The sequence below is a fragment of the Phacochoerus africanus genome, chromosome 12 (assembly GCF_016906955.1).
Source record: "Phacochoerus africanus isolate WHEZ1 chromosome 12, ROS_Pafr_v1, whole genome shotgun sequence".
NCBI lineage: Eukaryota > Metazoa > Chordata > Mammalia > Artiodactyla > Suidae > Phacochoerus > Phacochoerus africanus.
This window is the reverse complement of record NC_062555.1, coordinates 50,665,741-50,809,919: the sequence shown is the minus strand read 5'-3', so window position 1 is coordinate 50,809,919 and position 144,179 is coordinate 50,665,741. Positions and strand designations below refer to the sequence as shown.

Here is a 144,179-nt window from a genome sequence, read left to right as displayed (position 1 = left end):
GGATGGAGAAAGAGATCAGAATTTCAATAGTTGGCCATGGTTAAGTTGAATTCTTACTTAAAGCCCTCTGCACCTGGTGTGAACCTGCTGGATCTTTTTTTCCCACCAGGCCCTAGAAAAGAGGATGCTAGTCTTATGACAGGGATGTTATCAAGTGGAAGAAAGCAACCCATTTCAACAAGAGAATTGGAAAAGATAAGAAAATATGGCAGTAAGTAATAAAGCCAGGATGCCATAATTGTTTCCATTCTTTTCTACATTCCAAGTCTACCTTCATTCTCTTTTCTTAATTTAAAGAAAAATTTTACTGACGTGTAGTTGATTTACAATGTTATGATTCCTGCTGTACAGCAAAGTGACTCAGTCATGCATATATACGTATGCATTCCCTTTCTTACATTATCTTCCATCACAGTCTATCCCAAGAGACTGGATATAGTTCCCTGTGCTGTAATACAGCAAGACCTCAGTACTTATCTACTCTAAATGTAATAGTTTGCATCTACTAACCCCAAACTCCCAGTATATCCCATTCCCTTCCTGCTCCCCTCTTGGCAACATCAAGTCTATTCCCTCTGTGAGTCTTTTCTGTTTTGTAGATAGATAGGTTCATTTATGGCACATTTTTAGATTCCACATAGAAGTCATATCTTATGGCATTTGTATTTCTCTTTCTAACTTACTTAGTATGAGAATCTCTAGTTGTATCCATATTGCTGTAAGTCTACCTTTATTCTTAATTCATTTCTTCCTCTTCACATTCCTAAACACTGGAGTGTGTAAGATACTGTCTTAGAAATTGTGGAAGAGACAATAAAGAATAGATATGATTCTCACCTCCCAGTAATTTACACTCAAATACTGCACCCTGGAATAAACCTCAGGAAGCAAAATGCCTTTATAAAAGGAGAAGTGAGTGTATGTTCAAGCTAAACACTAAAACATGATCTTTTTCTTCATCCTTCTATTTTGACGCTATCTGCCTACATCAGAGATACTCCCCTTTGAAAAGTTTTCTGCTGCAACAAGGTCCCTGGTTTGAAATGCAAAAGATCAAATCAACTTTCATTCCCTAAATAGGATAATTAGAGCAAAGATATCTCTCGAATGATCCATTAGACTTTTAACAGGCTTTTTATGACAGAAACAACCAAAGATTAGAGACTCTGAAAACAAACTCATCTCTACACACACAACCAAAACTCAAGATTACCGTTATTTATTTATTTATTTATTTGGTGGGATAGGATATATCCCATATATGAGCATAGTGTAAGGTACACAGTTATTTTTAGTAAATACTTGATCATGTGTTCCATTAAAAACACCAACTCCTTTGGCCTTTTCTGCTTAAGGGGGAGCTATCTGCTTTGAGTAATAGCATCATATCAGCTGTTCAAGTCTTTGCTGTGCATCTGCCTATCTTTTCTTTTAGGGTGGGCTCTCATACTTTATTTTCTGGTCCCAAAGAGTTTATTAAATACACTAACATTGGAATGCCTTTTTTTTTTTTTTTGCAACCTTTCGCCCCATCCCTGCAGCTGCAAGGGACACTTGTAAGACAGAAAGATGGAAAAACAGGGACACAGTGGCAGCCTTTAACTACAAAATTTCACTGACAGTGAGCAGACATTCTGAGTTAGTCCACACTTCCAGCCATGACCTTGAGGACTCTGAGGCATACAAGACTTTACCACCACAATGACTTCCAAACGTATCCCCTTCTGCTGCACACACGTTTCACCTCTTTCTCTCTCTCCCCGGCCCTGCGTGAACAGAACCTCCATGTGGAATGAGCAAGTCAATTAGCCAAGTTCTCAAAACTGTCCAAGGGCATCAAGCTTTCTTGTGTCTCCAAGTCGGTTCCTGCATGGCTCTTTCAGCCTGGAATGGCCTTTCCTTTCTCAACCCTCTCTCCAGCCTCCAGAATACTAACTCATCTTTCGAAACCCAGTTGCGGAAACACCTCCTCCCCAGGATACTTTTTACAGGCTCAGGGCCTCTAAGGAATTAATTCTTCCCTCAGATTGGTTTCCTATAACAAATTACCACATGGTGGAGTGACTTAAGACAACCCAAACTTATTACTTACAGTTCTGGAGGTCACAAGTCCTAAAATCCAAGGTGTCAGCAGGACGCTGTTCCTTCTGGAGGCTGTAGAAGAGAATTCCAGTCCCTTGCTTTCTCCATCTTGCAGAGGCTGCCTGCATTTCATGACTCATGGCCCCACCCCCAAACACCTGATCTCTGCTTCTGCCATAACCCCCTCCCAATTATCTCCCACTCTCCACACTCCTGCTTCTTATTAGGACCTTTCTGATTCCACAGGGCCCACCTAGGCAATTCAGGATCATCTCCTCAGCTCAAGATCCTTAATTTAACACATCTGCAAAGATCCTTTCACATGTAAGGTTACATATTCACAGGTTCTGGGGATGGGACCTAGACATCTTTGGGGGAAGTTATTCTGTCTACAGAAACTCCTTCTGAAGCCCCACTCTCCTGTTGCAAATGTCCATGTTCGCTGCATAACATTCCAGTGTATTCTGTTTATAAAAGTCACCCTTCATATGCTATTGTCTCTCAGAAGTTACCCTGGGTCTCTAAGTTGTTTCTCCAGTGCCTAATATTTTGCTTGTTACTTAGCCATTGCTCAACAAATCAAATATTTGTGGGAAAGAAACACTGGGGAGAAAAAAAAAGAGTAAAGATCATTTAACTATAAGGGTATGATTTGACAAGGAAATATAATAAATGAATTTTGGTACCTATACAGATGCCAAAACAAATGGCTGCAAAAACACAATCTATTTAGCATTTTGGCATAATAACTCCTAGAAAATCACAGAACAACAAAACCCAACAGGTCCAGATCAGGGGTTGGCAAACCCTAGCTCCTGGCCATCTGTTTTTATAAATAAAGTTTTATTGGAACATGGCTGTGCCCACTTGTTTACGTATTGGCTGAGGCTGCTTTGGTGGGTCAGTATCAGAGTTGAGTAGTTGCAACAGAGACTTTATGCTCTGCAAGCTTAAACTATTCAGTATTTGACCACTTATGTAAAATGTTGGCTGACTTCTAATCTATATGAAAGCAATGAAATTTTGTTCCAGGCAGGTTAGAGTAAGCATTTTGAAATCTGGATTCACCTATTCAACTACAACAGCAGTTGAATGCCCAGCTATTTAGGTGGGCTCCTTCTTACTGATGACATTAGTAGGTTGACATTCTAATCCGACTATGAAATAATTATAAAGTTGGTCAGCTAATATATTTTGAATACCTTAATGATAGCTGAGATAAGATTTCGTATCCAATGATCAAACATCAAATTTCCTAATGCCATTTTTATGGATCAAATTGTCTTACCAATGCTTAACAGTGGCACCCTAAGAAAATTATTTCAGCATTTAAGCTGCATCATTTCTACTCCCTCCTTGCCTCTTTTGAATGCATTCACAGGAATTAGGAAGAAATAGCCACTCAATTCTCCTTGACAAAAATTAACCAAAGAGGAAGGCAGGATGGTGGAAGAGTAGGGGGATAGGCTCACCCTCTCCCACAAACACACACAAAAAAACACATCTACATGTTAAAAGAGTCACATGGAACAGCAACTAAATGCTGGCAGAACTTAAACCTCCAATAATGGCAAAAATCTCCTGACATAAGTGAATAAAACAAGAGAAAAGAGGAGAGTGAGAGAAGGGGAATTGGGACCAGACGGGTGCTCTGAAAGGGATCTGTGAAGGAGAAAGGTAACCCACACCCTGGAAAGTCACCTAATAGACGGAAAGATCAACTGAGTTGGAGGGATCTCCAGACGCCAAGGAGAGCACAGCAGTAGGTCTGAGATCTGAAAAACAGAGTGAGAGCCAAACAGATCATCTGAGATACTGGCACAGTCACCAAAAACCAAGACACTCAGGTGGGGGCTGGGCATCAAGACCACAGCTTCGGAGGTTAGTCCCTGGGAGCAGGCTGGGGTTGGCAGTGCAGAAACAGCCTGGAGGACTAGGAAGTGGTTGGTCAGATTGGCAGTGTGGAGACAGCCTGGGGGACTAGGAAGTAGTGCATCGTGGTTAGAGGGAGCAATACACTAAGGGCTGGGGAGTGGAAAGCCACAACAGAGGGAACCTGGGAGAAGAGCTGGACCAAAAGGAGAGACAAGGCACCACTGTTGGGGAGGGAAGAGGAGCAGGGTCGGGCAGCCATAGAATACTCCTTGCACACCAGCGAGCATGCTTGCCCACCAGCTAGCAGAGAGCAGTGCTGCCCAGTGCATTCTCCCTCCCCTACCCTGCACGCACCTGACCTGAGGCCACCTGCCATCCTGGAGGGCAGGCCTCACCACTCGTGGGAAGCTGACCACCTCAGGCTTTCCCCACCTGGCCTGCCCACCCCCTGGAGAGGCTACACTCCCATGGAGCAGCACCCAGCACCAGCAGCCCCCAGAAGAGCTCTGCAGCCCAGAAATGCCATAGCAAGTTCTGCCTGGCCATGGGAATTCTGCCTCCATTGCGGGGCGGTCCTACCAATTCTGGCTGCCCTGAGGAAGTGCCCCTTTGTCTCCCAGTGGCCTGGCTAGCCATTCCCACCCTCAGGAGGTGCTGCACTCCTGAAGAGCAGCTGCCCAGCACTGCCTGTCCCCTGGAAGAGCTCTGTGGCCCAGAAACGCCAGAGCAAGCTCTGCCCAGCCATGGGAAGTCTGCCTCCATCGCAGGGTGGTCCTGCCAGTTACAGCTGCCCTAGGGAAGTGCCCTTTGTCTCCCAGTGTTCCAGCTAGCCGTTCCCACTCTCGGGAGGTCCTGCATCCCACGGAGCAGCACCCAGCACCACCTGCCCCTGGAAGAGCTCCACAGCCCAGAAATGCCAGAGCAAGCTCTGCCAGGCCACGGGAAGTCTGCCTCCATCACAGTGCAGACCTGCCAGTTTTGCCTGCCCATGGGAAGTCCTCCTTTGCTTCAGAGTGACCCTGCTAGCCCTTCCCACCCCCAGGAAATGCCCTGCTCCATCAAAGAAGACTGGCCAACACTGCCAGCTCTTGGGAAACACTCCATCAGCAGTGCCAGGGCAAACCCTGCCTGGCCACAGAGAGTACACTTCCACCAAGAAAAAGAAAACAACAAGCAAGATGAAGAAGCTCAGAAACCATTCCCAGTTAAACCAACAGGAGAACTCACCTAAAGCAGTCAACAATGAAACAGACCTCTGCAGTCTGACAGACTTGGAGTTCAAAAGGGAAATAGTGAATATACTGAAGGAATTAAGAGAAGATATGAACAGTAATGCAGACTCCCTCAGAAAGGAACTAGAAAATATAAGGAGGAGCCAAGAAAAACTAGAAAATTCACTTGCAGAGACACAAACTGAGCTAAGGGCAGTAAAAACCAGAATGAATAATGCAGAAGAATGAATTAGTGATGTGGAAGGTAGAATAATGGAAATCACCCAAATAGGACAGCAGACAGAAAACCAAATGAAAAACCATGAAAGCAATATAAGAGACCTATGGGATAATATAAAGCAGCCCAATCTAAACATAATAGAAATTCCAGAAGGAGTAAAAAAAGATAAGGGGATGGAAAATATATTTGAAGAAATTATCATTAGAAACTTCCCAAATCTAAAGGATACTGATTTCAAGATTCGGGAAGCACAGAGGACCCCAAATAAGTTGAACCCAAATAGACTCACACCAAGACACATTATAATAAAAATGGCAAAAGTTAATGATAAAGAGAGGATCCTAAAGGCAGCAAGAGAAAAGCAAAGTGTCACTTATAAGGGATAAGGCTTATAAGCTGATAAGGCTATCAGCTCATTTCTCTATAGCAACCCTATAGGCCAGGAGGGAAAGGCAAGAGATATTTAAAGCACTGAAAGGAAAAAATATGCAACCTAGAATACTCTATCCAGCAAGAATATCATTTAAAATAGAAGGGGAAATAAAATTTTTTTCCAGCAAACAAAAGCTAAAAGAATACAGCAATGCAAAACCCATTCTAAAAGAAATATTGAAAGGGCTTATCTAAATCAAAAAAAAAAAGAGAGAGAGAGGAAGAACTAGGATGGAGGAAACCACAATCATAGAGCAGTCACTCAAATAAGCCAGCATACAGATCTAATCATGAACATGTTTAAAACAAAATAAAATTAAAAAGAAAAAAAAGAGACATCAAAATCATAAAATGTGGGCAAGGGAAGTAAGGAAATAAATAGATTCTTTTTTTAATTTTCTTTTTTTTAAATTTTAGTATGGTAATGAAGTGTTTGAACCTATAGGACTATCAGGCTAAAACATACAATTATAGGATGGGGTTAACATACTTAAAAAACATGGCAACCACAAATCAAAACCAAACATTACATTCACAAAAAATGAAGAAAAAAAAAACACTCGAACTGAAAATAATTGGAAACCATCCAACCAAAAAAAGAAAGAAAGAATGGAGAATCATAGAATCAACTGGAACATGAGGTTTAAAATGGCAATAAATAATCATCTATCAATTATCACCTTAAATGTCAATGGACTGAATGCTCTAACCAAAAGACACAGAATGGCTGATTGGATAAAAAAGCAAAAGCCTTCAATCTGCTGCCTACAAGAAACTCACCTTAGGACAAAGGACACATATAGATTGAAAGTGAGGGGGTAGGAAAAAATATTTCAAGCCAATGGGCATGACAGGAAAGCAGGAGTTGCAATACTCATATCAGACAAAATAGACTTTAAAACCAAAGCCATAAAGAAGGGCAAAGAGGGACACTATTTAATGATTAAAGGATCCATTCAAGAAGAGGATATTGCTATCATCATCAACATATATGCCCCAAATATAGGAGCACCCAGATACGTACAACAAATATTAACAGACATAAAGGGAGAAATTGATGGGAACACAGCCATAGTAGGAGACTTTAACACCCCACTCACATCAATGGACAGATCCTCTAGACAGAAAACCAATAAAGCAATGGAGATCCTAAAGGAAACAATAGAAAAGTTAGACTTAATTGACATCTTCAGGACACTACATCCCAAAAAAATCAGAATACACAGTCTTCTCAAGTGCACATGGAACATTCTCAAGAATTGATCACATATTAAGGCACAAAGCTAACCTCAACAAATTTAGGAGCATAAAAATTATTTCAAGTATCTTCTCTGACCACAATGGCATGAAACTAGAAATCAACCACAGGAAAAGAAATGAGAAAAAACCTACTACATGGAGACTAACAACATGCTACTAAAAAAACCAATGGGTCCATGAGGAAATCAAGAAGGAAATTAAAAAATACCTTAAGACAAACGATAATGAAGGCACAACCGCTCAAAATCTATGGGAAGCCACAAAAGCAGTGCTCAGAGGGAAATTCATAGCAATACAGGCCCTGCTCAAAAAAGAAGAAAGATCTCAAATTGACAACTTAACCTGCCATCTAAATGAATTAGAAAAAGAAGAACAAAAAAGACCTAAAGTCAGCAGAAGGAAGGAAATTATAAAGATCAAAGAGGAAATCAATAAAATAGAGATTCAAAAAACAATAGAGAAAATCAATAAAACCAAGAGCTGGTTCTTTGAAAAGGTAAACAAAATTGACAAACCCCTGGCTATATTCACTAAGAAGAGGAGAGAAAGAAACCAAATAAACAAAATTAGAAATGAAAAAGGAGAAATCACAATGGATACTGCAGAAATACAAAAAACCATAAGAGAATACTATGAACGACTATATGCCAACAAATTTGACAATCTGGAAGAAATGAACAACTTCCTAGAAACTTACAGCCTGCCAAAACTGAATCAAGAAGAAATAGACCAACTGAACAGACTGATCACTATAAAAGAAATTGAATACATCACAAAAAACACTCCCTACAAACAAAAGCCCAGGACCAGATGGCTTCGCAGGTGAAGTCTACCAAACATACAAAGAGGATCTGATGCCCATCTTCCTTAAACTTTTTCAAAAGGTTGAGGAAGAAGGAATACTCCCAAAGACATTCTATGACACCACCATCACCCTAATTCCAAAACCAGACAAAGATACCACCAAAAAAGAAAACTATCGGCCAATAACTTTGAAGAATATAGACACAAAAATTCTCAACAAAATTTTAGCCAACAGAATCCAACAACATATCAAAAAGATCTTACACCATGACAAGGTGGGGTTCATCCCAGGTTCACAAGGATGGTTCAACATATGCAAATCAATCAATGTCATACACCACATTAACAAAAGAAAAGTCAAAAACCATATGATAGTCTCAATAGATGCAGAAAAAGCTTTTGGCAAAGTCCAACATCCATTGATGATAAAAACTCTCGCCAAAGTAGAGGGAACATTCCTGAACATAATCAAAGCCATTTATTACAAACCCACAGCAAATATAATACTCAGTGGAGAAAAATTGAAAGCCTTCTCACTCAAATCTGGAACAAGACAGGGATGCCCACTCTCAACACTGCTATTCAACATAGTTTTGGAAGTCCTAGCCACAGCAATTAGACAAACAAAAGAAATAAAAGGCATCCAAATAGGAAGAGAAAAGATAAAACTGTCACTGTATGCAGATGACATGATACTATACATAGACAACCCTAAGGACTCAACACAAAAACTACCTGAACTGATTAACAAATTCAGCAAAGTATCAGGATATAAGATTAACATTCAGAAATCAGTTGCATTTCTGTATACTAACAATGAAACTTTAGAAAAGGAATACAAAAATACAATACCTTTTAAAATTGCACCGCAAAAAATCAAATACCTGGGAATACACCCGACCAAGGAGGTTAAGGACTCATATGTCAAGAACTATAAAACATTAATCAAGGAAATTAAAGAAGATGTAATGAAATGGAAAGATATTCCATGTTCATGGGTTGGAGAAATCAATGTTGTAAAAATGGCCATACTACCCAAAGCGATCTACAAATTCAATGCAATCCCTATCAAATTACCCACGACATTTTTCACAGAACTAGAACAAACAATCCAAAAATTTATATGGAACCACAAAAGACCCAGAATTGCCAAAGAGATTCTGAGGAACAAAAACCAAGCAGGAGGCATAACTCTCCCAGACTTCAAGAAATATTACAAAGCCACAGTCATCAAGACAGTGTGGTACTGGTATCAAAACAGACAGACAGACCCATGGAACAGAATAGAGAACCCAGAAATAAACCCTGACACCTATGGTCAATTAATCTTTGACAAAGGAGGCAAGAGCATAAAATGGGAAAAAGAAAGTCTATTCAGCAAGAATTGCTGGGAAAACTGGACAGCTGCATGCAAAGCAATGAAACTAGAACACACCCTCACACCATGCACAAAAATAAATGCAAAATGGCTGAAAGACTTAAATATAAGACAAGACACCAACAAACTCCTGGAAGACAAATATAGGCAAAACATTCTCTGACATCAACCTCATGAATATTTTCTCAGGTCATTCTCCCAAAGCAACAGAAATAAGAGCAAAAATAAACCAATGGGACCTAATCAAACTGACAAGCTTTTGTACAGCAAAGGAAACCAAAAAGAAAACAAAAAGACGGAGTTCCCGTCATGGCACAGTGGTTAACGAATCCGACTAGGAACCAGGTTGCGGGTTCGGTCCCTGCCCTTGCTCAGTGGGTTAACGATCCGGCGTTGCCCTGAGCTGTGGTGTAGGTTGCAGACGCGGCTCGGATCCCGCATTGCTGTGGCTCTGGAGTAGGCTGGCAGCTGCAGCTCAGATTCAACCCCTAGCCTGGGAACCTCCATATGCCACAGGAGCAGCCCAAGAAATAGCAAAAAGACAAAAAAGAAAAGAAAACAAAAAGACAACTTACAGAATGGGAGAAAATAGTTTCAAATGATGCAACGGACAAGGGCTTAATCTCCAGAATATATAAGCAACTTATACAACTCAACAGCAAAAAAGCCAACCACCCAATGGAAAAAATGGGCAAAAGACCTGAATAGACCATTATCCAAGGAAGGTATACAGATGGCCAACAAGCACTTGAAACAATGCTCAACATCCCTGATTATTAGAGAAATAAAAATCAAAACTACCATGAGAAACACCTCACACCAGTCAGAATGGCCATCATTAATATGTCCACAAATAACAAATGCTGGAGGGGGTGGGGAGAAAAGGGAACCCTTTGGTGGGAATGTAAATTGGTACAACCATTATGGAAAACAGTATGGAGGTACCTCAGAAATCTATACGTAGAACTACCATATGACCCAGCAATTCCATTCTTGGGCATATATATGGACAAAAGTCTCCTTAAAACAGATAAATGCACCCACATGTTCATTGCAGCACTATTCACAATAGCCAAGACATGGAAACAGCCCAAATGTCCATCAACAGATGATTGGATTAGGAAGATGTGATATATATACACAATGGAATACTACTCAGCCATAAAAAAGAACTACATAATGCCATTTGCAGCAACATGGATGGAACTAGAGACACTCATACTGAGTGAAATAAGTCAGAAAGAGAAAGACAAATACCATATGATATCACTTATACCTGGAATCTAATATACAGCACAAATGAAACTTTCCACAGAAAAGAAAATCATAGACTTGGAGAATAGACTTGTGGCTGCCCGGGGGAAGAGGGAGAGAGTGGGAGGGATCTGGAGCTTGGGGTTAATGGATGCAGACTGTTGCTCTTGGAATGGATTTACAATGAGATCCTGCTGTGTAGCATTGAAAACTATGTCTAGATACTTACATTGCAACACAACAATGGGAGGAAAAAGAATGTATACATGTATGTGTAACTTGGTCCCCATGCTGTACAGCAGAAAAAATAAATAAATAAATAAACAAACAAACAAACAAATAAATAAATAAAATTAACCTAAAAGGAAACAGAAGGAGCATGAGTAGAAAAGTCAGGAAATTTAAAAAATTTTTTGTTCTAAAATATTGCCTTTTAACAAGATGGCTTCATAGTTTGTAGCTTTAAAAAAAATGACAAAAATGCCACATTTTGTGGTATTATGTGAAGTTATTAGATCTCTTCATATATCTGTCTGAGAGAAAATATTTATTGGCCAAGTCTTTTTTTTTCTCTCTCTCTTTTTTTTTTTTTGTCTTTTTAGGGCCGCACCCGCAGCATATGGAGGTTCCCAGTCTAGGGGTCCAATCAGAGCTGTAGCCACTGGCCTACGTCACAGCCACAGCAATGCCAGATCCAGGCCATGTCTGTGACCTACACCACAGCTCATGGCAACACTGGATCCTTAACCCACTGAGCGAGACCAAGGATCGAACCCGAAACCTCATGGTTCCTAGTCAGATTGGTTTCTGCTGCACCATGATGGGAACCCTCCAACTCATTTTTGCCATATCATTTTAATTTTTTAAAATTAAGACTGAGCCACTATTATACTCTTAACTACTAACATTTAACCTAGTTTCTCATTCTTGGGAATTAAGCGTCTTGGTCATAATTCCAATTTTGCCATTAACTTGCCATGTGAACTACAAGTCACATCAATTTCCATGGTCTCAATTTCCCCGCATGTAAAATCACTATAACAACACCTTTCTTGCCTAATTCATGGTGCTGCTGTTGTAAAATGAAGCCATGGAGTTCCCATCGTGGCGCAGCAGTTAAAGAATCCAATTAGGAACCATGAGGTTGTGGGTTCGATCCCTGGCCTTGCTCAGTGGGTTAAGGATCCAGCGTTGCCGTGAGCTGTGGTGTAGGTTGCAGATGCGGCTCAGATCCCACATTGCTGTGTCTCTGGTGTAGGCTGGTGGCTACAGCTCCGATTCAACCCCTAGCCTGGGAACCTCCATATGCTGCGGGAGTAGCCCTAGAAAAGGCAAAAAGACAAAAAATAAATAAATAAACAAATTAAATAAATAAATAAAATGAAGCCATGTTGGTGAATCTGTGCAAACTCTATACAAATGAAAGATATTATTATCTGATTATTGCTTTAACATCTTCCCCAATCATCTCTGGTATTAAAAAATGTTATGGTCATAAACATCTATAACAGTGCTCCATAGTTGACAATGAAATAATTCTCCTCATGAATTTCATAGTTTAGATTTTATTTGGATGTAATAAGCGAGCATAATTAACTTTTATTGTGCACATTATTTGTGGGGATGTTTTAACACGTTAAGTATAGCCATCCATCTCAGTATTACACAAGGATTACCAAGCTGAGAAGTGCTATCTTTAAAAAATGGGATGATTTCATTTGGAGATTTGAGTTTAGTTTTACTGCTGAGATTAATAAAAGGTTGTTGTTTAAAATGAAACTGTTTTCTTTCCAGCACTTCATATTTTCGCTCAGTTAAAGAAACAGCAGTAACATGATTAGATGTCAGTAATTAAATATCTTTGCGGAACAGTATCTTAATAGCATATATTTAGAACACAGCCATACCTACAACATTCAATTAGATAGATGCAGCTTTAATATTTAACAGCTTGTTTCTTAACTACCATCCTTCTGGTGAGCTGATGTTGACTATGGATAAAGGAAAGCAAGCAGCTTAGTGTCAAATTAAGGGAAGTGGAATATATTATAATGGTACTTTTTATGTTTTGCTATTCTTACATTCAGCCAAGTATAATTTCTTTATTTAATGCATCTAACTATCCATTCATCTCTCTTATTTTTTAGCAACAAGGGCCTTCAATTTTCTCTAAACACAATAAAGGTTTATCTAGGGACCAAGGAATAAAAAAAAAATGTCATTTAACTTAAGCATCATGGGGAAACCAACTCGTGTAAGAAGCACTAGTCATTTCCAATAAACTGCTGAAACCAATGGAAAGGCATCTCAGGAAGCAGAGAAGAAAACTCCTTCATACTCTTTCTTTAGAGATGGGAAAAGCAAAGGGGCCCAGCTCCTGTTAGGAGCCTCTGTGTTTCTCTTTCACCTCATCTTAAATGTGAATTTGTAAATAAATGGAATTATCCTTAATTGATTATGATGTACTTTGTTTTAGAAAACAACCTAGCATTTTTCTTGACTTTTTGATCTTGACTTGTTTCATGACCCCTTACTGTAAGTCAGGGCTCGGGTCTTTTTACTAAAAACTGAAGAATTAGCCTTTGACTCTAGTAGAGTGATCTTCAACAATCCATGGGGACAAGGATCAGGATCATACTATTCCAAGGTCCCCACAGCAATCATGACCAGGGCGGTTCAGGGGCAAAATGTCCATCAAACCCGGATGGCTGTCTCTGGTTGGGTAGAATAAGCCAGTCTATCAGAGAGAGTAGACACAACTGAGGATAAAGTTAAACCACAGGGGCTCAAAGTTTTGCCCCACCGCTTATTCCCCCGTGTGAGCCTTGATAACTGTACAGACCACAATCGCTTACCTGGGCAACGAGAACTAATAAGGGTCCGACTTTCTGAAAATGTCAGAATCTTCACACCAAGTATTCAATTAGTGCTCAATAAATATCCAAAGAATAAAGGTAAAGCTTTGCTATAGAGAAAAGTCAAGCAAAGGGCACATGTTATATGGCAAAGCATGCCTGTTTGGATTAGAGCATGTTTTGGTGGGAGAGGCAAGAGAGAGGGATGTAGAGAGGATTTTATGTAAGTTAGAAAGAAGTGCAGGGAGTGGTTAACGAATCCGACTAGGAACCATGAGGTTGCGGGTTCGGTCCCTGCCCTTGCTCAGTGGGTTAACGTTCCGGCGTTGCCGTGAGCTGTGGTGTAGGTTGCAGATGCGGCTCGGATCCCGCATTGCTGTGGCTCTGGCATAGGCCGGTGGCTACAGCTCCGATTCGACTCCTAGCCTGGGAACCTCCATATGCCGCGGGAGCGGCCCAAGAAATGGCAAAAAGACAAAAAAAAAAAAAAAGAAAAAAGAAAGAAGTGCAACTGATGTGACACCTCACCAAGGGGTTCTGGCTCCTTCACATCAGTGACAGTTCCTGGGGTTTCCCAGAAAACAGAAGGTTTGGACTTAAATGTCTTTTACTTCCTCTTGACCTTTGATCTTCAACTGCAGCTGGCCTTTTGAGCTTAATTACGCTGACAACAACAGTGGGTGTAAAATCTGGAGCAGACCCCATGCTTTGCCTGTGAACCACTAGAGGCCATTCTTCCTCATGACTCTGGTTGTTAGCGAGCATTTGATACCTCTTTGCTGAGTCACTGAACTTCCTGATACTCTTGGAGCTGTTCTGCACTGTTACCTGTGGGAGCACCTGGTAGGGAGAAGGAGGAGACCAGAGGGGTGGCTCACTTCCCTTCTAGCAAATGAGGGCACTGAACTGCCCCCACCTTGAGATACCTGCTTTGTGAAGGTAGCAGCCTGTCAGAGGGAAAACGGGCAGTGCCTGCTGGAACAGCTCCCCTCCACCTCTCTGCTCTATTCTCCATCCAAGATCATGATCAAGTATCCTTTAGCAGTGAATGGCTTACCGATGGCTGAAATGGGGAGGGGAAAAAAAAAAAAAAAACTTTATTTCTGATTCAGAACTCCAGAGAAGGGGATTTTGATAAAGACAAGCCCGGTAAGCATTCTCGGCAAACACTGCTCTCCTTCAGTCTGTTAGGAAGGGAACGAAAATGCTGCCAAAGAAGCAATATTTCTATGAAATCCTCCCTGATTATTTCCACCAGGGTCTGTGTGGCTTCAGAGCCACCCTCTTTAGAAAGAAAGAAGAGCCGGTATTGCTATGAATAAAGCGAACAAGTAAAGGGAAAAGCACAGGAGAATAAGTCAGAGAGATAGCATTAAAATGCCTTTTCATATTCGACACAGAAGAAACCTTATCTTCTTAAAAAAAAAAAAGTCTGATGAATATGTGAGCTGCTAATACTTGGCTCTATCTGAGATTCCATCTTGGAGGAAAAAGGAATGAGTTCATTGTGGTGTTTTGAAAAGAAACCTCCAGAGAATGAAGAGGAAGTGTCCCCACTTAAAGAGGGGAGAGTGTGATAGCTCATTCTGAGAAGTTGTCTGCTGTCGCCAGCCATATAGCATTCCAGGTTTCTAGAGAGTTTCACACAAACAGAAAAGGGTGGGGAGGGAGTGGGGTAAAGGAAGCACTTTTTTAAACCTCTGGTTTAAAAGCAATGGAAAGAGGAGTTCCCATTGTGGCACAGGGGAAACAAATCTGACTAATATCCTTGAGGATGCAGGTTCAGTCCCTGGCCTCGCTCAGTGGGTTAAGGATCCCACATTGCTGTGGCTGTGGCATAGGCCAGCAGCTGTAGCTTCGATTCCCTAGCGTGGGAACCTCCATATGCCACAGGTACGGCCCTAAAAAAAAAAAAAAAAAGCATAAATAAATAAATAAAATGGAAAACGTGAGGCTGGTCCCTCCATCACAAAGCCAAAGGCTACTTTTAAGTGAGTAGTTACTTCAAAGTCATTAGCATCAAAGAAGGATCAATATTGGAGGAAGAGAGATCACTAAAGATTTTGCATCTATAGCCTAAAAGTGCACCAAGCCATCAACCCAACAGAAAGGTACAGCCTGAAAATCCCTTCATTCATTGTGAAATAATGAAATCGAACTCACTGGAAATAATTAAGTGAAAGCAGTTGGCACCACAAAGGAAAACCAGTGCAATAAGACGGACCATGGAAGCAAATGCTTTCATTCTGATGCCTTAGCCCAAGTTTCTCACTATTGACTCTTGGCGCCAGATAATTCTTTATTGTGGGGGGCTGTTCTGTGCGCTGTGGGATGTTTAGCTGCATCCCTGGCCTCGGACCACTAGGTGCCAGTAGGAATCCCACCACCAATGTCTCTAAACACGTGCCAGATGTCTCCAGGGAAGGAGATGGGGGAGTACAAATCACCCCAGTTGAGAAGCACTGCCCCAAATCCCATCTTTTTTTTTTTTCATTGATCCATGGTCTGCTCTGTTCATTAAGATATCCCATAAGACTCATCCAACATCAACGCCAACTTCTCAAATATCCCAGGTCTCCCTTCAAAATATGCTAACTCATGCTATCCTTAGCTCATCACCCTTTATTTCCCTTTAGATGGTCCTTGCTCAGACCACTTGGCTTTCTTAGGCACTGGGCTGACAACTCCACCACTAAAGGCACGTTGCAAAGTTATTGAGCCCCAGGTTTGAATTCAACCTCTGCTGAATAGAAGCTGGGAGACTTTTAGGCAAGTCATTTACTTTATTGAGTCTTGGCTCTTTCTCATTCTCTTTCTCTCTCCATGCATAGACACACATATATATATGCATATATACTCAGAATAAAATTATATCTACCCTACAGCAAGGTTGCTGATTAAATGATATTGTATGAAAAGCTCCCACCAGCATCTGGATGTACTTATTTCATCATGGCTTATAAAACTGGAAATACATGGCTTAGCCATAAAGAAACAATTTTTGGCCAACAGCAGGAGGCCAACTGGAGCTGAAATAGTATTTGATCAACTAGCACAAGCATCAGCAGCAGCAGTGTTGGGCATAAAGAAGTGTTCAGAATGATAGGCAGGAATGCGGGTAAGTACAGATTACTTGGGCATTTGCAAGCAGATCTATGGTTATGATGGTCAGAGCCAGGAAATATCAAATTACGGTGTGCAAAGATGAAAATGAAAATAGTTGGTAGTGTTTAGGCACTACTTGTGCCTAAAAAAGATGTACAGATGAATCAAGGGATAGATTGGTAATCAATCCTTTTTTTTTTTCTTACTTCCTTGCGTTTCACTAGCCAACTATTTTCATCTCATTGATTCTCTAGCTAATTCGGAAGTTGTCACCTATTTGTAAAAGAACTCCTATTTCCTTTAGATTAATGTTTATCCTCTTAGTGTTTCTCTAATGGATTTGTCACTTCAAAATCAAAACATATTATTAATGAAAGATGACATTTCTAAGCACCTACTGTTGTAATACATGCAAAAAAATAGCATCTGAAAATGTCTTAGTTGGGTATAATGTCATTCTAGTCTATATTTTTAAAGGGAAGGTAAGTTTTAAAAACCCAACTAGTTTAAAGAATTAGATTTCAGAAAATAATACAAAGTGCATTGCACTGTTAAACTCATTTATAGAGTGGATTTCTTTATGAGCTGACTAGTACACAAACGATAATTAGGTAAGTTTGAAGATAAATGCATCCACAATCTTCCCTTTAAAGCCAACATTAGTATAAAATTTCATTGTTGCTTAATTATGGGCTGAGTGGGCAGGCCAATATATCCTTCTATGTAACAGTAGTCCTGAGAGAAATTATTGTATAGGATCAAAATAATAAAGCAGTAGCTGTCACTTGCATTTTTCTATTAGATGGATCCCTAATAGGTCTATACATTTGCTATTACACCAAGCCCTGGTGAGGAGTATCAGGAAAATTAAAACAGACAGGCATCTCTTTAAGGCACTTGGTACAATTTGGTTTGACTTAATAGGGTCTGTTTCAGGGAGTCTGAATAGAAGCATATTCACCAAAATTTTCAGATCTTATGTGTTACAAATGTCAGCTGCTTTTTGACTGTGTTGATCACAGGGTCCTTTCATTTGACTGCTACATAAAGTTGGGTTCCTACAAGATATGATCTTGTTTTCCCACACCTTAAACGTTTCTCTACTTTCATTTCAGCTTGAACAAATGCTCATCTGGCAACAACCCAATGAATTACAAGGTTCCTCAAGTCTGTATTCTCTGCACATCTTTGAAGCCATATCTTTTCTGTTACTATGTACATCTTTCTGCAACCATTTGTATGTGTCATGTATGTTATCTCTATAATGTCCAGTTTTATTGCTTTATTTTCAAAAAACTACAGAAGAAATCTTGGCTCTAAAATTTACAAATGGAGAAAGCTTATTTTCCATCTTAATAGAAGAGAATTGCGATAAATTTTATTATCAAGGGCTACCTCTGTTTTAAATGTTAAGAACAAAGATGAATTTCACTTTTATTGTATCGTCTATTCCATATTTGAAAACAGTTCAGGGTACACATCCTGACTGTGAAACGTTCCATAGCAACAAGATATAAGAAAGGATACCACTTTCTTTTACATTTTCTAGGCTAAATAACTGTGAGCTGCTTTGATTTGGGCCTTTTAAATGCATTCCCACAACATGCACAGATAGGCTACACCCCCAAATTTATTGTGTGGGAGTTCCCACTGTGGTGCAGTGGGTTAAGAATCTGAGTGAAGGCGCCTAGGTTGCTGCGGAGGTGCGGGTTCAATCCGTGGCCCAGCACAGTCGGTTAAAGGATCCAGCGTTTTGGCAGCTGCAGCTCAGATTCAATTCCTGGCCCACGAACTTCCATATGCCATGGGTGTGGCCGTAAACAAAATTTATTGTGTGTGCCTCTAAACCAACTAAGTAGATTATTTTTATTTTCAAATTGTATTTTAATTATGGCAATGTTAGAGACTGAATTTCAGGGAATTAAAATTATTTTACTACATACTCGCATGAGATATAAGCTTATTTTCTTTGTATATAATCTAGAGGATAGAAAAATGAGACATGATTAAGGAAGCTAATCTCTCTCTCATCCGCGCGCGCGCGCGCACACACACACACACACACACACACACACACACACAACATCCTTCTATGACCCCCAGGATGTAAATCATGGCTGGGGTTTGGTGAAAGAGAGAGTGAGGGAGAATGTGTACATATTGGGGAACAGAGTGGCCATTGTTGATGGTGTTCAGACTTGGGGAATGTTCACAAGTTCTAAAATCTCAGATGTCATTGTTGTTTTGTTGTTTTCCCTACACCTCTAGATACTTTATCTCCTATGACCTGAAGAGCCTGGCCAACTGGAGTAAGGGGCTAATGAATAATGAAACATTTTCCAAAGCCTGAAAAGTCACCAATCTACCAGCAGTAGACCTCTGGGTTCAACAGGGTGGCTTCACACAAACAGGTGTTCTTTTGAAGAATAGCTCTCATGAAGCAGTGCCTGAATAATGATATTTTATTTATTTATTCATTTACTTATTTATTTACTTACTCTTTTTTTTTTTTTAGGGCCACAACTGTGGCACATGGAAGTTCTCAGGCTAGGGGTTAAATCGGAGTTACAGCTGCCAGACTACACCACAGCCACAGCAACACCGGATCCTTAACCCACTGAGCGGGGCCAAGGAACGAATCCGCATCCTCATGGATACCAGTCGAGTTCGTTTTCACTGAGCCACAATGGGAACTCCTCAATAATGATACTTTAAAATGAATAGTTGCATTTGTAATCAAGGAGATGGGGAAGAGTAAGCCCTAATTCTCAATAGGGTGAATAAAAGGAATTTGTGTTACTCAAGTGTAATGAGCTAATAATATCTCTAGAGAGTGAGGCTTTAGAAAGCTGGCACAGAATTTCTCCACTTGCAGAAATGCATACCTCACCCAATCCATGTTTCTACAGTTCTCGTTTACTTTAGCAAAGGTACCTGCTACATATTTGTTGATGTTTTCTTACCTTGTGTTGTTGATGCTGTTTTGTGTTTAATAGGAAGAAGTCCCAAAGTACAAGGTTCTGTTTCGTGTTTCTTGTTTCTATTTACTTAAACATGGAAGTCTGTTAAGAAATAGAGAAAGAACATGGAAATATACACAATAGAGGAGAAAAATATATTCTACATCAAGATGTGCACGTTCTCAACTTAGTTTCAAATGGTTTTATTAAAAACTGAATATAGGAATTCCCACTGTGGTGCAGAGGAAATGAATCCGACTAGTATCCATGAGGACGTGGGTTCAATCCCTGGCCTTGCTCAATGAGTTAAGGATCCAGCATTGCCGTGAGCCATGGTGTAGGTTGCAGATGCAGCTCAGATCCCACGTTGCTGTGGCTGTGGCAGCTGCAGCTCTGATTTGACCCCTAGTCTGGGAACTTCCATATACCTCAGGTGTGGCCCTAAAAAGCAAAAACAAAAAACAAAAAACACAAATAAACCAAAAAACCTGAATGTCTAAAAAAATTTAATTTTAACATGTGCATAGCTATGATGAATTATAGTAAAACTGACCACCACATGCCTACCCCTCAAGATAAGGAATAGAGTTTGGGGGCACCTTTGAGGACCCCTATTCACCACTCTATGATGTCATACTTCTCCTTCCTAGAGAAACCACTACCCCAAATTTTGGTTTACCCTTCCTTTGCTTATCTTTGTAGTTTGGCACATACATTGATATCTTCAAACAACTGGGTGGTTTAGTTTTGAATGTTCTGAGTTGCTATAAATGGAAGCACCACCTGAATTCTTTTACAAATGGATTTTTTTCACTCACTATTATTTTCTGAGATGCATCCAACTTGATGTGTGCAGCTATATTTTACTCTTTTTCACTGATGTATAGTGCTGTTATAGAATTTTTAAAAACACAGAGGATGGAAATTTGGCCATTAAAAAAATACATTTTCAGCATTTGAACTTCTAGCTCTATTTCCATTTTAGCCTTTGACTCAACTTTATGCTTCCCCTGGAGGAAAAGGATGATATGTTATTTATAAGTGCTCACAGAGAATTTAGAGATTCTTTGCTCCAGTATCTCACTTTATGTATAAGGTATATGAAGGGATCCATGCAAGATAACAGAACACTTAGGTCTTTGAGCATTTCAGCCTACATTTCATACCTCCTCAAAAGAAAAAAGGGCCAACCTTCTGCCATTCTTTTGTAGCTTCTCTTTTCTTCAGGAGTCATTCATCAAGATACTAAAAGAGGAGCTGTGTCTAGACTCACTTCAAAGTGACCTTAGGTCCAGATTTTCAGGAAGAAAAATATGATTTGATTGTATAATGTGTGTTTATACTCTTATATACTATTCTAATCTCCATCATCTAGAAAATAGACTCCATGGATTATAAAATTTTCTTCTTCCCATTTACAACAAAAGAAATTAGTGACAACAGTAAGTTAAAAAAAAATAAGATGCTCTCAAACATCAGCATACACCAGAATCTTCTGGAAATTCAGGTTTTGAGGACGCACTTTCAGAAATACTGGAAGACGATTATGAAAGAACCCAGGAATCTTCATTTTTAACATGCTGCCATGATTGACACAGTCATACAGTAACTTCTGAGAAAATACAAAAGGGAAATGAGTTTTTACATTGTGTTAGCAAGTGGGTTACCAAGAATATTCTTGGTTCCCAAAAACAGAATTTTTTAAAAAAAGCAAAGGGAAGCAAAAATTGAAATAATAGGAGCAATGAGAAGCTGAATTTCAGCAAATGTATGAAGGGGTGTAGAGAATAGCAAGAGTGTAAAAGCTATTACTTTCTCTTTTCATTGAGAGATCATAGACATATAACATTATATTAGTTTCAAGTGTACAATGATTCAATATGTATACGTATTTCAAAATGCTAACCACAATAAGTTTAGCTAATCTGTCACCACACATAGTTACAAAATATTTTGTGTGGGATGAGAACTTTTAAGATGATCTCTGCAACTTTCATCCATGCAATAGGTATTATTACTGCAGTCACCATGCTGTACATTACATCCTGGTGACTTTATTTTACAAATGGAAATTTGTGCCTTAACCCCCTTCACCCATTTCCCCCACCCCTACTCCTGGCAACCATCAATGTCTCTAGTCTTTGTATCTATAAGTGTGTTTTATTTTGTTTAGATTCCACATATACAGGAGATCATATGGTAGCTGTCTTTCTCTGACTTATTTCACTTGGCATAATGCCCTCAAGGTCCATCCATATTGTTGCTGCAAATGGAAAGACCATGTTCATTTTTTAGGCCTGCATAATACTCCATTGTACACGCATATCACATTTTCTTTCCTTTTTTTTTAAAGGCACCACCCTTGGCATATGGAAGTTTCCAGGCTAGGAGTCGAATTGGAGCTATAGCTGCCAGCCTACAGCACAGCAATGTCAGATCCAAGCTGGGTCTGTGACTTACACAACAGCTCACAGCAATGCCAGATCCTTAACCCACTGAGTGAGGCCAGGAATCGATCCTGGGCCCTCATGGATACCAGTTGGGTTTGTCACTGCTAAGCCACAATGGGAATTCCTTCTTTTTATTTTACTTTATTTTTTCTGATTGTGTTACAAAATAATTGACATACATCCCTGTATAAGTTTAAGATATACAGCATGATGTTTTGATTTACATATATTGTAAAATAACTAGCATAATAGGTTTCATGAATATCAAAATTTTCATATAGATACAATCAAAAGAAAAGAAAAAATGCTTCTCCTCATGATGAGAACTCTTAGGAATCATTCTCTTAAAAACTTTCTAATGTATCACATAATAGTGCTAATTTCTATCAGCCTGTTGTAAATTAAATTACATCCCTAGTACTTACATTTTTTATAACTGAAAGTTTGTATATTTTGACCAATTTTGCCCATTTTGCTCACTGTAGAATCCCTGCCAATTTGTTTCCTCTACCTGTGAGTTTGATTTTCTTGTTCTTTTTGTTGACTCTACATACAAGTGAACTCATAGGGTATTTGTCTTTCTCCATCTAATTTATTTCACCTATTATAATGCCCCCAAGTTCTGCTCATGTTTTTTATGGCTGAAGGCTGACTATTCCATTGGTGTGTGTGTGTGTAACATAACTTCCTTATCCAATCATTGATTTATGAATGCTTAGGTCGTTTCCATGCCTTGGTTATTGTAAATACGCTGCTATGAACAAGGAGGTGCAGATACCTTTTCAAGTTAGAGTTTTTGTTTCCCTTGGATATATTCCCAGAAGTGGAATTGTTGGAGCATATGTTAGTTCTATTTTTAATTTTTTGAGGAATATCCATAGAGTTTTCCATAGTGACTACATCAATTCATAGTCCCACCAACAATTCACAGGTGTTCCCTTTTCTCCACTTCCTCATTGACACCTGTTATTTCTTGTCTTTTTGATAACAGACATTGTCACAGGTATGAGGTGATATCTCATTGTAGTTTTGATTTGCACTTCTGTAATGATTAGTGATGTTGAGCACCTTTTCATGGACCTCTTTCTCATCTATATATCTTCTTTGGAAAAACATCTATTCAGATCCTTCACCCATTTTTAATTGGATTATTTGTTATTTTGCTATTGAATTGTGTGAGTTTGCTATGGATTTTTCATTATAGCCTCTTATCAGATATATGATTTGCAAATATTCTCTTCCATTCATTTGGTTATCTGTTCATTTTGTTTGTGGTTTCCTTCCTTTGCTGTACAGAAGCTTTTTAGTTTGATAGAGCCGCACTTGTTTATTTAATTTAATTTAATTTAATTTAATTTAATTTAATTTATTTAACTTTTGTTTCTTTTGCTTTCATTGTCAGATCCAAAAACTTATCACCAAGATCAATGTCACCGAGCTTACTACCTATGAGTTCTAGGAGTTTTATGGTTTCAGGTCATACATTCAAAACATTTTGAGTTAATTTTGTGTATAGAATAAAATAATTACCCAGACATATTCTTTTGCATGTATGCTTTCCAGCGTTCCCAACATCATGTATTGGAGAGATTGTCTTTCCCATTATATATTCTTGGCTCCTTTGCCATTAATTAATTGACCATATATATGTGGGTTTATTTCTGGACTCTCTATTCTGTTCTATTGATTTATGTGTCTGCTTTATGCCAATACCAAAATGTAATATACTTTGAAATCAGAGGAGTGTAACGCCATCATCTTTGTCTTTTTTTTTTTCAAAATTGCTTTGGCTATTCAGAGAGTCTTTATAGTTCCATTCAAATTTTAGGATTGTTTGTTCTATTTTTGTGAAAAGTGTCATTGAAATTTTAATGGGGATTACATTGACTCTGTGGATTGCTTTGGATTAATATTTTTACAATATTAATTCTTCCAATCCTTGGGCATGGAGTATCTTTCCCTTTATTTGTGTCTTCAGTTTCTTTAACTAATGTCTTATAGTTTTAAGTGTCTAGGTCTTTCACTTCCTTAGTTAAATTTATTCCTATGGATTTTATTATTTTTGATGTAATTACAAATGGGATTATTTTCTTAATTTCTCTTTTCTGATAGTTCATTTTACTGTATAGAAACAATGGATTTTTGAACATTGATTTTGTATCCTAAAACATATAATTTTTTGATTACTTCTAACAGTTTTTGGATGGAATTTTTAGTTTTCTATATGTATATTACATCATCTGCAAATAGTGACAGCTTTGCTTCTTCTTTCCAATTTTGACGAATTTCATTTCTTTTTCTTGCATAATTCCTCTGGCTAGGACTTCCAACATTAGGTTGAATAAAAGTGGAAAGAGTGTCATCCTTATCTTATTCTTTTCAGCTTTTCACCATTGAGAATGATGTTGGCTATGGGCTTATCATATATGGCCTTTATTATATTAAGCTACATTCCCTCTATACCCACTTGTTGAGAGTTATTATCACAAGTGGATGTTGAATTTTGTGAAATGCTTTTTTAGTAAATATTGACATGATCATATAATTTTTATCATTCATTTTGTTAATATAGTGTATCACAGTGATTGATTTAAGGATGTTGAACCATCCTTGCATCCCTGGAATGAGTCCCTCTTGATCATGGAGCATGATCCTTTTAATGTTTTGTTGAATTCAGTTTGCTAATCTTTTGTTGAGGATTTTTGCCTCTTTGTTTATCAAGGATATTGACCTGCATTTTCTTTGCTTGTGGTGTTCTTGTCTGGTTTTGGTATCAGAATAATGCTGACCTTCTATTCTATTTCTTGGAAGAGTTAAGAAATATTTTTATTAATATTCATTTGAATGGTCAGTAGAATTCACCAGTGAAGTCATCTGGTCCTACACTTTTGTTTATTGAGAGGTTTTTGATTCTTGATTAAATTTTTATTAGCAGTAGATCTTTTCAGGTTTTTTAAATTCTTTATGGTTCAGTCTTGGTAGGATGTTTACTTCCAGAAGGTATCCATTTCTTCTAGGTTGCCCAATTTGTTGGTGTATAATTGTTTACAGTAGTCTCTTATGATCCTTTTATTTCTGGAGCAGCAGTTGTAACTTCTTTCATTTCTGATTCTATTTATTCGAGTATTCTTTTTTTCTCGGTTAATCTAAGTAAAGGTTGGTCATTTTTAAAAATCTTTTCAAAGTACCAGCTCCTAGTGTCATTGATCTTTTCTATCTTTGTAGTGTTTATTTAAATTATTTCCACTCTAAATTTTTTGCCTTCACCGAAGGCATGTGGAAGTTCCAAGTCAGGGATCAAAACCAAGCCACAGCTGTAATCTGTGCCACAGTGGTGGCAACACCAGATCCTTAACCCACTATACCATAGCAGGAACTTCTCCACTCTATGTTATTTCCTTCCTTTTCTAATTTTGGGCTTAATGTGTTCTTTTTCTAGATCTTTGAGGTGTAAAGTTAGGCTGTTGATTTGAGATTTTTCTTATTTCTTGAGATAGGCATTTATCAGTAAGAACATCTCTTATGTGTATCCCTTAAGTTTTGGTATGTGCATTTCCAATTTTATTTCTCTCAAGATATCTTCATATTTTTAAAATTTATTCCTTGATCCATTGGTTGTTTGGTAGCATATCATTTAATATCTATATATTTGTAATTTTTTTCAATTTTCTTCTTGTAATTGATTTTTACTTTCATATCATTGTGGTTGTAAAAAAAACTCTTGATATGATTTAAATCTTCTTAAATTTATTAAGACTTGTTTTGTGGGAGTTCTCACCATGGCTCAGCGGAAACAAATCAGACTAGTAACCATGAGAACACAGGCTTAATCCCTGGCCTAGCTCAGTGGGTTAAGGATGGGGCATTGCCATGCTTTGCTGTGTAGGTCTCAGATATGGCAGGGATCCTGCATTGCTGTGGCTGTGGTGGAGGCCAGCAGCGATAGCTCTGATTCGACCCCTAGACTGGGAATCACCATATGCTGCGGGTGTAGTCCTTAAAAAAAAAAAAAGACTTGTTTTGTGGCCTAACATATTCTCTCTTGTCCTAGAGAATGTTCCATGTGTAATTGGTGTCTTTTGGATGAAATGTTCTGTACATATCTGTTCAATCCATCTATTCTAATGTGTTATTTAAGGTCAATGCTTCTGTTGATTTTCTGTCTAACAGTCTATCTGTTGAGATAAATAAAGCATTAATCCCCTGTTATTATCGAATTGCTGTTTATTTATCCCTATAGGTCTGTTAATATTTGCTTTATATAATAGGTACTCCTATGTTGGATGTAAATATAAATATTTACAAATGTTATATTCTCTTGTTAGATTGGCCCTTTTGTCATTATGTAATATGATATCTTTTATTAAAGTCATTGTTTTAAAGTCTATTTTGTCTGACGTAAGTATAGCTAAATCAGATTTCTTTCAGTTTCCATTTGCATATAGGCAGCATATAGGTGGATCTTGTTTATCTGCTCAGCACTCTAGATCTTTTAATTGGATAATTTAGCCCATTTACTTTTAAAGTGATTATTTAAAATAGTTATTGATAGTTATGTCCATATTGACATTCATAACTGTTTTTCATCTGTTTTTGTAGTTTCTTTCTGTTCCTTTCCTCTTCTCTTGCTCTCTTCCTTTGTAGTTTGTGGACTTTCTATAGTGGTGTGCTTAGATTCCTTTCTCTTTCTCTTTTGTGTTTCTACTATAGGTTTTGGTTTGTGGTTACCATGAGGCCTATGTATAACAACTTATTTTTGTGAAACCCTATTTTAAGTTGATAACACCTTAAGTTTAAACACATTCTAAAGCTCTACATGTTTTAATCTTCTCACCCCACATTTTATGTTTTTAATATCACATTTTACATCTTTTCATCTTGTGTAGTCCTTAACAAATCATGATAGTTATAGTTCTTTTTATTACTTTTGTCTTTTAACCTTCATGCTAGCTTTATAAATAATTAATTCACTATCTTTACTATATATTTACCTTTACCAATGAGATTTATACTTTCTGTTTTCTTATTACTAATTAGTACCCTTTCTTTTAAGCTTAAAGAAGTCCCTCTGATATTTCTTGTAAGTTAGGGTTAGTGGTGATAAACTTCTTTAGCTTTTGCCTAAAAGACTATTCTTCAATTCTGAGTGATAATGTTCAATGGTAGAGTATTCTTGATTGGAAGTTGTTTCTTTCAGAACTTTAAATATATCATGTCATTCCCTTCTGGCCTGAAAAATTTCTGCCAAAAAAAATCTGCCTATAGTCTTGCAGGGTTTCCCTTGTATGTAACAAGTTGTTTTTCTCTTGCTGCTTTTAAGATTCTCTCCTCATCTTTAACTTTTAACATTTTAATTATAATGCGTTTGGGTGTGGTTATTTTAGGGTTTATCTTCTTTGGAACCCTGGCTTCCTGGATCTGGATGTCTGCTTCTTTCCTCAGGTTAAGGACATTTTCAACCATTATTTCTTTAAATAAGTCTCTGCCCCTTTCTCTCTCTTCTCCTTCTGGGACCTCTACAATGTGAATATCAGTCTGTTTGATGTTGTCAGATAAGTCCCTCAATCTGCCTTTACTTTGTTTCATTCTCTTTTCTTTTGGCTGCTCTGTTTGGGTGAGTTTCACTGCCCTGTCTTCAAAGTCAATGGTCCTTTCTACTGCTTCATCTAGGCCGATGTTGAGACCCTTTCGTGCATTTTTTTCGGTTTAACTATAGTATTCTTCAGCCCTGTGACTTCTGTTTGATACTTTCTTACATGTTCTATCTTGGTTGAAGTTCTCACTGTGCTCATCCATTCTTCTCCTGAGTTCAGTGAGCATATTTATGACCATTACTTTGAGCCCCTTATCAGGTAAATTGCTTATCTACATTTCATTAAGTGTTTTTTTTTCCCTGAAGTTTTACCCTATTCTCTTTTGGGGGTATCAAAGTCCTCTGTGTCTTCATTTTGCTTGACTCTCTATGTTAATTTCTATGTATTCATTTTAAAAAAGCCATCTCTCCCAATCTAGAGACATGGTCATATGTAGGAGATAAGCCTTACAATTCAACCCTAGCTCTTGGCTGTCTCTCAAACCTTTGTAATTGTTTAAGCTGTTTATTTCATTTTTAATGACTCGCAATTGTTAACTCCTGTCAGTATCCCAAAAGGAGGATTTCAGTTGGCACTTAGATTCAGGTTGATTGGAAGCCAGACTCTTAGGCAGCAGTTTTTTAAGTATACAAGTATATACACCCCTGTGGGACTGCAAGTTTAAGTCCTGTTGGCTTCTCCCATAGCCAGGCAATCTGTAGGTGCCACAAAGACTTGGCACCAGAAGTAAAATCCAGAGCACAAAGTATAAAAGCTCACCTGTGGAAGATACTGGTGCTCTGGAGAATGGCAGACAGAAGGTGAGCATGAAGACAGCACTACCTTCCAAAGTCACTGTAAAGGATTATAGACCACCCTTAGATGAGTATTTAATTACGATCCTGTCCCTCAGGCTCCAGTTATGATGATAATATTATTTGCCTTTTTCACAGAAGGGCCTCTTACCTCCTGATGTGTCTTGGTGGTGTAGCTGCTTAAAAATTCTTTCTTCACTGGTTATAGTTCAATGGGCCCCACAGCATAAGCCTCACTGGCCACCAAAGCCAGGTGATGTAGAGATGCCACAAAAGAGCAGAGTACCAGACAGAAAACCAGAGCACTATTGATGTGTAAAGGCTCCCCTGCAGGAGACAGTGGTGCTCTGGGATGTGGCAGAGGGAGAAGGTAAGGGTGACAGCCACTGGTTAGAGTGAGGCAGAGGGAAATTGTAGAAATGGCACTCACCAGGAAAGGAAAAAGAAAAGAAAAAGCCTGGAGAAAGAAAGACGGTGCCTACTAGCTGGAGCAAGGCAGAAAGAGTGCACCCAAATGGAAACCACAGAGAGTGTTCCATCAGGCTCCCTAATATGTGTTAACTCAGATCCCTGCCTCTCAGGCTTATACTCCAAGACAAGCAAAAGAGCCTTTCCCACAGAAAGTCTGGGCCCCCTCCAACCAGCCAGATTCATGCTGGGCAGGTGAGTCTGACACAGGAGCCCTGTAAGAGCTATTTCTCAGATCACTAGAGTCTGGTGGATCTTGTGGTTGTCAGCCCCATTAGTTTCCAAAGCTAAATGGTTTGGAGGCTCTTCGCTCAGGTTCAGGACTTAAAATTCAGGGGTGGCCAGTGTGGAGTTCAAACCCTTCACTCCTCAGGGAGAAGTTCCAGGTTTTGAGTCCCCCCCACTCCCAACTGTGGGTTGCTGCACTTGGGGCCAGCAGCTTATGGTGAGATTGTGTCCTAGCCTCTTTTGCCAGCAGTGACTGCTGGTTCTACAGAGTTTGATTTGGTGGGACTTCTATGCTCAAAGCAATGATCCATGATATCACAAATTCCTTTATCCAAATGAACAGAAATGGTCAGTGGTTGGCAGGGGGAAACAAGATGAAGTCTTTCTCTGTGGCTCACATTCTAGCCACTCTTCAGTCTTGGATGAGTGGCTGCAGAGGGCTCTGAAGATCAGCAGTGATGTAAAGGTCACATGAATGATTTGTTTGAACAGACTGAAGATCAGAATTGTTCATCTATTAAAGTAAACTGGATGTAAGAACCAACTACTCACAGATGGAGAGGACAGCAATGCAGTGCGACTTTAGAAGTACCGGAAGACTCTAATTTCAAAACGTTCATGCAAGGGCCACTGTTGTATCTGAAATTCACATTATCAGACAAATTGCTACTTTGGGTTAAAGAAGTGTATCTCTAAATGTGTTCTCCATGGATCACTAATAGGTGTTACAGTAAGAAAAAAATACACAAAGACTTATATGTTCATTAACAACCATAAATGTGGTAAAATGTTACCTTTAAATAAATAGCTTTACTGGAGAACTTACCCACACATGGAGAAACTACAAAGTGTTCTAAATCTTTAATAACAGGACATAAATAAGCAGTACTTGCCAAACTTGATTGACCATGGGACACTTTTTTTTTACCATGTATTTTATCGGGCTGTTAGAAAATGCGTCTTCCCAGACGACTCCTAACACCAGGCAAATGTCCTAACTAGATGAACAATTCATGAATCCAGTATCCTTCATGAATATGTGAGCCTAGATTTTTTTTCTGTCAAAATAATTAACTGTGGAGAATAGAAGCTTGAAGTGACAGGGATTTATATGTCGGTGTGATTGAAAAAGAATGGGTGAGACCGAGAGGGTGCTGGCAGCAGGTGAGGCATATTGCCAAGCAGGTAAATTCAGGTGCAGATCTACCCAGCAAGAATTCCTCCAAATCTCAGAGTGAGAAAAGAATGCATAACGAGGAGTTCAAAGTGCATGAGTGAGAATCACCAAACAGACTAAAATAGAAGTGAACAGGGAAAATGATGGGAGACATTAAAGGCAATTTTTGTTCATGGAAATCTTTTGCCTAAGGTTACCCTTACTAGGAAACAAAAATTTCACTATTCTTATTTCCAGAGGCAACCAGCTATTATAGCTCGCCCTGCCTGTAAGCCCTTCGAGCGTAATTCTTTCTGCTGTCATATATAAATGATATAATTAGAGTGTGCAAAATAGTGGAGACTTTCAGGAACACAAAGTTAGTGCCTAACATTCAATACGTGTCGACTCTCTAATGCGCTGATGATTAATATTAAGCACATTTGAACTCCTCCCTTCTATGGAAAATGGGTTAAGTTACTATTTTTAAACCATTACTCAAAACCACACAATTTTAAATTCGGCATTTTGAATTTTTTTCCATAACAAGATTTGAAGATCCACCCCTGAGAGAAAGCATCTATAAGCATTCCCCATAGGAATATATATTTATATATATACACATACATTAGGCCACACCTGCAGAATATGGAAGTTCTCGGACTAGTGGTCGAATCCAAGCTGCCGCTGCCAGCCTACACCACAGCCACAACAACACAGGATCTGGGCCGCATCTGCAACCTACACCACAGCTCACAGCAACACCACATCCTCAACCCACTGAGCGAGGCCAGGGATCGAATCTGAGTCCTCATGGATACTAGTCTGGCTCATTACCACTGAGCCACAATGAGAACTTCCCCCATAGGACATTGATTTCTACTGTAAAATGATGTTCTCATTAAGACTCTAAATTTATATCTTTACACATATTAATTTTAACATTAAATTTCTCAACTATTTTCAGTGATGAGGGATTCACTTGAGTCTAAAAGCAACCTTTTTGACACTGCCTCTCATTATACCGGAATATAGTCCCAAAGACAGGGTGATGGAGGTTTGATTTTGGGAAATGAACCTATCATGTTAGCACCATATTCAGTGAAGACATGATAGATGTTTGGGCTGTTACTTTGAACTGCATCCTTTTCCTACTGAAGGAAAACCGTGTTTTGCCATCGCAAGGGTTTATTTCTATTTCAATCTATCTACAGTTGTGTTTTCCACCTTAAGACTCACATTCAAGGAAATGTTTTCATGTGAGGTTTCTACTGCCTGTCAAAAGGTGCAATCTGCCAGTTATACAATGTGCTAAGATGTTGGTATCTTACCGACTGTGAATTAGCCTGACAGCCTGCAGCTTTTTTTTTTTTTTTTTTTTTTAATTTGGTGCAGTTCTTGGTGACTAGGCTTAGGTTAAAAGTGCAGCCTGACATAACTACTCTCCTTTTACACTTACTCCATGTTCTTTGGCTGTTGAAGGAAATATTTTTTATGCTGATAAGTCAGGCTGTCCTGTTATCTAAAAGTGGAAAGAAGGCAAGTAAAAAAAGTCAGAGAAATGAGCATTTCCATGACTTCACCCAGGCCACGAGGAAAGTAATAAGCCCATTTCTGAAGGGGTTTAAGTGAAAGCTTCTCCCCACATGATTTATTTTAAAATATTGAATCTGCCCAATGTTAAAAAAAAAAAATGTTGTTTTCTATTACTATAATAGATGATGCAAAGGGGAGTAGCTTGTCCTTTTAAATAATTCCCTGATTAATCTCAAATCCTGTCTTTTCCTCCTTTTTTCCTCTTGGCCTGTCTATTCCCCATGGATTAGAATCATCAAATAAGGCTGGTTTGGGATCACAAATCTGAGCATCACCATCCGAACTGCTGAGGGCTGGGGCATCTTCAAGGTCAGATGTGATCAATGAAGAGCCGGACTAGGTTTCATGCCATCTATTGGCAAGAAACAACTCCAGAATGAGGCAAAGGTGCTCTAGCTAATCTGCTGACCAGGTAGAGGGGTTTTACGGGACATATTCAATAGCACTTGGCTGCTTTTACCCAAAGCACCCCAACAACACCTGTCTGAGGGCAGGGATACATAAACTCCTGGCATTTCCTGGAAGCTTTGCCAGTGTCACCACTGGAGCAATACTGTTTCCAAAGCACAGAAGCGAACGCACATAGAAATGTACCATCATGGGCTGCAAAACCAGACACAACCAACACTGACTTTCAGACCAAAACACAGTTCCAATCAAAATAATGAAACAAGTGCTTGCTTCAGCAGCGTAGATACTAACATTGGAGTGATACAGAGAAGGCTAGCATGGTTCCTGCACAAGGAAGACATGAAAATTTGGGAAGCATTCCATATTTTTCAGATAATATAGGAAAGGGAATATATATGTGTGTGTATGACTGGGTCACTTTGCTGTACAGTGGAAATTGACACAGCACTGAAAATCAACTGTACTTTAATAAAAAATTGAAATTAAAAAAAAATAATGAGGAGTACCCATTGTGGCTGAGTGGTTTAAGAACACCACATCATGTCTGTGAGGATGCCAGTTCAAGCCCTGACTTCTCTCAGTGGGATAAGGATCTGGCATTGCTCCGAGCTGCAGCATAGGTGCCAGATGCGACTCAGAAATGGCATTGCTGTGGCTGTGGCATAGGCCTCAGCAGCAGCTCTGATTTAACCCCTAGGCTGGGAACTTTCATATGCTCTAGGAGTAGCCCTAAAAAGAAAAAAAAAATGAAACAAGTTAATTAATGTCATTGCCCTCCTGCTCCCCACTACCCCTCAACCCGGCCTTGAACGAAAAGCAAAGCCAGCATTTGCTTTCGTGGTCTTCTTGTCTTCATTCATGACACAGTCACAGCCTTCTTCTTCTTTTTTTTTTTTTTTTTTCTGACCACATCTGCACCAGGCAGAAGTTCCCAGGCCAATGGCTGTGGCTGAACCTGAACCGCAGCAGTAACAGGAGCCCTAGCAGTGAAAACACCAAGTCCCTACCAGTGGCCACCAGGGAACTCCCAGTGGCGTGGCGTTTACAGGCCTTTTCATCTCATATTATCATTGGGTCCCGATCTCTGGTTGCCAGGTATCTTTCTGTTGAATGACCTGGGTTAAGGTGTTTAGACATAGAGCCCAAGCACCTACCCTCCATGCTATTACTCAGGTGTCCTAAAGTGAACTGAGGCCCAGCATGACCTGCAGTGGATCTGAAGTCTTTTCTGGTGACTGTCAAAGCTCAGGCTCTACAGAAGTGCCCTAATTCTGGCATGAAGGCCAGTGAAGCCAGAGCTGCTCTCTCTAATCAATTTCTTATTCTCTCTGCACAAATTGCTCGCCCCACCCATACCTGTGAAAAGGGAGCCTTTGTGAGAAGGACCATGTACAGATTCACCAGGTAAACTTGGGATCTCTGACTTAAAGAGCTGAGAAATAAGCCAGTACATCTTCACCCTCATCCATTCAAAGTCTGCCAAATACAAAAGGGTCCTTCTTAATGAAAAGATGCTCATCATTATTAATTATCAAAAAAATGCAAATCAAAACTGCAATGAGGTACCATCTCACACTGGTCACAATGGCCATTATTAAAACATCTACAAATAACAAATGCTGGAGAGGGTGTAGAGAAAAGGAAACCCTCTTACACTGTCGGTAGGAATGTAAATTGGGGCAGCCACTATGGAAAATGGTAGGGTGGTTCCTCAAAAAAAACTGAAAATAGAACTACCATATGATCCAGCAATCCCACTCCTGGGCACACACCCAGACAAAACTGTAATTCAAAAAGATACAAAGATTCAAAAAGATCCTATGATCATAGCAGCACTATTCACAATAGCCAAGACATGGAAACAAACTAAATGTCCATTGACAGATGAATGGATAAAGAAGATGTGGTATATACATGCAAAGGAATATTACTCAGACATCAAAAAGAATGAAATAATTTCATTTGCATCAACATGGATGAACAAGGAAATTATCATATTAAGCCAAGTTAGAAAAAGGAAAACAAATACCACATATCATTTATATGTGGAATTTAAAATATCTATGAAACAAAAACAGACTCACAGACATAGAGAACAGACTTGTGGTTGCCAAGGGGGAGGAGGTATGGGGGAAAGGATGGGCTGGGAGTTTGGGACTAGCAGAGACAAACAATTACATATAGAATAGATAACCAACAAGGTCCTGCTGTCTAGCACAGGGAACTATACTCAATATCCTATGATAAACCATAATGGAAAAGATTATGAAAAAGAATATATATTTGTATAAGCAAGTCATTTTGCTGTACAGCAGAAATTATCACAACATTGTAAATCAACTAGACGTCGGTAAAATTTTCCCAAAAAAGGTCCTTCTTACAAATACATATTTTGTGACTTTGTTAAGCCTCTGTACACTCATGCTCAGAAGGTTACAGAATTTTAAGTGTTCATGTTAAAATAGTCTTCTCAATATGTGACTATTGTAGACTTTATCCCTTGGGTAATTATAATCCCTATAAGGCTGAGACCAAGTCAAGCTCATTAACTGGTTACAGAATTTAACTAGCAGATTATGTGTTTAATTCTGCTGTTGAGGGAATTTTAGAAGTCCCACTCCCTGATTTTCTATGTCTGTGAGAAGTCCATGCTATGATCAGCTAATTTTAAAAACAAGGTAAATTTGGGCAGAACTCTGTTAAGAAGTATGACATTTGCTGTCACTCTGCAGCTCTCATTTTGTTAACGCTAATATGTTTCCTACTCTTTGGAATTCTACATCCAGGCGATGGTGATGGTAGAAGTACCTGAAACACGGGGTGTCTCTGAGAACAGCAAGGGCATAATTAACATAAAATTCAGGAAAGTAAATTTGCCCCAGATTGGGGTAGTGAGTAATGAGACCAAAAAAGAGAATGCAAGGGACATCTGTGATATCAGTAATGGTGAGCAGAGTCACTGATGTTTACTTCATTACTAGGGTTTTGTTTTTTGGGTTTGTTGGGGGTTTTTTGTTTGGTTGGTTGGTTGGTTGGTTGGTTTTTTTTTTTTTTTTTTTTTTGCAGATTTATAGCCTCTTTATTTGTAACAGTTGAAACAGGAAACAATACAAAATTCTGTGAAGAGTGAATGGAAAAACAAACCGGTACATCCGTTTTATTACTGGGCTTTTAAACTTCCGTATTTATTGAATAAATTCTTCAGTGTCAAAAATACAGTGAGTATGACAGTCCAGTAAGATTGTCTGTTAAAGCTTCCACACAACTATGTGCTGCCTTATGTGAAAAACAGATAGTTCTTTATTAAAATGACCACACCCTCCTCACATCCTGTTACCATCTAAACATCAGAATATGTTTACTTTAAGGAACCTACAAAAAAGAATGCCAGCGCCGAAGAGAGCCATTACATCTGTTACTATTAACACGTATCTTAACCTTCATCTCACACATATGCCATGATTATGGAGTGCTTTCTGACTCACTCTGCTTCTCTCAAGTTCAAACCTTCCTCTAGGACTTCAGATTCTTGGAGTTAAAAGCCCTTTTGAGTTTGCTTCATTCTCAGCAGTCAGTGATCTTTTTTAAAATCCCAATGAATGTCCTTTGCCTCCTTCCAGGAGGAGAGGGTTGCATAGAAGCTGTTTTTAAGCTCTCTTTCTGGCACTAAACGTCCCTGATTCTGTGACAATCAAGGCAAGTGTTAGCCTTCTTTTCCAGCTTCCTGCTCTCCTAAGCATCCAGTTCCTTCCCCACCAGACTGAAGAAAAAGAAGGCGGCTTGGAATTAGGAGGTACTTTCCTCCCTGGCTTCTCACTTCTTGACTCTCCAGTGTGGATGGCCAGCTGAGGACCCCAAATATCCTCCCACCCCCAGTGCTCTCCCTACTCACACAAAGCACACCCCACACCACACAGCACACCCACCACACCACCACACACACCTCATACAGCCCCAACATACCACACACACACCACATACACCCCACACAATACCCACACACATACAACACATCACACACATACCACACATACACACCACATCACAGACACCACACACCACACATACACCACACACCTCACCACACACTCCACCCCACACCACACACATACCACACACCATACCCACACACCACACCACAAAGCACCCACATCACACACCACACCACACACACCACTCCACACACACTTCACACACACCACACTACCATTCCACACACACTTCACACACACCACCCTCTTCCCACACACTTGGTATACAGGGAGCATGGGCTCACAGACACTCCAGAGCTTACATCTAATCCAGCTTCTACTGATCTGCACCAGACACTCATTCCCTTGTCTAGAGAACAACAAACACTTATTGATCCCCTGGCCGTGCTCTGTGCTAAGAACCCAACTTAAATTACCAGACAGACGGGTCTTAGCCTTTAGGTTTTGGAGTCCGCTAGTCCTACATGTGAATCTCAGCTTAGCCCTTTATCAGCTATGAGACCTTGAGCAAAAAGACATCACATCTCAGAGCCTCAGTTTCCACACCTGTAAAATGGTTAATACAAAATCTTAAAATATATTTACAAAGGGCTTCTAGACTAGAGACTGGCACACAGACTGCTGATAAATGATGGTTATTTTTGTAACCATTATGAGCATTATTGTCAGTGCTGCCACACTGGCCATTATTCCTACATTCTGGCTCCTCAGCATCTCACTCAAGGCTCTGAGATTTCCCTCCTCCAGCCTGGGTTATGAATCCCTTCTCCTGACCCTTTGGTTTCTGGGCTTCTGTCTGACACTCCTCATGTGGGTGGTCTCTCAGAGTACTGTACCCCAAGGCCCACCTACCCTCTTGTCTGAAAATACACTATTTTTTAATTTTTTTATTAAAAAAATTTTTTTCCGTTTTTGGCCGCACCTGAAGCATATGAAAGTTCTTGGGCCACGGACTGAATCCAAGCTGCAGCTGCGACCTAATGCCACAGCTGCAGCAATGCCAGATCCTTAACCCACTGCAACAGCTGAGGATCCAATGGGCAGTGTTACAGAGACAAGCCAGATCACTAACCCACTGCACCACAGTGGGAACTCCTGAAAATACACCATTTACTTCATTTTATTTGTGGTTTCATTTTTTATTCTTCTGGCTTGATTGAGATCTAATTGACATGGACCACCGCATAAGTTTAAGGTATACAGCATCGTGATCTGACTGCCACTCTTTGTGAAATGACTCTGACAATAAGTTCAGAGAACCTCCATCATCTCATATAGGCACAAAATTTTAAAAAATTTTAATGTTGACAGGGTATGGAGAAAAGGGAACCCTCCTTAACTGTTGGGAATGTAAGCTGGTACAACCACTATGGAGAACAGTATGGACGTACCTTAGAAAACTATACATAGAACTATCATAAGACCCAGAAATCCCACTCTTGGCCATATATATGGACAAAACTTTCCTTAAAAAAGACACATGCACTTGCATGTTCATTGCAGCACTATTCACAATAGCCAAGACAAGGAAACAGCCCAAATGTCCATCGACAGATGATTGGATTAGGAAGATGTGGTATATATACACAATGGAATACTACTCAGCCATAAAAAAGAACGACATAATGCCATTTGCAGCAACATGGATGGAACTAGAGACTCTCATACTGAGTGAAATAAGTCAGAAAGAGAAAGATGAATATCATATGATATCACTTGTGACTGGAATCTAATATACAGCACAAATGAACCTTTCCACAGAAAAGAAACTCATGGACTTGGAGAATAGACTTGTGGTTGCCAAGGGAGAGGGAGAGGGAGTGGGATGAATTGGGAGCTTGGGGTTAATAGATGCAGCCTATTGCCTTTGGAATGCATTAGCAATGAGATCCTGCTGTGTAGCACTGGGAACTAGGTCTAGACACTTATGATGGAGCATGACAATGTGAGAAAAAAGAATGTATACATGTATGTGTAACTGGGTCACCTTGCTGTACAGAAGAAAATTGACAGAACACTATAAACCAGCTATAATGGAAAAAAATCATTATATAAAAAAAATTTTAATATTTATAAACTATACAACTATACAGCAGTGTAAATTATGTTTATCATGTAGTATTACATCCCTAGTACTTATTTGTCTTATAACTGGAAGTTTGTACCTTTTGACTGCCTTCTTCCAATTCCTCCTCCTCCTCCCCCCTAAAACTCCCTACTTTGGTAACCACAAGTCTGATGTCTTTTTCTAGGAGTTTCTTTGTTCTTGAAGTATAACTGAGCTACAACTCTACTTCTCCATAGTTAAACTGTAATTATCCCTCTTGTCCAGCAAACCTCCGAGATTTGTTCTGAAGCCTCCAGATAGGACAACTTCCTACAGTGTATCACTTAATCCACCACACACAAACCCTATGAAGACACAGGATCTCTGCCAAACATAAACTCTCTCTCTGGTCCCAAGACAGCTTCTTCAATTCCGATTTTCTCCCAGGCAGATGGGACACAAATCAAATCTGCTAAACCACATGGAAATGGACCAGGGCCCTATCCTCCACCTGCCTTTTTTTCTGTAGAAAAACTGTAGTCAGGAGTTCCCGTCGTGGCGCAGTGGTTAACGAATCCGACTAGGAACCATGAGGTTGCGGGTTCGGTCCCTGCCCTTGCTCAGTGGGTTAACGATCCGGCGTTGCCCTGAGCTGTGGTGTAGGTTGCAGACGCGGCTCGGATCCCGCATTGCTGTGGCTCTGGCGTAGGCTGGTGGCTACAGCTCTGATTAGACCCCTAGCCTGGGAACCTCCATATGCCGCAGGAGCGGCCCAAGAAATAGCAACAACAACAACAAAAAAGACAAAAGACAAAAAAAAAAACTGTAGTCAAAGAATACGTTTAATCTGAAAAGTGAGAAAATGCAGACACGAAGGAAAACAGTCAAACGAGACAAAATAATAATAGATTAGCCATTAAGCAAAGTCAAGGACCTTTAGTTCCTCCTCATGGGTTAGAGATAATATTTTAAGCCATGTCCTGTGAGGGATCTTGTAAACACTAAAACCCCCACCAGGCAGAAGAAGTTAACTACATGATGACCAGACTGTAGCCAAGACATAACCTGCCACAATTCTGAGAACTGGCCTCAAAGAAATGGGAACAAACCAATCCTGGAACTGAAGATGAACTGTACTTAAGACAATCAAAATAATGCTGGTCAGACCACCTCATGACCAATTTCAAGGTGAATGTCAGAGCTGACTGTGCTGTTTCTGCATGTAGCCCCCTCCCTCCACCTACAAAAGCTCTTGCTCACTGGTTGCCGGTGGTGGAAGTTGGCCTTTGGATAGGAGTCCGCCCTCCACCCACCTCCCTCCACCCCCACACCAGTCATCAGCATCTGAAATAAAGCAAATTTTCCTTTCCACCAACCTTGCCTCTTTATTGGCTTTAGAGCAGCCAGCAGCCAGACCCCACTCTCAGGAACAATCTGGCCATGCCTGGCTGTGAGAGGCAGTCAAGTGTAATTTTTAACCGGGTGTCCATGAACTCTGATAAATTCTTACTGTCAAAGAAAAGGAGACTGGATCTTAAGGACAACCAGCAAGCTGCCCAAGGAAGGCAAGAGTGTTTTCATTTTACATGAGGACATCATGGCTCAGAGAAATGAAGGGAGTCCCAAGAACTGAAGTCGGGTTTATCAGACTGTAGAACTACCTCTGAAGGTACTGGTTGGTCCAACCTGGCTCCCCACGTTCACAGAGAACAGAGCTGCCTTCAACGCACTCTGCCTAGAGATTCCTTCCAACAGAAGGCCCTGATTTCCCACCTTATTCTAGAGAAGATGGAAGCAAACTCTTCTCTTCAGTTATTTTAGCTACAACATGATTTTTATATACCCTAGTATATTGTTACTCCTCTTGAAAATATTTACTAAGTAAGACACAACTTTGCCAGCTACTCACAGGAAAGAGTTCTTTCACGTAAGGTTGCACAGGCTGTGTTCCTTACATAGCACAAAATATTTAAAACCAGTATTTAAACAAGGTTTCTGAAAAGCAATTTAAACTAACTCTGTGGTTAAAAACCACACGCACACAATCTTAAAAGATCCTAAAATGAAAACATAGAAATTATCCATATTACTTAAAGGAAAAAAAATTCAAGTTATTTGAATTATACATTCAAGTCATCCTTTTAATGTTTGCTTCAAATCCACATTGTTTTGTTTTTCCAACAGTGAGAAAACTACCATTTGGTGTTCTTCGCAGACACACATGCTTGGACTTACAGTTAATGAATAGCTTCCTTGCTGAGTTTTTTTGGGTTTCATTTCATCCTATTTAACTTACTTCTCAACACTGTATTTAATAGCAGAGATCAATAATCACATTATCGTGTGCTAATAGATGTTTCTAACGCTGAAATAATTCCCTCAAGGCTTTGAACGCATATGGAAGCCATTTAATATTAGTTATTCATGGCTGGTGAAGGAGAGTGGTTTTCCATTTGCATATGGAGCCACCTCATTCTCTTACCAGGATAAATACGACGACAATCAGGGTAGGCTATCTGCTATAACAAATAATCCCCACATCTCAGTGGTTGAAGACAATAAAAGTCCATTTGCCACTCACACGTGCTCATAATGAAGCTTGGTGGGAGGGCTCTGCTTCACACCACCCTCTAGATGCAGCCCCGCTTCTCTCCCGTCGCTCCCTTGTCCAGGTTCCAGGAATTTTTTCCATCCTGCCTGTGAATGGAGGAAGAATGGAGGATGCTGGGAAGGCGGGAGGTTTTCTGATAGGCCAGTTCTAGAGGGTGCACGTCACTTCTACCACATCCTTTTGGCTGGCACTCCGCCGCACGACCATATCTAACTGCAACGGAGCTTGGGAAATGTAGTGAAGTGGTGTGCCCAGGAGGAGGAGGAGGAAATAGGTTGAATGAGCTCCTAACCACACAAATACCACTGAGTCTCTGTCATGAATACCAAAAAAAGTTGCTAGGCTAACCCCCCTCCCCCAACAAAACCAAACAAAACCAAAAAACACAGAAAATTCACTTGAAAGGGTTTTTTTAATTAATGATGATAGGATTTAAGATTATGACCTTTTATTTAGACTAGCAAATCTAGTGAGAGTAACAGGTGTTCTAAATGCAAGTCCATTTTTACAAGTTTTTTACAAACAGCTGTCTACAGTCAACTCTTTTTTTATTGTGGTAAAATATTCACAATATAAAATTGCCATTTTAACCATTTTTAAGGGCACAGTTCAGCAGCATTAAGTATGCTCACGTTGTTGGGTAACTATTAGCACTATCCATCTCCGTAATTTTTTCATCTGCTCAAGTTAAAACTCTGCACCCACTAAACACTAACTCCCCATTCCTCCAGCCCTTGATAACCACTATTCTACTTTTTTTTTTTTTTTGACCACCCTCACAGCAAATGAAAGTTCCCAGGTCAGGGATCAAACCTGAGCAGGAGCTTCAACCTACACCACAGCTGCAGCAATGCCAGATCCTTAACCCACTGCGCTGGGCGGGGATTGAACCGGCGCCTCCACAGAGACAATCCAAATCACTAACCCACTGCCCCACAGCAGGAACTCCAGGAGTCTACTTTCTGTCTCTAGGAATTGCACTACCCCAGGCACCTCACATAAGTGAAATCATGCCATACTTGTCCTTTTATTGTCTAGCTTACTTCACTTAGCATAATGTCTTCAAGGTTCATCCAATTTTGAGCATTATCAGAATTCCATTCCTTCTTCAGGTCAAATAATATTTCATGGAATTTGTAGACCATATTTTGTTTATCCATTCATCCATCAATGAATGTGTGGGGTGTTTCTACCTTTGGACTCTTGTGAATAGCCCAACTAATGAACACAGGGATACAAATACCTGTTTGGGTTCCTTGTTTTCACTGCTTTTGGATCTCCATCCAGCAGAGTTGCTGGATCACTTGCTTCCACTCACTGTATTTTGAGAAACTCATCTACTGTTTTCCACAGTGGCTTTTACCGTCATAAAAGTTTTTGAATACAACCTTGTGATCGACTTCTACAAAAGGTTGTCATGACTCTTTGGAAAGGTATAGTCCCCATGAAAAAACTCCCTTAAATGGGGGGTTGTGTGTTTTCGAATTTAGCTCTTTATGAACTAGAAGAGGGAGTTCTCTTGTGGCACAATAGGTTAGGGATTCAGTCTTGTCACTGCAGCAGGCCCAGGTTGGCTACTGTAGCGGGAATTCTATCTCTGGCCTGGAAACTTCCTCATGCCACAGGCGCAGCCAAAAGAGAAAAATAAATAGAATAGCTTTACTTTCATTTTTCCTTTTCTTCTAAGTAAAATCATAAAATATAATGAATAGTTAGTTGTATTCTCTGGGAAGCATAAAGAATAGGGATTTGACAGAAAAATGTGTGTTGAAAGCTCAGTCCTATCTCTGTTGTGACATGGGTAGCTAATAGATTTTCTAGAAATGATGGGACTAGTTTATCACACCATGACTGAAAATTAAACCGAGAAAATCTCTGTAGTACTGTACATTTTAACATCCAATTAACAATTAAAACCTGACAGAAACACCATTTACAAATTGCTATCAGTTGTGCTTCTTCCCTCCTGCTCATCTGATCATTTTCTGGATGATCTTATATTTTGTCTTCTCCAGATTTTTTTTTCTACAGACTATTTTTGCATAACTATTTAAAACAACTATCTAGGGTGATGAAAACCTGAATGCTTTCCAGAAGTTTAGACCAAAGGGCAAGGGGTTTTGGATGTTTGGGTTTGATTTTATTCTCTCTGCCAATTTCGTGTTTCTAAGTAAGGGGAGTTTCAAAATTCAAAAGATACTATGAAAATGAAAAGCAGGTACTGTGGAAATGAGAGTGCACTTGAACTAAACCCTTAACAGAGTGACTGATTTGGAAAACTTTGGTTCCTTAATAATATGGTTTTTAACACAACTATTTCATCACAGACAGATGACAGTACATTGATATTCTAGCTTTCAAAAAACTATCTCCAAGTTAAATTTTTCCAGGAAGGAAGGCTGGAAGATAAAGTTGGGCACAAGGCTTAACATCAGATTATGACTTTTGATAGCAGAACATCATAAAAGACCACTTTCATCTGTTCTTGTCTGCCTGTCATCCGGGCTAAATTTGGGGGCCAGTTCTGAAGCATGTTTATTTTAATTATTTTTAAATAAAACAGCATTTCGTGCTTAACCAACAGTAGTGTTTAAATCACAGTATGACACGAAGTGGATTTACATTCTATACGCAAATGCTACTGCAACCAAGGTTTTTCACTGTTGTACATAGAATTTGCATGACCGGCTCTCCCCTTGTTTGAACACACATGTTCACAACAGTTGGATAAAGTTCCTGAAATAAAACTCCTACCTATTAATTTGAAGGGTCTTTGAAGCTACTTCTTTCAAAGAAAAATACAATCGAGAGTCGTTTCTCTTTAACACTCTCTTTTTAAGGTGTAAAGCCTTAGAAAGAAGAGCCTGCATGGGAAATTCACCACAAATCTTGCACAAGGGGTGTAATGTGGGCAGTGGAGAATTTAGTAACTTCCATAAAGAAAAACTGGAGTCATTTTTTAACATGAATCTTGTGTATAATTTCACGTCTGGCAGCATGGACTAGTAAAATACATAACATTATAAATAATGGACTTTTAGGCCTCTCCTTAACACCATTGTCAAATACACATTTATATGGCTTCATGGTTGCAGCTCAGGCAATCAAAGTGGTAGGCAGCACTGAAATCACTCTAGAAGCCTCCCTGATCCATCTATTCATTATACAATCTCAGCGTGAGCCCCAGCCATTCCTAGTAATATCCAACTCTCCTAATACTCAGGCCTCTGGAGTTTTTAACCTCTACATTTGTTCTCCTCTCTCCCACCCTTGGGCACTATTTTTATCCCTTTCCCCTTTCCTAGGATTTAAGCAGCCACCATCTTTCAGGATCACTGCTTTCCCAGTATCTTCTCCCTGCCCATCCCTTACCAACCGACCTTTCATATTTTTACCCTCCTTGTCAAAAAAACAAACAGACCCGTCTAAAAACAAAACAAAACAACAACAAAACTCATTTCCTTTTCTCCTCTCTTTCTGGCTTAAATATATTAATATATTTCCTAGCATCCTACGGAAGTGCCCCACTCTCTACTAAGGGGACACGTGTTGTGACATCAAACTGGGTTCTAGCTCTGGCCTTGCACAAGTCACTTCTGTTTTTGTTTTGTTTTTTTAATCTGTAATTGGAGGAGAAATTGATCCTACCACAGTAGAGATTGTTCTAAAAATGAATATATCAGAGTACACGGAGTAGGAGAGGCGGCCTTAGGAAACACTTTCTAGTATTATTACTACTATGATTATTATTAAATGTTTGCTTTCCTTTCAAATGACACTCGGAGGTTCTTCTCATCTGAGTACTCGACTTCTTTTTCTCGGAATTCAGGATACAATTAATTGCGTAGAGCGTGATAATTAAATTCCGTCCTAGACTGTCTCGCAGGTATTCACTAAGCCTCTTTGTCATAAGAAGTGCTTGGGCCAGTTCAAGTGCTTATAGCACAGACTGTAATTTTAAAGATGAGAAAACTCAGTCCCAAGAACATGAAACAATTAAGGAATAAACCGAAAATGAGCTGTATTCAAGACGGTGATCCAAATCCTGTACGTGCCACCAAACTGCTAGAGTAGGCCCTCGGATCTGTCATCCTTGCAGGAAACTAAAATAGCCACTAGAGCCTCCACGTTCCAGGCTTTTCCAAGAACTGGCATCTGGGAGAAAAGCAGGTGCTTCCTTTCTCTCTGGGGCGCGACGCGCGGGGTGGGGCGTGGGAGGGGTCAAGCCCCTAATTCTTTAGACTCAGCCAAACTAGACAGATGAGAAACCTCTCCTTGCAGGATATTTGGGGGGGTTGGGGGTAGGGTACCCGCAACAGACGCTTGCGCAGAGGAAGTGGGTTCCCAGACGAGCCACTGAGAAGATCCTGAGCCTACAAAGCCCCAGTGGGCGTGGCCTAGGGCCCGGGTGGACCGATTGCCAGGGTCACGGGACGCGGCCGGGAGTCCAGAGGGCGGGGAGAACGTTCGACTGAAGGGTGAAGTGGGCGGGGACTGGGGGGACCTTAGAGGCCTGGGACGTTGGCCTCCTGAGGGTAGCCGGGGAGAAGGCGGCGCGCAGCAGAGTGGAGGGAAGGCGCCCGGAGCCGGAGCAGGCGCGGGAGCTGTGGGCCCGGTAGGAAGGGTGGGGTCGCTGCCGAGCTGAGCACGTTGATTCCCGCAGGGAGCCCCGGCGGAGGTCCGCCCTGGGGAAGGAGAAACTCTTCCCCAGGAGAAGCTTTGGTGTGCTGCTGTCTTTCCCCCAGTGATTGAGGGTAGCTGCAAAAGCGCGAATCGTGAGGCTGCGCGAGGCCTAGAGGGCTGGCCTGAGCTTGTAGGTAGCTTGTTGCCGGAAGTCGAAAGTCCTGCAAAGCCTGGCTTGAAACCCGAGGCTCACAGTCCGGCTCGGAGAGAGGCCCGAGAGCCCAGCTGCTAGACAGAAATGCTCCAGGGTCGTCGCCGGGCAGCTGTGCTGCGGGGCGGGGTGGGGGAAGGGGCTTCTATTCCACTCTTGTCCTTCTTTGATAAGCTTTGAAATTATACCTCTAAGCCTATGGCCTCGGCTTTCCCCTTTATTTTACCATCGTGGTCTTTCTATTGTAAAGATATTCCAGGAGTTCCCGTCGTGGCTCAGTGGTTAACGAATCCGACTAGGTACCATGAGGTGGCGGGTTCGATCCCTGGCCTTGCTCAGTGGGTTAAGGATCCGGCGTTGCCGTGAGCTATGGTGTAGGTTGCAGACGCAGCTTGGATCCCCCGATACCGTGGCTCTGGCGTAGTAGACCGGCGGCTACAACTGCCATTAGACCTCTAGCCTGGGAACCTCCATATGCCGCGGTTGCGGCCCTAGAAAAGGCAAAAAGAAAAAAAAAAGTAAAGATATTCCAAGTACACTTGGGTGCGGATTTGATCATGGCATTTACCACCACGATGTTGTGATCTTTGCAAAGATACCTCAGGTGCAGTAACGCCGGGGGTGGGGGTGTTTAGAGATGAGAACTTACTGCTTGTGTAGACATATGAGTCTACTCGACCTTAAATCACCTCTCCAGTGGAAGAAACTGACAAGCATTTACTCCTATCCTAAAGGATCGTCACGTTCATTGTCATATAGAATGAACGTCAGTAAGAAAAGAGCCCGAAGACTTATGACTCCTCCTGGGCCAGTTACGTTTTATTTCATATGGGCAGTAGGGGTGTAGAGCAGTTATCCTGAAGGCCTGATGTAATTCCAGAAATAGCTAACCCCCTTCAAAAAACAATCTCAGTGCACAGTGCAAAGAAATAAGAGATCAGACAACTTGCTGACTTGATAGCAAGATGGCAACTTACTTTTTAAAAGGATGATTTAAACACAGATTTCACAGAGTGCTACTTTATGAAATTAGGCGTCCAGTTCTAGAGGCTAGATGTTGCTTTATTGCTATAAAAGTGACTAAACTATAATGTAGATTTTTGGAATAAAATAGCAAAATACATTTGCTTGCCATTCCTTGATCTTAGAATCATAATTGGAATACCCAAGCCTATATGTTTTGAACAGCTAGTAAAAGCTAATCATCAGGGGTCATCTCTGAACTCCGTACATTCTCATTTAATCCTCTGTACAGCCCTAGGAGGTGCTGCGATGTTACAGAGGAGGAAAGTAAGACACAGAAGGGTGAGACCACGCTGTTGGAAAGTTTAGGGGGGAAAATATATATCTTTCTGACTCCAAAACCTGTGCTTTTACCCCTTACCACCCGACGTTTGTTTTTTACAAGTGTGCCCTGTGTGTTGCTGTGGCTGTGGGGTAGGCCGGCAGCGACAGCTCTGATTCAACCCCTAGCCTGGGAACTTCCATATGCCATGGGTGCCGCAAGAAGAAAAAAAAAAAGTGTGCCCCGTATCCAGCAGGGCACTGTTAAACTCAAGATACACTATTAGAGCAGCAAGACAGGTTGCTGGTCTAAAGAAATCAAAGGATCCATCCACTAGAGCCTAAATCCAGTTCTGGTTTCAGCTTTTTTGACATTATACAAGTCACTTATCTTTTCTAGACATATAAAAGTAACTGATCTCTAGGTTTTTGGTAGATTCAAAAATCTATAGTTCGTGAAAGTATGATTCTGCTTTTGCCGTCAAATGATATTCTTAGTCACAGGTGGTGTTGGAATTATAGGGTGATCAAGAAGGGTCAGTCTCTTCATCTGAGAAATGTGTACCTGGGGACAGGCACTGGGGCTGCAAAAGAGAACAGGATAGATATAAAGTCCAGCTTCTTGGACTATATTCTGGTTGGTGGCAGAGGGGCCTGAGAAGGAACCAACTGACATATTAACAAACAGCTACAAACTGTAAGCAGAGGGCTGCAATAAAAAAAAAAATGGAGTAGGAGGCACTACATTAAAAAATATACCCTAGGAGTTCCCATTGTGGCTCAGTGGGTTAAGGACCAGACATTGTCTCTGTGAGGATGACAGTTCGACCCCTGGCCTTGTTCAGTGGATTAAGGATCCAGCATTGCTGCAAGCTGTGATGTAGGCCACAGCTCCAGATCTCATTCCACCCCTGGCCTGGGAACTTCCATGTGCCACAGGTGTGGGAGTAAAAAGGAAATAAATTACCCTAAAAAAGAAAAATTAAAATGAAGGGGAAAAAAAAAAACAAAAAATTTACCCTAAAATTCAGCAGGTTAAAACAGTGGACATTTATCCTCTCCCTGGGTGGTCATCTTGTACAGTTTATGTAGGTCTGAAATGTGAGTGTGGTAGGGTTGGGTGGTTCTGGCTCAGGGTCTCTCGTGAGGTTCCAGTCAAGCTGTCAACCAAGGCTGTCAACCGTTGTCTCAGGGCTTGACTGTAGGATCTGTTTCTAAGCGCTTTCATGTGCCTGTTGACACACTTAAGCTGGCTGTTGGCCAGCAACTTCAGTTCCTCCTCCGAGGGACGGTCATCTTATCACAGGGTTACTCATGATGTGGCTGCTCCCCAGAGCAGGTGTTCCAAAAGAGAAAGAAAACTCAAGGTGGAAGCCACAGCCACTGTGATCTCAGAAGTGGCATGTCATCACTTCTGCTGTGTGCCATTGATCACACGGACCAACCCTGGCACCCCGTGGGAGGAAACTACACAGGGGTGTGAACGACAGGTGAACTGGAGTTGTCAGAGGCCACTGTAGAGGCTGCTGACCACAAGGTCTATGAGATGTCCAGGCTCTTGGGTATATTACACGGGCGCTCCCAGGAGAGATCAGGGCTACAGAGAAGTATTTGGAAGTTATGAATCATGATATATGAAGATGTTGGAAATGTATAAGAGGACCACCCAAGAGGAGAGTAGAGATGGAGAAGGGACCCTGGACCGAGTCCCAAAGAGCCCAATATTTAGAAATAAGTAGAGGAGGAACCAGAGAGGAGGGTGGCCAATGAGGTGAGAGGAGAATCAGGACAGGGCCTCTTCTGGGGGTGACTTAAATGAAAAAAGAGGTTTCAACGGACAAAGTTTCCCCTTCTCCACAAAGGGCAGAAAATACCGTGAATGTGGCTGAAGGGCAAGGAATGTCTGGGGGGAAAATGCAACTTAATTCTATTAATTTGTAGTGTGCATGGTTAAATTTTGACTCAGGAGCAAAGAGCAAGAGATGACACTTAGAGTCTTGAAAAGTCTACGCCCTCTCAGTTTAGGGCTTGGCTGTAAGATCCCTGGGATTAAGGTAGGTAGAGAAGCCCTAGGTACGGCTTGTAGAGGTTGCTCTCAAAATTCAGCTTGAAGACAAAATAATGAACTATATAGAGTGGAAAGAGCTAGTGATCTCGGAAAATATCCATTCTCACTTTCATATGCTTTAAAATGTTACTATGTGAGGAATCTTTCTTCTCAGATGTCTTAAATACTCCAGTGAACCTTACAGTAACATTGCTGAGAATTCCTTAAATTGTGTTCTGTCCTATGAACTTCATTCTATTTTTAATTAAGATACAGTTGATTTACAATGTTGTGCTAATTTCTGCTGTGCAGCACAGTGACTCAGTTCTACACATATATACAAGATATTTTCCATCATGGTCTATCTCAGGAGACTGGATATGGTTCCCTGTGCTGTACAGTAGGACCTTGTTATGTATCCTTTTTAAATGTAATGGTTTTCATCTACTCCCCCAGACTCCCAGTCCATCCCTTTCCCTCCTCTTCCTCTTGCCAAACTCCAGTCCAGTTCTTTGTGTCTGTGAGTCTGCTTCTGTTTTGTAGATAGTTTCTTTTGTGTCATATTTTAGATTCATATGGAATTCATCTTTCTCTTTCTGACTTACTTCACTTAGTATGAGAATCTCTAGTTCAACTTCACTCTTAATAGGAGAACCTGAGACAGTTGTCGAATATGTTTTTAATATCCCAAACATGGCCCTGTTCTTCTGTTATTCAGCGGCTCATGTTTTCCTTAAAAATGCTTCATTTTAAAAAGTCATCTCGATGAACCTATCTGTAGAACAGAAACAGACATGGAGAGCAGACTTGTGGTTGCCAAGGGGGAGGGGGAGGGAGTGGGATGGATGGGGAGTTTGGGGTTAGTAGATGCAAGGTATTACATTTAGAAAGGATAAGCAATGAGGTCCTGTTATATAGCACAGGGAACCATATCCAATCACTTGTGATAGAACATGATGGAAGATAATATGAGAAAAAGAGTGTGTGTGTATGTGTATATATCTATGTATGACTAGGTCACTTTATAGCAGAAATTGACAGAACATTATAAATCAACTATAATAAAAAAAATTAAGTCATTTCATTCATAGACATTACTCCATCACTTAGGGGAAAAAAAAAGGAAGAAGAAGAAAAATAAAATACCTGCTCTCACCTATGCACCTGGCATAAACAGAGGCTGTGGTTCTGATGACCTGTTTCGTGAAAGCACTATCTTACTGAGTACAATTGCACCTGCCTGCTCCATATGGGAGTCATAAGTGTTATCCATTTCTCTCTCCCTGTCCAATGAAGCATGGCCCTATGACTTGCTTTGGTCACCGAAATATAGTAGAGTGACCTGGGTCACTTCCAGGTGGAAGCTTTAAAAGCCAGAGTGACCACCAATTTGCTAGACAGTGGCTGTTCTGTCACTTTGGATCATGGAAGGATGACAGTCAGAATAGCCCTCATCGCTCTGTGTTAGACATGTGGTGTGAGCCAGAAACCACCTTTTGCTATGTTTAAACCGTGCGATGTAGGGATTTGTTTGTTAAAGTAGCAAAAGCTAGCCTATCCTGACTAACACCCCCACGTAAGGTCCGAGCCGCATGCCTCCAGGGACTACTAGTTTGCCATTTACCAGACACCCGGGGAACCTGAGAGTGAAGGCGCTGTAAAAAGTTTGCTATTGTGACCACTATTCCTCTTGCCATTTTCGAGACAGCAGGTAGGCTTGTTTCCATGGTGCTCAAGTCACACTTCATGATTTTCATCAAAGGTGGCAAAAAAAAAAAAATGAAATTTAGATATTTAATTACATTCTGTAAAGGCAGCCAATGTTAAAGTATAAAATACATAAAGGCTCAATGCCCACAAGAAATAGGAATTAAGGCTCTCACTTCCATTTTGAAAATATCTATCTATCTAAAATGTTCTGTATCCTTCCACGTTTTCCAATGCAGATGAATGTTCATGGGTTCATTGTAAGGAAATAATTCTTTCCAAATGTAGTTATGTCAATGGATGCATTTCAGAAATTATCTTGTCATCAAGGGAAACTTGAAATGAATCATCTATACTTATCATTGACTAATTTCTAATTTTTTTTTCTTTTTTGGCCTCCCTGTGGCATATGGAGTTCCTGAGCCAGGAATCAGATCCGAGCTTCAGTTGCAACCTATGGCACAGCTACGGCAACACCAGACCCTTTAACCCACTGTGCCAGGCAGGGGATTGAACCTGGGTCCTGGCACCACGGCGGGAACTTCAACTTCTAATTTTTTAAAGCAGCTTCAAGGATACTTTCAATGTGATCTCGTGGCTTTCTTGCTTTGGATCTAAGAGGATCAGACCTAGGTTTTGCTCTTCATGCCCTGCAAAGTGTGTTCCCTCTTTTTCTCTGACTTAAATAGAAGTGGAGCAGGAAGCATTTTGCTTAGGGCAGAGCCATGCTGCATTCTTAGGGATGGTGGCTATAAATCCACTCTCCCTAGAGGTTCACAATCAAAGTTCTCCCCCTCTCTTACTTAGACGAGTGATATGATGATGATAAATTGCTTGCACGTGATTGCCCCGGGCACCAGTGTGATGAATTATGTGGTTCAGGGCATGACCAAAGACTTTCCCTTGTCAGTCGGCCACACCGAATATTGGCAGTATTCATAAATAGCTTTCTGCCAATTTGGGTCTCTGCTTTGCATATGAAATTCTCTGTTTTCACAGGTCATGGTTCCTGGTTCTTAAACATCTCTGCCTTGCCCTGAATTCACTTAGCTAATCAACCTTTTGGGGTTTTTTTTTTTTTTTCTCTTCCCTACTCTCTAAAAGGGTGGGCTCGTCTCACAGTATTCAGTACGCATGGAGTCTTTCTCCACAGAAACTATTAAAATAATAATTATTAGTCTTTTCCTCTAAAACCAGAGTAATAACAGCTTATCTTGCACTAGCTTAATTGGGTAATTATTTACTGTTTGAAAAGCACTTTGAAGAGACTACTGGTAAATATTATTGTTAATTTAAAGCTCCTTGGTATAATTAAAAGTCCACTGCAACAACAGCATCCTTAGTATGGCTGTGTATCAACAAAGATGTCTTTCTCATATTGCTTACTGTTTTCAAAATTATATATGTATTGATTTTTGAAATACTTAAGATATGTTCATGCATTCTCAATGTTATCATGTTTATCTGTCACATTTCTACATCTCATCTACTCTGTTACCCATGTATCTGAAAAGTTAGGTGTCGTTTAATCTCAATCTCTAAGAGTTTGCAGGAAATACAAAGTGGGAGCCCCAGTTCAGGGCCATTTCACATCATACAGCCGCTGCCACATCTGATGTGTGTAGGATCTGCTTAACTTCTCTGCCACCTTTCCTATTAAACCCTGACAAATCACTGCAATAATGACTTATTTACTCTGAGTCCATACACCGAGCTGTCACTTCATTGGCATCCACATTTGTCAAAAAGGGTTAGATTATATTGCCTAGGTCCGGCCAGACCCTTCGACAAATTTTCGACTCCCTTCATAGACCCCGTGCCCCCAGGTGTAATTAAAGGCCACTTCGGTAGCCTGGATGACACGACCTCTATTACCGACTGTATTAGTTTGCTAGGGCTGCAAAACAAAATCTCACAGGCTGCGTGACTTAAACAACAGAAATTGATTTTTTTCATCATTCTGGAGGCTAGAAGTCCAAGGTCAAGGAGTTGGTAGGTGTGGTTACTTTTGAAGCTTCTCTTTTTGGCTTGCTGATGCCTTCCTTCTCCCTGCATCCTGACGTGGTCTATTTTCTGTGTCCCTATCTCTTTTAACTACACAAAATAGTCATATTCGATGATGACCTACCCTAACAACCTCATTTCAGTGCAATTACCTTTTAAAGACCCTATTTCCAAACAGTCACAGTCTGAGATCCTGGGGGTTAGGGCTGCAAGACAAGAATGGAGGGGGCACACTCAGCCCATAATACTACCTACGCTAATAATCGCCTCTTAGAAACGACCATTTCTGAAGTTCTTTTCTTAGATTATCAAATTTGAGCAAGGCAGCAATCACGACAAATCTTTGGAGGGTCTACTTAGTTTAGGAACTTCTCCTTCACATCACTTGGAGGAGAGCTTTATGCTTGTGACTTAAAAGGCTGAACTAATTAGATGAACATCGAAGTAACGTTATTAAATGAACGCTATCGAGTTTATTAGACTGTTAACCAGAAAATGCACATAGTCGCAGACACCCTGCTCTCTGAACTGCAACCCTCCAGATATTTGTTACAACCTGCACATGTTTTTACCCCAAACACTCTCTCTGAATAAAAAACATGCTCGGATTAGTCTACATACTTGTGCCATCAAAAAGGGCAGCAGGAGATAAAAGGACACTGCGGTCCAACCTCACCCTTCTCCCCAGAGGGTGACGTCTTCTTGCTCCCGCTCTTGGATGTGTTCTGAATTCCTTTCTCTGTATTATCAGCTGAAAGGTGTGTGAAAGCAGACGAGTCTCTGGAGAAAAAGGAGGAGGCCAAGAGGAAGCTAGATAAGCTCTTTTTTTTTTTTTTTTTGCAAATTAACGTATGGATTTATTATGATTTTAGTCAAAATCCAAACAGGAATTCTCAAGTTTTTTGCAGGGGAATATGAGGAGTAGATATGTTGCTTTTCACGTTTATATCATAGAATAAACACAGGGAAATTATCAAGGAAATTTTGAAAATGCAGCTCAGTGAAGTGAACCGCCTTAACCAATAGTATACAAATTGTACAATGACTGAGATAAACACAGAGTGGTACCCTTATACTGTTATGGACAAATAGATCACTGGGATAAAATAGGAAGTATACAGACCCACACTTATTTAAGGGATGTGATATATAATAAAGGAGGCATTTCACATCAATAGGAAATAGATAAGGTCTTATATTGAAGAAATACTGGGAATGTGAAAACTGCAAACACCTCATTCACCATACATATTAGAGTTGATTCTGGAAAATGTTACAATGTCCTTCTTCAGAACAGAATCAGAGTCTTTTAAAAATTTCCTTTAAAAAATGTCTTTTGCAGTAAATTGATAGTCAGAAATCCTTAGAAGATTGTTATATGAGTTTATAAGTGTATGTCAGTGGTATTAGGGATAATTGGTTGATGGTTTTGAGCGAGCTGCAAACATGATTTTTCCCTTTAAAAACTGTTTTTAGCTGGAATTGTTGATGCTGTGTGATGGATCCATAGGGGTTTGCGATACTGCTCTCCACATTTGTGAACTTTGAAAAATGTCCATATTAAAAAGTTCAAATAAAAGAATTGGTTTTTTTTAAAAAAAAAAAAAAAAGAAGGAATGATGCCACAGGGATAGCCCTAAAAAGCAAAAAAAAAGAAAAAGAAAAGAAAAAAAAGAAATTTATATATATAAATAAAATTGTAGCAATATAATTATGGAATACTATAATATAATTATATAAATACATACAATTCATTTCATTCTTTTTTTGGTTGCACCCACAGCATGCAGAAATTCCCAGGCCACAAAAGCCACCCAAGCTGCTTCAGTGATGACGCCAGATCCTTAATCCACTGTGCCACAAGGAAACTCCCATTTCTTCTTTTTATATATATATATATATATTTGTGTATATATATATATATATATATATATATTTGTATATATATATATATATATTTCTCCTTTATAAATTTATTATATATATCCCTCTGTGTTGCAACATTTGATGGCGTCACATTTTCAGGGACAGATTAAATTTGAATAATAAGGTATGCATGCATATTTAAGAGAATACACATGTAAGTAGGATGTTATTTTCACTACCAGTCACTCCACAAAAAAAGTAGTGTCGCAATCTTTATCCAGGAAAGGCTACCAGGGTGTCTTTGCTAGTTTTAACCCAGATAGTTTGACACATGTTTTTATTTATCACTCCCTGGTCTGTGACCCGTCTATCATTTCATGAGTCAGCGCTTTTCTACGGGTTATAGAGTTTCCAGGCTGCAGCTTCTCCAAGTTCAGTCTTTCACTCCCTGGCCACAACTGCACAAACCCATTTAACCCAGGAATTCCAGTAGCAGCCCCTCCTTTCCAGTGCACCAGGCCTGGCTCAAGTCTTCTGCCCATGCTTAATATAAAAATGTCCATCCCTGTTTCAAAGGGGTCTTTACAAGCTGACACTAGGTGAGAAGCAGTCCCTGCTGAGGAATGGTCCTGCAAAGGCCTGTCTCCTGCCTGCCTCTGCCCTTCCCAGTTCTCCCAGTTCCACAGGGAGGAATGGGAACGACCCTGGGCCTCACCTGTGAGCCTGGCTCGCGTTTCTGTGCAAGTTTAAGCCCTGGCATTGATTGCCTTTTGCCTCCGTGCTGCTTAGAACTTGCCCCATTATCAGCCAGAAAAGAACAAATTCCAAGTGCTCCTCTTTCTCCTGTGCTCCTTCGGCAGCTGGGAGCAGCTGAGTGCATAAGTAGTGGAGATCCTGCTGTTTTAAGTACAGACCAGATGGAGACTTTGACCTTTCCGCCATATTTGGCCTGTTAGGGGTCCAGGGAGAGAGAAGATTCCAGCAGATCCAGCCACAGTGCTTCCTTTTGACTTTCTTCATTCCTCCCAGGCTTCGCCTTTTCCATTTTCATCTATCAGTGTGCTTCAGTAGAAAAATTAAAATATTTCAAGCTAAGAGATATAAGTTTAAAATGGTCTCCGTGAAGATTCTATATAGTTTTATAGAATTTCTATTTTCCTATTTCTATTCCTGTTGACTGTCATTGTTAGATTTAAAATATATAAAACAACATGTAGTTTCTGGCATTAGGGGTCCTTCAGGGGCCTTTGCTATTACTTATTCTTGCAACAGTGAGGTCAAAATGATTCGTTTCTAAATTTCTTTGCTTTCTGATAGACCAAATCAGAATTGTAAGTTTTTTTTTTAATATGGGATTTTCATAATGCACTATGTAGGGATACTGTGTTTCATGTGACCCTCCTTCTACTTCCTTATTTTTATTTGTTAGTCATACCTTGGCTAAAATAAGTCTTCATTAATTATTCCTATATAATGTGATGATTTTACAACATTGGCACTAAAGGAGAGTTTCTTTATTTATAGCTTGTTTCTCTAAAAAGAATGACGTCTTAAACTTTAGAGTTTGATTCTAAAAAATTGGAAGGCTTACTAAGTACTTGTACTATGTCTGACCATTAATGTCTTGATCCATATTCTTTCACACCATATAATATCATGGTTTATTTTATTTTATGGTCTTTTTGTCTTTTAAGGGCCGCACCTGTGGCATATGGAGGTTCCCAGGCTAGGGATCTAATTGGAGCTACAGCTGCCAGCCTACACCACAACCACAGCAACACAGGATCTGAGCCTCACCTTCCACCTACACCACAGCTCATGGCAACACCAGATCCTTAATCCACTGAGTGAGACCAGGGATCGAACCCGCAACCTCATGGTTCCTAGTTGGATTCGTTTCCGCTGCGCCACAATGGGAACTCCATGTTTTATTTTTAAATCAACATCATTTAAAATAATATCAACAATTACAGGATCAATAGAAAAGCTGGAGAGTTAGAATTGAATAATAGCATTCTCTGCCTACTTAGAAGTCAGGATTAGGGAGTTCCCATTGTGGCTCAGTGGTTTACGAACCTGACTAGCATCCATGAGGGTGCAGGTTCAATCCCTGGCCTAGCTCAGTGGGTTAAGGATCTGGTGTTGCTGTGAGCTGTGGTGTAGGTTGCAGATGCGGCGCTGATCCTACGTTGCTATGGCTGTGGCATAGGCTGGCAGCCACAGCTCCAATTCGACCCCTAGCCTGGGAACTTCCATATGCTATGGGTGCAGCCCTAAAAAGCAAAAAAATTAAAATTAAAAAAAAAAGTCAGGATTATATTTTTGATGATTTGGGGGGATTTTATGCCCAGAACAGGAGTTAGTTTCACTATAGAGCCAGAAAGAAGAAATGTGTTAGAAGACTTTGCAGAAATGTTAAATGCCATTTAATTTTCATAAACTCAGTATAACAGTCATCAGAGTAAATCGATAAATTCATCATTCATTAATATTCATCAAACTTGTCAAATTTGATTCGTTCTCATATCATCTTTAAGAGAGTTTGCTATGCTTACCTTTACTACTAATTACTTAATATTTTTTAAATATTAAAAACCTACGGTTTGCCTTCAGTCTCATCCTAAGCAATAATACTCATGAAATCACAGGCTTGTAATGTTCACTACTTTTTTTTCTAAAACACGGTAAAATAAATAAATACTTGTTTAAAACATTTTATAACACTTATATATCACTTAAAATTAGTTTGAACACCAGTGGAATATATATCACACCTTCTGGAAACATTGCCAAAAAACAAGCAGATTACTGACTTTTTAAAATTATTTCAGTGTCCACTAAACAATGAAATAATTCTTGGTTGTAAAGTTGGCACAGAGTCATTTTCTTTTTTTTTTTTTTTCCTTTTTAGGGCTGCACCTGCAGCATAGGAAGTTTCCAGGCTAGGGGTCCAATCGGAGCTGCAGCTGCAGATCTATGCCACAGCTGTGGCCACGCCAGAGCCAAATCAAGTCTGTGATCCACACACAGCTTGTGGCAATGCCAGATCCTTAACCCACTGAACAAGGGCAGGGATCAAACCCTCATCCTCCTAGACACTATATCAGGTTCTTAACCCATTGAGCTGCAACAGGAACTCCCAGAGTTATTTTCAGAATAGGCTCTATATTTTTACTGTAATAACTAGAAAATATGAAAACAATAGAAATGTACATACATATGTCTGTGTATGTATCTGTGTCCACATACACATAGATAACAGATCACTTTAGCTGTTATTTGGGGAAAAGTCAAGCGTTTTCCAGTTGTTTGGAGAGTCAGCCTCATCCACCGTTATTTTATACTATTTTACTCATGGCCATAAGCAATATAAAGAGTGATCATAAAAAAGTAATCATCTGGGTTGTGAAGTATTTTCCATTCATCTATTAGTAATAATCTGAAATGTATAGTAAAGTAAATACTGTACTATGGTTTGTTACAGTATGGTTTACTCTGATGGGAGATCAGAAAAAGAATTAGAAAGGTATCCATAGTTTTTACCCTCCTCGTATAGCAATGCTCTGCCTGATTTTCTGCTACATGAATATCCCTGTTTAACATTGAAACAGGAGTTCCAATCGTGGCTCAGCCGGAGTTCCCATCATGGCTCAGCAGTTAACGAACCCGACTAGCATCCATGAGGACGTGGGTTCCATCCCTGGCCTTACTCAGTAGGTTAAGGATCCGGCATTGCTGTGAGCGGTGGTGACAGCTCACAGATGCTTCTCGGATCCTGTGTTGCTGCGGCTGTGGTGTAGGCTGGCGGCTCCAGCTCTGATTGGACCCCTAGCCTGGGAACCTCTCTATGCTGCAGGTGTGGCCCCAGAAAGACAAAAAAAAAAAAAAAAAAAAAAACATTGAAACAAAGTGAACTCATGGGAAGCGACTGCAAAGCTAATTTAGAGGCTGTGTAATGCCTCTTCTCATAGAATCAGAGAAGCTGTATCTGTTTCAGTAATGAGAAAACAGGCCCACAGACCAAGTGATCTATACCCCCAAACACGCCTTGAGCATAGCAACTTTCCTTTTAATAACATTTATGTAGTTGGTAAACTTCCAGTTTTCTTCTTCTTGTGGAAAGAGTGATATTTTCATGAAGTATTATGCTGTCCGACCTGCGTGCATTCTTCTGTTTTTTGAAGTGCAGGAAGTGGACATTCATTTTTGGTGGCACTTAAGATGTTTTATAGCTTCTCACTTTTGTTTCTCTCAAATAAAAGATGAACCTACTACGTATTATCAAGAATGATGCCTGTTGCCTTTAATACATTTGAATGAGAGGGAAACTGGTATTTTTAAAGCAGCATCCAGATATATTTTCCATAATAAATAAAATTTCTGGTTTTATGGTTAGTGCCCTTGGATTCAAACATTCAAACATCCCAGTTTCTGGGGTTTTTTGTTTGTTTGTTTGTTTGTTTACCATTTTTAAATTCTAGTTGATTTACAATGTTGTGCCAATTTCTGCTATGCAGGAAGGACCCAGTCATTCATATGTATATATTCCCTTTTCTTTTTTTTTTTCTTTTTTGGTTTTTTTAGGGCCATATCCTTGCCATATGGAAGTTCCCGGGCTAAGGGAATCAGAGCTGTAGCCGCTGGCCTTCCCGACAGCCACAGCAACTCTAGGGATCCAAGCCTCATTTAAGACCTACACCACGATCTGAGCCTCGTCTGTGACCTACACCGCCGGCCACAGCAATGCCAGATCAGTTCGAGGCTAGGGATCGAACCTGTGTCATCATGGATACTTGTAGGGTTTGTTACCACTGAGCCATGATGGGAACTCTCTCCATTCCCTTTCTGATAGTATCTTCCATCACGGTCTATCCAAAGAGACTGGATATGGTTCCCTGTGCTATGCAGTAGGATCTCTTTGCTTATGCTGATTTTTTAATCTGAGGGATGTCTCATCATCATAAAATAAAAAAGATAATCAGGAGTTCCCGTCATGGCGCAGTGGTTAACGAATCCGACTAGGAACCATGAGGTTTCGGGTTCGATCCCTGCCCTTGCTCAGTTGGTTAACCATCCGGCATTGCCGTGAGCTGAGGTGTAGGTTGCAGACGCAGCTCGGATCCTGCGTTGCTCTGGCTCTGGCATAGGCTGGCAGCTACAGCTCCGATTAGACCCCTAGCCTGGGAACCTCCATATGCCGTGGGAGCGGCCCAAGAAATGGCAAAAAGACAAAAAAAAAAAAAAGAAGAAGAAAACCAAGTAAAAAAAAAAGATAATCAAATGTAATAAAAGTAAGTTTTGATATAAATTCATAATGAAAAATGTATGAAATGAGCTACTGTGAAGAAGAGGCCAGGAAGTGGGCGTTTAATTTCATGTGATGCCTAAACAAGAACTCAAGGAAGAATAGGGTTGCAGGGACCAGAGACTTAACCTATGAAATTAAAAATCACTTCTAAGGGAAGGACAGCTAATTTGGTTTATGTAATAAGTTCGTATTGCTCCACAGCTTGTTGCGATAAAAACCACTTAGAGCACTTAGAAAGCACATCTGTATCCTCACTGTGTTCCAATTAAAAAAGTGTTATTACTTCTTTTTGGAAACAGTTCTGAGATCTCCCAGGCACACATAATTTGGGAAAGGGAAAATGAGCAACTATTACCCTTCCAAGTGCTGTGATTTGCCATCACCAAGAAGGCAGACACGTCTTCTGTGATACAAGAAGAGATGTTGCCAGTTGGTATTCCTCTGCTGTTCATGCTACTGGAAAGCCCATCTTCCAAATCTGCCCCCATAGCAGCAGCCCTGAACCTGGGCCTTCTCTCCAGTCACAGCAAGTGACTCCTCCATCCATAAACACTTATAGAATGCCAGCCATGGGCCAACTAAATGCTGGCTGTGACGTGCTTCTCACTTGATGTTGAGCAGAGAGGATTCCTTGAGCGTTAGGATCATCCATTGGCAATTCTCATGTGGTGTCTCCTGGGAGTATCGGGATGAGAGGCCCCTCCCGCGAACGGGGTACCCAGCCAGGCTCCGCAGCATGGGCTATTTGTCACTGACTTAATAGAGTCCCGTTACATTGTGGCTTCACACCAAGGGGAGGGTCAGGGGCTGGGCAGTGCTTTTCTGAGTCTTGATCTGATGATTGGAGAGAACATCTCTGGCTCATCCCTTTCTTAGCGATGAAGATCAAGGTCCAGCTTCCATGCTCTGCCCTGAAAGCAGCAGAGATCGGAGCAGAGTAGAAATTTCATGCCCACAACCTCTTCTTGTCTCATCCTTGGGTGGGACTGTGGCTGTGCCCACGTCTAGTGTCTTTGGTGGCCTGCCTTCTTCCCAGAGTTAGTGACTTATGAACACTGGACATCATTTCTGCCATAGAGTCTTTGACCCTTTATTCATTGGCAAACATTTTCTTTGCAAGAGCACCTTGCTTGGTTGCCCTTCTAGGTATGGAATGCCCATTACTTCAAAATTAGTATAAGAGTATTAATTGCATTTACCTACATGCTGCATATGATTTTGCTATAAACCCAACACAATGATAAACTTCTTAAAGGCAGGGAACAGGTCTGCTTTTCCTTTCTCTACCACAGAGACGGACTAACCGCCTTTTTGACTATTAATGTGAGTCCTAACCAAACAAAAAGAAAAACAAACTGAAGCAAAAAAATAAAACAAAACCAAACCTTGCATTTTGTGCAAGACTCTCTCTTCCATCAAGGGCCGCAAGGCAAACCCTACTGCCACATGCACCGACCCCTGGAGGAGTGAAATGTTTTATTGCTGAGCATCACTTTTTTAAAAATATCTTTAAGCTTTCCTATCACAACAACATGACTCCATCACAATTAATCTTATATAGTAATGCAGTGACAATGAGATGATTTCTCTAGAGAATCTATGCTAATACTATTAAAATGCTCTTACAATGTCAAAATGATTGCAGTGGAAGCATGTGGGGACTGTGCTTATGTGATTATGATATTATAGTGATGGGTGATTACCATAGGAAACTACTAATTCAACTCTGCAGGGACTTGCATTATGAAGCCATTATAACATGAGATTATAATGACACAATAACTTGGATGCACATCCGTGATGTGAAAACTAAAAGCTAATTGGAATGCAAGTAGTATTTCCATTAAATTGTAATTAAACACTGAAGGCAACGCTTGTTTAAATTTAAGACGGAGACATACAATCCAGAAATGAAAACGGTGGGAAAGAACGCCTGCCAAGAATAGGCTTAGGAATGGTTAGAACCATTTACAGCTCTGCCCTTTAGTATGTAGGAGGGGTGAAAGCCTGCCTCGAAGTGGCCTCCCCAGACTTTCTTCCTCTCTGCTCGTCCTCGAAAGTAACCAAAAACCGTAGCAGAATACAAGAACCCTGGATCCCGTTCCTGTTTCTATCACTGCCATGATTTAACATTTTAAGCCTTTCTTGTTTCATTTTTGAAGTGGATATGTTAATACCTTGTCTCCTTCCACACCAGAGACTAAAGCAATTTCTTCCACTAAAAGTAATCTTTTCCAAAATACAACAAAATTAATCCATGTTCACAATCAGATAAAGGAGAAAAAGAAAACAGCAACAACAAAAAATCTACCCCTTGAAATGATCTGTCTTAGTATCTCTGGGTATTTTCTTTCAAACTATTTTCTATGCATAGAATATACATTTTTTTGTTCAAAAATCTGTATTATACAGTACTCTAAAAACCTACTTATTAAATTCTCCCCGACCCTCCAAGTTACAAGATCTATTTTTTTTTTTTTTTGTCTTTTTAGAGCCACACCCATGGCATATGGAGGTTCCCACGCTAGGGATCTAATCAGAGCTATAGCTGACAGCCTATGCCAGAGCCACAGCAACACCAGATCTGAGCAGCGTCTGCTACCTACACCACAGCTCACGGCAACACCAGATCCTTAACCTACTGAGCGAGGCCAGGGATCAAACTCACAACCTCATAGTTCCTAGTCGGATTTGCTTCCGCTGCACCATGACAGGAACTCCCAAGATCTATTTCTTATCCAAGAGAATCTGCTATATAAGTTTTTGTTTGTTTGTTATTTATTTATTGGCTGCACCCAGGGCAAGCAAAAGTTCCCAGGCCAGGGAACGAACCTCACCACAGCAGTAGCCAGAGCTACAGCCGTGACAATGCCAATCCTTAACCCACTAGGCCACCAGGAAACTCCAAACTTGTTATTCTTATCCATCCCTCCAAGTTGCAAGATCTATTTCTTATCCAAGAGAATCCAGCTGATAAGTTTTCATTTGTTTTTTAAAGGTCAGCTCAAGCTGGATGATTTTACATAGGACCCAGGAAACTATATTTTGCTATGAGAGAATAGTATATGGCAGGCTTTATGTTCTGCATTTATCAGTTACAGGATGCGTCTAGAGGAAATCTTTGGGAGTATCAGCAACACTCTTAAGTACTTTAATAACACTCATCTCAGAATTTCTGCTGTGGTGCAACAGGATCTATAGCACCAGGACGCAGGTTTGATGCCTGGCCCCGCACAGTGGGTTAAAGGATCTGGTGTTGCCACAGCTGCTGCATGGGTCGCAACTGCAGCTCAGATCTGATCCTGGCCTGGGAATTCCATAGACCAAAGAATGGCCAAAAATAGAAAAAAGAAAATAAAACAATGTTTAAAAAAACTTATCTCTGTTTAGTAATAAATAGTGCATTTGATAAGTCCTAGAGCTCCAGCTTTTTCTTAACTGATAATTACTCTATGGCTTAGGTCAACATAAAGGTAGATCATGAAAAACTAGACAAATTTAGGAACTACTGAACTTATCAGTTACACCCCTGCCTTAGCTTGTTCTGATGGCATAAGGACACACAGTAGCTAATATATACTCCCTCCTAATTATGATTCAAAGTGGTTATTACTCCTGGGTTTAAATAGCCTTAAGATGAATTTTTTGTTATTAAGTATTTAGCTCACATTTAGATATGCTGGATGCATTATCGTTACTTTTATTACCCCTTCATGCAACAACCAATTTAGGTAGATACGCTTAAATTTCTCAAGTCCTAATTTTAATAATTAGGAAAAGGGAAGCAGTGCCCTTAAATGCCTTGCTCATGCCATGCAGTCCACAGTGAGTTGGGATTAGACTGTCTGGTCCTGGATAATTGCAGCGTCTTCCTTAGGCCAGTGAGGGGCCGTCCCTCGAATAGTACTTCCACATTAATGGACACCAGAATAACTTAATGTGGTGTTTATAGTACACGTCTACATGGTTCAATAAAAGGAGAACTAGACTGACAAGTTGGGAGACCTGGGTCCTGGTCCAGATTATCTGACCTTCACAAAATAAGGCTTCCATTTTTTGCATCTAAAAATGAAGCCTTTGGAGTTCCTGTCATGGCTCAGCGGTTAACGAACCCGACTAGGATCCATGAGGATGTGGGTTCAATCCCTGGCCTCACTCAGTGGGTTAAGGATCCGGTGTTGCCATGAGCTGTGGTGTGGGTTGCAGACACAGCTCAGACCCCGCGTTGCTGCGGCTGTGGTGTAGGCCGGCAGTTGTAGCTCTGATTGGATCCCTAGCCTAAGAAACCTCATGTGCCGCAGGTGCAGCCCTAAAAACGCAAAAAATAAAAAGCAACATGTCTAGTCACTTATGATGGAGCATGATAATGTGCGAAAATAGAATGTGTACATGTATGTGTACCTGGGTCACCATGCTGTACTGTAGGAAAAAAATTGTATTGGGGAAATAACTATTAAAAAATAATAATAATAAAATAAAATAAAAATAAACATGAAGCCTTTGAATTAAGTGACCTCTGCAGTCTCTTCCAGCTCAGAAATTGTGAGGTCATGGAGTTCCCTTGTGGCTCAGTGAGTTAAGGACAGGGCATGGTCACTGGAGTAGCTTAGGTTGCTGTGGGTTCAGTCCCTGGCTTGGGAACAGGGCACAGGTGTGACCAAAAAAAGAAAAAATTCTAACGTCAAATAGTATGTAGTGTTAATTGAAACTTCCATATTTTCATTATAAATGCTATGCGTTTTAATATTTCATATTAATAAGCTATTTATTTTACCTGCTTTAAAACCATTAATCTAAACTCAAAACCACACCCTATTTAGATATATCTAATAATTTGATATGTTTTAGCAGACTCGCAATTTGGGTTAAAAATGTCTTATTTAGGAAATTTATTAAAAATATTAAAGTTGCAGATATAAATCATCTAAAGAAGAGATTAAAATTATCGTCCTCTGGTATACCTGCAGTGTTGTTAAAGTGCAGTTAGAACTACAGTGAAAGGCAATTCCTGCTTTATAATTGTTTAAGCATATAGATAAATAGTCGTATTGAATAATAAATTTATGACTTTCAGCGAGTTCTTTGGAAGGAAGTAATAGCAATGGCTGAGGTGCCAAATGCAAATATAATGCAAGACAACCTTTCTAAGTCTTTTGGGGTCCCTTATTTTTATGAGGAAAATAAATAAACATTATATTCCCTTTATATTTAAATGCATATACATGACTAGGGATTAGTTAATTACAAATTTGTTCGTTAGCTGCTGGAAATTTTCCTAATTTTGCAAGGCTTATTATCTAGAGAATTTAGAATTCCATTAGATCATTGTTTTTTGTTTTTTTTTTTTCTGCCATCTCGAAGATTGGGAAGGAGTGATTATTACTCTATAACCCATATAGTTATTACAGATTTGCCCTTGGTCCCACTGTAGTAAATCAGTTTTTAGGAGTCGAAATAAGCTGTTTGTTATTTTATTTTTAGTACATCCAATACTAGTCTTTTCCCGCAAAGAGGTTTCTGTGTCAGGTGGCACACTCTCCTAGGATCAGGCAAAATTTATTATCTTGCCTTCTTGCCTAGACCCATCAGTAAAGATGATCTTTAAAGCAATTTTTCTCAAACTTTAGGGTCCACAAATTCTCCATAAATTTTTTGGTTTTGTGTCTCCATTTTTGTGATAATCTAAAAACAACTGTAAGCATAGTCTGGATCATTATAACCATCTTACAACCATTGCCATAGGATTTCATTATTTCCATCTCCATTTGTTTTTCAGACTTCAACGACAAGAAATTATTACCTAAAACCAGACAGAATCTATCCTGATTTTTTTCCCCAAAATTGGGATCTTTGTTTCCCTGGGAGCCATAACTGTGTCTTCTAGGATGTCAGGAGGTGGAAGAATGAAAGAGAGCAGCCACAGTCTGCTCAAGTGGTTTGGGCCCCTTAATTTCCTTCATAGGAAATGAATTTGGTTTATAAACTGGATCATATATGTTAACTACATGTCTGTTTTTCAAAGTCTGACTTTAGCTTCTAGACCCCTTTCCTAAGTGTAGAACCTTATAAGAGGCAGGACTCAGTTTTCTAGTCTTTTCCTTGTTCCTAACCCTTGCAGTATGAACTGTCATTAACATACCAACTCCTCTCCCATCATGCGGACCGGTACCCATTCCTCTCTCTGGTAAGAGAGACTGGTACCCATTCCTCTCTCTGTTGCTGAGTGAAGCACAGGGATGTGGGGAAGGCAGCTATGAGAGAACTCAGCCAAGCTTCCGACAGACCAGCCAATCAAAGCTAAGAGATTGTATCTCATGATACATTGGGATTCTGGTCCAGTGCTCTTTTGCAAGAAAAAGGTGATGTGTATTTGCTTTGGTGCACATTTTAGGTGTTTCTTAGTAAGAAGCGCTGGTTGAATTTTTTTCCCCACATCTATGGCATATGGAAGTTCCTGGGCCAGAGACTGAATCTGGGCCCCCGCTGCAACCTATGTCAGCTGCAGCAACACCAGACCCTTTAACCTACTGTGTGGGCTGGGGAATCAAACCTGCATCTTCGCAGTGACCAGAGCCACTGCCGTCGGATTCTTAACTGACTGAGCCACAGAGGAACTCCAGCACTGGTTGAATCTTAAAGGACAAACCTCAGAGGTCATGGTTCTTATACTATATTTAACGGCCTCCCAGGGGATTCTTACAGAGCCTAGGGCAGTGTAGTCTGCCCTCAGTGAAAATAGAAGATAGCTCATCATCCTTGTCTATATAAACCCCATTTCCTCATTGGTGAAATGGGAAGAATAATAAGAAATGTAGGTTTACTCTAAGAGTAATTCCTATGGCCCAGGCTTCTAGCTGGATACTCTTTGGTGACTCACCTTCTGCTCATCCCTGGCCTATTTCACAAGGACCTTAGGAGATTTAATTAAAGTGTACAGAGTGCCCTGAGCTCTTCAGAGAAACACATTGGCCTTACTGTAGATCATCCTTTTGATAGTCCATAATCTCTTGAAGGTAATGAAACCAGCAACGTAGAAAGCTGGGGCTTCAATATAGTTAGAATGACACATTCATACCATGTTATATTAATAGCGCTCATCACTATGGGTTTGAGAGTTGAGTTCAGTCCCTGGGAACTTTTCTAATGGTTCTAAGTATTTTGATTTAATTTTTTCCCATCAAGATGTAACACGTTTGAGAGGAGGTCAAGGGGTATTCAAGGTATGCTGTTTTCAGTCAACACTGAAGACCGTATAATTTTGGTTTTGAACTATGGTTGTAAAACATATTGTGCACAGCTATCATTTTAACTTTGTTAAGTTAGAGGGAGGGAAAAAAAAAAAAAAAAAGAATGCTTATCTAGGATTCCTTTCCCCTGAAATGTATTCCTGCTCTTAAGTCCCTGAGGAACAATGAAAATTCTCTTTGGTTTCCTAACTCATCTCCTGGCCTCCTGTCTCCAGCATTCAGCCTATACCCACACTACCCATTTAATTACCATCCTAATACAGGTATCGGCCTCTGGGGTCAGTCCAGTCTGTATTTTCTACTACAGATCTGCCGTGCGGTCCACACATGAGCCTCTAAAGACAGTTTACCAACTCCCAAAATGTGACGTTCACCTTTCCTGGCTCAGCCCACCTGGCAAAAAGCCTCTTAATGTCCTGTAGCCTTGCCTAAATGCCGCCTCCTCCAGGAAGCCCTCCCAGCCCGTCCAGTACTGTTGAATGTTGTCCATATAATTCTCCCCAGAACACTTGATTCATGCCTCTTTTCTAACATTTACTGCATTCTGCTGTATATCACAGCTGACCCACTAATACACAGAAAATATCAATCTCACACTGGATGCTCACCATATATCAGGCACAGTGTTGGAATACTTTAGCTTCCTACAGCAGGAGTGCTCCTTTTCCATCTTTGTTTCCCGTAGTTTTCCTCCTTGGGACATAGTAGATCCTCAGCAAACATCTGTTACATCTATCTAATTGAAATGTATTCAGGTGGAATTTGTGGATGTCTGGAAAGCAGGATTTTTTTTTTTTTTGGGGGGGGCAATCCCGCAGCATATGGAAGTTCCTGGACCAGGGATCAGATGTGAGCCACAGCTGCAACTTATGCTGTGGCAACGCCAGATCCTTTTAACTCACTGTGCTAGACTGGGGATCAAACCTGCATCCTGGCGCTACAGAGATGCAGCCGATCCTATTGTGCCACAGCAGGACTGTCGCCTTCCTATGCTCTGAGACTTGAAAGCCCAAGTTATCCCCTCAAACCTATCAATCCAAACTTCTTTTCTGAATATGTTGAGAATACAACAGCTGAAGCCCGGTTACAAGCCTGTAGAGAGGCCGCAGAGCTAATGAGAACATCAGATTGCTTTTGGCTGAAACTGCATTCCGTAGGTGTGGAATGGGAGGGTGGAAAGAACTCAGACTGTTCATTGGATGAACAGACTTGTGGAGCATCTGCTTCTTGCCGATAATGAACATCGCTCAGTGGTGGTGCCTACTTCTCCGTATGTGGGAAAAGAACTGAAGCGCTTATCGAAACAAAACTAGTTATGTGTATGACTCCACTTCCTCAAATGTGAGTGGTGTTTCTCATACAGGTGTCCAGGTAGACCACAGGTCATGTTCTAGAAGTCTCTACAACAAGACAAGGAGAGTCAGAATCAGGTGGAGAGTCCTCTTACTCTCCTTGTCCTTTTTCTGCCAGACTACATTTTTCACTCCAAGCAGGCTAAGCCTGACTATCTAATAGCATATATGGGGCACTGATTCTTTTTAAGTCTGAATTAGCCAAACAAGGTAGCACAAGTCAAGACTTTTCTAAGACTATTCACTGTGTGGTCTTCAAAATAAATGAGGACAGATAGCTAGTGATTTTTAGATAGATAGTGATTCGTGCAATGGAAAGGTTTTCTGGAATGCCAGGAAAATTATTTTGAAATTAAGCTGTCTTAAAAAGAAACCAGGAGTTCCTGTTGTGGTTCAGTAGGTTAAGAACCCAACATAGTGTCCATGAGGATGAGGGTTCAGTCCCTGGCCTTGTTCAGTGGGTTAAGAACCTAAGCTGCAACGTAGGTCGCAGATGGAGCTTAGATCTGGTGCTGCAGCAGCCGTGGCATAAGCCTGCAGCTGTGGCTTTGATTCAACCGCTAGTCCAGGAGCTGCCATATGAAGCAGGTACAGCTATAAAAAGAAAAAAAAAAGAAAAAGAAATAGTATGTATGATATACATTAAAAAAAGTATCTGTATGAATATCTTGTTTTATTCTTTGCAAAGGAATGGCTGCTGCTATGAATCATCTGCTGTAATTTTACTAAGTATTTTTAGTTTCCTAATTTATAATTGGTTGCAAAAGTAAACAAGACACATAGAGTATCTTTTGGAGTTTGGAGTGAGGAGATAAGGGAAAGTTGAAAAAGAAACATGACGTCAAAATCCATAACCCCCAAACTTTTGGGAAAACATCTTTCCATGCTTTTAAATAATTTTTTTGGTCTGATTTAGGGAAATAATACAATGTGCTATCAAAAGTTGTACTATGACCTCAAAATGACCTATTATCAGATATACATTAATAAATATTCCAGGAAATATTTTTTAGCCCTTTTTGAACAACTGTGAACCTGTTCTTTTCTGGTCCTGATTCTACTTCCATTTATAGTTTCCTTGCTTCTGGCTTTAATATTTGTTTTCTTTATGCTATGTGTCTTTTGTATAAGTTACCTCAAATTCTTTTCTGAATCAGGCTGGATTAAAATAAGGAAGCATATAGATAATAATTAAGTACTGCTATGTACTTACTAGGGCACTCTAGGGCTCAGGACCAAAAGACAAGACAATGACTCTGCCGTCAAGGAGCTCAAAGGAAGATGGTGAGACATTCACACAAGGAGTGAGTTTCAAGGGTTACCTCTGAGCTTTGAGAACACCCCTACAGGGCATCAAACCCAGACTGCTTGAGCAACAAGGAGAACCTCAGGAAAAGCTTCCAGTTAGAAATAATGCCAAAGCTCCAACCTGAAGGCCTGCTACAAGTTAGCCAGGAGAAGAAAAGGGCGGAGGAGGTGGAGTGGGACTAGGCTGGGTTTGTTAGCTCAGAAAAAAAAAAAGAGCAGAAACACATTCACAGACCTTGAGACAGGTGTAAACATGATAAGCATCTCCCAAAGGCTCTACCTGCCCAAGCACAGGGTCTTACACATAACAGATGCTCAGTAAATGTTTATCAAATCTATGATAACTGGTTTTTTTTTTTTAAATGGGTGGAGAAGCTTGAGGTTCAAGGGTTAATTTGTGGAAGGTTCTGCAGAGAGGCAGATTCGGATAGGAGAGAAGGTTCCCACCCCCCACCCGCTGTACAGCATGGGGATCAAGTCATTCTTACATGTATACATTACATTTTCCCCCACCCTTTGTTCTGTTGCAATATGAGTATCTAGACATAGTTCTCAAAGCTACTCAGCAGGATCTCCTTGTAAGTCCATTCTAAATTGTATCCGATAACCCCAAGCTCCCGATCCCTCCCACTCCCTCCCTCTCCCCATCGGGCAGCCACGAGTCTATTCTCCAAGTCCATGATTTTCTTTTCTGTGGAAAGGTTCATTTGTGCTGGATATTAGATTCCAGTTATAAGTGCGTTGTGACCAGGAGGGGTCCAGGAGAATGTACTGAAGACCAAGTCTAAGGTGCCCTTAGAGCCAAACAAGCTTGAATAGAGAAGGCTTCTGAGGAAAGGACACTAAGTTGAGAATTTTGCCAGCGGAAAGGGGCAGGAGGACGACACAGACTTTAAAGTTTGTAGGAAGACCCTCAGGTGGAGAGTCTGGCATCTCTGAGTAACTGAAAGGCCAGGGACAAGAGAGGGCAGAGAGGAAGGGGAATGTGGAGTGAAATGACTGGAGAAGCAGAAACGCCACCAATGCTGTGCCTTATAGGTTATGCCAAGTATTTTGGCAATGGGAAACTTCCAGGGGATTTTTAAGCAGGCAAAGACATGATCAAATCTGTTTTTTTCAAGATCTCGAGTCTATGAAGAACAAATTGGAAGGGGATCCAGTAGATCAATAACTGTGTTTTTTTCATCTTTCTTATTGTTTTTTCTGTTAACCTGCCAAAGGATATTAGCCCTCCTGAAAAAAATATATATTTTTTCTATGGTTTTGTCCTTATATGGTTTATCGTTACTGAAAATTTATATCGTTTGATCCCTCTTTTTCAGCTATAAATAATTGATGACCCCTATTTCATAATTTCTGACGCTTTCCAATGAAGTGTCGTATTGACTATCCTGCACCTGCACTCCTAACCACACACAGCAGTGTGGACCATAGTGGGATCTTGGTCCTTGAGTGGCTTGACTGTGATAAATTTTACTCAGGCAGCTGAACCTTCTCCAAAATTCTCACTGGGCTCCAGGGTTTCAAGTAGAGTCAAGTTCAGTCCATGAAGGACTCGGTCAAAGAGCTTGAATTTAATCAGCACAAACTATAGCCACTGCAAAGGCATGTAATTTGATCAGAAGTATTTGCACATGAACAATATCAAATCTCAGGCATGACTGGCAATGAGCAATTCAGTGATAAAGAAGAATTTGAAATAGCTCTTGAGTTCATAAATCTTTGTTGGTATGTCTTAATTGGAGGATTCAAAATCTATACTCTGTTATTTTACAGGTGACAATATTATAGGCGTTGGATATGTTTATACAGGTTAAGACTGACCGTTTCTCATTTTACTACCTTTACTGATATAAATGAAAGAGATATACATACAAAACTAGAAAATAACATTAAATTATAACAAAAAAATTAACTATCTTTACCACTTCTACCTCTCAAAGAAACACATTTTAGTATTTCTAGTTAAGCTCTACATATATATATAGCTATTTGCACTCTCCATAAATGTACAGTTTTGTAATTTTTTTCACATAAGAGCATTTCCTTTTTTTTTCTTCTTTTTATGGCTTCACCTGAGGCATATGGAAGTTCCCAGTCTAGGCGTCAAATTGGAGCTGCAGCTGCTGGCCTACACCACAGCTACAGCAATGCTGGATCTGAGCTACATCAGCAACCTACAGCACAGCTTGTGGCAACACCAGATCCTTAACCCACTGAGAGAGGCCAGGAATTAAACCTGCATCCTCACAGACCCCATGTCAGGTTCTTAACCTGCTAAGCCACAACAGGAGCATTTTCTTGTATCACTAAATATTCTTTGAAAATATAACTTTGGAGTTCCTGTTGTGGCACACAGCAGAAACAAATCTGACTAGGAACTGTGAGGTTGTACATTCGATCCCTGGCCTCACTCAGTGGGTTAAGGATCCGGCATTGCCGTGAGCTGTGGTGTAGGTCACAAACATGGCTGGGATCTGATGTTGCTGTGGCTGTGGTGTAGACCAGCAGTTGTAGCTCCAGTTGGACTCCTAGCCTGAGAACCTCCATATGCTGTGGGTGTGGCTCTAAATGGCAAAAAAAAAAAAAAGAAAAGAAAAAAGAAAAAAAAAGAAAAAGAAAGTGAGAAAATATAACTTGAATGTTTGCATAATGTTCTATCATATAGGTAATCAGTCCTATATCATTATTTTGGTCACTATTCTAAACAATGCCATAAAGATATCTTTGTACGTAAGTATTTTTACAGGTATCTAAATATTTCCTTAAGACATATCCCCTGCAGCACCTGGCCTTTTAAAACTCTAGCTACATATTGCTAATTTACTTTTCAGAAAATGTATGTCACCAGGTTCACTATGATATTCATCTTTCACAAACCAATCAGGGAATAAGCCAGGTTTGTTTTAACCATCTTCCAAGTGATGCTTTCTATTGGATCCCCAACAATGTGACCACTTTCACTAACTTTTGGGACCAAGTTGAGTTGCCATTTAGAATGAAAGGCTTTTCTTTTTTTCTGGGAGTGGGAAGCTAAGATTTCTATCTATGAAAAACTCCAAATGGTTGTGTTTCCCATGTTGCAAATGTAAGTTCCTTAAATTCGTTACACATTGTAAATGCTTTTTATTATTAAGCACTGTTCACATAAAATTGAAATCAAGCTCCCCTCTCAGCCACCATGTTTCAGAGCTTATCTGGCAGCAGTAATTCCAAATAAATATCTTTGTTATTTGATATTTGGACATTTGGACAGCTATTTGAAATTTGGACAGTTTTCCATTATGTTGTATCCACTGGAAATTATTTTTTAAAAATACATCATGCTTGAGGTTTAGTTGGTAGGCTTGAGAATTTGATGTACAGAGCCACTGCTCTCTTCATTTCTCACTAAGAAGGCGTAATCTAAACCAGACTTTGACATTTGTTTGTATATATAAGAAAAAGTAATTATTTGTGGATATTTTAATCCACTGGGATTTGGAGTATAATTCTACATATGACGTGCCCTTTCTACTTGCAAACTTCAACCAAAGTTGGGGGGGGATTTTAATCTTATTGGAATTACAGAATTATAGTAAATTTTCCTTTATTCATTTTAAGATGAAACTTTTTGCTCTTTCACTCATTCTTTAAGGCATAAACAGGTAACTTTCTATTCAGTTCAGTTTCATAGGTGCAAACCAAATGGTAGATACTATGTAAGCATAGGGGATAAAAGAAAGATCTCCCCTTTTCCCTCCTAGACACACACACACACACACACTCACTCACAGGGAGATAAATCCCTTAATAGATCAATTTAGCACATTGTGACATTGGCTGGGATGTACTTTTGAATTTCATTCTACGATATGTTCACATTGAGGGAGTACCCTTCCCTGCCATTACCAAGCTGCTCAGATAAACCAAATCTATGCATTAATGAACTGACCATTCAAAAACGAGTTCCTGTTCAAGCATTCCTATTTCCTTAATCCTAATTTCTATTCCTCCCTAGCATCTGAGTATCTTTTTTTTTTTTCTTTTATGGATGTACCTGCAGCATATGAAAGTTCCCAGACTAGGAATCAAATTGGAGTTGCAACTGAGACCTACGCCACAGCTACAACAATGTGGGATCCGAGCCACATCTGAGACCTATGCCACAGCTTGAGGCAACACCAGATCTTTAACCTACTGAGTGAGGCCAGGGATGGAACCTGCATCCTCACAGATACTACGTCAGGTTCTTAACCTGCTGAGCCACTATGGGAACTCCTGAGTATCTTTTTCTTCATCTCTGCTGACTGCTGTAAATAGTCATGAATATCAAGGAATGTGACGCAAATAGATTGCAAAGTTAAAATTGAAAAAAAAAATTTTAAAGATGCAATTTGTCATGAAGTTGAGGAAAGTGATATTGAAGAAGTACTGCAATACATACAAACCCCAAATGAAGATGTGGCAGAATTAAAGCTTTAAGAATCCATGAGAGAAATCAGCATGGATAGTATCATAATCAGTGCTTCAAAAGAGGATACTCAGAATAAAACTGGTTAATAGAGGACCTTGGTAAAAAAAAATGATAAAGTCTTCAGAAATAGTTTTGCAAAAGTAACCAAAAGTCTGGTAAAGGATGTCACATCAGCTAATTCTGTCATAAAAACTATACACCCTCCCCCCCAAAATTCAACATTCGATTAATTTTTTGTTCTAGGAATTAGGACATATTTATGACTTACTTCTATAGTATGTTATTTTTCTAATTTCAAATCTTTTTTTCTTTTTGTTTTTCTTTTTCATGGATGCACCTGTGGTATATGGAAGTGAAACTGACAGCACTAATGGCCTGAACCTAGCCAGAACACACAGATTGGGACTTGAACCCACGGTTTTAAATTAGAATCACTCACCCTATGTCTGGACTCACTGAGGTTCAGGTTCTTCATGTCTCCGCACAGAAGGAATTCAGCAAGAGACAAAGTGATAGGATAGGATGCTTGTGAGAAACGCAAGAGGGCAGGCACAGAAGCTCTGCCCTGAGGATCTGGTGGGCTACAGTTTTAGCATCCAAGGGGATGGGGGTTGGAAAAGCCCGCCTCTTCCTTTCCGGGAGTAGCAGCTCCTCCTTGGTATCTGGTAAGGTGTGTATTCAAATCCGCAGAAGGGCGGTCCTCAAACTCTTGCCCTTGGTCTAAATCTGAATGCAGGTCTCATCCCATCCCCCACCCAACGACCTGAGGAAATTCCCAAGGCTCCACTAATGAAGCAAGCCTGCCTTGGGCTGATGGTTTTCTTGAGCAATTTCTTAACTTACAGTGATCTTCCAATGACCCCTAGGTTTCCCTCTTTAAATATAGTCCTTTATCGGGACTTCGGCAACTGCCTGTGCCTACTCCATCCCTATCAGAAGTTCCCAGGCTAGGGGTTGAATAGGGGCTGCAGCTGCAGACCTAAGCCACGTCCATCGCAACACCAGATCCAAGCTGCATCTGCAGCCTATGCCAAGCTTGCGGCAACGCCAGATCCTTAACCCACTAAGGAAGGCCAGAGATCAAATCCGCATCCTCAAGGACACTATGTTGGTTTCTTAACCAGCTGAGCATCAACAGGAACCCCCTAATTTGAAATCTTAAATCCTTTACATAGGACTTATTATTGAATGTTGTTCTATACATATCTTGGTTATCCATTGCTGTGTAGCACCCCCCCAAAAAAATACAGATTTCAAACAACCATTTTATTATCTCTGATAATTCTATGTATTGACCAGACTCTGCTGGGTTGGCTATGGCTGGGCCTTCAGCCATGTGGGATCTTGCCTGCATTAGAATGTTCAAGATGGTACCTTCCCAGGGATGGACGTGAGGCTGAGCTCAGTGGAGACAATGCAGTGACTAGGGGACCCTCCCACTATCTATGTAATCTCAGTCTCTCCTTCTCCATGTGAAAGGGGAGCTAGATTTTTTACATGGCAGCTCAAGATTTCCCAAAGCTTGAAAGCAGAAGCTCCTTCCAAAACTTTGGGTCCCAAACTGACATAGCATCACTTCGGGCACATTCTGTTGGTTAAAGCCAGCCACAGGCTAGCTCAGGTTCAGCCTAGAAAGAGGTGGCACCAGGATATGAAGACTAGAAGGCAGAGTTGACTGAAAGCCATCCACAGAGACCAGCTCACACACTGTATGACGTGCCTTCATTTAAAAAGGCATTTCCAGTACCAGTTATCCACGGATAACGAGGACCTCTCGTAGCTGTCATCACTTAAGTGGGTCATTTCCCAAAGCCTGATGAGTTATGATATCAATCGCAACAGTCAATCTGCTGCTAACAATCATGGGCCTCCATTGAAGGAATTCCTTTCTAAGCAAATCAGAGCCTCTGATTCACCAGCCTCAACCCCCTATTGTTAGGTTTTTATAAGAACAAGTTTAGGTACATTTGCGTAAGGGTACTCACTTCAAAGTTTGGTGAATAATAATACTTTAGAACATTCCTATGGTCATTTTTAATTTAGGTAATGCTTTTAGGTATCCTCTTATTTGCTTTTTTGTTCCAAATCTTATGCAGTAGATCAGGTATATTATTACTCTAATTTTCTTTTTTTTTTTCTTTTTTTTTTTCCCACTGTACAGCAAGGGAGTCAGGTTATCCTTACATGTATACATTACAATTACATTTTTCCCCCAGCCTTTCTTCTGTTGCAACATGAGTATCTAGACAAAGTTCTCAATGCTATTCAGCAGGATCTCCTTGTAAATCTATTCTAAGTTGTGTCTGATGAGCCAAAGCTCCCAATCCCTCCCACTCCCTCCCCCTCCCATCAGGCAGCCACAAGTCTCTTCTCCAAGTCCATGATTTTCTTTTCTAAGGAGATGTTCATTTGTGCTGGATATTAGATTCCAGTTATGAGTGATATGATGGTATTTGTCTTTGTCTTTCTGGCTCATTTCACTCAGTATGAGATTCTCTAGCTCCATCCATGTTGCTGCAAATGGCATTATGTCATTCTTTTTTATGGCTGAGTAGTATTCCATTGTGTATATATACCACATCTTCCAAATCCAATCATCTGTCGATGGACATTTGGATTGTTTCCATGTCTTGGCTATTGTGAATAGTTCTGCAATTTTCATCTGTTGATGGATATTTGGGTTGTTTCCATGTCTTGGCTATTGTGAATAGTGCTGTTCTAATTTTCAACTGAGGAAACCAACTCTTTGTAAGGTTTTAAATTTCCTACAATTACACAGGTAGGAAACAGGAGAACCAGAAAACTTCAAGTTCAGGGTTCTTCCAAACAGCCCATCCCTCCTAGCCTCCTGGAGAATTCTCTATTAAGCTTAGACACATCTGAAACCAAAATTCATTCATTCATTCTTTCTTTCTTTCTCTCTCCATGTATGTATGTATTCGCATGCATATATATGTATATTTTAAGAAACATTCTTAAAGTACAGCCTTCACAGTTAATGAATGAAATTGATATTTAATGAATAAAATTCATTCATTCTCTCTTATTGATGCAAGAAAGATGGTACCAGAATCCAGATTCTTATTCACAGAGGTGGAAGAATGAACTCCGCGAACACACAGGCAGCAAGCAAGCAAAGTTTTTATTAAAGGAAAGCAGATAGCTCCCAGAGTTGCTGGGAGGGGGGAGAAGAGCCCCCTTTCTCTTGCATGGGGTTCAAAAAGATGTGGTTTTCTCTCATTGGTCTTATTCTATTACCTATATCAGTCCTTGTCCAATACGGTTTTGGGGGTTGGAAATGTGCTGAAAGTTCTATGGGGTTTTTTTGGCCCTTTTCTTTTACCATTCCTCTCATTCTTCTTTTACCAGTTGAGGAGTGGGCTAGAGATTCGCATTTTCTATAGTAAACAAAGTCTGTGGGGAATGAGCATTTCTTTATAAAACAAGGCCTGTGGAAATGTTAGTCCCAGGAGCCCTTAAGCCACAAATGTTCATCAATGGCCATATCAAAGAATGCCTCAAAGCCCATGCTCCTACACTAACTACCTGAGTTAATATTCTGCCTCATTATTATTATGTATAGGTATGTATTGTGCATATGTATATAAAATACACATTTAAAAAACTATTCTTGAAGTACAACTTTCATTGATAATGATCTACAGAAAGCCAATAACATCCCTTTCAAGTTAAAGGATATCACAGAAGCATGGATGTCATCTAGAAATCATCTGGTCCAACCCCTTCATATCACAGATGACAAACAGGCTCAGAGTATTATGTGATTTGCCAAAAATCACACAGCTAGGAGTTCCCGCTGTGGCTCAGTGGGTTAAGAGCCTGAATGGAATGGTTTGGGTCAATGTGGAGGTCCAGGTTCCATCCACAGCCCAGCACAGTGGGTGTTGCTGCAGCTGCAGTGTAGGTTGCAACTACAGCTCAGATTCAGTGCCTGGCCCAGGAACTTCCAGATGCTGTGGGTGTGGCCATTAAAAAAAAAAATCACAGAGCTATTTAGTAGAAGAGCCAAGCACTTTGACTCTGCCTCTACCATTCTTCCAACTAAACCAAGCCTCTTCCAGCCATTCTTCCAATGAACTTGTGTGAGGAATGTAGATATTTTATAGTCAAGACATTAATTTGATTTACCAGGAATTAAAAGAGTAACACAAATTTTAAGATTCCTAATGACTCAATACACTTAAGGACCAGCTGTGCAATTTGCTCAAAATATTGTTGTTTCCAGGAGACCAACCTATTGCTAGGAATCCATAGAAGAAGAAGAAGAAAAAAAAAGACCTCTATAATAAGCTGAGAACTAACTTCACCTCAGAGATTCTTTAGTAGAAAAAGAAGTTATAACTACTGTATCCAGTAACTACTGTATCCAGTAACTTGCTAAGACTGGACGTTAGCAACAAATATTCTCACAGCACTGAGTATGGACTGAGTATGGAAGGGCTAAGGTGAGCTAAGATCTTGGTTTTTCAAATGAAGACAAATATGAAGGTCAGTTCAGTTCTGCAGACAGCATTTTGCCAACACTGTGCAACTACTGCTTATGTTACAACACTAAGTGCTGCGTTATTGCAATATTGCATTTTGACTCGAGTAGAGGTACCGTTTTTTCCTGTCTCCATCCTTCTCTGCCACATCCTTCCTTTCTCCCTTTCTTTTATTGAGGAGAAAACATTTTCACGTTGTTGACTAAATAAGTACCAGATTCAAAACCCCCACAGTACTATTTACCAAAGCCATAATATGTGTCACTTGAAGGGTGGACCAGTTGGCTGATCTGACTCAAGGAGCCTCCATTCCTTCAGTCAAGAAGCCTGATCTGATTTCTGAGTTTAATAACCATTAAATGACTTGAGCTATCCGTTTAGATGAACTGTTCACAGGAGCAGAGGTTGGGGAAGAGCTGGGCTGACCTGGAGGACAGCACCTTTCCCAAGCACAGCTGCCTGGGACCGCATTTTTCTAGGAATGTTACTCCCTGGGTACATCTCTGTCGTTATCTTCATATCTGTTGTTTGAAATTTAGAAATTCCACAGGTGTGTCTCTCTTAACTTGCTTCATCAAATAGGAAAAAAAAAAAAAAAAAAAAGCTTAGGGATGAAAGCCCATCATTTCCTCTGACTTCCAGATACAAGTTGCTCATTAATTTATGTCACAGTGTTGTTTGATTTGTTTTGACTAATTTTTTGGCCACAGCATGTGGACGTTCCCAGGCCAGGGATCGAACCCGTGCCGCAGCAGCAATCCAAGCCAATGTAATGACAGCACATGACTCTTAACCCACTGCAGCATGAGGACACTCCTCACCGTTTGAAGACCTTGCTGGGTCCCATCAATTCTCTGCATATACAGGTGTTTGGATATCTTTCTCTTTAATCTGGCTATTGATTTGGGGACCATATTTACTGTGACAAGTTACCAGTCTCCACTCAGCGGAGCCATTTAACCATAACTGTGTGGCCAGGTAGACCTGTGAGGTTTGCAAAGAGAAATTCCTTGTGTCACAGTTGTTCAGCCACCAGACCAATGCTGGTTGAGAGGAGGCATGTCAAAGGCTTGAACCTGTGCATGATGTAGGTATTCAGACAAGCTTTAAAAGTATCATACAGTGTTTAAAATATTTTAGTCCCAAATCAAATGTCAGCTTTAAGTGCTGTGTTTATGGAGTACCACGGTTCTGCATGATGTAACCCATAAAAAAAGAGAAGCGCCCACACATTTCCATCAGACAGCGCCTTTTTTCCAAGGAGCCCATTTACTTGGAGGATGCTTTTATAGCACCAGCAAGTCCACTTGGAAACTCCCATCTGCTGTACTTCTTACTGTTCTGCTGTCTCACCACCTCCCCTGCGTCATCTCAGACTAAGCCACCACTGGATGTTATCCAAATTCTAGCAACACCCGCTGGTCTCTGTAGGCACACTGGCTCCCCTCTGTTCCTTCTCCACATGGTTGCCAGGTTACTCTCAGCATATCTTCTCCTGCATAAACCTTTGAAATGCTTTCCCATTTTTTTTTATCAGGTAGGGTTTGATTAGGGAAAGGAAACAACTATCAGTGAAATGGACCAAGGGATTTATTATAGAGCTTAGAATTTACACAGTTGTTGAAGAGGTGAAGTGAAAATCAATTCACCAAACATCAACCTGCCAATTTGACCAATGCTTTAAAAATTGTAAACTGAGTCTCTCCAGCCTGGTCTGAGACTTGGTCCAGCAGATGCCAGGGCAGGAAGAGGGCTTATGTCTATGAAATAGGACTATGAAATTATAGTTAAGGCAATCCCATTCATCCACAGGTAAAATATTCAGAGTTCTAGAAGTCATACTCTTTGAAATGTGAAATGTAGTTCAAATGAATATTCACCCCAGGTAGATAGAAAAATCTTAGGCATCATGGCAAGCATAAAATAGCTATGGCAAAATTTCAGTGACACGCAACTAAAATTGCTCCCAAACTACCCACTCCACCAGCCCACTCCAATAATTCAGCCAATTTCCCATATATTTTATAAGGGTTCATTTATGCATATGTTTTAAAAAAAGACCAATCCTATATATTGTCTCTGGTTTCCAGCTCAGTGGGGTCATGCTGTTCTCTGATTCTGTTCCTCTTTTTTTTTTTTTTTTTTCTTTAAAGTTCTATGTTCTTGGATGAGAGCCTGGCTGGGTAGAGTAAGTCAGAAAGAGAAAGACAAATACCATATGATATCACTTATATGTGGGATCTAAAATAGGGCACAAATGAAGCGATCTACAGAACAGAAACAGACTCACAGACAAGGAGAACAGACTTGTGGTTGCCAAGGGGAGGGGGAGGGTGTGGGAGGGAATGGAATGGATTGGGAGTTTGGGGTTGGTAGATGCAACCTGCTACATTTAGAATGCAAAGGCAATGAGGTCCTACTGTGCAGCACAGGGAACTATAGCCAGTCTTTTGGGATAGAACATGACCGAAGATAGTATGAGAAAAAATGTATATATGTGTATGACTGGGTCACTATACTGTACAGCAGAAACTGGCACAATATTGTAAATCAACTATACTTTAATAAAAAATAAAAAAGGTATGGGGGGGGGGTCCATATCCGTTGGAATTGGAAGAGCAGCTCCCTTTGACCAGGCTGTAGGAGTAATTGCAGACCATCCTCAGTCTCTCTGATGGCTCGCATTTCATGTGTCAAGTACAACTAAGCTTGTGGCAAATATGTTTCTAGCTCTGGCGGAGCCTTTTCCCACTACCTTCTGGGCATGTAACATGCAGCGCTAAAGCTTCCCATGGATGTTCTGTAAAATGCCTGGACTCCTTTTTTGCGCTGGGGGTTACTTCTGCCTGGGCAGATGTACACTGTCGTTTCGGGGGTCCACCAGTGACCTCTGTGTCATGGGCACACTCTCTATGGTGGAAGGCCAGTAATAGCCCCTTGCCTATTGACTGAGAAGAGAACAAGTTGCAGGCTGAATAAAGATCCAAAAAGAGTTAGTTCTCTTGCTGCCCAGGAACTATGAAATCTATCTGCACATTTTACCCCACTAAAAGATTCTAGCTTAGAGTGGTATTGGCTATCCTTTGCTCTTTAATCTTTTCTTATCCCTAACCCTAACCCTAACCCTAGCCCGAGACCAGGAAGTTTCAGGGCCAGGAGAACCCACATTACAATAGTGACAATGCCAGCTCCTTAACCCACCGAGCCACCAGGGGACTCCTAATCTTTTCTTATGTTTTCAGTGTGGCTAACATTGTGTGTGCTCATAGGAAGCACCAACTAGTTCTGCGTGAGAGTGCTAGAGGAATTTCCCAGAGGAGTTAACATTTCTTAAGTGATTTTTTTTTTTCATGAAGACTCACAGCTTGTGAACTTGAAATTTACCGACATTGCTCTTTCAAATCTCTATCAATGAGATATGCAGTTTGGTACTTTTCTAGTAAAAGCGATGGTGTCTTAACAGTTCAGCCAAGTGTCTGGTCCTCGGTGACTCTCCAGGAACACATCAGTAAGATCATCAGCCAGAAGGAAGGAACAAACGAACCCATATGGAATATTGAGTCTATTATTAACGGTACTTTGATTTCATCAACTGAAGGAATGGACATTTTCCCTGCTCTCAGTAACAAGGAATAAGGCATTGAACTGTGAGTTCCTAGACACCATCAATAGAAAATACTGCCCTCTGTAGTGACTGGCAGCTACACAGTGACTCTCTAAAGAGGTGTCATCTTCTTTCATTATGGCTGCAGAGTGAAATATTTAGCTGTTGGAAGCTGGCTTGCAGAAGAGCATTCTCAAGCAAAAATGAATGGCCATGCTAGCCACAAGTCCTTAAGTTCTTGTCAAACGGTCTAAATCAATCAATCATTTATGCATGGAAGGCCAATATATATCAAACACCTGCTTTCCAGATAATTGCAGTGGCTTGATGTAAAGTGGCCCGTAACTCAGTATTCCTCTTTCTCCAACCTCGATTCCTTTCTGTCTTGTCTTAGGTATGCCCTATACCCATTACAAATTTATCTTATATCCACTGGCTCCTCCAAATGATTGCTTCCCTAATCCACCACTTCCTCTGAAAAGAAGTAACCCAGTAAATATATAATAGTTTTTAGAACCAGAATAACAAAGTTACTATTACTTGAAGGTGTGTGCCAGGTGCCAGTCACTTTAACAGATATTAAATTACATACTTAATTTAAATCTTACAACAGCCTATGCAATATCATTGTTCTAATTTACAGATGAGAAAACTGAGGCTCAGAAAGTTACCAAAGGACTTCAAAGGGATGTGGGGGGGAAATGGTTTCAGAATGTCTTTTTTTTTCTTTTTTTTTTTTTGGCAGTTCTTAATCCCTTTTTTAAATTAAATATAGTTGATTTACAATGTCATGCCAATTTCTGTCATACAGCATAGTGGTCCAGTTATGTGTGTACATGTACATACATGTGTGTATGTATATATATTTATACACACATTCCCTTTCTTATATTCCATCAGGGTCTATTCCCAAGAAAGTGGATATAGTTCCCTGTTGCTGTACAGTAGGACTTCATTGCTTATCCATTCTTTTCTTTTTTTTTTTTTTGGTCTTTTTAGGGCTGCACCCACAGCACGTGGAGGTTCCCAGGCTAGGAATCCAATCAGAGCTACAGCTACCAGCCTATGCCACAGCCATATCCGAACTGCACCTGCGACCTACACCACAGCTCATGGCAACGCCAGATCCTTAACCCCCTGAGCCCGGCCAGGGATCAAACCCAAAACCTCATGGTTCCTAGTCAGATTCGTTTCCGCTGCAGGAGCTTTCTAAATGCAATAGTTTTCATCTACTAACCCCCAAATCCCAGTTCCTTCCACTCCCTCCCTACCCTCCTTGGCAACTACAAGTCTGTTCTCTATGTCTGTGAGTTTGCTTATGTTTTGTAGTGGAAGGTCTTTTAAAGGAATAATCAGAGCTTTCAACGACACAGTCTTTTACTCGGTTCCCAGCCCATTTTTTTCCGCCGTCCTCTGGGTGTCTCTCCCAGGTCCAGAACACTGTCTTTGGCCCTGGTTTTGCTCTTGACCATGTTAAGTGTTTGTCTTCACGACTTTTAAGTGTGGCCTCTTTTCTTTCCAAGTGGAATTCCTTCCTTTAGGAAATGAAAAGCACTGGAATTGGGGTCCTTGCTGTCACTGATAGAAACTTGGTGAATACTTCATTCCAATTGTTACAAATGAAAGTAAACAAAGGACTCTTGAGAAGCAACAGATTTCAGTTTCAGTAAATCCCAGTCGCATTCATGACGACTAAGAATTTTTTTTTTAACTATATTTTTGAAGCAGACTTCTGACTGGGGGCCTTAGACAAAATGAAACATCTAGAGTGGAGAGGTCTGTTTTTGTGTCTTCATTATTAAGCTTAAGTGTGCTCTTTCCCGTTGGTTTTTATTTTATTTTATTGGAGTATAGTTGACTGAGCATGTTGTATTAGTTTCAGGGATGCAGCAAAGTGAATCAGTCATACATATAAATTTATCTGAACTTTTTCCCCATATAGGTTATTAAAAGTATTGAGTAGATTTTCCTGTCTCCAGTTTTTTTTTTTTTTGGGGGGGGATAATCTGTGACATCATCATAGAGATTCTGCCTTATTCTGCTTTTTATCTCCAATTCCCACATCGTGGGCTTTCAACAGAAATTTGTTCACTTGGATAGTGAATGAGTCAGGGAATGATCGGTACATTTCATTTAGCCGAACCATGACACATGAAGCAGCTCTGATACATGGCCACTTTTGATCCAACTTATTGATTATGAAGAGGTTTTTTTAATGGAGATGATTGTTGAATTAGCCAAGGAAGCATAGCTCTGACTAATGAGATAAAATTAAGCACAAGAAAAATGTGCACTGAATTTTGAGAAATATTTCCAGGAGATGAGTTTGGGATTAAATCAGGCAGAGCAATCCCAGTGGAAGTGGCTGGGGGATATTTAACACCATGCGTGTCACCGAGAGCTGCAGTGAACTTAAACAATTTACAAGCGACAGACTCTGACTTTGGCAGGATGATAAGTGAGATCCTATCTCTAGTTTCATTGATTCTCTCTCTGACTCCGGTATACGTTCCCAGCCTCACAGCCCCTATGGACAGAATTTATGTGTGTGTTCAAATTTCTGATTGTAGTTTTCTTTTTTCTCCCCCTAGCCCCCAGAAAACCCTTTTTTGAGAGCATCTCCTGGCACCATCGGAAATGTCTTCCATAAGTGGGAAAGTCCAAACTGTTTTGGGTCCTGTGGAGCCCAGCCAACTGGGCCGCACGCTGACCCATGAACATCTGACAATGACCTTTGACTGTTCTTACTACCCACCTCCTCCAAGCCACGAAGTGATCTCCAAGGAACCCATCCGAATGAAGAATTTATTCTGGATCCAGAAATACCCTTATTCCCATAAAGAGAATCTGCAGTTGAATCAGGAGACAGAAGACATCAAGGAAGAACTGTTGGATTTTAAAGCCAATGGCGGGGGGGCTTTGGTGGAAAATACAACCACCGGGATCAGCCGAGACGTGCAGACGTTGAAGCGGCTTGCGGAAGAGACAGGAGTGCAAATCATATCCGGAGCTGGGTTTTACGTGGATGCAACTCACTCTTCGGAGACCAGAGCCATGTCAGTGGAGCAGGTAAAAAGCCCTCGGCTCTTGGGCCATGTTTGCCTATGCAAATTCAGAAGAGTCAGAACTTCAGACCTTGGATTATCCCCACGTGCCATTCACATTTGGAAATGTCTCTGGCTCAGAGGCACCCTATAGACACGTGTTAGCTGGCCAAGGCATCTGTCAGTGGGGCCTAAATTCAGAACCTTTCACAGAGGAAAGGTTCAGAAAGAAAAAGTATCCAGGAAGGAGAGCTGAACGTCTGGGTCACCAAACACCCCAACGCATTCATACGTAGGTTCATGAGTATCGTATCCATGCTCAGCAGTGGTGGCACAGTCTGCTCGGTTTTCCAGTCTCAGCTCCGGTTATGTAACCTCAATTTTCTTTCTGGATTTTATAATAACCAGCAATAAAAATTCACTGTAGGGGGAAACTTGGCAGGCAGAGTCTTGGCACATGTTGCAAAGATGTTTCCTACTCCTTTTACAAAACAGGAGGAGTAGAAGAAAATCCATTTTCCTGTTTTTGTCATGATACGATCTTAAGGAAGCATAGGCAGAAGGAAAAGTCAATCTCTCAGGGACAGCAAGAAAGAATGAGCCACAGAGCTTTTCTTTAAGTGTATGTGCTCTCTTTCAGTAGATACATAGTGTATACGTTTGTATGTGTTTACACCTATGTATAAGTAGGTGTATATATAGGTATAAACACATGTATGTATTTATATGTATATATTCATAGGTGTCTTCCATTGCCTGTATCATAGCCATAGCATGTCAGCTGCAGTCTTTGCAAGGAAGCAGTTAATCTCTAAAATGCTTTATATTTCAAAATTTTATCTGCATTTTTCCCCAATCAGGCCTTTCCCTTTTTATACATTTACATTATATGAAGGCTGTCATGGTATCAGAGTTTACACATTCTTCTAACCACCCTTAGTACTAAATATAAATAGGAGCCCAAAATGTCATCTTAGTATTACGTGCTGCAATTCTGCTTTGTTGTTTAGGGTAAAGGATCATGAACTAGGGAGAATTAAAGAATTGATATAGCTGCACAGCCAACATAGATTCCAAGGCAGTCTCTTTACATTCTAGATACCTCGGGTTAAATTATAGATTTTTATCTCAGTGAATGACTGTAGAATGAATGTTCTCTCATTAAGTTTCTTTCTTTCCTGCAGTTTCCGAAAGCCATGAATTTCTTGTTAAATAATCACAGTAAGAGACCATTCAATCTTTGATGTAGAGTAACTTGTTGAATTTAAGATTTCATCAGTAAAATGCCTTTCTTATTGACCAACATTTTTTTTTATTTTATTGGAGTATAGTTGACTTAACAACGTTGTACTAGTTTCAGGTGTACAGCAAAGTGAATCAGTTATACATAGACATATGTATATCCATTCTTTTTCCCATATAGGTTATTACAAACTACTGAGTAGATTTCCCTTTGCTACATAGTAGGTCTCTATTAATTACCCATTCCACATACAGTGGTATGTATTTGTCATTCCCATCCTCCTAATATATCCCCCCACCCAGAGTTTCCCCTATGGTAACCATAAGTTTGATCTTGAAATCTGTTTGTGTCTGTTGTATAAATAAGTCCCTATGTATCACCTTTTATTAGATTCCATGCATAAGTGATATCATATGATATCTGTCTTTCTCTGTCTGACTTACTTCACCTAGAATGATAATCTCTAGGTCCACCCATGTTGTGCAAATGGCACTATTTGATTCTTTCTTATAGCTGAGTAACATTCCACTGTATGTATGTACCACATCTTCTTTATCCGTTCTTCCATCAGTGGACATTTAGGTTGCTTCCATGTTTTGGCTATTGTAAATAGTGCTGCAATGAACCCTGGGGTTCGAATTCTCTCACTGACCAATACGCATTGAATGAATGTTGAATACATGTTTAAAAGAATGAGTGATTCGGTGAATAAATGCATCCTCTTACCGCAGTGACTCTATGTTGCAAAAATGCACAGTCTGTACATTTTCATCCTCACTCTTCCTTAGCTGACTAATGTCCTCGTTAATGAAATTCTCCATGGAGCTGATGGAACCAGTATCAAGTGTGGCGTTATTGGAGAAATCGGTTGCTCCTGGCCTCTGACTGAGAGTGAAAGAAAGGTTCTACAGGCAACAGCTCATGCCCAGGTTCAGCTTGGCTGTCCTGTGATTATTCATCCAGGAAGAAATCCAAGTGCCCCATTTCAGATTATCCGAGTGTTGCAAGAAGCGGGCGCGGACATCTCCAAAACAGTCATGTCGCACCTTGACAGGTAAGCAGAGCATCTACAAATTAGTGCAAACCGTCCCTTGATTAATGGGTGATCAGATAAATAAAATCAGCAGATCAATGAAATCCTAGAGAAAATTCCTAACTACCTGGAAGACAGTATTTATAAAGTCTTACCATAGACATTAACAAGAGTCAATGATGTCATTTTTGTGTCCCTATTTGGGGTCAGACAGTATCCTAGGTATTTTGTACCAGTCATCTCTTTTAATTCACTTAATACTGCATAACCCTTCCTAGTAGGTGTCACTGCTTTGTCGCAGGGTCTAATATCACAGTAGCTGCCAATTCCACATGCTCAGGATTTTCTGGTGCTAGAGTGATACATTTATCTGCAAATATAAAGGGACGGGAAAGTGAATGGTTTCACCTTCAGAAGAAAAACACCTATATAAATGTTTTTGCTCTTGTGACTGGTGGATTGAATCATCTGAATTTTGGAAAATGCAATGCTAAAAAAATAAGAGTAGCAGGTCTATTATTTAGTGATGTGATGTCTTAGTTTCTTATAGCTACTGTAACAAATAAAGTCTGAGGCTTCAAACAACAGAAGTGTATTCTCTAATAGTTCTCGAGGCCAGAGGTTTGAAGTCAAAGTGTTGGCAGGACTGTGCTTCCTCCAAGCATCTACAGGAGGAACCTTCCGGGCTTATTCTGCTGCCTGGCTGATCCAGCATTCCTTGGCTTGTAGCTGGGTAGCTTCAATTTCCGTTCTGTTTTCACATAGTTTTCTCCTGCTTTAACTATCCGTATCTCCTCTTTTCTTTCTTTCTTTTTTTATTTATCAAAGTATAGCTGATTTACAGTGCTGTGTCAATTTCTCCTATATAGCATAATGATCGAGTCATACATATGTCTACATTCTCTTTCTCATACCATCTTCCATCATGTTCTACCCCAAGAGATTAAACATGGTTCCTTGTGCTATATAGTAGGACCCCACTGCTTATCCATTTCAAATGTAATAGTTTGCATCTACCAATCCCAAACTCCCTGTCCACCCCACTTCCTCCCCCCGACTCCCCCCGACTCCCTGCAACTACAAGTCTGCCCTTCCTGTCCATGATCTGTTTCTGTTTTGTAGGTAGGATCACTTGTGCCATATTTCAGATTCCCCACATAAGTGATATCTATGGTATTTATCTTTCTCCTTCTGACTTACTTCACTCAGTATGAGAGTCTCTAGTTGCATCCATGTTGCTGCAAACGGCATTACTTGGTCCTTTTTGATGGCTGAGTAGAATTCCATTGTATATCTGTACCACATCTTCTTAATCCATTCTTCTGTCAATGGATATTTGGATTGTTTCCTTGTCTTAGCTATTGTGAATAGTGCTGCTATGAACATAGGGGTGCATGTATCTTTTTGAATGAAAGTTTTGTCTGGATACATGCTCAGGAGCAGGACTGCTGGATCATATGGTAGTTCTGTATTTAGTTTTTGAGGAACTTCCATACTGTTTTCCATAGCGATTGTACAAATTTACATTCCCACCAACAGTGTAGTTAGGTTCCCTTTTCTCCACACCCTCACCAGCATTTGTTATTTGTTGACCAGTGTGAGGTGGTACCTCACTGTAGTTTTGATTTGCATTTCTCCAATAATCCCCTTTTGTTTCTTATGAGGACACTTGTCATTAGATTTAGTACCCACCCAGATCACCCAGAATAATCTCATCTCAAGATCTAAAATTCATTATATCTGCACCGACCCTTTTCCCAAATCACCTTCAGAGATTCAGAGGGTTGAAACATGGATATATCTTTTGGGGGTCCACCGCTCAACCCCTTCACATTATATTAGATGTGCAGAGGTCAGCAAAATAATTGACTATATAGGGGTTCCCTTGTGGTGGAACAGGTTAAGGTTCCAGCATTGTCACTGCAGCAGCTCCAGTTGCTGCTGTGATAATGGGTTTGATCCCTGGCCCTGGCTAGCTTCTACATCCTGTGGGCACAACCCCAAAAAAATGACTATATAAAAAGGCATTGGCTGTGGTTAATTTTATAAAGATGCCTAACAACATTGCAAAGGCTAGACACTGGCCTTTAGATTAAATTGATTAAGGAATTAACGCAGGATCAACCAGACAAATAATACATTATAATTACTTTTATCTTGCAAAGTGGAATGAAGCCGTATTAGCAGACTGATAAATCCAATCATCAGACCTGACAGTCTGCTATCTAAAAAACTAACGATCCTACAGAACATATTGATAAAATGTTTCATCTTAATAAAAATATTGTAAAGTCCTGTGCAGAAAAAAATAAAATAGGTTACTATCGTGGCAGAACAGAGATGCCAGTGTTAATGGGGAAACTGAAGGGCTAGATAAAGGCAATTGTCCTGGCAGCTGGGGTGGCATTAAAATCAATACTTGGCTGTCTTCAGGAATCTTCTGGTCATGCTGATAAAAGAGACCAGGTACTTCGGGATACTGGTCATAAAGGCGGTGCATCACAGTGTGAGGAATAGATTCTTATTTGCTTTATTTTTAGGGCTGCAACTGTGGTGGCACGTGGAAGTTCCCAGGCTAGGGGTTGAATTAGAGCTGCAGCCACAGGCCTATGTCACAGCCACAGCCACAGCAACACTGGATCTGAGCTGCATCTGCAAACTGCACCACAGCTCATGGCTATGCCAGATCCTTAACCCACTGAGTGAGGCCAGGGATCGAACCCACAACCTCACAGAGACAGCATTGGGTCCTTAACCTGCTGAGCCACCATAAGAACACCTTTTTTTTTTTTTTTTTGGTCTTTGTGCCTTTTTCTAGGGCTGCTCCCACGGCACATGGAGGTTCCCAGGCTAGGGGTCCAATCTGAGCTGTTGCTACCAACCTACTCCAGAGCCACAGCAATGTGGAATCCGAGCCGTGTCTGCAACCTACAGCACAGCTCATGGCAACCCGGATCCTTAACCCACTGAGCAAGGCCAGGGATCAAACCCACAACCTCATCGTTCCTAGTCAGATTCGTTAACCACTGAGCCACGACGGCAACTCCCTTAATGCTTTTAAATTTTGCTTCTACCATTTGCTATGCGATCCTGGGTGGCCTCATTTGAATTTAATGTATTTTATAATATTCTTTTATACTATATGGAATAGATGTAACACATTTAATCAATAAGAATGATTTTTAATACTCTTTAAACAGTGTAAAGTATATGACATACAAAAAATATAGATGATACATATTTAAAATTTTTTAAATATTCATTAGGTTCCTGAAAACATTGCCTCCTGCTGTTATTATATAAATGCTCTCTGTACATACATTAGACTACAGTTGTTAGTCATGTTATTCAAATAAGTCTATATCCCTAGTGATTTTTTGACTCTTCGATCTATTGGTTACTATGGGAAGTATGTGGATTTTTAGTTTCTGACTGTACATATTTCAATTTTTGCTTCATATATTTTGAAGCTATATTATCACATGCATACAAATTATTATATCTTCCTGATAAAGCATATACTGAGTTGCTTTATCTTGCTTTATCTTGTAGTGAGTACTAGTGTTTTTGTTTTAAAAGCTGTTTTATCTGAAGTTAACATGATTATACCAGTCTTTGTGTGTTTGTCTTTATAATGTAGATGTCATAGAAAAAACATATAGCTGAGTTATTCTCGTTTTTAACACAGAAAATTCAGTTTATTTACATTGACTACATTTACTGATACGTTTATTTCAGTTTTGCCTCTTGTCACAGTTATTGTTACAATTTCTTGATTTTTTTTTTCACTTCTGTATCTGTTTTCCCCCTTTACTGCTTTGAAAGGTAAGTATATTATTTATACCCTATTAGTGGTTATAATAGGAAATTTAACATGTACACGTAACCCATCAAATTAAAAAAACTAAAATATAGTAAATACCTTCACCATCCTTCCTAGTACAAGGACTTCAGGGCCCTCTGGCCTCAGTTATTCGCCATCATGAGTTCTATGCTATTTTTTCCAGGATGTGGGGTCTGCTTGATTTATTTTTAATCCCAATGATTAGACATTATGATATTATGACAAAATATATAAATGGTCAGTGTATGTTTAGATTAACTTTTCTGTTTGCTTATTTTCCTTGCTTATCATTTCCTCTCATAGCTCATAATTATCCTTGAATTATTATTATTTTTCTCAGGTACATCATTTTGAGTTCCTTTAGTGATGTTTGGGTTTGATAACAAATGCTTAGACTTCATGTCTCTGAAAATGGCTTTATTCCTTCACTCATAAGAGTTCATTTACTAGAACAGATAATTTATAACAATCAGAATAGATAATTCTATTTAGATGTCATTCTTTCTAAACCCTTTAAAGATATTCCATTTTCAGCTGACACATAGTGTTGCTCTTATATCACCTCAACCTAACTGCGCTTCCTTTGCAGTAATCTGTCTTTTCTTTTTTTAATTTTTTTATTATAGTTGATCTACAAAGTTCTGTCAATTTCTGTTGTACAGCAGAGTGACCCATGTCTTTTCTTTCTGACTACTTTTAGCACCTTTGTCTCTGGTATTCTGTATTTTCCCTATGACCTAACCTCAATATAAATTTCTTTTTTATTTTGTACGTTTGGAATTCCTGGATAGGAGGATATTCTTCATTGTTTCTAGAAAATCTCAGCAATTATTTCTTCAAATATTCTTCATCCATATTTCCTTATTATTTGCATCGTAAACTCTATGTTGATACCTGTAAGATCTTATTAACTGTCCTTCATATTTCCATCCATTTGCATCTTTGAACTATAATTTCTTCAATTCTATCTTCCTATTTACTACTTCTCTCTCCAGAGGAATCAGTCAGCTGCTTAGCCTATCAATTTGGTTTACAATATTAACAATTATAGTTTTATCTAAATTTTATTTAAGTTCTATTTGGTTACTTTGCTTGGTTAATTTGCTAATTTCTTTTTCCTTCAACATATTTTCAGCTCCATCTTTAAAAAACATTAAGCATACAATGTTAACCTTTTAATTAATAAATCTAATTTCCACTGTCTTTCTACTCTGATTTTATAGTTTGTTAGTTCTTCTGGCCATTGATTATTTCTTTGTAAAAAGTTACTATTATCTTAGATTCCTTGAATGTTATTATGAGTCCTGGGTTGGAGGTTTTTCCCTGGTTTTTTGTTGGCTTTGTTCTTTTTTTTTTTTTTTTTTTCTTTTTTTTTCCTGGATGCACCTACAGCATACAGAAGTTCCCAGGCCAGGGATCAAACCCACCCCACAGCAGTGACCCAAGCCACAGCAGTGGCAATGCCAGATCCTTAACCTGCTGAGCAAGCCACTAGAGAATTCCAGCTTTGTTTCTTGCAGGCAGTTAGGAGGCATTGCCAATCTGGCAGTACTTTAAATTTTTAAAGATTAAAAACAATTTTTTTTTTATTATAGTAAAATACAATACCACAAAATTTACCATCTTAACCATTTTGAAGTGTCAAATTCGGTCATGTTCAGTACATTCATACTGTGTGCAGTGAACCTCAAGAATACTTTTCACCTTGCAAAGCTAAAACTATACCCATGCTCATGCTCGGGACCCCTGGCCCATGGCAACCATCATTCTGTTGTCTGTTTCTATGAATGTGACTGCTACTGGGTGCCTCATACAAGTGGAATCATACCACATTTGTCTATTTGTGACTGTTAAAATTTTTGAGGGGTTTAGAACCCCATAAGTGCTGTGAATTCTCGCCTCAGACTCAGTGAACACAGCCTAGTGGTTATAGATTCTCACAGGAGACTGTTCGCCAACTGCCCCCTTCCACCAGAAGACAAGACTGAGGAAAACATATAATCCCCAAAGACTCCTTCCGTGGGCCAGGTTTTTACCGAGTCCACCCACATGGGTGTTGTTTTTGGTCATGCCAGTGGCGTATGGAAGCTCACCAAGCAGGGACCAAACCCACACCACAGCAGTGGCCCAAGCCACTGCAGTGACAGTGCTGGATCTTTAACCCACTGAGCCACAAAGGAAATTCTACCTGGGTGTCATTTTGGGGTGAGACAAGTATTTGCGAGGACTCGTGCCTGCTATTTCTCTTCAACCCTATTCAGCCCAGCACTTATTCACTTGGCCCTTAAAAAACCCCAGGCATAAAAATAAACCAAAAAAAAAAAAAAAACCCCAACTAAAAAGTAAGCAGAAGACCTGAACAGACATTTTTCAAAGAAGACATACAAATGGCAAGAAGGCACATGAAAAGATGTTCAATAAGTTAATCATCAGCGAAATGCAAATTAATATCACAATGAGATAGCCCCTCACAGCTGTCAGAATGGCTATCCTCAAAAAGGACACAGATAGCAAGTGTTGGTGAGGATGCGGCGAAAAGGGAACTCTTGTACACTGTTGGAGTATAAGTGGTGCAGCCACGTGGAAAACAGTGGAGAGGTTTCTCAACAAACTAAAAATAGAACTGATATGTGACCCAGTAATTCTACTCCTGGGAATATATCCTAAAAAAACAAAAATACTAATTCAAAAAGATACATGTATCCCAAAGTTCACTGCAGCATTATTTACAATTGCCAAGATATGGAAGCAACCTAAATGTCCATCAGTAGATGAATGGTTAAAAATGTATAAAGGTGTACACACACACACACACACACACAATGGACTACTACTCAGCCATAATGAATTAAATTATGCCATTTGCAGCAACATAGATTAATGTGGAAGGTATTTTGCTAAGTGAAGTAGAGAAAGACAAATAATGTATGATATCACTTATATGTGGAATGTAAAAAATTCAGCAAACTAGTGAATATGACAAAGAAACAGACTCGCAGATAGAGAACTAGTGATTATCCATAGGGAGAGGGAAGGGGAAGGGACAAGATAGCTGGAAGGGATTAAGAGATACAAACTACTGTATACAAAATAAATAAGCTACAAGGATCTACTATACAGCACAGGGGATGTAGCCAATATTTCACATTAACTATAAATGGAATATTGCCTTTAAAAATTGTGGATCGCCAGGTTATAACCAGAGACTTATATGATATTATCAACTGATTTTTTTTTTAATGGGCAAAATGCAGCTCTAGGCCACCCCTTGCTCCTCATTTTCTCTGTTCTCTCTTTTGTTTCTGCCCCCTGAGGCAAGTCCTTTACTTTCGTACCAGCTTAGCCAGCCATTCAATAATAGGATACTTTGACCCCTTTCATCTTATTCATTATTTTACATGTACTATGCTGGGAAGATTTCCTGTGAATGTTTAGCCTGCCCCACTGCTTGCAATGGCTTATGATAATTCTTAAGGAAGAATCTTTCTAACTCCATTTGTATGTAGACAGCCATGTAAGTTAGTTAAAAAATGGTGCTTGGCATTAACAGAACATAGGCTTTCATTGGAAATTGTGAAATAAACCCTAACTCCGAGAACAGCAACACTCCCCTGCTCATTAAATCAAACTATGTATGTATATGTGTGTATGTGTATATATACATATACATACATACATACATACATACACGTTTATTTCTTACTCATAAAATCAAACAACACATATAGATACACATAGATGTATACATACATATGTTATGTGTATTTTCTTTCAAGTGATAAAGCCACATTATCTGATTTTCGTTGGCTGCCATTTCAATGTCTCCTTTTAAAACAGCCTGGGATGGAATGGAAAGCTTGACCTGATAGCAGACAGACTCAGAGCATCCTAGAAAATCCTGAGACCAACTCTAGAACAGCCACCCATTCTGCACCAAATTAGGGATTACTCAGGATTGTAATACCTGAGAAAGAAATACTATACCTAGAAGTACGAATGTTTTAAAAAACAGGCAACTAAGGGAAAGGACTTTAGAAAAAGGAGTGTGGGAGTTCCCATCATGGTTCAGTGGAAACGAATCCGACTAGCATCCATGAGATCGTGGGTTCCATCCCTGGCCTTGCTCAGTGAGTTAAGGATCCAGCATTGCCCTGAGCTGCAGTGTAGGCCAGATCCAGCGTTGCTGTGGCTGTGGTGTAGACCAGCAGCTGGAGCTCCGATGCAACCTCTAGCCTGGGAACCTCCACATGCAACCAACAACCCTAAAAAGCAAAAAAAAAAAAAAAAAATTAAAAAATATATTTTTTTTTAAAGAAAAAGGAGTGTGTTTGGAAAAACCAACTGAATAAAAGTAACAGCAAAAAAAAAATCAGGGAGGGAGATGTACGCAATTTTAGCTTTTTGATGTGAGTGTTCACAGCAAGACAGTTGCCAGGCTGACGTTTGACTAGGTCAGCCTTTCACAGACTCTCTGAGGTCCGCTGAGCTGCGCACACAATCTGATCTGTACTGAAAGGGCAAGGACTTCAGCTTCTATAATGGGGACAACTCACAAAAGAGCATGTATTTCATGCGACAAAATGCACAGACAACACACACAAAAGGAAGAGCGTCCTGGAAACAAAACCTCCAGGAAAAGAACAACAACAGACATTTTCTGGCACAAAGGAGAAGGTTAGGAACCCACAGGCTTTTGTGACTACGGGTAGCAAGTTAAGATGCTGGCTCTGCCCTGTGGCCCTTTTGAGGACACAGTGCTTTCTAGAAGGACTGACGTCCAGCCTTGACTGCCTATCAAATTGTCCATTCATCCCCTGAGAGGTGTTCTCTCATTTGACAATACAAAAGAAAACAGTCCAGGGTGTCCACAATCCATTGAAGCAATTAAATATTTTTGAAAGTATATACATCTTCACTAGTATTCATAACATAAGGCATCTTACCTTAAAATACATGCACACATGCTCACCCATACACACACACACACATCAAACAACAAAGCTGCTATTTGCCTACCCAAAAGAAGCAGGTGGGACCCTGAGAGAGAAGAGTTAATGAATGGCCCTCACCTTAGGACACCTCTGAACCACATTGTTGTCACCTGACCATTTGTGACCTGCTTAAGGTCATTGGACTGGAGATAGCAGCCTGACAAGATAAATCTGCTTCTGTGTCTAGGCCCTCCCCTAACCATCTGTTCTCTTTAAGAAACACAGGCCTGTGGAGGTGTCCGTAGACTGCAGTGGATGGGACCCCAGGGAACACGGGTAGGGAGTTGCTCCTGACAGTTTATAGCCACCCAAAGTCAACATTTGTCAGAAAATAAGCCCAGCCCTTCCATCTTCCCACTGGCTTTTCACCCACAAAGGCTTTATGCCTTTGAATCACAGATGATAACTTTACTACCTGTTAGAACTCCATCCACATTTCCAGGTGGCCTATAGACACAGTACTGCCCCTGGCCCCTGGTATTAACATGGAGAGTCTTTTTCCCATTGGCTTCCAAGGAAATTTTATCTGCAATGGACTTTAGAGTAGCTGTAGGTATTTTTCTAACAACAAAACTCTTTCATCGCTGAGGAAAGTTGGGTAGAACAAAGTGGCTGGAAGGTATTGGGGTACCGACCATTTACACTGGAAACTTTGAGCCCCTGAGCGGGCAACAGACAGGTGCTGTGCCTCATCTTTTTTCTGCTCGGTTATCTGTTTAACAAACCAAGGGGCTTTGATGGAAATCCAGGGCGTAGAGTTTGATTGGGGGCATGGTGACAATTAACTACAGGAACATAGCACTTCTCTCTTTGAAAAATTCTCCCTGTGGAAAGGTAAAAAAATTTGACCCAAGGGTTTCTAAAAAGAGAAGGCAGAGCTCAGGGGATGGGCCAACCACACATTTTAGCATCTTTACTGCTGATTATTCATGCTAAATTTGCCCAACTTGTTAAAAGATACAGTATTGATACATTTTTTCATGCTTCTAATTAGATGAAGTAAATGGAAAATCACTTCATTTATTCATTCATTCAACAAATATTTGTTGAGTACCTAATTACCATATACCAGACCCTAGGCTGCAGCAGGGAGCAAGACCTATTTTCTGCCTTCAAAATGATTACTTAATTATAACTATAGTGACTTAAAAAGTTGTCTTTCTAAAGCCACCAAAAAAAATCATCTGGTATTCTTGGAACTATACACTTTTAATTCCTATGAATACTAGTGAACTAATATGTAATCATTCAAAAACAATTGCAGGCAAAAGTATGACAAACTTAAATTGACCAAAATATTTTTTTTATATATTTAAAGAGTATGGTAGTACTTCTTAGAAAAAAAAAAAAAGAACAATTGGAATGTTTTGAACCTGAAATGGTTTATAATATTTGGAGTCCTGTGCATACAGTGCTGTATTTCTTAGCAGTTTGTTGCTAGGACTGTGTGTGTGTGCAAGCAGGATGTGCAAAATGTACAGAATGAGTTGCACTGTATAGTATCTACTTTATATGCAGTATGTATAATAAAGACAATTTATTTAGTCATGTTGGCTCAGATCCAACTGAGTGAGAAATTAAAGAAATTAATTCAGGCAACAAAGTAAGAGCCTGATAAGTACAAAAGAGCTTTTAAAAGTGAATATTTATGGAAAACGCTGCCCCTTTTCCATTTCCTAGCATCTGACATTTCTTCTGTTACTACTATGGCAGATGATAGGAAAATACAAGAAAAATTAGATGCTTTTAAACATGGCATCATGCAAAAATAAATAAAAATAAATAAATAAAAATGGAGTTCCAGGTTAAGGATCTGGCATTGTCACTGCAGTGGCTTATATCACTGCTGTGATGCAGGTTCGATCCCTCACCAGGGAGCTTCCACATGCCACATGCATGACCAAAGCTTTTTTTTGTCTTTTTTAGGGTCACATTCAAGGCATATGGAAGTTCCCTGGCTAGTATTCAAATTGGAGCTGTAGCTGCCAGCCTACAGCACAGCCAAGGCAACACTAGATCTGAGCCATATCTGTGACCTATGCCACAGCAGATCCTTAACCCACTAAGTAAGGCCAGGGATCGATCACACATCCTCATGGATACTAGTCAGGTTCTTAGCCCGCTAGCCACAATGGGAACTCTCTCCCCCAAATTTTTTTTGTCTTTTTTGGGGCTGCACCCATAGCATACGGAGGTTCCCAGGCTAGGGGCTGAATCAGAGCTGTAGCTGCCGACCTACACCACAGCCACAGCAACACAGGATCCGAGCTGCATCTGTGACCTACACCACAGCTCACAGCAATGCCAGTTCCTTAATCCACTGAGTGAGGCAGGGATCAAACACACAGCCTCATGGATACTGGTCAGGTTCATTAACCACTGAGCCACAACAGGAACTCCCCAAAGAAATTTTTTAAAGTAAAATAAACATGTTGTTACAGCCACTGGTATATATTTGGGTAGGAGTGTAGCTCAATTTTACATAAAAATCTACATTGGTTTACAGACGGCACTCACTGACATAGAAACACAAACCTTGAACGCATTTCAGTGTGACGTGGGACAGCATTGGCCGTAGCTATTCTTTCCTGAACGCCATGCACATTCTATGCCTGCGTGGGGTAGTGGAGCAAGGGGTGGGGCTGGTGTTACGTGCTGTCTGATTCTGCATCAGCTCCACTTGCTGAGTGACCTTGAGCAAGTTGCTTAAGCCTCCAACTCTTGCTATTCGGTCAAAAGGAGTTGAGAAAAATTATTTTTAACCCTTAAAGTGTTAGGCAAATTCCACTTCCCATTATTATTTATCATGGGTTTCCTTTCATTGCAAGACCTATTTTAAAAGAAGTCAAGGAGTTCCCGTCGTGGCTCAGTGGTTAACGAATCCGACTAGGAACCATGAGGTTGCGGGTTCGGTCCCTGCCCTTGCTCAGTGGGTTAATGATCCGGCGTTGCCGTGAGCTGTGGGTGTAGGTTGCAGACGCGGCTCGGATCCCGCGTTGCTGTGGCTCTGGTGTAGGCCGGTGGCTCCAGCTCGGATTCGACCCCTAGCCTGGGAACCTCCATATGCCGCGGGAGCGGCCCAAGAAATAGCAACAACAACAACAACAACAACAACAAAAAAAAAAAAGTCAAAAATCCAGATAAATATTGGACAAACGAGATGGAGCAAAACTACTTAATATACCCAAAAGTGCTGGATAAAATGCACTTAAGCTATGTTGGCAATTATTCTGTGTTGAGTGTCCCAAATTGCAGTCGTTAACAGAGACACATGGGCAGACCAGCCCAATGTCAGGGCAAGTGAAAGCACGGGTCTAATATTCTCTCTAATACATTATACCCACCCAAACCTTCCACGAGTAATTTTTTTCTTCTAAAGCTATTTTTCATGACTCTGACACCATTCCCATGAAATGTGACATTTTAACAAATAGGATTGCCATGTCTATGAGATTTATCTCCACTCTCCTCAATACCATCATTTCTTGAACTGTGTATCGCCTTACAGGAAAAACGCCACCTCTTTTGTGCTCTGTGGCAGCTGGAAAGTTCATATGGTAAAAAGCTCTTCCTAGGGTGGATAAACTGTGAGATGCATTTTAAAATAAAATTTTAATTACATTTCACAATTCGGAGCCAACTTCTGGTTTTAGTGTAATTTAAACAAGGGTTTTTCCTCTCTTGCAGCCATCTGTTCCTTTTCCTTAAGCCTACACTTAAGTCATAATATTGAAGATGTGACGTCATTCCCTCCTATGACGTCATAAAATATCTCGTACAGTATGGATGCAAGCAGAGAACCAAATCACACGGGAGGAAGGTGCTTATTCAAATACAGATAATGGGGAATGTGTAAAATAAATACATGCCAATCTGAATTATGTTTCTATTGCTTTTCATTCCTACTTACTCTCTACAACTGAAAAGAGTGTTCCTTAAAAATAATGCTTTATCATGAAAAGAATCCTTTAAAAAAAGATAAGTGAATCTTTAAGATACCTACACATATGGTACTAAATTAGTATATTAATATGAATGCACCAAATTGATGGTTTTCAGTTTGTGTGAAAGCAAAGTTCCTCATAAATATTTAATCGAGGGCATAAATTACACTTTTGAGCCATGGACACTATTTAGGCCATACATTAAAAACTTATGTCATTCTATTCAGTTTCTACTTTTGACACTAAAAAATAAATTAATCGAAATTCATCACTTAAGAATTTTTTCAGATTTTGTGGTTAAGTTGCAACTGCCATTAGCAATATAGGAATTTATGTGAATAGTATTTTAGAATAATACTGACATTGAATTTATTTGATTACAGTCATTTATGTTCATTTCTTTTAAACGTTGCACTATAAAAAATTTAAAAATTATTTTAGGTTATCACACCAGTAGTTCTAGATGAGTTTAATAATAACTTTTTTTCTTTGTTGGCCACCCCGTGACATATTCATTGGTTTTATTTTATTTTATTTTATTTTATTTTTTGCTTTTTAGGGCTGAACCTGCAGCATAGGGGAGTTCCCGGGTGGGTTGAATCAGAGCTACAGCTGCTGGCCTACGCCACAGCCGCAGCACTGTGGGATCCCAGCTGCCTCTGCAACCTACACCACAGTTCACCGAAACGCTGGATGCTTAACCCGCTGAGTGAGGCCAAGGATTGAACGAACCCACATCCTCCTGGATACTAGTTGGATTCATTTCTGCTGCACCATAATGGGAACTCCCCATTCACTGGCTTTAAATTAAGAAATTCAGGGGAGAGGAGGACGAAGAGCATTTTTAGAGTTTGGTAACAATTTTTATAATAATCAGTCATCCAAATTCAACATTGTTTTAAATAAATCAGTTCTATAGAAGAACCCCCTTATTATTGTATTTTTTAATTTAAAAAATTTTTTAATTACTTGGTCAAGTTCATAAGTTTTGGCACTGAATGTGTTCTTTGCCTCTGTATATTGTCAGGCCCTGAGCTAGTCTGCTTTTAAAATAAAGCAACCCAGAGTTCCTGTCGTGGCTCAGTGGAAAAGAACCTGACTAGTATCCATGAGGACTAGGGTTTGATCCCTGGCCCCGCTCAGTGGGTTAAGGATCCGGAGTTGCTGTGAGTTGTGGTGTAGGTCGCAGACACTGCTTAGATCTGGCATTGCCTGTGGCTGTGGCTGCAGCTCAGCTTCGACCCCTAGGCTAGGAACTCCATGTGGGTGTGGACCTAAAAGAGCAAAAAAAAAAAAAAAAAAAAAGAAAGAAAAAGAAAGAAAAGAACAGTCCTCAGGATCAGTCCTTCCCCTCCAAAGAAAAGATCAGTGCCTTCCCCTCCAGGCCCAGGAATTCACAGACCGGAATGGCTGATGAATTCTGGCAAAGTCACCACACAGTATAATGGAAAGTGCACCACTAGCCTAAGAGTTGGAAGACCTGGAATCTTGATCACTTAAAAAATCCACACTTTGGTTTCTTCATTTATGCCATTACGGTAATATGCAGCCTAATTATCCCACCAATTCATTATGAGTTTCAGAACCCGCCCTCTCCGTGCTCTTGGTAGCATTTAATGATGCCAACCTCTCATCAAGTGCTCACGACAGGCCCCTGATTCTCCTTCTCCACTGCTGTCACTCTGGGAACCATGTCCCACGGCTGACTCTTCCTGCTTGCCCTATTCTGGTCAATGACAGCATGACTGGCCCAGATATTAGTCTAAATCCTTCTCTCCTCTGCATCTCCACTTGATGCAGAAACCTGTCTACCACACTATCATCTCCAAATCCAAGCCCTCCCCTCCATTCCTCTTTGGCTAACTCGATTCAGGCCCTTGCTCATCACCTGAACTATTTCAACTGTCTCCAACAGGAATCACTTCCTGAGCTTTGCCTCCATGCTGCCACCATTTGGATCTTTCCAAACATAAGTTTAACCGCAACCCTTCACCCAAATTGATCCAAAACCCTTCAATGATTCCGCTTCTCCTTCAGCACAAAATCTTAACATCTTGGTCATCTGGTCCCCACTCATCTGTCCACCTCATCTCCCATCACTTCTAGTGCACCTGCAGAATCTGGGCCAAAGCCACAATGTCCATGGCTTTGAGTATCTTACATGCTTCTCATACAGCCTAGTCCCTCTGCTGTGAATACCTTATGCTCTGATCAACTAGGCAGAGCCTTTTGTCAATATACAGCTCATCAGAGATTTTCTTCTCTATGAAGCTTTTCCTGAACAAGCCAAGCAATGTTTGCCATCTCCTTCTTTGCATCAACCCAGTACCTAGTTGTACTTGCTTAGACTCAATAAGGTCTGAAAAGAAATTCTTTGTTTTTCACGTCTCTTTTCTCTAATAGACACTCCTCTTCTTGACGGATGGGGCTGTATGGATTTGTCTTTGTTTTCCTGGCTCAAACTTCAGAGTAAGGCGATGATCAGCAATTTCTTATTGGATGGATGAATGGTTGGATGGATGCATGCATGCATGCACGGATTTCCTCTCATTCACTTCAGCACTGATAAATGACAGCCTTATCTTTCAGGAACAACAAGCTCTTTTGGCCTCTCAATAGGTGTTCTGGATTGTCTATCCCTCACCGGACACTTCAACCCTACCAACCTATATCTGGGTGATTTTCTTCAAGACTCAACTGAAGTGGGTCGTCTCTCTCATTATTCTTTCATAGTACTTTTTATTTGTCATATAAAAAGCTTTTAACACATTTAATTGTAATTACTAACTTAAATGTCCATCTCCTTCCACAGACTCTAAGTTCTTTGGGAGAGCAGCTTAAATTTCTTATTCATATTAGTATTCCCAGCACAAAGGCTAGCAGGGGGTAGATGATCATACAAGAGAGTAAATATTTGCTGCACTAAATTCATGAAGGTGTGTTTGAATGCATGAGAGGAAATCATGTACGCATAAGTTTTCTGAAACTGTAAAAGCCCAAGACAAATGTTAGGTAATGTTATAATCTCAATGACACCCACAAGTCACATCCTTTCCTCTGCTTCTCAGTTCCGTCTACCTAGATAGCTCACAGACCCTTGTCTAAATTATCACTTCACACAGACTTCCTTGCTCCCACTCAGAGTGCATTGCGACCTGAAACGAAACCCCTCAGCTCTTGGATAAGATCTAGAATATAAAGAGCTTTGAAGAACAGAATCAACTGTCTCACATTTTCGTACCAGCCTGAAAACACTGCTACGTGATAACTGTAGTCTAAAAATGAAGACAGCCAAATCGCGTTAGCTAACTATTTTCTGAGCTCACAGCAAGATGTTTTGTCATAAATTTATGCCTGTTCCTTACAGAGAGAGAATCAGTTTGACGGTTAGGGAGCAAACATGTAAAACATGTGAGAGAAGAAATGCTATGATATGAATAACAAGAACAAATACTTAATAAAAAAAAAAATCTCATCTCCCTCTTGGGACATCCCAGGATATTGTATAAATGACATTGCCATTGAAGAAGGGACTTTCCCCAGTGTAAAATGCAGTAGCTCTTCTGCATCTCACTGACTATTTAGGGCAAGAGGTGAAAGATACTCCCCTTAAAGCCTGGGGAAGGTTGGACTAAGAGAGAATATCATTATAGAATGTGGAATGAGGAAAACTGGCTGAATTTGACACCTTTGCTCTATAAGAAGTGCGATGAGATCACTGACGAATGGGAGGGGCAGGACCTCTGTTGAATCGTCATCTGAAAGACGTCAGGCAGAGTACACTTTCCCATGGTGCCATTTGGACATCTGGGTGCAATCCTTTCTCCACGCAAGGAAGAAAAAGTCACAGGCACAATGTGACTGCAGTTGCACCGGGACATCCCTGGCAGTCATCCAGCAGAATGTCAGCTTAATCCAGTTAAGTCACCTTGCTGGACGGTGCGGGGTGCTCTGAGGGGCCTGATGGGGCGTATTTCTCCATAGGTACGTGCTGATGGGAAGGAACTTGTGTTGAGTGGATGTGGTTGTCACAAAAGGGGCAGCACAGTCTGAGAACAGGGCTTCTGAAGGTGACTGCACTTTGACTTACCACCCCTCATGTGGGAAGTGGAGACGTCCCGATGTTTCAGAGACTTAGTTTCCTCATCTATAAAATGGGGACGACCATCCTTTTCTCATGGAGGGTTGGTAAGGATTAAATGACACAGGGCTGTTTGAAAGGCCTGAGGCTTATTCAGTGCTCTATTCTCTCTCTCTCTCTCTCTTTTTTTTTTTTTGTCTTTTTGCCTTTTCTAGGGCCAAACCTGCGGCATATGGAGGTTCCCAGGCTAGGGGTCCAATCGGAGCTGGGGCTGCTGGGGACAGCCACAGCCACAGCAAAGCGGGATCCGAGCCACGTCTGCAACCTACACCTCAGCTCACGGCAACGCCGGATCCTTAACCCACTGAGGAAGACCAGGGATCAAACCCACAACCTCATGGTTCCTAGTTGGATTTGCTAGCCACTGCGCCACGATGGGAACTCCCTCAGTGCTCTATTTTCTTGCTTTACCTCCTTCTCCGTCCTCTTGCTTCATTGACATCTAACCAAACTTTTTTTTTTTTCAGGGCTTTCCTCCAAAAAGTATGCATGGTCATAGTCACTATTTTTTCCCATGGATTTTACACTGTGTTTCCTCCTTCAATACAGAGAATTTAAGTGAACCCATCTTTTTTTTTTCTTTTTTTTTTTTTTAGGGCCACACCTGTGGCACATGGAAGTTCCCAGGCCAGTGGTCAAATCGGAGATGTAGCTGCAGGCCAACATCACAGCCACAGCAACACAGGATCCAGGCCATATCTGTGTCCTACACCATAGCTCATAGCAACGCTGGATCCTTAACCCACTGAGCAAGGCCAGGGATCAAACCCACATTCTCATGGGTACTAGCTGGGTTCTTTACCACTGAGCAACAATGGGAACTCCCAAGTGAACCCATTTCTTAGTCCCCTTTACACTGTTATTCAGTTATCCAGAGGGTGTCACATCATCAAATGTCACTAGTAATATATACACACACGTGCACACACACACAATATATACCACATGTGTGTGTGTGTGTGTGTGTGTGTGTGTGTGTGTCCTGGCTTTTTAATGATAGCAAATTTGTCTGCCTCCTTTTTTTAACTGCACCTTCCTGACATCCAAAATATCTGCCTAGTTGCTTCTTTTCTGAAATATTCTCCCCTACCTACAACTGGGAAATTTTTTTTCTTTTTTCTTTTTCTCTTTGGCCTCCCATGGCATATGGAGTTCCTAGGCCAAAGATCAGACCCAAGCAGAAGCTGCAACATACAGCACAGCTGAAGTGATCCTTAACTCACTGTGCCCAGCCGGGGATCAAACCTGTGTCCCTCTGCTGCAGAGACACTGCCCATCCCATTGTGCCACAGCAGGAACTCCTGACTGTGACATTTTTAAGGGTGTTGTACAGAGGGACCATTTCCCTCAAGGTCAGACTCCTTGCTCTATGCTGTCCTACAGGATAAGGATTCCCGGAGATGACATTTGAAACTTACATGTGTAGATGAATCTTACGGAACACGTTCACCTTCCTCTAGAAAGAGATCTGACTCTACCTACAGCAGTGACATTCTTCCGATAACATGTACAACGCAGGCAGCAGTTATACATAATTGGCATCGGGAACGGGATGCCTACATTCCCCATTCCTCTCCGAGATGAGGTTTTGTAAGACCACCTCCAGAAAGATCATGCAGGGCCTCATGGACCACTGCATGGCCTTGGCTTTTTCTCTGAGGGAAATGGAGAGCTACTGGTGGGTTGTGAGCAGAGAAGAGACCTGGTCCTCCTGAGGTGCCCAGGTGGGCTTTGGCTGCTGTATCGGAAGAGATTGTAGTAGAGCAAAGGCTGAAGCAAAAAGAGCAGATGGGAAGATAGGGCAGGGAATCCTGCAGGAGATGATGGTAATTAGATCAGAAGGAGAGTGGGGAGAGGGTGACAGATCCCAGATCTGATTGTATTTTGAAAGTCAAGTCAAAAGTCTACCTTGACGGGCTAATTGCAGAGTATCTTAGAGGAAGAAAGCAGTCCCGGAAAACTCCAGGGTTTTTGGTCTGAGCCGTGGATGGATGGAGTTGCCTGCATCAGCTGTGACACTTGGGTGTTGGAGCGGCCGGTTTGGGATGGGACATGAGGGGTTTTGATCAAAGTGTGTGAGCTTGAGCTGTCCTCAGACATTCAGGTAGAGTTGGCAAGGAGGCAATGAGATGCGTAAGTCTGAACGTTTCAAGAGACAGGACCTCATCAGAGAAGACCCTTAATGTAGATCCCTTAATATTTATAAGAGGCTTAGAGCAAGGGCAGGCTCCTAGCAAGTCAGCCGTGGTCATGACTGAGAGAGTTCCTTCTCCCCCTCTGACCATATCATTAGAAATAACCAAAATAACAGCATGGTCAAACTCTGTCTGTTACATGTAGTCATGCTTCGAGCTAGTGATTGAAGATCTTCCCAAAGGAATCCTCTCTTCCTTTTTGAGCACATTCCCATTTTTCAAGTGCAGCTTGCAGGGAGGGAATTATATTGCAAAATAAAAATTCAAAAACATGATGTGCAGGAGTTCTCATCACGGCTCAGAGGTAATGAACCTGACTAGTATCGCTGAGGACTCCGGTTCGATCCCTGGCCTTACTCAGTGGGTTAAGGATCCAGCTTTGCCATGAGCTGTGGTATAGGTTGCAGACACAGCTCAGGTCCTGCATTGCTGTGGCTGGTAGTGTAGACCGGCAGCTGCAGTTCCGATTTGACCCCTAGCCTGGGAACTTCCATACGCCCTAAAACTGATATGCACACACTCTCAGTGTAATTCTGGAAAATGCCCTTCGAGGATAAAATATTTAGCAATAGGAGAAGTCGCACATTATGGTGATGAAAAGAGTAGCTTACAGCCTTGAAAGAATTTCTGTTCCAGCATATCACCTCAAGTGAGTCCCCTCTATACCCCAGTTTCCTCATCTGTAAAACTGAGATCAGATGGGATTATGGAGGATATTAAATGAGATAATAAGTATAAAGCACTCAGCACCAGGCCAGACACATAGGAAGTTCATACATCATTATATATGATGAGGAAGATAACAAGCAACTTTACTTTTTGTTTTCGATTGAAACTATGACAAAAGCTTTTCCTACTGCTTTTCATTTACCAGTGGACTTTTTTTTTTTTTTTTGTCTTTTTAGGGCCACACCCACAGCATAGGGAGGTTCCCAGGCTAGCGGTTGAATCGGAGCTGTAGCCACCAGCCTACATCACAGCCACAGCAACATCGGATCCGAGCCGCCTCTGCAACCTACACTGCAGCTTGTGGCAATGCCGGATCCTTAATCCACTGGGCGAGGCCAGGGATCAAACCCACATTCTCGTGTATACTAGTCGGGTTCTTAACCTGATGAGCCACAATGGAAACTCCTGCCAGTGTACTTTTCATTGACTATACTATACTCACTGTTATCACCTAAAGTTTAGAAACATTTGTCCCAAGGCATTCAGGCCGAAAGAAGCAAAAGGACATTGAAGTCAGAAATGAGTCTCTTTCAACCTGCTATTGACACTTCCATTTCTCTTCCTGATGCCCCACCCTGCCCCACCCCAGAACCTGATCCAATGGGTAATTGACAAGCTGAATGAATTGACTCAAAAGGAAAAATACTAAATGCATCACTTCCCCCTCAGGTTATTTTAATTGTGTATATTTCGTTTTTAAGCATGGTTCTTTAGGGAAAACAGAATATGTTTACTATAGAAAAACACATATTCTTCGAGCCTCGTAATTCTGGAAGCCGAAATGGTCCCCGTGGTAAGAAGATAGAAAAGGAGAAGTATTAATAGAAGGAGCGCAGAACGAATGCACATTTTAGAGTATGAAGGGAAAATTTTTTTTAGCCTCCCTGCCTAAAACAACACCATGAACTGTAAGTTATGCTAAATTGGTGAATAGAATAAAAAGGAGGCAGCTACAGTACAATTGCTCAGAGTGAACCTCAAGAGCCAAACCCTGGGAAACATCCCGGGACAGCAGAATCCTCTCGAAGTCGTGACACAGAGGCTTAATTGGTCCTCCTAGGGTTGGGAAGAAAGGCTTTGAAAATACTTCTGACCTCTTAGAAGCCAGTGGTAGAGACATATAATAGTGCTTTAACGCCTGCATCCTGGAATTGCCAAAGTCACAGAATATCAGAATGGCTGAAAGCCTAATAAGCCAATGACTCCCTGACATTCCAGCTCTTCTCCAGGCCAACTTTGGATCCCAAACAATCACTTCCTTTCTCTAGGTCCCTTCACATAATGTTTAATGAGGTATATGTTTCCTTTACATTTTTTTCCTTGTTTTTGTTTTGTTTTGTTTTGTTTTGTTTTGTTTTCCTGTTTCTCTCTGTGTTTGAATCTCTACAGTGGTATTTTGGGGGGTTAATGTTACATATCCTTTTTACTTGTTAGAGTCTAAATTTCTTTTTTTCCCTGGCAGCACCTGCTGCATATGGAAGTTCCCAGACCACGGATCAAACCTGAGCCTCAGCTGCAACCTAAGCCACAGCTGCAACCACACTGGATCCTTACCCCACTGTGCCACAGCGGGAACTCCCATGTCTAAATTTCCTAAGATGATCTGCTCTTGCTCCAGACTCTCTCTTCTGTCTGTACTTCTACATTTTCCTCCTTTTCTATTCATCTCCATAGTCTTACAAAGAGTCTTATTTTTGCTATGATCTCTATTGAAATAAGAAGATACCCATAAAAGTATCATAAAATAATACATCCTATTTTAAAACAATAAGCACACCAGAACATAAATATCTGTAGGTAATTGCCCCCCCCCTTAGAAAAAAAGGTGCAAAGATATTCACACAGGCTTTGGAATTAATTTTATAACCACTTTATGATCTTCACAAGACAATCACCCTGTGACCTTACCTTGGCTTCATATTTATCCAGATGAGTTTTACTCACCTAATTCATCAGACCTGATGCCAAACTGCCTTTGATAGTTTCCAGAGTTAGCAGCAGTCCCACTAAGGATTTTTCAAAAGACTATGCAACATATCTTGAAGACAATTCTGAAAGAGAATAACAAAACTGTTTTTTGAGTAACGGCAACATAATTAAGTTGGATCAATTCTCTAAATTCTGGTAACAAGCGGAACTTCTTTTATAGTCCCATCATAAGAGCCAACTCAAAAGTTCTTTGGTTTGATTTCAACTGGATTCTCGTACATAGTCTGCTTAAGACTTTTCATCTGTATGTGCGGAAAATACGTCTCGATAATAACTATATGTCTGTCTTATTGCTTCTAGGACTATTCTTGATAAGAAGGAACTACTGGAGTTTGCTCAATTTGGCTGTTACTTGGAATATGATCTCTTTGGTACTGAACTTTTTCATTATCCGTTCAACCCGGATATTGACATGCCCAATGATAATAAAAGAATTAAGAGGTAAATATGATGGAATCTCTCATAGCATTTCCTTTTACCATCTCTTTTTTATTTTCATATCTAGGTGGGTATTAGCAATGATTCAGAAAACAGGAAGCAGGTGGAACCAGAGACTTGCAGAGAAAAATACATCTATGCTGTTGCAGGGAGAAAATCTCTCTATATTATTTCCAGGAAAAAATGAGTCAGCCTAAGTAGGCAAAAGCTTAGCAGAGCCTTAGAAGTTCAGTGCAGATAGGCAAGTGATAAGAAACACAGATAACACTCAATCCCTGTCATGACAATAAAAGAACTAAAGACATTTCCCTCTTTTTATTCCTAATGAAGTAAGCTGTTTCTTTCCCTAGTTGACCAAAGTCCTAACGTCCAGCAATGAATTTTTTAAATGCTTTATTAAAAGATGTTCACTAAAGAAGTGATTGCAACTTAAATGCTCTAAGTATAATGTCTAAAGGTCAAACATCATATAAAATCCAACCTCTTAGCATTGGCCGATATTTTGATGGTGAAAATAAATATTTATACAACTCATTTTCTGCCACCAAGTGGAAAACTGGGGGTGTCAAGGCGGGATAGCTGCCTGTTTGTCCTGGTTACATGGTGATATGAAGACTGAGTGCACCAAGTTAGGGAATATGGGAGGAGAAATAGATTTGGGATTGACCAGGATGACTTTAGTTTGGGGATATAGTGTTGCTATCCAGCAAGACCATTGGATAAGGGTGTGAAGCTCACGACAGAGACCTGGATATAAGTCTAGATATTGCTGATTTGCATGTGACAGGTGGAGGCATAGGAATGAATGAGCTCACTCAGAGAACAGAATGAGGACAGAACCCTGGGCACCACCAACACTTGAGGGATGCACTCAGGGGCAGGTTGAGACATTTTTAGAGCATCAAGAACATCAGGGAGATGCATTGTTATGGAAGTTGGTAGAGAAGAAGACCTGAAGCAGAAGGGCTGAACACCTGTAACAGGTGGCAACTATCAAGTGAAATCGGGACTGAAAAGCATCCATCGGAATTCACTGGCATTTTTTATTTTACAATCAGTAAGTGCAGTCTTGACAACAAGGCTTGGGGAATGAATACAAGGTGAGGAAGAGGACAAAATAGGAGTTATTCTTTCAGAAAACTTGGTAGTGAAGGGAACCCAAGTGTAGGCTGGACCAAAGGAAGGTTTGTTAGGAGCTGAGCAATGTTTATGTGGCCAAGAGCAAAAGCAGAGAGACAGAGAGAATGAATTCAGCCAAGTGGCCTTTATTCTCCAGGGTTGTTATAGAATTGATAGGAAATAAAGTATGCAGTTTTGAGCTGAGTGCCTGGGGAAGGATATGGAAGTGGTCAGTCACTGTTAACTTAAAAAAAAAAAAAAAAAACCTGGAGAGAGAAAAGATATAGCACAAGGCTCCTAAGAAGACATATAGATGGAAGCTGGGAAGCAAAGAGACGGTTGAAAGGAGATAAATTTTTCTCCAGTGGTATGCATTCAATTCAATGAATGAGAAGGGGTGAGGCAGGTAATGGGGTGAATGCAGATCAGTGTCTCGGTGAGAAGAACAGGAACCTGAGGACACAGGGCCCCATAGGATCTCGAGGGTGCCTGTGAAGGAGGTATGGTCATCTCCTAAGAAAGAAGGAATGGATTCAGGGCAGGACCTTGTGGAGGAGGATTGAGACTGGGAATGGATGGTGAGTAAATGAGAGAGACACTGACTCAGGATATGTTGTGTCGAGGCTGGAGGTCATGACAGTGTGACTGTATATTGGCACCAAGGTGCATGATCTGGTGATTATTTTCCTAAAAAAAAAAAAAATGGCTTTTGTTTTGGTTGTAGGACCCAAGAAGTTTTGTGCACTGACATCAGAGCTGTAAACAGAGAGCTCAAGGGTTGGGATTCTGTCTGAAAAAAATGTGGTTGATATCCAGGGGAACAAGCAAGGGGTTGAGATGAGAGTCACAAGGTCCAAACTGGAGAGAAGAATGTGTAGAGACAAATGGAGAGAGGTGCAGGAGTAACACACCGGGAGCAAATACCTGGAGGCTTTAATGAAGTGGGTGAATCCAGAGAGGAGAAGAAAGGAAAAGGAGAAAGATGTAACTCGGGGTCACGGTGGGAAACGGAAGGTTGAGGTTTCAGAGCGGAAGTAGTTCTCTGAGATGACAAGGGGCAGAATACGGTTCTGAGTGTTGAAAACTGGTGGAAATGAGAGTAAGCCAAACTGGAGTAGAGAAGGGACGTCCAGAAATTGTGAGGCTCATGTAGCAGGATGTGAACATATGTACACTAGGATGAAAGGGGCGGTCTTGAGCCATTTGCCACAATTAAGACAGCCTTAGGGTCTTTCCCCTGGGAAGTCGATCTTTACCTATATAATTTCCCTGTGGACAGGCATGCCTCCTTGATGAGCTCGTTAATAGCTCATTAATATCATCAGAGAGAGTTGGTCCATATCACAGTACTTACGTAAATATGAAGACACTCAGCTCTACATAAGCAAACTACTTTGACTGTCCTGACCAATAATGCTGGGTCCTTTTTTCCCTACTATTCGAGTCTGTTCTTTGAGAAGTAGATTTTTTTTGTTTTTCATGTGTTTTGTTTCATCATTGTAATTTACTTGCCCAGGAATACCAATCAATGCAAATAGGCTTCTAAGCCTATCCAAGGCTGTCCCAGCTTGGACCACCCCCAGAGGTGAATATTCTCTGGAATTTAAAATGAGGTGGAGTGGTAGGTCTTTCTCATCTTGCATGACCTCAAAACCATGACTTCCTGATGAATGTCCTCAACACATGTTTTCCAACTCTTCTTGGAAACAGGGAGTTTTGCTCTTGGAAGCTGCTTCCTTTCTCTAAGCCCCTTTGTGGCCCCTTTTCTCTCCCCACCCCCTTATGCCTTCCATGAGGCTCCCAGACCTTCTGGAATAAGAGAGGGGATCTGCAGAAAGAGATCAGTGAGGGAGGCAAGAGGAAAGTGTGGCCACCATTCCTCCAGGATTCCTTCTCCACTGGTGGGTAGTTCTAGAATGAGAACTTAAATTGTGATCAGCTTTCATTGCGCCATATGTAAACATTCCAGATGTATAGAAATACATCAAAAATGATATATACATGCACATGTGTTTCTGTTTCTGTATCTATGCATGCATGTACCCTTGATCTTCTCAAATTCAAACCCTGCATTAGGTCCCTTGACTCAAGTATAGCTCATGGTGATTACTAAACAACTTTTGGAGTGATGGGTACACCATAAACTCTGGCCCCCACCTCTTGGGCACTTGAGCTTCATCATTTATCAGCAGTCCTTCTAAGCCTCAGTGATCTGAAAGCTTTAAAGTGAAAGAACAGAGAAGCACACGACTGCCTACCTCTGGTTTTCAGCACCAGAAATTCTGCGACTAACACCTGTTTTCAATCTTCTGCTCCATTTCTCAAATCTTATTATATCTCTGCCTTTTCACACTTTGTAGTCTCTCTCTAATATTTGTTTGCAAAACACTAACTCATTTGTATTTCTATAATTACAGTGATTTTTTGTCTTCTCATCTGTAGTGGTTCCTCCCTTCTGGCAGCCTCTCTGGAACTACTGTTCTTCCACACAATGGCACAGCAGGAGAGAGGATTTCTGATTTTAGGAGTGACCAGAAACTTTTCCTTCCTTCTTTCTTTGTTTTCTTTCTTTCTTTATCTTTGGCAGCATCCTCGACATAAAGAAGTTTCCGGGCCAGGGATCGAACCTGAGCCATGGCAGGGATAACGCCAGGTCCTAAGGCCACCAGAGAACTCCAGGCAGTTTTCCTGACAGTTTAGATATAATTATGTTTCCAGAGCCATAACATTCTCTTTCCCCTGAGACAACCATGCTCCTAATGCTTGACTGAACAAGTTTTAAGTGTTCCCATTTTCAATTGACTATCTTTCCTTACTAGTTCACCATTCAATAATTTCTTACAGGAATTTGTTTCTCTCCATGATATGCCTCTGTCCTAATAAGATATGTTTTTCTCAGACAAGGAAAAAAGACAGAAACATTGAGAAATGCTCAGAAAATATACAGGAGAAAGTGTCCCCTAAAATTTCCTGTAATGTGATACTCTTTTTCAGGTGTGGATCAAGGTCTGTCACATTAAGTTTCAGCCTTGTCCATGTCAAATCTTTCTCCTTTTTTCATAAAGGATCATATAAATGGCTTAGATAAGTCCCTGAAAAAGAGTATTCCAAAAGTAACTCCAGATCAGTATTTTTGGACTTTTTTTTTTTTTTCCAGCTGCACCCATGGCACGTGGAATTTCCCAGGCCAGGGATCGAACCTGTGCCACAGCAGTGACCCAAGCCACAACAGTACTAGTGCTAGACCCTTAACCTACCACACCACCAGATAACTCCAAGAACTGGTGGACATTATATAAATTTTTTTTTTTCTTTTTTGGTCGTCCCATGGCACATGGAGTTCCTGGGCCAGGGATCAGATCCCAGCCACAGTTGTGACGTATGCCAGAGCTGTGGCAAGGCTGGATCCTTTAACCCACTGTGTGGGGCCAGGGATCGAACTCGCATCCTGGCACTGCAGAGATGCTGCCCATCCCGTTGTGCCATGGCGGGAACTCCTATATAAATTTTAAAGAGGCAAATAATGCCCTCACCCCTCCATAGGGGTAGAAGGGAATATAGTTACATTTAGGGAATATAGAGGTAGGGAATTAAGAGGTACAAACTATTATGTTTAAAATAAGCTGCAAGGATATATTGTACAACATAGGAAATAGAGTCAATGTTTTATAATAACTATAAACAGAGTACAACTTTTATGAATTATGATTCACTATACTGTACACCTGTAACTGCTATAATATTATACACCAACTACCCTTGAATAAAAATAAATACAGAGGCAAATAATGATGATGGCGCAAATGCCGCTCCTGGTACTTTTAGGACACACACGGGGTACATGTGACATGAACACATGTCTCCAGACAAAATGCCCAGGCTGGCTCTTTAATGGCATTCCTTTGGCTGGCAAACACAAGATCGAATCTTTAAGTATAATTTATTGTAAAACGTGTGTTCTCAGAGGGCAAGGCCTTGTGCTTGAGTTTTTTGGTGGAGTGGCCCACATTTTGCTGACTGTCATAGTTATTAAATATGACTCAGGCAGGAAAATGCCAAGAAATGCCATTACAACAAAAAAGATACCTTTCAAATAACTAGCCCCTGGAGGAATATCTCCATCTATTGGGAATTTAGAGACTGACAACACTGGATAGAAAATACCAGAGAACAGCCATTGTCTCCAAGTTGCATCGCCTGCCATCAGAGACTCATGGAAGTCACTGAAGAGACTGCCCAGGGTCCAGACACAAACAGATGGTGGCTGTCAGTGGGTGACTCACACTGTGGATTAGAGCACTTAACAAAGCAAAGAGGATTAGATTTTTAGACAATAGGCAGGAAGCTGTTCTTTAGTCAACTGACTACATTTAAAGGGGCAGCCCATTGTTTACAGTGATCTTGTTGAAATGGAAAGAAAGGTCAATGATTTTCTTGTTGAACATTTTTTGGGTCAAGACAACTAAATCAAAAGACCCCGTGGGTTTTAAAGGGACTCAGGTGAGGGACTGTACTTGACCTTTTAAAATGACCATCTAGCTCACTGTATGCCCTTCATTTTCAAACCAACTGATTTTATTCTCAACATTACTTGTACAAAGATTCCTTTTGTTTCCCCATTTTAATCACAAAGCGTCATTGATTTTATTTGCTCGAGAAAAAGAGACAGAGAGATCTGAAAAATGGGCCCACGAAGAGAGCTGCCTACAAATCCAGAATAAAGTTATTTCATAAAATGCTCAAGTGGCCAATTATTCAAATAGGCACATCCTCTTAGAAGCTTTCTTAAATGCAGTATTGCCAGGCATCTTCATAAATATCTCAGGCTAGGTTAGCAGATGCAAACTATTCCATTTAGAATGGATAAGCAATGAGGTCCTACTGTGTAGCACAGGGAACTCGATCCAGTCTCTTGGGATAGAACATGATGGAAGATAATATGAGAAAAAAATATGTATAAGTATGTATATGATGGGATCACTTTGCTGTACAGCAGAAATTGACACAACACTGTAAATCAACTATAATTTAAAAAAAAAATTTTTTAATATCCCAGGCTAGAAATATCTGAAATAGGAGCATGAAATAGGATCATGTTCCTACCTGGATATGGTAATATCTTTTCATCACCATCCAGGGTTTATTAAGAGTCTCTTGGAGGAGTTCCACTGTGGCTCAACAGGTTAAGAACTGACATGGTCTCCTCGAGGATGCAGGTTTGATCCCTGGTCTCATCTAGTAGGTTAAGGATCCGGCGTTGCCACAAGCTGCGGCATAGGTTGCAGAGGTGGTTCAGATCTGGTCTTGCCGTGGCTGTGGTATAGGCTGGCAGCTGCAGCTCCTATTCGAGCCCTAGCCTGGGAACGTCCATGTGCTGCAGGTATGACCCTAAAAAAAATAAAATAAATAAAATAAAATACAAACAAGAAAAGGGTCTCCCAGGACACGTGCCACAGTGGAAAACAATATGCCTAGGACAACATGATAGGTTTATGAGTAAGATGCTTAAAGCGCTCTTAAAATTGTACCCGTGCAACCAATGCCATATAATGAGTTAAGCTTTTTCACAGGGTGCGTCTTCTGGTGGCCGAGGGCTATGAAGATCGGATTCTGATGGCACAGGACATACATACGAAACACCGGCTGACAAAATATGGAGGTCATGGCTACTCACATATACTCACCAACATTGTTCCTAAAATGTTGCTTAGAGGTATAACTCAGGACACACTTGATAAGATACTGATAGAGAACCCTAAGCAGTGGCTAACTTTCAAATAGAACGGTTGTTAGAAATTCACACCTTGAGGAGAAAGCTTGCAGGGCAACGTACTTACGTACAGAGATTGCAAACCCGCTGTAAGATGTTCATCAGAGCTACATACAACTAATGACAGAGCACTTCCTTTTGATGAGAATTAGAAGAGTTTTGCATTAGAAGAGTTACGCCTTCTCAGAAACTGGCTGACTATTACATCTTTGGTAGGCTCCTGAGCCTAATAGAACCCTATTGTTTTTCCTTTACAAAATAAATACAAAACTACCCGTTGCCAAACAATGATTTACAGCCTATATCCCCTTAGTGGAGTTTGGCTTTCCTTTTGTTTTCTTAATCTATCAAGAGCACTACTTGAGAAAATTTAAAGTGTTTCTAGTTAAATTACCCCCTTCTGGAGCAATCTAATGTTTCTTGTAATATTGATGATTCTACTAATTATCCTGCTGTTCTTTAATTAATGCTTAATGAGTAATATGGCACTTTAAAATAGCTTCTGCAACAAGGGAAGTTAAATTTTGAGACTTTTTTTTCAAAGGATACTGAATACACTTACTGATTCACAATGGTAACAATCTTGTGGAAGGTTAATCATACGCTGTTCGTCTATCTATGGAGATTTATAATAAATCAGTTTTGTTGCCTGTGGCTTTTCGGTATCCAGTTTTCCTATAAATTTTATTGTGTTTTGAAATATTTGTATAAGGGAATATGAACACATATCATAGTACTCAATTATAAAAATTCAATCATAAAAGTCAAAATATATTACATAATATAGTTTAATGAATCATTACATTTATAATAACAAAGGCCACAATTTCATTAATTAATAATATATAATGCAAAAAAAAGAGAACTGTTTGCCTTATTTATATAGAGTCTCTTTACCTTTTATCTGTCTTTCCTTGGACTCAAACGGAGAAAACAATGCTTATTTATCTGAAGAAAAGGTCAGATCTATTAGCAATGACAGTCTGATTCGAGAGCCGACTCTTTAAAAGGTACCCAGCCCTGATGTTTCGTGTAAATAAAACCTTTTTTAAAACTCTGAGTTAAAACTCTTAGTTGATGTGTCTTGCTGTTTATAAACTAACCTTTTGGCTGAATCCTTCACGACGCTATTTGCTACTTTAAAAAAAAAAAAAAAAAAAAAAACAATTCCCCACTGCTAATTCCTCTTTGATAAATATATATTGTTCTGTTGAAATAAAATCCATCGAAACTCTTATCTTACATATGAGAAAAGCTAAATAGAATCAATCATTATTCTTGGTGAACAAGCTAAGTGTTTTTCATCATATAAATCATGAGAATTACTCAGACCAAGGCATTTGAGAAACCAACCAAACGGCACCTTCAGATATAGGAACATTGGGCATAACTCTTTTGGAAAGTTGAGGTTTGCTAAATAAAGATACTTCTGTGGATCAACGATGATGAAGCTTTCTGTGTATTAGAACAGAAAGTACCCAAGAGGGATGAGCCAGGAGAATACGCTAATTCCTTTAAATGAAAAAATGCAAATGTCCTTCACCAGTGTAACAGGCAGATTTTGAAATCTCTGGTTTTTGAAATCTGCCTGTCAAAGAGTTTTCAAAGGCAAGTGACAATGGAACAGATTTTGTCATTGTGATAGCGGAAGTCGATACTTAGGATCTTTAGACCTACATTTTTAAATCTTTTTCTAAGATTAAAGACATGGCTTTTGGCAGTGTACTTGAACCAGAGAGGAAGATGTGCACTGCTCTCAAAATCTACTTTGCGGGTCAGCCTTAGTCCACCCGAGAAAAAAGAAAAAATGGACCACTCGAGTGCACGTGATTCGTAAACATTGCTAAGGACAGCCACGTTGTCTCTGCAGTCCTAACACTAACAGTCGGCCACAGAAGGCAAGGAAAGTATTGATTGGCATATGGTAATAAGGACGCCATGGGCTTAATTTACAGACATGTGACTCATGGGGCATTTTTTAACCTAATAAAATGCAATCTTCTGGTTGACTCTTAAAAGAGAAGTCCTTTAAATTATTTTGCTACGTCATCTATTTCTGTCTTCCAAAATATATTTCCATCCAAAATAAGTCAAATCATTTGTGTACGTTCGTGTGTGCCTCCATGTACATCTTTAAAAACTAAAATTTGGGGAACTATACAGCCACTGTGCCTATGGTCTGAAGCCATTATATATATTATATTTCATCTAATGTATATATATGTACATGTACATATATATGCAGCAGGTATTTGTATAAAATATATACACTTTGTTGTCAGACTGGCTATATGTGAAATTGTTCATTTTGAGATCACGTCAGGCCATGACTTGTGGTAACAACACAAAGGCCTTACTCAGTGTCCCCTTAGTGACGCATGCGGCGGAGTAAATTAAACAGATGTGCATTGGGTTACGAAAAATCTTTTGTTCCAAGGAAGGCGGAAGCCTCAGTCCGATTTCACCCCAAAGAAGAAATTTCTCTGACTTTCCAAGGCAACCTAAATGCATTCTACTGACAAACGGAACACGAGGGATTTTCTAAATACCACACATAACTACACATTTTCACACGCAGAGGGTAATCCTATGATACAATTTCCATCTCTGTTTTTAAAAACTATCACCTGAAAAGAGAGAGAAGAAAACACCAAAGAGAAAGAAAATGTGAAAAAAAAAAAAAAATTGATCACAGGCTTGGGAATTCCCTCCAATCCAGAAAATTCCAGGTTAAGGCTTGAAAGTTGAATCACTCCCAGGTCCATAGCTCTCAAGTTAACAAGAGTACAAGGCAAACAATTTCTTTGGGGACAAAGCAGCGTGATTTCAATGAGACCTTCTCCTGCAGGGTGAAAATCATTCTGCCCTACACTATGCATGGATTCCAAGTATCCTAATAAGCAGATTAACTCACAAGAACCAAAGCTGACATATGGATCAAAGCGGCAAGATCACAGTACACCAAAGTATCATATATATTGAAGAAATAATTCAGCATCTTAGATTTTTCTATAAAAATCTGTGATCTATATAGGACTTCATTCACACGGACACTAACAATAAGGAGTATTTGCTTTGGCGGTAGTGGATCACACATCTGCTTATCTTGCTTTTAATATATATATATATTATTTTTTACATAATGTTTCTGAGTATACAGATGTGAGTCAGGTAGCTTTTGAATTCCCCACATATACACAACTGAGGTGCCCTGCGTCTGGCATCCCCTGATTCTCGATTCACGGACGAAAGCCATACGCATCCAGTGTCCGAACTCAGAACAGTAAGCTTCGTTTTTGCAGGATCAGTCCGCATAGATAATAAATCCCGAAAATGTGCTGTATTTGTTGTTGTTTCCTCCATGGGCTTTCCCGCCATCTAATTTGATGTAGACTTCATCCCCCGGCTCTAAATGAAGAACCACACTATTACTGGCATAGTCGTAATTCTGATCAGCATCTTGGGCAATGGCACTGGCACGCACCTATGTGAAACAGAGAAAACATTAGAATTTCTAAAAGAGAATTCCTGGGTTTTCTTTTTCCTTTTTTTTTTTTTTTCCCCTGCCAGTCACACAGCATCATAAGCAGACTGGCTGCCATAGCACAGAATTTAACACAGGGAAGTCCATCCACCTTGGCCTTGAGGCTTTATGAGGACATCTTTATAACAACTTCAGCTACGTTATTGGAAAAGAGAAAACAAAGCTTTTAGGGAGGGTCATTCTAGCAGTCTTTTTTTTTTTTTTTTAATTTACTATATGTTGTAAACAATGCGTACCAATCTCTAGTCTTCCTAAATCACTACTTTTTCTAATTCCTGTTATCTCTATGCCCGATCACTTCCTAAAATGGTAATTTTTTGCATTTTAATTTAAGCCAAGCAGCCATATTCTAACCAGCGGTTTATGAGTATAGAAGATTAGCCCAAACTCCAGTGGGTCCTCAGAATTATTAGAAAACTGAGACCCACAGCATGTAAAAGACTTAAATACCACTTCTCCTCTAACTCTACTATACAGGAAGACCAAAAAGAGAAGCAATCCTTTTGATTTGGGGCTTTCAAGATCTAATTCAAGGAAAACCCCCCTCTACCGGAAGCTTAAACTCATTCAAACATCTTTGGTTCAAAAGTTTGCAGAGTTTTTTCTGTTTCTGTCCTCTTATCACTAATTGTGATGTGTGCACTCAGATAAATTATTTAATTTCAACGTGTCTAAAAGTTACAGAAGGAACTACATTTCCATGATTGGAAGGCTTTAAAATGTCAAGATTTGGGGGAGTGATCTTTTTGAATACCCTTTTATAGTTATGTGATTCTAAATATGTAGTTTGCTTTGAGGACGCTTATAATCCACTCAGGCTGAGCCTGTGATCTCATTAGTGAGCTGACAGACATTTGCAAACAGTCCAATTGCCTATCATCTCAAGTAATATGGACATTCTGTCACATCCTCAACTCAAATTAGGCTTCATATTCATTTAGCTCTATTTTGCCTCTGCCTTAGAAAAAAATTTTTCAATAGGCAGACTTGCCCTTGATTTATTTCAGTGAAACATCTACTTGGTGGCTTGTTTCTATTCCACTGTAATGATATTTCCCTGAATAACACAGCCAGTGATTTAGTGGTTTTGTAAACCTGCACTATGTAATAATGCATGACTTGGGGTGCAATATGCTGGATTTTATCACTTGGCAAAACGAGGGAAATGAGACTGAAGCCAGGAATTTCCATGCCTTTCTTTCAAAATTTAAATGATGGATTTTCAAATTAAATTTTCATGTGGCATGTTCTCACATTAATGCTGAAATGGTAAAAAAGGAGAAGGCTCTTTGACATTGCTGAACTTGTAAAGTAATATGAGAGGTAGTTTGAAAATTTCTTTCTGGATATCGTATAGCAAAAGGAGAAAAGGGCTTAAAAGATGTAGAATTGCTTAACACTGTGCTGACACTAATATAATGAAAGCGATATACCATGTAATTATGCTCAGAAGCACTACCTCTAACATATACACCAATTTAGTGAGGTGATCTCTTTTGATCATTAAGTAATAACACAATTTAATGTCATAATGTTTCCTAGGAGTGGGATGTTTTGATTCATTCACGTCATCTAGTCATTAATTCCTAGGGCAAAAAAATCTACAAGGAGGAAAGAGCTGATTTTTTTCCTGATATGACCTGATTTTTTTTTAATATGTGGATTTTTAATGGGTGAGAAAAATTAAAATACAAAACGGTAATTAGCCACATCAGTAATACAGCATTTAATTATCAATCCATAATAAGCATCTCACCTCTTATTATTAACCAGACACATTTTTATTTAGTGTTTTTGGTATTTAGCATTAAGTTCTATGGGTATTGTGTTTTAACGTTGTTTTCTACATGAGGGTTTTTGGAAACTGGGATTCATTAAAATCACTAGATTTAGAGACAATAATCCTTATGTGTGTGTGTGTATATATAGTTCAGTTTTTATTCTATAGGATATAACCACAAACCCATGTAAATGTGATCATTTTTATTCAGTAGGTGTTACCACAAAAACCTGCAAATGCATGAGTGTGATCCCACAGACTGGAAGGCTACCCTCATGGTTTTCACTTCCTTTGTTGGATAAAGCCAGAATGATTGCTTTTTAATGAAAGTGATTCTCTAAGATTTTAACCTCTACTGTACCGTTAAGGCTCTCCCAATTAAATTCCTGCCATGCTCCAGGATACTTCACATGATTTTAGTATGCCTGCTTACCTGGTCATACTCTAAAGGTATAATGGGACTTGAAATTTCAAGCTCCAGTAGCCAGCCCAGCAACTTGCAACAATTCTTCCTTTAAGCCATCAAACTATTGAGGAAGGTAATGCTTCCACCCTGGAGGCTATTTTCAGGTTCCTAAATGTACACTGATTTCAGCATTTTCTCTGGCAACATGATGTATCTTTTCCTTGGCCCGATACACCCATTTCTACCTAAATGCCCTCTTCTATCTTTTCATCTTATCAGTTAACTATTTAGATTCTGCTGATCTTTAGAGATGTTTCACAGCCCCTAAAAAGGTAATTAATTTGACATTTCGTCAATCTTGCTAATAAATGAACACCAGCCCACAAACTGTCCGTGGTCTCCGATATATCTGATATAGCTCACGTTCACTGGTGCCATAACTAATAAATTCTTAGAGTAGAAAGTGGCCTTTAATTATTTTATAGTTCTAATCTCAAGCCAGTTTTAGTTTCTATTAGAGGGGCTTATTGGAGTGGTATTATAGTGATTGGATTCAAAGAGCAATATTTTTTATTCAGGCTTCCGGCCAAAAGTATGCACACATTTAAAAAATATTTCCCATCTCTATGTAAAGCTATTTGAATCCAACTTTTCCCTTCGGTACGCACTGTCATCGGCTTTTAACACATGGTAAGATTAAATTTAGGTGGACGGTTTCATGGGGAATGTGAGAACCAAGGTCCTTTTAAGTGCTGTGTTTGTGAGGAGGTAAGAGGTTGTGTTGCCTAAGCATTATCTTATTAGTAAGGGTTTATCATTAGAGACAATATTTATGGTAACATTTGCTAATTTAATTAATCACTACTGATGTTCTCCTAATTTCATTTTCATTGTGCTTCTGTGGAATCATAAACAAAAGGTTAAGTGGCGCGTCAGGTTAATTTACTGGCCTTTGATGTTTCCATCTGTGATACTGCATCCAACACAAAGCATAAATAAAATGGGGCTCGGATGGTTACGGTCCAGAGGCATTCCTCTATCCTAGAGCGAACTGCATTTTTAGTTGAATTTTTTGGTGCTTCTCAAATCCACTTAATCCATAGAACATTACACTGACATGCATCTCTGAGTTTCTGTTTTATGAAAACAAATTAGGTCAGCTCAGAGGGGGGAACCGCCGTTGAAGGGGTGATAGACAAGAGCCAAAATGAAAATCAAAGATAAACTCTTTATTTAATATTAACTAAAAAAAAAAAGATGGTATAAGATTTTTCTTTTGCCACTGCCTGCAGACTAGACTTAACAAAACAGTTCTATTTTAGAGATGAAATTCCTTAAGAGTAATATTGTAATAACCATTTTACCAAAGAGTCCTGTGCTGAACTCAAAAACATATTTGCTTGTTACTGTGTTTATTTTTTTTCTGAATTACTTGTTGCTCACCTTTTGGAGAAGGAGCAGCTTAATAATGCCAATGGAAAGCATTACATTATAAGGTTGGCTGCTTTGCCTTTTCTTTTCTTTTTTTTTCCTGATCCTCACAGAATGAACATTCAAGGATGCTACAATGAAGCACACTACACTCCAAACAATGAAATAATTTTTAAAAACAAAATGCACATACAGTACCTATATAGAACCGTTTTCTTCGAATCTAGACATGGCCCCAGCACCAGCATTTATACGCATTTAAATGCACTGTTTCCTGGCTTGCCATGCAATGGCCATTTCCAGATACTTAAAGATGTGTGTTTTTAATACAGTGGCTGATAAAACGTGAACCTTACTCCATTTGATTTAATACTCCTAAAAACAATCTCTTCAGCCTGATAGTATGTGCCAGACCTAACCTTTAAGTAAGAAGACAGCCAATCTGTAAATAAATGGGTGCCTCATCCCTGCCTGCTGAAGGGCTGTTCTTGAACCACTTTGTTAAGGGTGACACAATGGCTCTATTTTGGTACCATGAGTCATGCTCTTTTTAGCCATTTACCTATAACTATCCCACTGCTCTGTGAATAATTTTTATTTATCTTACTATTATTTTCCTGCATAATAACTAGAATAAACAACCCTGTCAGTGCCTCCTGGTGGCCGTTTTTTCCTCTTTTTGTTCCATCTGACCTTAGGGTCCCTTAAGATAATTACTTCGGAATTCCTTTGGAAGTGAGGGGTGGGAGGAAGGGGAAGGACAGGATATTTGGTCCTTTCTCTTATACATTTAGGAATATTTGGCTTTCCCTTTGGAAGAATTCGGACACTGAAGGAGGGTCTTTGGAATCAATCCTGCTTTAATGTTGCTTAATAGAAACCTGGGTTATACAGCTCAAAACACGTGAATTCAAAGAGGGAGTGATCTGAAGCTGGATAGCCCTTATCAAGTCAAAACTGGCCATGGCAGGGGCGGGGATCGCTCCCTGTGCGGGTGGGTGGGGGGGGGACCCCTGTGCACCCCAAAGGCAAAGTTAAAGCCCAAGAACTGAGCCCAGACTGCCTGCTGCAAGGTCTCTGCCAGCGGCTGCTGATTAGGCACGTGCAGAGGGTCTGATTACACTTTTAGGTAGTTACAAATATTATTTTCCTCTCCTAAGCCAACAGACACTTCGGTTTTGCAATGACCGTGAATTTCTCTAGCAAATGGCAAAGTGGCTCTTGCGGCATCTCGGATGGCTCAGCTCAGGAGAACAAGTCCTCTGGCAGAGGGATAATCTGAGACTGTTTCTCAGCCAAGGCCAAGGCCACTGCCGCTAGTGAGCAAAAGGCTGGGCTGGAAAGACCCTCACGCAGGCGCCCTGGGGCTCCCTGGCAGTGAGGCCCACAGTCCAGGGTCTGGGCTCCGCGTCTGGACCTCCAGACCTCCCGCCTGTACGCCCTCCTGCTCCAGCCAGTGGAGTCTGGGTTCCGTGTTTGGGCGCGTGTTTTACAGCACGAACCCACGAGTCTCTCAACTTTTGCTTTTGTTGTCGGTACTCATTACCTCTTCCCCTTCAGCTGAAATCTAAACCGGAGTTTGCATCTCGAATCTGACTGTATGTGAGTTTCCCTGATCTGGGGTGCCGAAAGGGCCTTGCGACCGCTGGCTCCGAGGTCCTGCCTCAGCAGCTTGGGAAGCGCCCCGCTCAGAGTGATCCTTCGCGCCCCTTCTTTCTCCCTTGGGCCCCGGTCTTTCTCCCCCGGGTTTGTCATCCTGGCACGCCCACTTCTGGCTCCCCCAGCCCTCCCGGTTCGGGCAAAGCCTGGCAGTGACCCCTCACTGCTGAAGATTCCGCAGCTGGAGGCCCGATTTCTGCTCCGGGGCTCCCCGCGGTGCACAAGCTGTCCAGGTGACCAAACTCCCTATTTCCCGCCCCTCGAAGGTCGAGCGCACCAAGTGTAGGTCCCAAGCTCGGGAACCACCCTCTCCGGGCCTCCAGGCGCTCTCTGGCGTAGGACCCCTGCCTCTCAAGGGTGGAACGGAGTCCCCCAGCACTTGCGACTCTCGGCAGCGGGGCTGCCGCGCCCTTCTTCCGCGGGCTCCCACCCCCGTTTCCGGGGTCTCCTCCCTCTCGCCAGTACCTTCCCGCTCTCCCTCCCCGCCCTCCCCGCTGCCTGCCCGCACTCACCTGGTTGTTTTTGCAGAGATCAGCCCACATGCTGGTGCCATCCCCTCCGCGCATCAGGACGTGGTAGGTGAAGAAGTAGATGCCCGGGATGGAGCAGGTGAACTTGCCCGTGGTGGGATCGTAGTGGTTACCGAGGTTGGTGACCACGTCGTCGAACTTGAGCACCTCGTAGCCTTCGTGCTGCCGCTTGAGGCCGGCGTAGAAGGCGATCTTGGGCACCGTGCTGTAGGTGGCGGCGCTGATGGCCCCGGCCGCGTTCAGGCCGGGCGCCCCGGGCGGGCCCGGCAGGCCTTGGCGGCCGGGCTCGCCCTTCTCGCCCGGGGGGCCCACGGGGCCCGGCGGCCCAGGCTCACCGGGGGGCCCCCGTGGGCCCGCCTTCCCCGGCCTGCCGGCCTCGCCTTTGGGGCCCTGGATGAAGGTGGGCAGGGACTGCATGAGGCCGCGGTCGGGCGTGGCGGCCGTACTGGGCGCCTTGGTGCCCCCGTAGGGGTCGCAGACCATGCGGCAGGTGCCCAGCATCTCGTAGTGCGCCGACGTGCCGGCCGAGCTCACCAGCACCGGGATGAGGATGACCAGCAGCAGCACCATCACCACCCCCAGCGCCCCGGCGGCGATCAGGCGCCTCCTGCTGCCCACCAGCCGGCTCAGCGCGGGGCGATCCTCTTGTCTGCTTTTGGACAAAATTTTGAAGGTTGGGCGGGGACCTCCTCAGAGCCGAAAACAACCCCCTGCGAACCCCAAGTCCCCTGGGCGGGCGGGCGCCGGCCGCTCCTCGCCTGCTCTCGCTCCCCCCGCTGAGGCTGCGGCTGGGGAGGGAGCTCGGACGCCAAGTGACTTGAGCAGAAGTCCCAAGCTGGGGGTGGGGGCGGGGGAGGGGTGCGCTGGGCGCCCTCTCGCCTCCCGCGAGCCCCTTCGCACCTGTGGCTGCCGCGGGCGCCGGCGCGGCCACCCGGAGGGCAGAGCAGCCGCCGCCTCTCGCGCTCGCCGGGGCCGCTCACACTTTTATGCCGCCGCCGCCTGCGATCGACTTTTCCGTTTTTGCCGACTGCGCCAGTTCGCACCAACTTTCCGTCTGAAGTTGCCTTTTTCTGCCTCTTCTTTCGCTCGCTGGGATCGCCCTTCTCCTGCTTTTTTTTTTTTTTTTTTTTTCCTCCTCCTTGGCAACCACCAGAACTCTAATAGATGCGCACCCCCAAAACCCTGCACCGGCCGCGCGAGCTCAGACCAGGCGCCCCCCGGGTGCGCAGAGCAGCGGCGCTGGGCACCGGCGGCTCGGCGAAGCTCCGGGCTGGAGCGGAGGAGCTGGCGAGCAGCGGCGAGCGCCTCACGGCCGGGAGCCGAGCGAGAGAGAGACTGAAGGCAGAATTCTGCCTGGGTACCACCTGCCAGGAGAAGAGGAGGCTGACAAACGCGCGCCGGAGCAATTTATAGGCACCCAAGGCGCAGAGGAAGGGGAGCCGCTTTGGCATCTCATTGCGGCATCTGCTCTGCTCATCCCACTCAAAGAGAGTTTGGCATTACTCTGACAATGTGGGATTTTTTTTTTTTTTCTCGGCCTCTCTCTCTCTTTTTTTTTTTTTTTCCCCTCTCTGCACATGGATGAACAGTGAGATTTTGAATTTTCCCTTGCTGAACCCAGGCGATGGCAGCGCTTTCGCTGGACATATTGGCGTGGGGGGAGGAGAGACAGATGTGCAGAAGCCTTCAGAACTCCAGGGTCACACCTAAGTTCCCCATTTCCCCACAGCCTCCAGCCCGAGTTGGAGGGTGGAGTTGAAGGTTGAAAGGAGGGTGGCTGGGCTGACAATATTTCTCTAATGGCTCACCCACAGCGTTTTCAGGTGTTTTTTCGAAATGCCACTTTTCACATAAGGAGGGCCCTTTAGAATTTTCCAGATGGCAGATGTGATTTTTTTTTTTTTAACCTTCCAAAATGAAATAAGATGTTACCCAGAGAACAGTAAGGTGCTTTGAAAAGCCAAAGGACATTTCTCAATGATTTAAAATGAACATGCCCATGGCATGAAGGAGAGGTAGGGGTGGTGCTTTCTACAAACTGATCAGTGTATACAGGCTTGCAATTCTAGCAGCAGTTCAGGAGATTGAGCCATTGGACCTACGTTACTGAAAGGGCTATGAAAAATAATCCCTTGTCAAGATGTCTTCAAAAGTCATCAGATAAAGCAACCAGCAGTGTTCGCAAAGTACTGGGCAAGGCCTTTGCCTAAGATAGGGAAAGAGTCCTGTAAGCTTCAAAGTACATTTTCATTTTCTGTGTGAGCCTTGGGAGAGGGGGGGAAGGGTCAAAATATGAAAAAGAAGAGCCCCCACCTGCAGTGGCGAGCAGGAGAAGGAACAGCCTGGATTTATAATATTAATGGAAAGTTCCCAAAGTAGACATTAGGCAAGTTATCCCACCAACAAATACAGAAGACACACAAGAACAGCTTTAAATAAACAAGCAGAATTGATTTGTAAATCATACTTTTGCATTCAGGAGCAATGGATGTCAATCAAACGTGGGTGACATTTGCTTGTCAATACAGGGATGATGGCTGGGAAGCTGGTGACTTATTACATCAGGTCGAGAATTGAAATGAGAAGCAGAAACAAATAAGACTACAAGGCAAGCCAACAATAACCTCCCAGTGTGGCACAGGGGCCTGTGATCTGATCTGTGGGCTCCTGGCACTAAGAGACATCTCTCTGTGCCTTCTACCTGTCCCCATTCCACACCACCAGTTCAGTCCTTTCTCTCCTCCTTCTCTGTTTCAGAACAAAATAAGGTCAAAGGAGGAAGCAGAAGGAAACAAAGATTCATTGATTCTTTTAAGAGAAATGTCAGCAGCTCATCAGGTCTTTCCTGGTAGAACCAACACTGAGACCCGGTAGGTGGGGGCCGGGGTGGGGATGCTCTCAGCCCAGCCCAGGTTACCACCTTACTCTCCATCCTCCTCTGATTGTCTCTGCTCTGCTTTTTTTTTTTTTGCTTCTGCTTTATAGGCTCGCACCTGCAGCATGTGGAAGTAGCCTAGGGGTCGAATCAGAGCTGCAGCTGCCGGCCTACACCACAACCACAGCAACACCAGATCCAAGCCTTGTCTGTGACCTATGCCGCAGCTTGTGGCAACGCTGGATCCTTAACCCCCTGAGTGAGTGAGGCCAGGGATCAAACCCTCGCCCACATGGATACTAGCAGGGTTTGTAACCCCCTGAGCGGGAACTCCCCAGAGCTTCTGCTCTTGCTACTAGCAAACAGTCCTTCTCACTTCTCAAACCTTTAACTCTTTTTGGAGGGGAGTGATTTTATAAATATGTGCCTTTTTCTTGGGCACAATGACACATATATTTCACACTACTTTTGTTCACATAAGTGGACTTCTTTTCATATGTTAAAGTAGAAAACCCATATCAAGTTCTCTCCTGGCTGCAATACCTATTTTCCTAACATCTCTTCGGGGTTGCTTCTCAAAGTCACCTTTCTTTGGAAGGACAAAACAGTAATGCGTGATGTCAGCAGCGGGGAGTCAGGTATTAATAAAATAAAGTTCTCCCCTGATAAAATCATCAAACATCATAAGACTTTATTGCTAAGGAGGTTGAATGGAGGATCCTAGGAATGTTTTTTAAAGGTAGAATTGCATTTATAAATTCTCATCAAAAACCTTAGGATACATAGAGTTCTCCCATTGAGGAAGGCCCAACTCACGGAGGAATCCATCAAGGAGGAAATAGAACAGTTGGAATGGGCCCTAGAAAGCTAGCTTCTACCTGCTCATCTGGCAGATGGTGAGGCAGAGACCCAGTCACAAGTAGAATCAGGGTCACCCGATGTGCTTACAGGTAGACCTACCTCTATGCTGTAGTACCAATATGTTCTGGCCCCACCCTAGGCTTTCCTCCTTCTACTTTCCCTTCTGCCAAAGCAAGAGCTTGGTTTCACAAGTTCTGCTGAGATGTGGAGTGGTACCCAATAGCCATCCTTCATAAGGAGATATCATCTTCTAGATCACATGACTGACCCCAGTCATTCCATTGAGTACACAAACCCAGGCAGGGCGTGGACTTTTGGCTTTTTAGACCAGCAAGTTTACATGATCTGTCTCCTTCCCTTTCTCTAGAAATGTTCCACCATGCACTTTGGAAAAAAAAAAAAATTTTGTTTTTCCCAAGATTTTCAGGGATGACTGAGTAGTAGATGAATTCATGACTGGTTACTGCCACTTTCCTACTGCTTGAATTTCTCAGAAGGTTCTCTGGAAAGTTACTCACGCTTCAGCCCTTATTCTGACAGTTTGAATAAACCATCTGATATGGCACATTACTCATCATCTTTACATGTATATAATAATAGAAAATGTGTCAATTAAAAAAAAATATTTGGTTCTTTGCAGTCCGCATCAGAGAACCAAGCTTTCTCTCAGATTCAGTATTAGTTTGAGAAGCAGGCCCCAGAATCCAATTTTCACAGCAAATCCCCATCATTGCTCAAGACATCACTAGGTTTCATATTCTCCTTCTTCCGGCACCTGGGCCTTTGGGGCCCTTCGGTGATATGGGCAAATGCAGAAAGCCATGATCTGGGTTGGACGACTTGGGTGATGACTCTGTGATTTTCACCTTTCCCCGTCTCGTTTCTTTTCTTTTCTTGTGGGGGGGACGCATATGGAGGTTCCCAGGCTAAGGGTCAAATCAGAGCTGTAACAGCTGGCCTACACCACAACCATAGCAACACAGGATCCGAGCCTCACCTGCGACCTACACCATAGCTCCCAGCAACGCCAGATCCTTAACCCACTGAGCAGAGCTGGGGATCGAATCTGCATCCGCGTGGATACCAGTCAGATTGTTTCCACTGAGCCACAACGGGAACTCCTCCCCCCCTCCCACTTCTGCTTCTCTCTCGGAACTGAGCGCATCCTCAACACACAACTCCTACACAGGCGTGCACGGCCATCCATTAATCTTCACTGCGCACCCACTGGCAGCAGAGCCTTACAGTGGGCTCTTCTGCGATATTTAGTCATGAGGATGATTTCTAAATCCAGCAACATTTAAACAGAAATAGCATTTCTTATAATAGGGGGAAAAAAAAACATAATGAATTCACAAACCCAAGGGCTATCTAAAGAAAGAGACATAAAAAATGTAAAGAAAAAAAAATTGGGACTGGATCCACTATTGATCTTTAATTTCTGGGTCTCCAAACTGTATCAGAGAAGTATAGCTTTCCAGCCAGAGAGGGTCTGCTTGGAGTTCTGAAGGGAAGCTTGGGAATCATGAGGAATCTTGGGAAGCTTAGGGTCTTAACTCAAATCTTAGCTTCCTCCTTCAGTAGCTAGGGAAGTTCCTGGTAATTCTTCCTGAGGCTTAATTTCCTTTTCTGTGAAATACCTAAATCGTAGGAGTGTTGGGAAGATTAAGTGAGTTTTTGCATATATACAATGCTACTTGATGCATAAGGAGAGCGGGGTAAACGTCAGCTTTCATCGTAGTATATTGTAGGTCTACTGGGTAGTGTGTGTGTGCGTGTCTATGAGTTGGGTGGTAGGGCACAAGGCTCAGGAAAGGAAGTTACAGCTCAAGAGTCAGACTTCAGACAAATGGCATCAAATGAGCAATAAGTATGACAGACTTAGACAAAACTCGAAAGCACACATAAGTTCTGCAGGAGTGGAGCCTTCTCTATTCCAAAACAACCCACGACAGAACTCAAAACAAGGGGCACTTTACTTTTCTCCAGAGCAAGAAAACCAAGTGTGATCATGCCTCTGAATGCACTGCAGTTTGCCAGACCAACGTTTCAGATTTAAAACCTAGTCCAACGCATTAGCACATGTTTTTTTGTCCTCTGGAAAGTTCTCCAAATCCCAAGTGGCAAGCGTACTTAAAAACCGCTGAGGTCGTTCTTCAGGACCTGATCCTCTGGATGGGGATTAACAGAGCAAACATACCAGCAAGGGCAGCTTTGCACAGGCAGCCAGAAGAGCAGCCACTCTGCCGGAGACCTGAGGCATAACCACAGTCAGGAGAGAATGCTCAACACACAACGCTCCATAGAAGATAGTGAGCTGAACAGCTAGCGTGGCAGATCTACTGTCAGGAAATTATCGAATAGCCAGATGGAGACGGTACCCAGCACATTATGTAAGATTCCATTACGATAAATGGCTTCAAGTTGGTCTGGAAGTCTTGCTGTATCATTCAATGGAAGGGTGAAATCTCTGGTGTGGATACGACATTCTCTGCGTGCCTGCCACGGAGCAAATGTTCGGTCCCCTATGATCTCACTTGATAGGGAGCTGAAGGGGAAAGTTACGAAGAGTGAGATCTAAGAGACTGGCAAGTCCTCCTAAGCTTTGCTCATGATAACTCGGTCATACGAAGTCAATGGAAGAATTCAAGAAACTGAAAGCAGCGGCCATGAGACTTAGAGGAACCTGACCAGCCGAAGAGGTTGAGAAGTTGTGCAGCACACAGATCAACTGGACAGGCAGCCATAAGAAGTGGGGTAGCCTTACTGTTTTGTTTTTAAAAATCATCATGCATTCCGAGAGGGGAGGTTACAGAGAGTTCCCAAGGCAACCAGACCCTGCCAAGAGCAGCCGATATTCTAGAAACCAGCTCTAAGAGTAACCAGGCTGGGGGAGGCATGAACATCAGGTGAGGGTGCCCCGGCCCCACTCTGCACTCCCGCCCCTCCCAGAGCAACTAACCTTCAAATACGAGCAGTATGTCCTTTGAATAAATACTGTGTCCTTTGAGTTTTTATAGGTGAATAGACATATCCGTTTTTTCCTAACGCAGGCACTCTCTTAGGGATAGTCTTCAATGATGTAGAAATAGATATTATTTGAAACCATAATCCTAAAAATAGTGACAGTAGTTTAGATTTGTATTAAGCTGGAAGGAAGAAAAAACAATAACAAAATTCACCTATCCTCGGTCGTTGTAATTTCAATACAAGGAGCTATATACATCACAGTTTCCCATTGAAAGGACTTGCAGTGACTCCTAATTCAGTTAATTACTTTATCTTTGGCTCTGGCAAGAGGAAAAAGTTAGCAAGAGTTGATCCCACCTTTTTTTCTTGTCTTTTTGCCTTTTCTAGTGCCGCTCCCACGGCAAACCCGCAACCTCATGGTTCCTAGTCAGATTCGTTAACCATTTCACCATGACGGGAACCTGAGTTGATCCTACTTAGACCAGGGTTTTGTGGTTTTCTTTTTCTCCCATAGCTCAAGATACGAGTGATCACCCTTCGGCTTGTCAGTATTCACAAAGGTTCTCTGGTTTCACTCAGGCCCTTCTCACACACACCAGCAGGCAGGAGGATTCTGAGTGTGACGCTGTTAGTCATTCTGGGTGTTTGTGCCTTTTATGGCTTGCGGCTGCCTTGCTGGGATGATTCCAACAAGCCGGCAACTTCCCGGAGCCAGGAACAGAGAAAAAAAGTGTTCATGTTATTACCAGTTGCTGCTTTTGTGAATTTTTTTTTTTTTTTGTCTTTTTAGGGCCGCACCCATGGCATACGGAGGTTCCCAGGCTAGGGGTCCAATTGGAGCTATAGCCACCAGCCTACACCACAGCCACAGCAAGGTGGGATCCAAGCTGTGTCTGTGACCTACACCACAGTTCACAGCAATGCTGGAGCCTTAACCCACTGAGCAAGGCCAGGAATTGAACCTGCATCCTCATGGATGCTGGTTGAGCTCATTAACCACTGAGGCATGACAGGAACATCTGCTTTTGTGAATTTTTGGTAAACCTTGGTGAAAGAAGACTTTAAAGTATTGGCTAAATTAGAGGGATTAACTTACCATGTCTATTATCCAAGAGCTGGCATCCTGTAATGATATTTGTATATCTATAGAATTCCAATTCATATAAAATTGGCTTATACATATATTATCCTAATACATATAAATATACGGTATATTATTATATATACGTGTGTGTGTATATATATATATATATATGTGTGTGTGATTTCTTTCATATTTACTCAAGGATTTATTTTTGTGAGTGGGCAGAAGGTTTGCTGTTGTCATTATTATTGTTTGTTTTTTGGCTGCAGCATGCAGCAGCTTGATGTGGGATCTTAGTCCCCAGACCAGGGGCTGATCCCAGGCTGCAGCAGTGAAGGCACCAAATCCTAGCCACTAGACCACCAGGGAACTCCCCACAAAGGTCTTCATGACCAGATAAGATAACAAGAGCCAGATATGGACCAGCCATGGTAGTTTCTCTCTGTCGAAAGCCCCAGAATATGATTTCGGCACCCCAGCATGCATGAACATTTGTTCTCGCATTACATGGACCGCTAGTTGCCCCTCTTTGCCATTTCCCTAGGGGGTGAGGGTAGCATCCACATGCTGCTTTTTTACAAAGGCCTTGGACAGAAAAGAGGAAAAAAATTAAGAGCTAATTAGAAGGAATTTGAGGAGACGTGTGGTTTTCAGAGAAAAATCATACATGAGGTCTAAACTATGCAATTAACTTTTTGCTCAGAATTTCAGAACAAGCTCAGAAGGCCCAAATCGAATGTTTTATCTAGTATTTGACGGCCCTCCTTAGAAGGAATTCTCTGGATAAGTCGATTCTATTATCTTGTCATTGATGTGTTCAGTTTAATTCCATTTAATTTAATTTAAAACGTGCAAAAAGAGAACCAGACTCAGCTGTCCCTTTCCACCCCCTCCGGTCTCTCCTGTCTCCAAACTGTCTCACACACGGTGTTTGCAGTCACCTTCCTCTGCACCTGCTGAAGCCCCCACGCCAAAGCCACCTCTGTCATCCCTCTGCCAGTATGTCCTCCGCACCCTCCCACCCCCTCCACTGCATCGTTCTTCCCCGTTCCTCCCAAGCTTGATGACTTTCATTCCTCCTACAGCACTAACCTCATTCTACTTTGCGATGGGCCCTTGACCTTTCTTCTGTGACCTAGAGAAACACCTATCTTTCACCTTTGCCCTCCCATTCCACCCCTACTCCCACCCACGCACACTAAAGATGTGTTTATACCAGGGCCTCAACACCCGTTTGTTTGTTTTATTTTGTCTTTTTAGGGCTGCACCCATGGTATACAGAGGTTCTCAGGCTAAGGGTACAATCGGAGCTGTAGCTGCCAGCCTACGCCACAGCCACAGCCATGCTAGATCCAAGCAGTGTCTGCAACCTACACCACAGCTCACAGCAACACCAGATCCTTAACTCACTAGGTGAGGCCAGGGATTGAACCTGCGTCCTCATGGATGCTAGTCAGATTCATTTCCACTGAGCCACGATGGGAACCCCGAAATACCGTTTGTTGATCTGAATTGCTGAATTGGGAATAAGCAGCATGCTTTTCAAAAGAACTTTTCAAGTTATCAAAAATCTCGTTGAATTGAACAAGCTTAGGGTGAAAATTAGACACTTCCAAGGAAAATGAAAAGTTTCATTTCCAGTGAAAACACTTTAAACTGCCCAAAATGTTCCACTAAGAACCAGATTAGTATCAGGAGTTCCACTTGTGGCTCAGGGGGTTAAGAATCCGACTTAGTGTCCGTAAGGATGCTGGTTTGATCCCTGGCTTCACTCAGTGGCTTAAGGATTTGATGTTGCAGCAAGTTGTGGTGTAGGTCACAGATGTGGCTGGGATCCTATGCGACTGTGGTATAAGCCTACAGGTGCAGCTCAGATTCAACCCCTAACCAGAGAACTTCCATATGCTGCAGGTGTGGCCCTAATAAGAAAAAGAAAAAGAACCAGATTAGTATTAATTATCATCAAGAAGTAACAACAAGAGTTCCCGTCGTGGCGCAGTGGTTAACAAATCTGACTAGGAACCATGAGGTGGCGGGTTTGATCCCTGGCCTTGCTCAGTGGGTTAAGGATCCGACATTGCCGTGAGCTGTGGTGTAGGTTGCAGACACGGCTCGGATCCCCTGTTACTGTGGCTCTGGCGTAGGCCGATGGCTACAGCTCCGATTAGACCCCTAGCCTGGGAACCTCCATATGCCATGGGTGTGGCCCTAAAAAAAAAGACAAAAAGATGAAAAAAAAGAAGAAGAAGTAACGATAAGAACTGAGAAGTTACTTGTACACAAGTTGGGGTTTTGAAACATATCAGGGCCTTGGATGTCAGACGTAATGCGTGTTTACTCTGCGGGAAGTGATGCTGGTATCAGATTCACTAATATTTAGGACCAACCCCAATAGTTTAAAAACACTATTAGAGAAGTTCCCTGGTGGCGCAATGGGTTAAGGATCCAGCAGTATTACTGCTGTGACTCTAGTCACTGATGTGGCATGAGTTGGATCCCTGGCCCACGGAACTTCCACAGGTTGTGGGCGAGACCAAAAAAAATTTTTAAAAAAAGAAGAAGTAAAATAAAAACACTATTAGATTTATTTAACCATCATATTTTCAAAACACCTCACACCATGTAAATAGCGGGAGTGAAAATTCTCCTGTGATTACTGAAGGGGAATATGCATTCCCCAGGCATTTCTGTCTCAGAAGATGGCCATATGAACCACTCACGCCAAACGCTTCAGTGGATCTCCTATGGGGTTCACCTCCTTATTACTTTAAGATGTGCTGAAGTTTTCTGTCTATTCCTTGTTTGCTGTCAAGAAATGGAGACAATATACTTCTTTTAAAATAAGGATGGTCATATTAATTCATTTAAACTTCCCCTATTTCCAAAGAGGTTTTTGAAGTTTCTGAAAAGGAAAAAAAAAAAAAAAGATATATAAAAGAGTGCCTTTAAAACAAAAATAAAGAGTTCCCTGGTGGCCTAATGGTTAAAGGACCTGGTATTGCCAATGCTGTGGCATAGATTGTGGCTGCGGCTCAGGATTCAATCCTGGCCCAGGAACTTCCATATGCCCCAAGTGTGGCCATAAAGGTTTGGTTTTTTTTTTTTTTTTTGAAGCAAGGGGTCTGAAAAAAAATTATAGATGACAGCCCAAGGCAGTTTATAGAATATAAAGAAATAATCCCCAAAGAAGAACCAAAGCAGCCCAAGTCTAATTCAGCTTACTAACCCTAGAACATCTTGAAATTCATTCAGAGAAAGCTGACATGTTGAATAAGAGGCAACTACTCCTCCAAGAAAATACATAAGTAGCAAGAACAGAATGAATGGGAGAAAGAACAGAGAGGAGTTGAAACCAGAAGAGGTGATGATTTATTTTCAAATAAAAATCAAAAGTGCAGCAAATGCTATCCCTGGAGTGACAAAACTCAGCAAAAACAAATGCAAATAAATTCCACATTTCTGTTTCCTTTTAGTGTGTAATTTGAAAAGATCAGTCAAATGTGATTAGCTAGAGAGAGGAAAAAAAAAAAGTTAAACCATTTGGCAGATTTGCTCCCAAGTCATGACAATATTTTGACCTGTGCATTATGACAGATATAAAAGTGTTACTTGTATTATAAAAACACAACTTTGAGCAGATAGGATGTTAACTGAATCCCACCTAAATCTCTATTTTTGTAAACAGAAAGCGACGGCATATACTACTTGGTAATGAGATTCATAAACCCTAGGAACTACCCATATCAAAAATTAACAATGGTATGCGCCCCTGTGAATTGCAAGCACTGATCTATTTAACTGCAAATGAAAAAAAAAAATCACTTTTCTCTCTTCACATTCAACTGGTTGCTTAGAAGTAAGCATATTGATTTCAACCCCCGTAACTCCTTAGTTTAGCCCATAGTAAGCATTGGATATTTACTCATAATCTCTAAAATATGGACAAGCGTATGCAAGGTAAAAGCACTCCAGGACTCCTGAGACAGCCAATGAATTTTCTGAGGATTTTGAGCATGCAGCGTAGTGTGAATTTTAATGATTTTCAGCTCCTCTTAGCTCCACACACACATACAGGAATATGTATTGGGCAATGCAAATGAACTTGAAATGGGTTCAGTGGATGGTAATGCCATCCCAGAGCTGAGTGCTTTACTACCCGGGCTCCGAAACCACTCAGAAGGTAGCACTCTCCCAGTAGCCAAAGATAAAAGGCAAACTGCTCTTACAAAGCCATAAACAGTACATAATACAAAGGGGGAAAATACTCTTCCATGACACAAAAGGGAATGGAGCCAGGGAGATAAAAATGCAGGAATTAAGTACAGGTGGTTTAAACGAGTAAAGAAGAATCTGAATGAGAGAGAAAAAGGACTTGGTTTTCTTTCTTAGAGGGAGGGCTTTACCTACCAAGCTTTTCTTAGAAGAACTCAACGTTTCAAATATGGCAGCGCATTAAAATTTTGCACTCATTTTTGGTCATGGAAAGCTTTGAAGAGATGTGAGCATTTCTAAAGAACTGGAAGCCCTTGGAAATGACAATTGCAGTATTTATCAGTGCTACTAGAAATAAGGACTAGGGAAGAATCAGGGGAAACGTGGAGATTCACCATACAAGTGTCTGCCCTTTCCTTGGACCAACTTAAAAATCTGTTGATAGGCTTAGCGCTCTGGCCATGACGTGATAAACTGTGGTCCCTCATATTCATCAGGAACTTGATAGCTGGGTGTGGGCAACTCCAAATTAAAATCTCCCCTGCTTCGTTAGCCAGGAGATTCATTTTTGCTGTCATCCACTCAATACACTCCTCCCTTTGTTTCCTGATTATTAATTTTCGACTCATTAGTGATTTAATTTTTTAACTACAACCACAATTATTTTAAGGACTCATGCGTGTAACATTTTTTAATTTAAAGTAAGGGAGAGTTCAGTCTAAATGGAGCTCTCTGAAATGAAGTGGCCTCTTTATGGTAGAGAGCATATTTTAGAGGGGTTTGAAGTCTTTGTGTGGAATTTAGCTGCAATGATAGAGCTCTGTGTTACAGGATGATTGGGGATATATATATATATATGAGATGACTTAAATAAAACATACAAGATTCAAGCTGGAAAACTCTTTTTGAGTGAACTCTTCATGAAAATGGAAAATTACAGGATTTTCCTCACTAGCATAACATGTTGGGCTTTGGCACAATGTCATCACAGCTGAACTTGGCAATAAGAGCTGGTTAAAGTAAATGAGACGGTTGCTTTGGAAGGGAGGGCCTTCAATTTGAAGGCTCTTTGTTTTCTATCATTTTTCCTACTGATGAAGCCACGGAAGAATAAAAGCATTGACTTCAGGTTGTGAAAGGAAAGGGCAAAGACTCGGTGAAATCAGCCTATTTTCAGTTCTCAAATTATTCAGTTTTGTATAAAACAAGTTTTCTTTAAGGGACTGGATTTTTTTTTTTTTTAATGGCTACACCCCAGCATATAGGAAGTTCCCAGGCTAGGGGTCAAATTGGAGCTATAGATGCTGGCCTACACCACAGATCCTTAACCCACTGAGCGAGCGCAGGGATCAAACCCACATCCTCATGGACACTAGGTGGGTTCATTACCACCAGGGCCACAACAGGAACTCCTCCTGGATTTATTTTGAACAAAACATATTCTATTCCCTTTTACCACTCCCATAGAATCTATACCAGCACCTGGGCACCAAGTGAATCTTCAATAATTGTCAAAATAGGTAAAGAGAACCATCTTCTCTGCTGCTTATGCCCAAAGAAGAGTCAAGATCACAGCCTATACAATGCTTACCTCACAATGGAAGGTGCTGGATCAACCATGAAAGAGGTACTTTATCTAGAGCACTGACTGAGGTTCTGGCCCCATTCATGCTGACTCCTTACCTCCCAGAATCAAGGGGAAGAAACCTGAGTGAATATCACCTGACCGTTTTGTTCTTCAGGAGCCCCTCTGCCACCTCTTTGCCATCCACGTTTGGCTGAGAAGAGCCTGGTCTCAAAACGGGCCATTCTGATTCTTCTCTTTCCTGATTTTTGAGATGGGGAATAGAGAGACACGGGAACTGCAAGTTCCTGTTGTGGTTCAGTGGGTCAAGAACTGGACGTAGTCTCTGTGAGAATGAGGGTTTGAACCCTGGCCTCGCTCAGTAGGTTAAGGATCCAACGTCGCCAACAAGCTGTGGTCACCAATGTGGCTCGGATCCCGCGTTGCTGTGGCTGTGGTGTAGGCCTGCAGCTGTAGCTCTGATTTGACGCCTAGCCAGGGAACCTTCATATGCCTCGGGTGCGGCCATACAAAGAAAAAGAAAAAGACATGGGAAGTGACAGCTGCATGGAAGAGAGGCCCACGAAGACCTACTGCAGACCTTGCTAGAGCCGCCCTTGGTTCTTTCAACTGTCCTGATCCTGTGGGACAGTTCATACCTTCCAATAAGGTCCACCACCACGTTCCTATCCACCCCCTCTCTTTTTTAAAACCTATTCTACCTAGAATGGAATTATGTCCCTCACACTGGAAAGAATGCTAACCAATACAACCTGGTTCAGGCTTTCAGGGAGGGTTAAGCTTTCGTCTGTGCCCGTGCTCTCTGAGCAAAGTTTCCATGACGATAGGAAGGTTTTATCCAAGTGCTGCCCGAGGAGGCAGGACCTACGCCTAGGCAACGACTGAGCATCTCGAGGGCGGCTCGTGCCACAGGGAAACTAACTTTTTAATTCCCCTTAAGTAAGTTTAAATAACCACAGGTGACTGGCACCTAGGGCTTGGATGGACCAATATGATGAGAATGATAGGAATCCCTTTTTTCTGTGTAAGGACAGAACAAGAGAAATGGATTTAACTAAAGCAATGAGGCTACACATTGGCCATGAGCAAAACCTGAGAAAAAGAGGATCCAAGAAGGCTCCTGGAACTCTCTGGTGTACTCAGAGGTGGCTGCCAGAAGAGAAGGGTGTATCGGCTTGCTAGGTACCATCACAGAGTATCACAGATTGGGAGGCAGGGAGAAGGGGGGGGTTATTGTCTCCCAGTCCTAGAGAATGGGAGTCCAAGATCGAGGTGGCCACAGGGTTGGTTTTCTCCTGAAGCCAATCTCCTTGGCTTGGAGATGCCATCATCGTCCCCTTGTGTGCTCATGTGGTCTTCCCACTGCATGTGTCTGAGCCCTAACCTCCTCTTCTTATAAGGACACCAGTCAGACTGGAATAGGGCCTACCACACATATGGCCTTATCCTAATGAGGTCAGGGATCAAACCTGAGCAGCCACAGCAGTGACCATGTCAGGTCCTGAAGGTCCCCAAGGAACTCCTTCATCACCTCTTCAAAGGCCTTATCTCCAAACACAGTCACATGCTGAGGTACGAAGGTTTGAGACTCTGACTAAAGGATGTGGGGGGAACACAAATCCGTCAGGAACTTAGCATCTAGGTGTGCCCAGAGACAAAGGAACATTGAAAGTCCCATCATTAGCATGGCCAGGAAATTTTCATCCCCTGAGATCAGAGACCTAGTCGGCATTTCCCATCCAAGTGTGGAGAAGCATTTTCTGCATTTTAATTGCAGCAGCAGATGAACTACAGACACAGGCATAGCTCTACCCTAGACTACCATTTCCAGGGAGTTTAATGAGTACGACTTATTGCATGTAACTAGGAGATCTGAATGTCAATTTTGTCTCAGTCGATCCTTCCTTTGAAATTACCTCTCATTTTCAGTGTTTCTGCCTCCAATTGCAATCAAAAGCAGGTCTCTATGACCATATACCGGGACCCTCACAATAGCTCCCTGTGCGATCTGGCCTCCCGCTGGCCTGATTCTTGTTCGCTGTACATACCAAGTTTAGATTTTTCTTCCCCAGAGACAGTGTGCATTGTTCTTCCCATTTCTTGGAACGTTCAAAGGACTCTCAGCCCAGCTGTCTCAAGAGAAATCCTAACTTCCTAACTTCATGCTAAGTGCATGCTTATGACTTTTAATTTATATTGCCACCAAAAAACAAAAAACAAACAAACCAACAACAACCCAAAAAGCACCTCTTTTGAATCCCAGCAGATCAGTTTCTTCAACCTTCTGCTCACGTATCTCATACGCATTTCCAAGCCCAGGGCCTTGCTTACTCCATCTGAAATCTCTTCAAAGACCTCGGCTCTCAAGAGACTTCTTACCCATTAAAAGAAAATTTACACTGGGAATTCCCATTGTGGCTCAGCAGTAATGAACCTGACTAGCATCCATGAGGTTGTGGGTCCATCCCTGGCCTCACTCAGTGGGTTAAGGATCTGGTGTTGCTGTGAGCTGTGGTGTAGGTCGCAGACACAGCTCAGATCTGGTGTTGTGGCTGTGGTGTAGGCCGGCAGATACAGCTCAGATTCGACTCCTAGCCTGAGAACGTCTATATGCCACAGATGCAGACCTTAAAAAAAAAAAAAAATTACATTCAAATATTACTCCCTCAGAAATGTCTTCCCTGACCATTCTGTCTACAAGAGTGTTCCATCCACTGACATCCTATAACCCTGCTTCATTTTTCTTTTTTTTAATTTTTATTAAAGTTTTGTTGATTTACAATGTTCCTTCAATTTCTGCTGTACAGCCAAGTGACCTAGCCACCCATACATGCCCTTTTTTTTTTTTTTTTCATTTTCCATCAGGCTCTTACCCAAGAACCTGGAACAGTTACCTGTGCTGTAGAGCAGGACTCCATCACCCATCCATTCGACATGTAACACGTTTTTCTTTACAGGGCTATTAATTGGTTGAATTGCGTCCCCTTCAAAAATTCATATGTTGAGGTCTTTTTTTTTTTTTTTTTTTTTTTTTTTGGCTGCACTAGCGGCATAGGGAAGTTCCTAGGCCAGGGATCAAATCTGAGTTGTGCTGCAACCTACACCACAGCCACAGCAATGCCGGATCCTTAACCCACTGTGCTGGACTGGGGATTGATCCTGTGCTTCAGCAGTGACCCAGGCTGCTAGACAGCACCGGATTCTTAAGCCCCTGCGCCACAGAAGGAACTCTGTATTTGAAGTCTTAACCTCTAGTATCTCAGAATGTGGCTATCTTTGGAGAGGGGATCTTTAGGGGTGTGATAAAGTTAAAATGAGGTCATCAGGGTGGGCCCGAAGCCAATGTGACTGGGGTCCTTACAAAAGGAAATTGGGACAGACACACACAGAGGAACGGCCACGTGAAGACCCAGGGAGAAGATGGCCATGGGCAAGGCACAGGGAAGCCTGGAACAAATGCTCCCCTCATGGCCCCCCGGAAGAAACCAATCCTGGGAGTTCCCGTTGCGGCTCAGCGGTAACGAACCAGACGAGTATCCACTAGGACGAGGGTTTGATCCCTGGCCTCCCTCAGCGAGTTAAGGATCTGGTGTTGATGTGAGCTGTGGTGTAGGTCACAGACACGGCTCAGATGCCTTGTTGCTGTGGCTGTGGTGTAGGCTGGCAGCTGCAGCTCCAATTCCACCCCTAGCCTGGGAACTTCCATATGCTTTGGGTACGGCACTAAAAAGAAAAAAAGAAACCAACCCTGCAGACATCTTGATCTCAGACTTCCAGCCTCCAGAACTGAGAGAAAATTCATTTATGTCGAAGCCCTCCTGTCCATACTCCTTTGTAATAGCAGCACTAACAATACAGGTGTATATATGACCACCTATTTTTTTTTCAGATCTGTTTTCCCCTACTAAAAAGTCAAGTTTGCAAGGGCAGAAACTTAATTTTGTTCTCTGCTATATCTCCAATATTTAGAGCCCAGTACCTGACACACAGTAGGTGTTCAAATAAATGGACTCTGAAACATCATTCTATAGGCCTGGCTCCAGCCATCACTGCCCGATTCTGAGGTTCAGCAAAGGAAGTCCATTCACTAGCAGATTAAAAACTGTATCCCCCAAGCTAGCCTTTAATGGGAATAGAGCTAGTGCTTTGGTCTCTCTTTGCTTTATATTACTTCTCAATTTGTCTTGAACTTGGGCGGGGGGGAGGGGGTGTGTGTGCTAATTTTTGTATCCTCACCCCCTAACATTCTGCAGTATCTGGCATAAGCAGGTACTCAATTAATATTTTATCCTATGTCCTATTCACATATTTACTGTATATAAAACTTCCATATATATATATTCTTTTTATAGCCACAGCTGTGGCATATGGAAGTTCCCTGGCTAGGGGTCGAATCAGAGCTGTAGCTGCAGATCTGCACCTTAACCACAGCAACA

At 41.1% G+C, this 144,179-nt stretch overlaps 2 protein-coding genes and 1 non-coding gene across 3 annotated transcripts; 2 read left to right on the top strand and 1 right to left on the bottom strand.

Moving 5' to 3' along the window:
• The first annotated feature begins 32,416 nt into the window (after positions 1 to 32,416).
• On the top strand, positions 32,417 to 32,523 carry LOC125113108 (U6 spliceosomal RNA). The gene has a single exon (XR_007131338.1). It is a non-coding gene; the product is annotated as a U6 spliceosomal RNA (small nuclear RNA).
• Positions 32,524 to 45,294: 12,771 nt separating this feature from the next.
• PTER (phosphotriesterase related) lies at positions 45,295 to 117,866 on the top strand. The gene is made up of 5 exons (XM_047754821.1): positions 45,295 to 45,419; positions 84,918 to 85,395; positions 87,402 to 87,667; positions 109,780 to 109,920; positions 116,607 to 117,866. The coding sequence occupies exons 2-5, from the start codon at positions 84,964 to 84,966 to the stop codon at positions 116,815 to 116,817; spliced, it is 1,050 nt and encodes a 349-aa protein (XP_047610777.1). The 5' UTR covers positions 45,295 to 45,419; positions 84,918 to 84,963; the 3' UTR covers positions 116,818 to 117,866.
• Positions 117,867 to 119,891: 2,025 nt separating this feature from the next.
• C1QL3 (complement C1q like 3) lies at positions 119,892 to 127,561 on the bottom strand. Its single transcript, XM_047754822.1, has 2 exons — positions 126,139 to 127,561; positions 119,892 to 120,290 (listed from the first exon to the last, which is right to left on the bottom strand). Exons 1-2 carry the CDS (start codon positions 126,724 to 126,726, stop codon positions 120,111 to 120,113), a joined length of 768 nt encoding a protein of 255 aa, XP_047610778.1. The 5' UTR covers positions 126,727 to 127,561; the 3' UTR covers positions 119,892 to 120,110.
• Positions 127,562 to 144,179: the final 16,618 nt, after the last annotated feature.

Coding starts and splice junctions, on each gene's coding strand:
- PTER (XM_047754821.1), top strand. CDS start 84,964: ATGTCTTCCATAAGTGGGAAAGTCCAAACTGTTTTGGGTCCTGTGGAG. Junction 85,396..87,401: donor GAGCCATGTCAGTGGAGCAG/GTAAAAAGCCCT, acceptor ACTCTTCCTTAG/CTGACTAATGTCCTCGTTAA. Junction 87,668..109,779: donor GTCATGTCGCACCTTGACAG/GTAAGCAGAGCA, acceptor TATTGCTTCTAG/GACTATTCTTGATAAGAAGG.
- C1QL3 (XM_047754822.1), bottom strand. CDS start 126,726: ATGGTGCTGCTGCTGGTCATCCTCATCCCGGTGCTGGTGAGCTCGGCC. Junction 120,291..126,138: donor ATCTCTGCAAAAACAACCAG/GTGAGTGCGGGC, acceptor TGTTTCACATAG/GTGCGTGCCAGTGCCATTGC.